At 35.5% G+C, this 144,179-nt stretch overlaps 14 protein-coding genes across 14 annotated transcripts; 12 read left to right on the forward strand and 2 right to left on the reverse strand.

The window, feature by feature from the left end:
* Positions 1 to 53,622: 53,622 nt before the first annotated feature.
* Positions 53,623 to 54,536, forward strand: LOC116134480 (basic endochitinase-like). The gene is made up of 2 exons (XM_031420170.1): positions 53,623 to 54,077; positions 54,164 to 54,536. Exons 1-2 carry the CDS (start codon positions 53,650 to 53,652, stop codon positions 54,534 to 54,536), a joined length of 801 nt encoding a protein of 266 aa, XP_031276030.1. The 5' UTR covers positions 53,623 to 53,649.
* A 4,147-nt stretch (positions 54,537 to 58,683) lies between these two features.
* LOC116134478 (basic endochitinase-like) lies at positions 58,684 to 59,919 on the forward strand. The gene is made up of 2 exons (XM_031420168.1): positions 58,684 to 59,351; positions 59,431 to 59,919. The coding sequence occupies exons 1-2, from the start codon at positions 58,741 to 58,743 to the stop codon at positions 59,801 to 59,803; spliced, it is 984 nt and encodes a 327-aa protein (XP_031276028.1). The 5' UTR covers positions 58,684 to 58,740; the 3' UTR covers positions 59,804 to 59,919.
* Positions 59,920 to 59,953: 34 nt separating this feature from the next.
* Positions 59,954 to 63,722, forward strand: LOC116134477 (pentatricopeptide repeat-containing protein At2g17670). Its single transcript, XM_031420167.1, has 2 exons — positions 59,954 to 61,682; positions 63,199 to 63,722. The coding sequence occupies exon 1, from the start codon at positions 60,291 to 60,293 to the stop codon at positions 61,677 to 61,679; it is 1,389 nt and encodes a 462-aa protein (XP_031276027.1). The 5' UTR covers positions 59,954 to 60,290; the 3' UTR covers positions 61,680 to 61,682; positions 63,199 to 63,722.
* Positions 63,723 to 64,952: 1,230 nt separating this feature from the next.
* On the forward strand, positions 64,953 to 66,320 carry LOC116134479. Its single transcript, XM_031420169.1, has one exon. The coding sequence runs from the start codon at positions 65,024 to 65,026 to the stop codon at positions 65,945 to 65,947; it is 924 nt and encodes a 307-aa protein (XP_031276029.1). The 5' UTR covers positions 64,953 to 65,023; the 3' UTR covers positions 65,948 to 66,320.
* Positions 66,321 to 70,929: 4,609 nt separating this feature from the next.
* On the forward strand, positions 70,930 to 72,011 carry LOC116134458. Its single transcript, XM_031420134.1, has one exon. It carries the CDS (start codon positions 70,977 to 70,979, stop codon positions 71,880 to 71,882), a length of 906 nt encoding a protein of 301 aa, XP_031275994.1. The 5' UTR covers positions 70,930 to 70,976; the 3' UTR covers positions 71,883 to 72,011.
* A 1,174-nt stretch (positions 72,012 to 73,185) lies between these two features.
* Positions 73,186 to 74,807, forward strand: LOC116134506. The gene is made up of 4 exons (XM_031420199.1): positions 73,186 to 73,317; positions 73,435 to 73,502; positions 73,641 to 73,753; positions 73,808 to 74,807. The coding sequence occupies exons 1-4, from the start codon at positions 73,186 to 73,188 to the stop codon at positions 74,698 to 74,700; spliced, it is 1,206 nt and encodes a 401-aa protein (XP_031276059.1). The 3' UTR covers positions 74,701 to 74,807.
* Positions 74,808 to 77,529: 2,722 nt separating this feature from the next.
* LOC116134459 lies at positions 77,530 to 78,472 on the forward strand. Its single transcript, XM_031420135.1, has one exon. The coding sequence runs from the start codon at positions 77,539 to 77,541 to the stop codon at positions 78,469 to 78,471; it is 933 nt and encodes a 310-aa protein (XP_031275995.1). The 5' UTR covers positions 77,530 to 77,538; the 3' UTR covers position 78,472.
* A 1,478-nt stretch (positions 78,473 to 79,950) lies between these two features.
* On the forward strand, positions 79,951 to 80,814 carry LOC116134507. Its single transcript, XM_031420201.1, has one exon. It carries the CDS (start codon positions 79,951 to 79,953, stop codon positions 80,812 to 80,814), a length of 864 nt encoding a protein of 287 aa, XP_031276061.1.
* A 3,016-nt stretch (positions 80,815 to 83,830) lies between these two features.
* Positions 83,831 to 85,745, forward strand: LOC116134508. Its single transcript, XM_031420202.1, has 4 exons — positions 83,831 to 84,715; positions 85,095 to 85,190; positions 85,246 to 85,334; positions 85,583 to 85,745. Exons 1-4 carry the CDS (start codon positions 83,831 to 83,833, stop codon positions 85,743 to 85,745), a joined length of 1,233 nt encoding a protein of 410 aa, XP_031276062.1.
* A 1,600-nt stretch (positions 85,746 to 87,345) lies between these two features.
* Positions 87,346 to 90,354, forward strand: LOC116134496 (IST1-like protein). The gene is made up of 7 exons (XM_031420191.1): positions 87,346 to 87,572; positions 87,661 to 87,793; positions 88,591 to 88,694; positions 88,774 to 88,945; positions 89,138 to 89,278; positions 89,372 to 89,463; positions 89,559 to 90,354. Exons 1-7 carry the CDS (start codon positions 87,490 to 87,492, stop codon positions 90,181 to 90,183), a joined length of 1,350 nt encoding a protein of 449 aa, XP_031276051.1. The 5' UTR covers positions 87,346 to 87,489; the 3' UTR covers positions 90,184 to 90,354.
* A 3,627-nt stretch (positions 90,355 to 93,981) lies between these two features.
* Positions 93,982 to 95,762, forward strand: LOC116134509 (lysine histidine transporter-like 8). The gene is made up of 5 exons (XM_031420203.1): positions 93,982 to 94,247; positions 94,322 to 94,458; positions 94,546 to 94,961; positions 95,044 to 95,175; positions 95,271 to 95,762. The coding sequence occupies exons 1-5, from the start codon at positions 93,982 to 93,984 to the stop codon at positions 95,760 to 95,762; spliced, it is 1,443 nt and encodes a 480-aa protein (XP_031276063.1).
* LOC116134486 (protein S-acyltransferase 10) lies at positions 95,260 to 102,577 on the reverse strand. Its single transcript, XM_031420183.1, has 11 exons — positions 102,177 to 102,577; positions 101,984 to 102,098; positions 101,665 to 101,739; positions 101,463 to 101,534; positions 101,199 to 101,336; positions 99,475 to 99,508; positions 98,479 to 98,588; positions 97,784 to 97,870; positions 97,425 to 97,508; positions 96,470 to 96,535; positions 95,260 to 96,222 (listed from the first exon to the last, which is right to left on the reverse strand). Exons 1-11 carry the CDS (start codon positions 102,265 to 102,267, stop codon positions 96,048 to 96,050), a joined length of 1,047 nt encoding a protein of 348 aa, XP_031276043.1. The 5' UTR covers positions 102,268 to 102,577; the 3' UTR covers positions 95,260 to 96,047.
* A 2,295-nt stretch (positions 102,578 to 104,872) lies between these two features.
* LOC116134539 (GDSL esterase/lipase At5g55050-like) lies at positions 104,873 to 106,766 on the forward strand. Its single transcript, XM_031420226.1, has 5 exons — positions 104,873 to 105,143; positions 105,223 to 105,365; positions 105,668 to 105,889; positions 106,010 to 106,259; positions 106,355 to 106,766. Exons 1-5 carry the CDS (start codon positions 104,876 to 104,878, stop codon positions 106,567 to 106,569), a joined length of 1,098 nt encoding a protein of 365 aa, XP_031276086.1. The 5' UTR covers positions 104,873 to 104,875; the 3' UTR covers positions 106,570 to 106,766.
* A 29,553-nt stretch (positions 106,767 to 136,319) lies between these two features.
* LOC116134510 (F-box protein At2g26160-like) lies at positions 136,320 to 137,600 on the reverse strand. The gene has a single exon (XM_031420204.1). The coding sequence runs from the start codon at positions 137,598 to 137,600 to the stop codon at positions 136,320 to 136,322; it is 1,281 nt and encodes a 426-aa protein (XP_031276064.1).
* Positions 137,601 to 144,179: the final 6,579 nt, after the last annotated feature.

Raw genomic sequence — 144,179 nt, forward strand, 5'->3', positions numbered from 1 at the left:
AAAAAATTAGCAATTTAATGCAAAACCAATATGAAATAATGTAAATCTATTACATTGTACACACATCAAACCAATACATTACACATTGCACACCAATATTAATTGTCACCAATGCATCCTAACATTCATTTATTCTTTAATTAGAGATGTTGGTTGAAGAATTAAATGCTCTATTTATTCATTCAAACCCATTTATTCTTTAAATGACTTTGTAGAATTATCTGTCTTATGCTTATTCATTCTACTACATAAATCATACTGTCTTTAATACAATGTAGAATTATATGTCTTACGCCTATTTATTCTACCAAATTAAAGATTCCTTCAAAACAAGCAAATCCCCTACTGGCTAGTGTAGGAGATTTCAACTATGAAGACTCTTTACTGCCCTTTACCCTTTTGCAATTTAGTCTTCACTGCCCCTTACCGTTTGCAATTTAGTCTTCACTGCCCTTTACCCTTTTGCAATTTAGTCTTTACTGCCATTTACCCTTTTGCAATTTAATATATAACAAAGCCCCTAGTCCCCACCACCAAATGCGCAACCACAACCACAACCACAAACAAATTTATAAATTGCCCTTCTACTATTTATTGTAAAACAAATCCCTACAAGTACAAGTCCACAACCACAACCACAACCACAACCACAACCACAACCACAACCACAACCACAACCACAGTCCACAAACAAATTAACAAACTACTTTGCAATTTCAATTTTCATGTAAACAAATGTCCCATAAGTCCACAACACAACCACAAACAAATTCAGTAAAGCAATTTAAACAAACAATGAAACAAACTGGCCTACAGGCTACAACAGACTGCTTTTCACAGACAGTACACAAACGGTTCTTGTATGGGTTTCATAGCAACACCACAACCACAATAGGACCCTGATACAAGATTCCCTGAATTGTTTCACTGGAAAAAGCCCCCTGTTGCAGACAAACAATTCACGAAATTGATCCAATCATGAAAACAACTTAAAAAACCAAAAGAAGTAGAATTCACCACAAAAATCATTGAGCTTAAAGGATTGATGTCAAAACCTCACCTTATGGAATAAAAGAAGGCTACAAATCATTAATCATGTTCTCGCCATACTAGCTTTACAGTGAACAACAACCACATTTAAAATGTCTTCTTTCAACCATGAGTAGGCACTTTGACAAAATGATGATATAAGCTTAATAGGGGGACCGTTATGGTCATCAAAAGGGAAGCATGCTACCTGCAAACATTCAGACAAATCATATATAAAAGAACTTGAAAACTATATTGTGCATTAGTTGATAAACAACACATAATCCAAAATTAGATTTGTCAATTTCTTGCACAATCTTTACCGGTCATAATATTCAAAACTCAGTAGCATAACAAGGTAACCTACCAATACTTGTGGAATCAATGGTCGACGACATCACAGATCCATTTCACGACGAACCGAGAAAAGGACAAGAATCGCGGTCAAGCGTTGGCGAGACTTCAATGGGTTTGACAGCGACAACCTTGCAATGAAAATCCGATGACGAAGATGGTGTTGACGACGAAGACTTGATAGCGATAGGGAAGTGTGCTGCCAATTTTACAGTTTGGGATGACTTTTACGACAAATGACAGATTGTCGACATTTTACGGATTTTAATATCGGGGGCATTTTATCATTTTTTAAAACATTTGTTGTGAAATTTTTATTTTAATCCCCTATCCTTCCGAAAACCCCAAAAAACCCCCAGATTTTTCGAGCCAGGCTCGGCTCGCGAGCCTAACGAGCTGAGCTGAGCATGGCTCAGACTCAACTCGTTTTGTCTCACGAACCGAGCTGAGCTGGCTCGTTATCTGATGAACTGAGCTGTTAACGATCGGCTTGGCTCGTTAAGCACTCTTATCATCACTAACATAATCAACGGTGGATTGGATTGCGGCAATGATGATAGAGTTGCAAGTAGAATCGGGTTTTATAAGAGATACTGTGACATTTTGGGTGTGAGCTATGGGAACAACTTGGATTGCTATAATCAAAGGCCCTTCACTTAATTAAACTCTAATTAACGAGGGTTAATTAAGCTAATAATAACATAATAAAATGTCCCCTCCAATGTTAAACATATCAATAATCTTTTTTAAATAGTATTATGATTAATAAAATATCAATAATCTTTTTTAAAAAGTATTATTGTTAAAAAAATTATCTTCTTCGTTAAGAATATGAGCTAGATTTATATGCATTAAGATCCTTAAATATGAGTGTATTTAAAAATATTAAAAAGAGTATGAGTGTATTTAAAAATTATAATTTCATTTCAGTAATTTTAATTAAGGCTAAATTCATCAAAACAAAAAATATTTTTAGTAGCCGGGGATATCGATCCATTAGATGGCAACTAAAAATCAATTTTCTCTTTGTGGGTTGATATTATTTATTGGACTTCGATACTTATATCCTTATAGGACCATCTTACTTTGGATTGTATAATGTCACGGGTTGGAAGTTTCACACCCAAAAGATTAACCTATTAGGTGGACAGCTATACTCTCCTCTTATAAGCCCAAGACCTCTCTAATGTGTTTCCGACGTGGAATCTGTGACATTTTCCCCATCTAATTCTATGACGCTGCACGGGGCACCTATGTGTGATAGTCAATCCACTTGAGAGTGAGATGGACAGATAAGCAAGGGGCCCTACCTGTGACGAGGGAATCACAAATTCGCATGATTGGATGGAGGAGAATGTCATGAATCTCATATCGGAAGCGCATTGGAGAGATGTTCCATCTAATAGGTTAACCTTTTGGATGTGAAACTCCGAACCCGTAATAATAGACTTTTTTTAGTTGGGCGTCAACGGTTATTAATTTTTGTCCAACAATATGTATTTATTATTTTATATAAGGAAAATCAAGATATAAGAAACAAAATATTATTTCAAACACAGTAGAATTTATATATCAAATTTATCTTAAATATGCATTAACTGGATTATATAATCTCCATATAGTGATATTTTAAGCCTGAACTTTATCGGGTTAAATACATATTCACCCTTCAGGTTTGAGAAAAATTCAAATAAAAAAAAAATCTAAAATAATATATAAAATGAAAATAAGAACCTAAGGTATGCATAATCTCCCACCATAATTGTAAATGTGAAATTACTGTAAATAGAAGGTTATTTGGGGCAATTTCACTGTTTCAGGTTAGAGTTTTGGTACTTTGTTTTTGTTAATTAACGAAGTTAATAGTCTTCTCGGTTTAGACTTGGACTAAGTCGAAATTGAATATTAGTCTAGTACGTTAACGTTTCTTGTCGATCTAGTTCAGACTTTGACTAGTCTAAGATTGATTATTGTTAGTGGAAGGAAGCTTACAGGAAACAGCATGCAGCTATCTCCATGAATATATGTTCAGGTTTCTGATCATGGACGTACGCGGTGCTGCCTTTTCAAATCTATAGTTCTTTTTCTTTCGTCCAGTGTCTCCAATCTTCCACAACGATTAAGACCGGACAAGACCAACGAACCACACGTTATATATATGCACCATGCATGAATCCCTGTTCAGAAACACAAGGACCATGCAATGTGGAACACAAGCTGGGTGAATTAATGCATTATATCCGTGTGGGCTCTGCTGCAGCGAGCATGGATGGTCTGGCAGCACAAACGATTACTGTGGAGCTAATTGCCAGAGCCAATGTGGCCCTGGCAATAGCTGGCATAACCCCTGCGCCACCCTCTAGTAGTAACCAATAATGTGGATACTAATGTTATATATACTTTCTTGGCTGCTTAATTAAGATTCTCAATGACATCTCAATTAATGAAAATCACATTTATCTCACAGAAATAGATAAAAGACTACTGCATGCTATGTACTTAGTCGTATAACTTAAGATTTATAAAATTTTAACTTTAATTTGAACCAATTGTTCACAATATTCATTATGTGTATCTGCTCACAGATCAATGGGAGATTACAAAATTAACGCCCTTTTCATCACTAAATTTAATTAATCAAATAATACGAGTTACAGACTAAGAAACAAACAGACCTAGATAATTTTAAAATACCATGAACTTGTACAAAATCAATTAAAAAATTTTAGTTGTCATATGTTCATTTATTATCACATTCAACTTCAAATTCAATTAGAATTCTTAGTATTTGGAACCACTGGGTGACCCAACGGTCAACTAAGGCTTTTGGGTGTATTACTCAAGAGGTCTTGAGTTTGATCCACCTGGATTGTTAATAGGGGTAGCCACAACCGAGATTTGCCCGATTGTCAACTTTAGAGCCCTGAAAGATTAGTTGAGGTGCGTGCTATCTAGCCCAAACACAGTTAGTCACCAAAATGAAAAAAACAGTAACTAGAACAATGTTTAAGATGCAGGTAAGCTAGTCCGGATACTCCCAATCATCGAAAAAAAAAAAAAAACCACTTGAAAAATGTTTATTTCAAGTGGCCTGTATTCTAATATGCTTACAGGTACGTAAATTTAGTAAGATGAGCAATCACTGATTGATCCACCAAAATAGGCTAACTTGAAAATGTGCTAAAAGTACCCCTGACTATTCATTCCTAACTCAACTCCTAAGGTCCTCAACTATATAGCAAGTAAGCCACCTTCATAGTCGTCATGACACGGGGTTTTTCTACTTAGAGCATCCACCAACATTGGCTTACCAGGATGATAATCAATCATATAGTCTAAATCCTTGATAAGCTCAATCTATTTTTGCCTCAATTCAATTCCTTTGAGCAAACAAATATTTCAAACTCTGATGGTCGTTAAAAATATGGCAAGTGACCCAAAGATAATGTCTCCAAATTTTCAAAGCAAAGACTACCGCTATGAGTTCAAGTCATGGGTTGGGTATTCATCTCAGTTTTCTGAGTTGCCTGGAGCATAGGCTATTACTCTCCCATATTGCATCAACACACAACCTAAACCCTAAGGGATGCCTCACTAAACACCATAAATCTATCATTACGGAAGGCAAGGCAAGTACGGGGGCTGAAGTTAACCTTACTTTCAATTCTTGGAAACTCTGTCTCCAATCGTTATCACTCAAACTTTACCTCTCTCAAGTCAACCTGGTCAAAGGGGTTGCTATCTTAGAAAATCCTTCCACAAATCGATAGTATCAGATAACCGAGGAAACTCCTTACTTTTTTCACTTGATAGGTCTCTCCCAATTCAACATTGCTTTTACTTTCGGGGATCCACATAAATACCATCCGCTGAGATCACATGACCCAAGAATGTAATCTGATTGAGCCAAAACAACACTTGCTAAACTTGCATAGAGTTATTTTCCTTGAGGGTTTGTAGGACCATCCTAAGGTGCTCTTATGTTCCCCTGTTTCTCGAATATACTAAAATGTCATCAATGAACACAACCACAAACCAACCAGGTATGGGCGAAACACCCTATCATCAGATCCATAAAACTAGAAGCATTGGTAAGCCAAAAGGCATCACTAAGAACTCATAATGTCCATAACGGGTCCTGGATGCTGTTTTCAGAATCAGTCTCCCTAATCTTTAGTTGATGGTAACGGACCTAGATCTATTTGGAGAAGACCTTGGCACCCTGCAATTGATCAAACAAGTCATCGATCTGTGGCAAAGGATACTTGTTAGCTTGTTACCTTATTAACTATCGGTAATCTATGCATAGTCTAAGTACCATCTTTCTTTTTAACAAATAAAACAAGTGCTTCCCACGGTGACACACTAGGTCTAATGAACCTTATCCACCAATTCTTGCACAGTACCTTTAACTCTTGCAATTTTTGCGGTGCCATTCTATAAGGGGCCGGATATGGGGGGAACCAGGAACCAAATATAGTGAACTCAACTTCTCTATTAGTGGCAAACCACGAAGGTCTTCAGGAAAAATGTATGGAATTCCTCACTACCAAAATATCCTCAACCTCAATTCACTGATTCTAGTGTCTACCATATGAACTAGATAAGTAGGACATTGTTTCCTGAGTAGTCGCCTGGTAGTCATCGCTGCAATAACACAAGAAGGAAGGATCGACGTTCTCCCAGAAAACAAACTTGGTTTCCCTCACTTTTTAAAGGTTACCCTTTACAGAAACAATCCACTGTGGCACGATGCAAGGCTAGTCAATCCATCCCAAAATCACATCAAAATCGTGCATGTCTAGAGGAATCAAATCTACCTGCAAACTCATGCTCACATATCCTCACCACACTATGTCTATACACATACTCAACCACTAAAGAATCCAATAGGGGTGGCTACTAACTTACACTCTAAGGTTCTAACTTTCTATTGGCATGCATAGCAAAATAATACGAAACAAATGAATGTGTAGAACCTGGATCAATTAAATATGAGCCTCATGATAAAAACGGTCAACAAACCCATAACTACGTCTGGGGTAGCTGAGCATCCTGTCCGACACGAGCTTGGGTCTGAGGTCGCCTGTTCCCTTTGTCTAGCACTATACTAACTGCAACACTACTCTGGGCCTTCTGAACCTGAGATCTCTGTTGTCCTGAAATGACCCCTATTTCCTTTGAAATTTCTACTGAACCGAAGCATTATCACTTGAGCCAAAATGGGACATTCCTCTTGATATGGCCAAACTGCGATAATGATAACAACCTAAGCTCCTTTCTGACACTGCCCCAAGTGAAATCTACCACAACTGTTACAGGGTGATCGTTGACTCCCACTTGCACCACCACGCTAATATCTATTGTTTGAGTCCTCCTATTCTAATTACTATTGTCCAGTGAATGTTGACTCTGAGCCTGTCTTAAATCATCCTGAACTGCTCGAGGTCGCAAAAACTACCTTTTTTTTTATTTTTCTATTACTAGGGCCACCAACTGTCCATTCACGGTTACACGTTTCGGTCTTCGTGGCTTCTCTTATCAAACTCTCCCAAATTACTCTCAACTCTCATAGTTATCTCTGTCAATTTCCCAATCTCTGAGCAGAATGTGAGGCCACTATTGTTCTGATCCTACCTCTGAGGCTTTCTTCAAATTTCCTACATTTGCTTCTCATCTTCAGCTATAAACGGGCAAAACAAGATAACCAATAAACTTAATTCCCTATGTTAGTATGATAAAACTCACTTTGTTAGCATCCTGAACACCATGGAAAAAAAGATAAAAGAACTCTAACGGAAATTGGCCCGAGTAATTGTTGTTCGATCCCCATATCTAGGTGTACGCTCTCCACCAATGACGCCTACCTTTTAGTAGAAAGGTAGCAAACCGTAGTTTTTGGTCATCAGTGCACTCCATCATCCCAAATACTTGTTCTAATTGATTCATCCAGGAGTTGGCATCTATGGGATCTCCCATCCCCTCAAAGTTGTTGCCCTAATTTTCTCGCTCTCTCTATAGTTTTTCCTTCTCCCTGACGCCTAGGCGTCCTATCCTGCACGACCCTAGTCACCAGTTGAGCTAGCCATTCATAGTCTACTCCATGTTATACCCATCACCTTGGAGCCCTGCATTTTGTTCATCACTAGTCCTTCCAACATTTGATCATTGGCATCTATTCTTCCTAGAGTCATTGAGGTCAAACCTACAAGTACCCGATCTTCTACTGTCTCTTTCCCAAGCTCACTCACCCTCCTGAGCACTCTAGGACTAATAATTCTCTCATGAATTGGCTGAGGCTGGCCACGTTGACTCATGCTGATATCTAAAAACATAAACAAATTGGTTTCTAAAAAAAACCTCAGGATGGAATAAAACTTCATTAGGGACTAATTGGCATGCTTGAAAATTTTCAAAAAATGCCCTTAAAGATAAAAAAACCATGCTCTGATACCAAGTTAACACGACCCGTCCCTAATTTTCTCATCTGTAGGATCTGAGCGCTCCCACAAGACTCAGATACCCGATGTGCTATGTAGAAAAACTGTGAAACCTGTTAAAGGACTTACTTTTTTTTAATAACATCATAGTATTTCCATTTCTAACATCTAAAAAAAAAAAAAAAAAAAAAAAAGTACACCATCTTTCGTTTTACAAAAGAAAGATTTAGGGGAAAATTTGGTATCAAGTTTTCCACTTATGCAACACATTCAAAAATAAACAAAAGGAAATACATGAGGGAAACATGAGTTTTTGAAACGGAAGTCCAAATACATACAACATAAATAAAAACCAACATAAAAAGATGTCGACGCTGGCACAACCTAAGTAGAGACTCACTACTCGGCACGATCCTGGGAGGTCCTGGTGAGGGGGAAAACATATAAAAAAAAAATAGTGAGCTAAATAATCATTGAGTGGGGAAAAGGGAGGGTTTATAAAACTTCCAAAAAAATAATGATAATAACAACAATTCTTAAGCAAATCCTGACGACAATATAGTATATGAATAGCAATGGAAGCAACCACCCCATTCACGTATGTAATATGTGATTAATTCTAACCATCTGCACTCAGTAAAATACTCTGACTTACTTCCTTTAATTGTATCAGATTCTGAATAAAACCTCAACATTGGTATTAGAAACTTCACCATAACTAGTACCTTGGGAAAATCTGTCATACTTGGTCAGTGTCCCATGCCCAGGCAGAGCGAGGGACCTACCGTCATACCGGCAAGGTCTATTATCGCACGGGTAGAGCCTCAAACTATCAAGTGGGCGACCACTCACACCTAGGTAAGCATAATAACTGTCATACGCATGGTAGAGTCATAAACTAGATCTGATAATCTGTAACTTTGGGGAATGGGTACTTCGTAGGGTGGTTTTAGCAGCACAACAATCTCATGCATAATCCAAGTAGCATGTAAGTAAGAGCATATTACGTATGTGCTTAAATCATACATAATGACATAATATTCAAAAATCACATATAGGGGTGAAACTATAATTTTCTAAACATGTTTCAGAAACTGACAACTTAACCTAGTAAAAAAATTACTTAACGTCACATTACCATAGTATATGTGACACCAATCATCAGAATTATCACTTTGAAAAGCCAAAAACTCAAATAACACCGATAATTATAATTAAACCAAAGAGCTAATAATTAATACATAAGGATATCTCATATTAAAAATAGTAATGCTACATTTACACAATTCTTAATTTTTCATTACATCAGAGTGTCATATGACAACCATACAAATTCTATTATAATATTAAAAATTAAAAATAATTAAAAATTTATGTGTTGTGAATATGTACATCATGATATAATGAAAATTGTGTAAAAGAGTAGTGTAAATTTAGCATTACTATTAAAATAAAATAAATAAATAAACATGTCCTTCCAAAACAAATAGCCAATACAATCATTTTTCCATTATCAATATCTGCACTTTTTAACTTTTTTTTTTTTTTTTTTTCTCCCAATTTCAGCCCAACCAAACAAAACTTTTTCAATATGTCAAGTTCACATTCCAATAACATAACTCCAGCACCATTTACTCATTGACATCATGCACATATAAAATCTTAAGCTGTTAGACATAATCCTGGAAAAATAGCCATAAAATCTCAACACTTTGAGCAAAAGGACCAGATTTAAAACTTTTCCCGAAACATTACTGGGCCAGACTAAGCAAAATATTCACACCAATTTCAATTTTCCTCAAACACAACATGCTAGAATTTACAGCTTGACATGCAAACAAGATTTTGATGTTTTAAAAGGGTTTATAGTTAGATCCACTCACAATTCAACTCAGCCAAAGCTCCCTACACTCTCCTCCACTCTTCTCTTCACTCTACCATTTTCTGCCGAAACCCATTCCCTCTTATTTTCTTCTTCTTTCTATCTATCTTTCTCTATCTTTTTCTCTTATTTTTCTCTCTCCCTCTTCTCCTTTTTTCCTTTTCCTTCCTTCCTTCTTTCATTTCTTCTCTCCTCTCTTCTCTTCTCCTTTCTCTTCTTCTCTGTTTTTTTTTCTTCCTCTGCTCTCGTTTTCTTCTTCTTGATTTGGACGAAAACCTAGTTTTTTTTCTTTAAACTAAGACAATTTTCTGAAATTATAATCTGCCCCCCAAATTCTACAATTTCACATAAGCTTCTTCTAGCAAAAATGTCCAGATTTTTCTCTCTTGATACTTGCAAAACTATCAAATATTTCTTTTTTTCACCCTTAATGCAACTTTAAAAACTGACAAAATACATTTTCTTACAACAATACCATAAAATCAAATAGAAAGGGAATTAAATAACTAAATAAATTCATGCTATTACTAAATTAGAAATGAGGTTTTACATGATCCCCCACACACTTGTGGTATCCCTCTCCCAAATAACAGTCCAACTTGACTACTAGGCTCACAGTTTCAACCAGTCCAAAAAATTGCTAAAAACCTCCAGGCCTCGGTCCCTCAATCTAGCCACCTCACCAATGGCTCCATGTCCATCCCCTTTTGATGTAGAAGCGAGAATAGTCACACCTTATTAGCTTGAAAATACTCCTATATACATCCCGGACTGTCATCATATTTGCCCGCGCTTCTGCCTCAGAATATATCTTAGGAAATGCCCACTAAATAACCCTCATTTTCAACCGAGGATCCAATACAACAACCAAAAACATCAACAACTACATTGCCCCCAATATTTACAAACTTCTCTTCATTTTCTAACCATTACTCTAATAAATCATCTTTAGATTCACTTTACTATCCAACATACATTTCAATACAACACCTCCTTCAAAAAATAAATAGACGTCAGATAATCACTTCCTAAAATGAGTTTGGTTGAACCACTTAATACTTTTAAAATGTCGCAAACTTTCTCCACTTTTTCCAATCCTCATCACGGATTATTATGATAATTGATATCCCTCTCTTTCAATCTTGGAAAAACTTTTTTGAACTTAATTGCCGTTACCAACATTTCATAGGTAGAATTCACCTTGTTTTACAATGGAGAATAAGTTTCCGATATGACAATTTAAATTGTTGAACAATCTTAGAAAATACCTTAAGCCTACTTTTTGAACTGTTGATATACAAACACACTTTCATGGACGTTGTCAATAATGTGCCTATTGATAAGTCCATCTTGAACAATCAGGTTCAAGATGTGTGCACAACATCTTACATGAAACAGTTTACCTTCACAAAGGAGTTTCCCCGAAACTTCAAAATTTTCCTTCAAAACCTTAATCGCAACATCATTACTTGAAGCATTATCCATAGAAATAGTATATTCCTTATTTCAATTCCATCTCATTAGGCACTTGAAAATGCCATCCGCATCACATACCAGTTCGGGGAGGAGGTAGACGAACAAAGTTAAGGATACGTCACTATCTATCAATACCCCGTCAACACCATATACTCCATCTTTTGATTCCCTGAATTCCATAACTGTAGTCAAACTGATTTTTGTCACACACAACAAAGTCTTCAATTTGGCCTTCAGTTTCATATACCTTCATACAATCTTTTTACAAGTATGGCCAGAAATTGGAGTCCATTAGGAATCCAATACTTTATTATATGTTCAAACCCTTTCCTCCACAACTGTAAATGGATGCTCATGCATGAGCACCCAATGGGCGATCGATTCCCTCATTTTCAACATGTCAAACTTCCCACTTAAAGCTGAAAAATAGTAGTTGCAACATCATTACGACACTCGAAAAACTATATGTTGTTGCCTCATGGAAGCTTTTCTCCTAAACACCGGCTTAAATGTCTATTACACTGGTGGTGCTTTCGGTGGCGTTAATACAAATTTACTTTACAATGGATACACTCGCCTTTTGGTCATCTGGGAGTACCAGCTCCTTGAACTCGTCCATACCATCAATGTCTTCGTCTCTTTTTCTTCTGAATTGGATTTCATTTTCATCACCATTATCCGGGCTACTAATTCTTTGCTCCGTATTTGTTGTGGTTGCATTCAAGTTAAGGTTACTGCTAGGTGTATTGGTATTGTATCTTGTATTGTAGAGGTGCTTGAGGAATTACCCTCCTTTACAAACTATAAATGAAAAAAAAAAAAAAAAACAGCAATTTAATGCAAAAACAATATGAAATAATGAAAACTATTACATTGTACACACTACAACATCAATACATTACACATTGCGCACCAATAAATTGTCACCAATGCATCCTAACATTCATTTTATCTTTATTAGAGAGTTGGCTGAAGAATTAAATGCTCTATTTATTCATTCAAACCCATTTATTCTTTAAATACTTTGTAGAATTATCTGTCTTATGCCTATTATTCTACTACAAAATCTACTGTCTTTAATACAATTTGAATTATATGTCTTAGCCTATATTCACCAAATTAAAGATTCCTTTAAAACAAGCAAATCCCACTGGCTAGTGTAGGAGATTTAACTATGAAGACTCTTTACTGCCCTTACCCTTTTGCAATTTAGTCTTCACTACCCTTTACCTTTTGCAATTTAGTCTTCATCCCTTTACCCTTTGCAATTTAGTCTTCATGCCCTTACCCTTTTGCAATTAGTCTCATGCCATTTACCCTTTTGCAATTAATATATAACAAAGCCCCTAGTCCCCACCACCAAATGCGAACCGCAACCACAACCACAAACAAATTTATAAATGCCCTTCTACTATTTATTGTAAAACAAATCCCATAAGACAAGTCACACAAACCACAACCACAACCACACCACAAATAAATTAACAAACTACTTTGCAATTTCAATTTCATGAAACAAATGTCCCACAAGTCCACAACACAACACAACAAAAATTCAGTAAAGCAATTAAACAAACAATGAAACAAACTGGCCTACAGGCTACAACAGACTGCTTTTCACAACAGTACTCAAAATGTTCTGTGAGGTTTCATAGCAACACCACAACCACAATAGGACCCTGATACAAGATTCCCTGAATTGTTTCACTGGAAAAAGCCCCTTGTAGAAAACAATTCACGAAATGATCCAACATGAAAACAGCTTAAAAACCAAAAGAAGTAGAATTCACCACAAAAATCTTGAGCTTAAAGGATTGATGTCAAAACCTCACCTTATGGAATAAAAGAAGGCTACAAATCATTAATCATGTTCTTGCCATACAGCTTTACAGTGAACAACAACACCATTAAAATGTCTTCTTTCAACCACGAGTAGGCACTTTGACAAATGATGATATAAGCTTAATAGGGGGACCGTTATGGTCATCAAAAGGGAAGCATGCTACCTGAAACATTCAGACAAATCATATATAAAGAACTTGAAAACTATATTGTGCATTAGTTGATAAACAACACATAATCCAAATTAGATTTGTCAATTCTTGCACAATCTTTACCGGTCATAATATTTAAAACTCAGTAGCATAACAAGGTAACCTACCATAACTTGTGGAACAATGGTCGACAACATCAGATCGATTTCAGACGAACGAGAAAAGGACAAGAATCACGGTCAAGCGTTGGCGAGACTTCAATGGGTTTGACAGCGACAACTTGCAACGAAAATCCGATGAAGAAGATGGTGTTGACGACGAAGACTTGACGCGAAGGGAGGTGTGCTGTCGATTTTACAGTTTGGGATGACTTTTACGGCAAATGACAGATTGTCGACATTTTAGGATTTTAATATCGGGGGGATTTTGTCATTTTTTAAAACATTTGTTGTGAAATTTTTATTTTAATCCCTATCCTTCCGAAAACCCCAAAAAACCCCCAGATTTTCTAGCCAGGCTTGGCTCGCGAGCCTAACAGCTGAGCGAGCATGGCTGGACTCAGCGTTTTGTTCTCACGGTCGTTATCTGAAGCGAGCGTTAACGATCGGCTCGATCGTTTAAGCACTCCATCATCACTAACATAATCAACGGTGGATTGGATTGTGGCAATGATGAAAAGTTGGAAGTAGAACGAGTTTTATAGGAGATACTGTGACATTTTGGGTGTGAGTATGGGAACAACTTGGATTACTATAATCAAAGGCCACTTGGAATTCAAGCTCCCTTCTCCGCTTATTGATAATCATATTTTACACTATGATTTTGCATTGAATTTTGATAGGATTTAGGATACTTTTCACACAATTTGGGCCATAATTGCTACCTAATTCTATTAATTTTTTTTTTTAGGTCTAAACTATGATTTTTATTATAAATGATATTTTTGAGCTTAAATTTTGTAACTTGAGCTTGGAAACTCGGAATGACCTGAATTTAGAAGCTTTGGAAAGCTAAGAAGAAGAGCTACAACTTTTATGTTTTGGGTTTTTCCTAATTCTGACTGGACAAGGGTGAAAACTTGGCTTGAAGTCGTGAAAAGTACGCTGGGAACTGAAGAAAAATGTCTTTGGACGTGCTTCAGTATTTATGCCATAACTTGAGCTGTAAACCTTGGATTGTGCTGATTCTTGAACGACCAGAAATATAATCGAAAGGACTACGATTCATATGTTCAACACTTTTCCAGATTCAGACTCTATCATGCTTAATATTGGCCCGAAATTCCTCACCATGGCAAGAAAAACGCTTCGCCGTGGCGAAACCTAGATCAGCTGTAAAAATAAAACGATGCGTTTTGGCTTGCTAGGGCTTGGTTCTTAAGTGAAAGAGGTATAAATTAGAGTGAGAAGGAAGAGAAAAGGGTCTTGGTTCGTCATTTGGGAGGCAGCTCATGGAAGGAGAAGATTATTGAAGATTTGTGCTTCAAATTAGAGAAGATTTCTCCATCTTTTGCTTGTTTTTCAATGATGAATCTGATTCAGTTTGTTTTTGTTATTTTATTTCGTTTTTGAGTATGAACTGAGTTGTTTAGCTAGGGTTTGATGTAACCTTGATACAATGATTCAAATTTATATGAATTGATTTACTTTGAGTTTTAATTTCATGATTGAGTGTTTATCTCTTTGCTTAATGACTTTTGGATGCTTGATCACCATTCAAATGTGTGTTGTTCACAATGAGACTGAGAAGTGATTTGTGATTGTGCCTCTTGGGATAAATACCGTAGATTAAGCAAACGCTAGAGATAGGTTTAGCGATCTATGAAATCTAGATAGAATTCCATAAAGCTTAAAAGACTTTGAACTATTAATCTTCATTTTGTTGGGTGCGGAAGCTTAATAGGGATAAGTAGGGAAATGTAGCCTGAGAAGGTATGTTTTACAACTTAGGGAATTCGATTTTCAATCAAGGAATTAGAACCTGGGTAATAGATTCTATGATTTGGGTTAGCGTATCTAGGTGAAATCAACACCCTAGCATTTTTTAGCATTGTCTAATTAGTTAAGTTGTTGGGTTTTGCTTTAATTTCATTATCATTCTTTTATATTTTGTTAATTTGTATTTAGTTGTTAATTTTCCATCAATCCAATTTATTGTTGCTTTAATTAGGACTTAAACTAGGAAAATCGGTACTTAGTAACACTATCCTCGTGGGAACGATACTCTACTTATCACTTTATTACTTTGTGAGACTAGTATACTTGCTACATTTGCATGTTGTAGAACAACGCATCACTTATCAGTATAACTCTTTTGTCTATCTTGAGCCGCCTTAAGTCTCGCCCTATAATACTAATCTTCTCATTAGTGTCTTGCACAATCTCAGGGCCTAACAATTTCCTCTCACCAACCTCATCCCAACACATTGGAGTTTTACATTTTCAACCATATAAAGCTTCATATGGTGGCATCCCAATACTAGAGTGATAACGGTTATTATAGTCGAATTCCATCAAGGGTAAATACACATCCCAACTACCTTTGAATTCCATTATATAAGCCTGTAACATATCCTCTAAAGTCTGAATTGTCCTCTCTGACTGCCCATAAGTCTGAGGGTGGAATGATGTGCTAAAATTTAGTTTGGTACCTAAAGCCTTCTATAAACTTGGCCAAAATCTAGATGTGAACCTGGGATCCGAATCCGATACTATAGAAAAAGGGGCACCATGAAGTCTTACAATCTGTATGACATAGATGCTCGCTAACCTATTAAGTGAATAGGTGGTCTGTAAAAAATGAGTGGACTTTGTCAACCGATCAACAATCACCCATATACCATCATGCTTATGTGTAGTACGAGGGAGGCCTATCACGAAGTCCATGGTAATGTGCTCTCATTTCCATTGTGGAATAGGAAGTGGTTGGAATAATCCTACTGGCCTCTAATGTTCAGCCTTAACTTGTTGACAAACTAGGCATCTAGAAAGAAACTCAGCTACTTCCCTCTTCATACCTGGCGAACAATAATGTTCCTTTAGAGTATTATACAACTTCGTACTACCTGGATGTGTAGCATAGGTTGACGAATGAGCCTCCTCTAAAATCTCCATTTTCAACTCTTCTGCATTGGGCACACAAAGTCTATTCTCCATCATTAACATACCATCGCCCCTAATCCATAAATCTGTTCGTAACCCCTCACTTACTTCTCCCATTAACTTTATTATATTAGGGTCCATAAACTGAGACTCCCTGATTTGATCCACCAAAATAGGCCTAACTTGAAAATGTGCTAAAAGTACCCCTGACTCATTCATTCCTAACTCAACTCCTAAGGTCCTCAACTCTATAAGCAAAGGATAACGCACCTTCATATGCGTCATGACACTCGGGGTTTTTCTACTTAGAGCATCCACCACTACATTGGCCTTACCAGGATGATAATCAATCATATAGTCATAATCCTTGATAAGCTCAATCTACATTCTCTGCCTCAAATTCAATTCCTTTTGAGCAAACAAATATTTCAAACTCTGATGGTTCGTAAAAATATGGCAAGTGACCCCATAAAGATAATGTCTCCAAATTTTCAAAGCAAAGACTACCGCTATGAGTTCCAAGTCATGGGTTGGGTAATTCATCTCATGTTTCTTGAGTTGCCTGGAGGCATAGGCTATTACTCTCCCATATTGCATCAACACACAACCTAAACCCTAAAGGGATGCCTCACTAAACACCATAAATCTATCATTACCGGAAGGCAAGGCAAGTACGGGGGCTGAAGTTAACCTTACTTTCAATTCTTGGAAACTCTGCTCACAATCGTTATCCCACTCAAACTTTACCTCTCTCCAAGTCAACCTGGTCAAAGGGGTTGCTATCTTAGAAAATCCTTCCACAAATCTCCGATAGTATCCAGATAACCTGAGGAAACTCCTTACTTTTTTCACATTGATAGGTCTCTCCCAATTCAACATTGCTTTTACTTTCTGGGGATCCACATAAATACCATCCGCTGAGATCACATGACCCAAGAATGTAATCTGATTGAGCCAAAACTAACACTTGCTAAACTTTGCATAGAGTTTATTTTCCTTGAGGGTTTGTAGGACCATCCTAAGGTGCTACTTATGTTCCCCCTTGTTTCTCGAATATACTAAAATGTCATCAATGAACACAACCACAAACCAATCCAGGTATGGGCGAAACACCCTATTCATCAGATCCATAAAAACTACAGAAGCATTGGTTAAGCCAAAAGGCATCACTAAGAACTCATAATGTCCATAACGGGTCCTGGATGCTGTTTTCAGAATATCAGTCTCCCTAATCTTTAGTTGATGGTAACCGGACCTTAGATCTATTTTGGAGAAGACCTTGGCACCCTGCAATTGATCAAACAAGTCATCGATCTGTGGCAAAGGATACTTGTTACGCATTGTTACCTTATTTAACTATCGGTAATCTATGCATAGTCTAAAAGTACCATCTTTCTTTTTAACAAATAAAACAAGTGCTTCCCACGGTGACACACTAGGTCTAATGAAACCCTTATCCACCAATTCTTGCAATTGTACCTTTAACTCTTGCAATTTTTGCGGTGCCATTCTATAAGGGGCCATGGATATGGGGGCTGAACCAGGAACCAAATCTATAGTGAACTCAACTTCTCTATTAGGTGGCAAACCACGAAGGTCTTCAGGAAAAATGTATGGGAATTCCCTCACTACCAAAATATCCTCTAACCTCAATTCACTGATTCTAGTGTCTACCATATGAACTAGATAAGTAGGACATTGTTTCCTGAGTAGTCGCCTGGTAGTCATCGCTGCAATAACACAAGAAGGAAGGATACGACGTTCTCCACAGAAAACAAACTTTGGTTTCCCTCACTTTTTAAAGGTTACCTCTTTACGGAAACAATCCACTGTGGCACGATGCAAGGCTAGTCAATCCATCCCCAAAATCACATCAAAATCGTGCATGTCTAGAGGAATCAAATCTACCTGCAACTCATGCTCACATATCCTCACCACACTATGTCTATACACATACTCAACCACTAAAGAATCTCCAATAGGGGTGGCTACTACTAACTTACACTCTAAGGGTTCTAACTTTCTATTGGCATGCATAGCAAAATAATACGAAACAAATGAATGTGTAGAACCTGGATCAATTAAAATATGAGCCTCATGATAAAAAACGGTCAACATACCCATAACTACGTCTGGGGTAGCTTGAGCATCCTGCTCGACACGAGCTTGGGTCTGAGGTCGCCTTGTTCCCCTTTGTCTAGCACTATTACTAACTGCAACACTACTCTGGGCCTTCTGAACCTGAGATCTCTGTTGTCCCTGAAACTGACCCCTATTTCCTTTGAAATTCTACTGAACCGAAGCATTATCACCTTGAGCCAAAATGGGACAATTCCTCTTGATATGGCCAAACTGCCGATAATGATAACAACCTAAAGCTCCTTTCTGACACTGCCCCAAGTGAAATCTACCACAACTGTTACAGGGTGATCGTTGACTCCCACTTGCACCACCACGCTAATATCTATTGTCTTGAGTCCTCCTATTCTAATTACTATTGTCCAGTGAATGTTGACTCTGAGCCTGTCTTTAAATCTATCCTGAACTGCTCGAGGTCCCGCAAAAACTACCCTTTTTTTTATTATTTCTATTACTAGGGCCACCAACTGTCCATTCACGGTTACTACGTTTCGGTCTTCGTGGCTCTCTCTTATCAAACTCTCCCAAATTACTCTCAACTCTCATAGTTATCTCTGTCAATTTCCCAATCTCTGAGCAGCAATGTGAGGCCACTATTGTTCTGATCCTACCTCTGAGGCTTTCTTCAAATTTCCTACATTTTGCTTTCTCATCTTCAGCTATAAACAGGGCAAAACAAGATAACTCAATAAACTTAATTCCCTATGTTAGTATGATAAACTCACTTTGTTTAGCATCCTGATACACCATAGGAAAATAAAGATAAAAGAACTCCTAACGGAAATTGGCCCGAGTAATTGTTGTTCGATCCCCATATCTAGGTTGTACCGCTCTCCACCAATGACGAGCCTTACCTTTTAGTAGAAAGGTAGCAAACCGTAGTTTTTGGTCATCAGTGCACTCCATCATCCCAAATACTTGTTCTAATTGATTCATCCAGGAGTTGGCATCTATGGGATCTCCCATCCCCTCAAAGTCTGTTGCCCCTAATTTTCTCGCTCTCTCTATAGTTTTTCCTTCTCCCTGACGCCTAGGCGTCCTATCCTGCACGACCCTAGTCACCAGTTGATCAATCCTATCAGTAGTCTACTCCATGTTATACCCATCACCTTGGAGCCCTGCATTTTGTTCACTCACTAGTCCTTCCCAACATTTTGATCATTGGCATCTAATTCTTCCTAGAGTCATTGAGGTCCAAACCTACAAGTACCCGACTCTTCTACTGTCTCTTCCCCAAGCTCACTCACCCTCCTGAGCACTCTAGGACTAATAATTCTCTCATGAATTTCGGGCGAGGCTGGCCACGTTGACTCATGCTGATATCTACAAAACATAAACAAATTGGTTTCTAAAAAAAACCTCATGGATGGAAATAAACTTCATTAAGGGACTAATTGGCATGCTTGAAAATTTTCAAAAAATGCCCTTAAAGATAAAAAAACCATGCTCTGATACCAAGTTAACACGACCCGTCCCTAATTTTCTCATCTTGTAGGATCTGAGCGCTCCCACAAGACTCAGATACCCGAGATGTGCTATGTAGAAAAACTGTGAAACCTGTTAAAGGACTTACTTTTTTTTTAATAACATCATAGTATTTCCATTTCTAACATCTTAAAAAAAAAAAAAAAAAAAAAAAGTACACCATCTTTCGTTTTACAAAAGAAAAGATTTAGGGGAAAACTTGTGGTATCAAGTTTTCCACTTATGCAACACAATTCAAAACATAAACAAAAGGAAATACATGATGGGAAACATGAGTTTTTGAAACGGAAGTCCAAAAATACAATACAACATAAATATAAAACCAACATAAAAAGATGTCGACGCGTGGCACAACCCTAAGTAGAGACTCACTACTCGGCACGATCTCTGGGAGGTCCTGGTGAGGGGGGAAAACATATAAAAAAAAAATAGTGAGCTGAAATACTCATTGAGTGGGGAAAAGGGAGGGTTTATAAAACTTCCAAAAAAAATAATGATAATATACAACAATTCTTAAGCAAATCCTGACGACAATATAGTTATATGAATATGCAATGGAAGCAACCACCCCATTCACGTATGTAATATGTGATTAATTCTAACCATCCTGCACTCAGTAAACTATACTCTGACTTACTTCCTTTAATTGTATCAGATTCTGAATAAAACCTCAACATTTGGTATTAGAAACTCTCACCATAACTAGTACCTTGGGGAAAATCTGTCATACTTGGTCAGTGTCCCATGCACAGGCAGAGCGAGGGACCTACCGTCATACCCGGCAAGGTCTATTATCGCACGGGTAGAGCCTCAAACTATCATAGTTGGCGGACCACTCAACACCTAGGTAAGCAATAATAACTGTCATACGCATGTGTAGAGTCATAAACTAGATCTGATAATCTGTAACTTTGGGGAATGGGTACTTCGTAGGGTGGTTTTAGCAGCACAACAATCTCATGCATAATCTCAAGTAGCATGTAAGTCAAGAGCATATTACGTATGTGCTTATAAATCATACATATATGACATAATATTCAAAAATCACATATAGGGGTGAAACTATAATTTTCTAAACATGTTTCAGAAACTGACAACTTAACCTAGATAAAAAAATTACTTCAACGTCACATTACCATAGTATATGTCGGACACCAATCATCAGCAATTATCACTTTGAAAAGCCAAAAACTCAAATAACACACGATAATTATAATTAAACCAAAGAGCTAATAATTAATACATAAGGATATCTCATATTAAAATAATAGTAATGCTACATTTACACAATTCTTTTACATTATTTTCATTACATCATGATGTGTCATATGTCACAACCATACAAATTCTATTATAATATTAAAAATTAAAAATAATTAAAAATTTATGTGATTGTGACATATGTACATCATGATATAATGAAAATTGTGTAAAAGAGTAGTGTAAATTTAGCATTACTATTAAAATAAAATAAAATAAAATAAACATGTCCTTCCAAAACAAATAGCCAATACAATCATTTTTCCATTATCAATATCTGCACTTTTTAACTTTTTTTTTTTTTTTTTTTTTTCCTCCCAATTTCAGCCCAACCAAAACAACCTTTTTCAATATGTCAAGTTCACATTCCAATCACATACCTCAGCACCATTTTACTTCATTGACATCATGCACATATAAAATCTTAAGCTGTTAGACATAATCCTGGAAAATATGCAGCATAATAATCTCAACACTTTGAGCAAAAGGACCAGATCTTAAAACTTTTCCCGAAACATTACTGGGCCGACACATGTAAGCAAATATTCACACCAATTTCAATTTTCCCTCAAACACAACATGCTAGAATTTCACAGCTTGACATGCAAACAAGATTTTGATGTTTTTTAAAAGGGTTTATAGTTAGATCCACTCACAATTCTAACTCAGCCAAAGCTCCCTACACTCTCCTCCACTCTTCTCTCTCACTCTACCATTTTCTGCCGAAACCCATTCTCCCCTCTTCTCATTTTTCTTCTTCTTTCTATCTATCCTCTCTTCTATCTTTTCTCTCTTATTTTTCTCTCTCTCTCCCTCTTTCTCCTTTCCTTTCCTTTCCTTTCCTTTCCTTTCCTTTCATTTCTTCTCTCCTCTCTTCTTCTTCTCCTTCTCTCTTCTTCTCTGTTTTTTTTTTCTTCCTCTGCTCTCGTTTTCTTCTTCTTGATTTGGACGAACTACCTAGTTTTTTTTTCTTTAAAACTAAGACAATTTTCTGAAATTATAATCTGCCCCCCAAATTCTACAAATTTCACATAAGCTTCTTCTAGCAAAAATGTCCAGATTTTTCTCTCTTGATACTTGCAAACCTATCAAAATTTATTTCTTTTTTTTCACCCCTTAATGCAACTTTAAAAACTGACATAAATACATTTTCTTACAACAATACCATAAAATCAAATAGAAAGGGAATTAAATAACTAAATAAAATTCATGCTATTACTAAATTAGAAATGAGGTTTTACATGATCCCCCACACACTTGTGGTATCCCTCTCCCAAATAACAGTCCAACTTAGACTTACTAGGCTCAACAGTTTCAACCACGTCCAAAAAATTGCTAAAAACATCCTAGGCCTCGGCTCCCTCAATCGTAGCCACCTCACCAATGGCTCCATGTCCATCCCCTTTTGATGTAGAAGCACGAGCGATAGTCACACCTTTATTAGCTTGAACATACTCCTCATATACATCCCGGACTGTCATCATATTTGCCCGCGCTTCTGCCTCAGAATATATCTTAGGAAATGCCCACTAAATAACCCTCATTTTCAACCGAGGATCCAATACAACAACCAAAAACATCAACACATTACATTGCCCCCAATATTTATCAAACTTCTCTTTCATTTTCTTAACCATTACTCTAATAAAATCATCTTTAGATTCACTTTTACTATCCAACATACATTTCAATACACACACCTCCTTCAAAAATAAATTAGACGTCAGATAATCACTTCCTAAAATGAGTTTGGTTGAACCACTTAATACTTTTAAAATGTCGCAAACTTTCTCCACTTTCTCCCAATCCTCATCACTCGGATTATTATGATAATTGATATCCCTCTCTTTCAATCTTGGAAAAACTTTTTTGAACTTAATTGCCGTTACCAACATTTCATAGGTAGAATTCCACCTTGTTTTACAATGGAGAATAAGTTTCCGATATGACAATTTAAATTGTTGAACAATCTTAGAAAATACCTTAAGCCTACTTTTTGAACTGTTGATATACAACACACTTTCATGGACGTTGTCAATAATGTGCCTAATTTGATAAAGTCCATCTTGAACAATCAGGTTCAAGATGTGTGCACAACATCTTACATGAAACAGTTTACCTTCACAAAGGAGTTTCCCCGAAACTTCAAAATTTTCCTTCAAAACCTTAATCGCAACATCATTACTTGAAGCATTATCCATAGAAATAGTATATTCCTTATTTTCAATTCCCCATCTCATTAGGCACTTGAAAATGCCATCCGCAATCACAATACCAGTTCGGGGAGGAGGTAGACGAACAAAGTTAAGGATACGTCACTATCTATCCAATACCCGGTCAACACCATATACTCCATCTTTTGATTCCCTGAATTCCATAAGTCTGTAGTCAAACTGATTTTTGTCACACACAACAAAGTCTTCAATTTGGCCTTCTCAGTTTCATATACCTTCATACAATCTTTTTTACAAGTATGGCCAGAAATTGGAGTCCATTAGGAATCCAATACTTTATCATATTGTTCAAACCCCTTTCCTCCACAACTGTAAATGGATGCTCATGCATGAGCACCCAATGGGCGATCGATTCCCTCATTTTCAACATGTCAAACTTCCCACTTAAAGCTGACAAAATAGTAGTTGCAACATCATTACCGACACTCGAAAAACTAATATGTTGTTGCCTCATGGAAGCTTTTCTCCTTAAACACCGGCTTAAATGTCTATTACACTAGGTGGTGCTTTCGGTGGCGTTAATACACAACTTTACTTTACAATGGATACACTCTGCCTTTTTGGTACCATTAGGGAGTACCAGCTCCTTGAACTCCGTCCTACCACTAATGTCTTCGCTCTCTTTTTCTTCTGAATTGGATTTTCATTTTCATCACCATTATCCGGGCTACTAATTCTTTGCTCCGTATTTGTTGTGGTTGCATTCAAGTTAAGGTTACTGCTAGGTGTATTGGTAATTGTATCTTGTATTGTAGAGGTGCTTGAGGAATTACCCTCCATTTACAAACCTATAAATGAAAAAAAAAAAAAAAATCAGCAATTTAATGCAAAACCAATATGAAATAATGTAAAACTATTACATTGTACACACATCAAATCAATACATTACACATTGCGCACCAATATTAATTGTCACCAATGCATCCTAACATTCATTTATTCTTTAATTAGAGATGCTGGCTGAAGAATTAAATGCTCTATTTATTCATTCAAACCCATTTATTCTTTAAATAACTTTGTAGAATTATCTGTCTTATGCCTATTTATTCTACTACATAAATCGTACTGTCTTTAATACAATTTAGAATTATATGTCTTATGCCTATTTATTCTACCAAATTAAAGATTCCTTTAAAACAAGCAAATCCCCTACTGGCTAGTGTAGGAGATTTCAACTATGAAGACTCTTTACTGCCCTTTACCCTTTTGCAATTTAGTCTTCACTACCCTTTACCTTTTTGCAATTTAGTCTTCACTGCCCTTTACCCTTTGCAATTTAGTCTTCACTGCCCTTTACCCTTTTGCAATTTAGTCTTCACTGCCATTTACCCTTTTGCAATTTAATATATAACAAAGCCCCTAGTCCCCACCACCAAATGCGCAACCGCAACCACAACCACAAACAAATTTATAAATTGCCCTTCTACTATTTATTGTAAAACAAATCCCCATAAGTACAAGTCCACAACCACAACCACAACCACAGTCCACAAATAAATTAACAAACTACTTTGCAATTTCAATTTTCATGTAAACAAATGTCCCACAAGTCCACAACACAACCACAAACAAATTCAGTAAAGCAATTTAAACAAACAATGAAACAAACTGGCCTACAGGCTACAACAGACTGCTTTTCACAAACAGTACTCAAACTGTTCTTGTATGGGTTTCATAGCAACACCACAACCACAATAGGACCCTGATACAAGATTCCCTGAATTGTTTCACTGGAAAAAGCCCCCTGTTACAGATAAACAATTCACGAAAATGATCCAATCATGAAAACAGCTTAAAAAACCAAAAGAAGTAGAATTCACCACAAAAATCATTGAGCTTAAAGGATTGATGTCAAAACCTCACCTTATGGAATAAAAGAAGGCTACAAATCATTAATCATGTTCTTGCCATACCAGCTTTACAGTGAACAACAACCACATTTAAAATGTCTTCTTTCAACCACGAGTAGGCACTTTGACAAAATGATGATATAAGCTTAATAGGGGGACCGTTATGGTCATCAAAAGGGAAGCATGCTACCTGCAAACATTCAGACAAATCATATATAAAAGAACTTGAAAACTATATTGTGCATTAGTTGATAAACAACACATAATCCAATATTAGATTTGTCAATTTCTTGCACAATCTTTACCGGTCATAATATTTAAAACTCAGTAGCATAACAAGGTAACCTACCAATACTTGTGGAATCAATGGTCGACAACATCATAGATCGATTTCATGACGAACCGAGAAAAGGACAAGAATCACGGTCAAGCGTTGGCGAGACTTCAATGGGTTTGACAGCGACAACTTTGCAACGAAAATCCGATGAAGAAGATGGTGTTGACGACGAAGACTTGACGGCGACAGGGAGGTGTGCTGTCGATTTTACAGTTTGGGATGACTTTTACGGCAAATGACAGATTGTCGATATTTTAGGGATTTTAATATCGGGGGGAATTTTGTCATTTTTTAAAACATTTGTTGTGAAATTTTTATTTTAATCCCTTATCCTTCCGAAAACCCCAAAAAACCCCCAGATTTTTCTAGCCAGGCTTGGCTCGCGAGCCTAACAAGCTGAGCCGAGCATGGCTCGGACTCAGCTCGTTTTGTCTCACGGCTCGTTATCTGACGAGCTGAGCCGTTAACGATCGGCTCGACTCGTTAAGCACTCCTATCATCACTAACATAATCAACGGTGGATTGGATTGTGGCAATGATGATAAAGTTGGAAGTAGAATCGAGTTTTATAGGAGATACTGTGACATTTTGGGTGTGAGCTATGGGAACAACTTGGATTACTATAATCAAAGGCCCTTCACTTAATTAAACTCTAATTAACGAGGGTTAATTAAACTAATAATAACATAATAAAATGTCCCCTCCGATGTTAAACATATCAATAATGTTTTTTAAATAGTATTATGATCAATAAAATATTAATAATCTTTTTTAAATAGTATTATTGTTAAAAAAATTATCTTCTTCGTTAAGCATATGACCTAGATTTATATGCATTAAGATCCTTAAATATGAGTGTATTTAAAAATATTAAAAAGAGTATGAGTGTATTTAAAAATTATAATTTCATTTCAGTAGTTTTAATTAAGGCTAAATTCATCAAAACAAAAAATATTTTTAGTAGCCGGGGATATCGATCCATTAGATGGCAACTAAAAATCAATTTTCTCTTTGTGGGTTGATATTATTTATTGGACTTCGATACTTATATCCTTATAGGCCCATCTTACTTTGGATTGTATAATGTCACGGGTTAGAAGTTTCATACCCAAAAGATTAACTTATTAGGTGGAGAGCTATACTCTCCTCTTATAAGCCGAAGACCTCTCTAATGTGTTTCCGACGTGGAATCTGTGACATTTTCCCCATCTAATCCTAAGATGCTGCACGAGACGCCTATGTGTGATAGTTAATCCACTTGAGAGTGAGATGGACAGATAGGCAAGGGGCCCTACCTGTGACGAGGGAATCACAAATTCGCATGATTGGATGGAGGAGAATGTCATGAATCTCACATCGAAGCGCATTGGAGAGGTGTTCCATCTAATGGGTTAACCTTTTGGATGTGAAACTCCCAACCTGTAACAATAGACTTTTTTTAGTTGGGCCTCAACTGTTATTAATTTTGGTCCAAAAATATGTATTTATTATTTTATATAGGGAAAATCAAGATATAAGAAACAAAATATTATTTCAAACACAGTAGAATTTATATATCAAATTTATCTTAAATATGCATTAACTGGATTAATAATCTCCATATAGTGATATTTTAAGCCTGAACTTTATCGGGCTAATTACATATTCACCCTTCAGGTTTGAGAAAAATTCAAATAAAAAAAATCTAAAATAATATATAAAATGAAAATAAGAACCTAAGGTATGCATAATCTCCCACCATAATTGTAAATGTGAAATTACTGTAAATAGAAGGTTATTTGGGGCAATTTCACTGTTTCAGGTTAGAGTTTTGGTACTTTGTTTTTGTTAATTAACGAAGTTAATAGTCTTCTCGGTTTAGACTTGGACTAAGTCGAAATTGAATATTAGTCTAGTACGTTAACGTTTCTTGTCGATCTAGTTCAGACTTTGACTAGTCTAAGATTGATTATTGTTAGTGGAAGGAAGCTTACAGGAAACAGCATGCAGCCATCTCCATGAATATATGTTCAGGTTTCTGATCATGGACGTACGCGGTGCTGCCTTTTCAAATCTATAGGTCTTTTCTTTCGTCCAATGATTCCAATCTTCCACAACGATTAAGACCGGACAAGACCAACGAACCACACGTTATATATATGCACCATGCATGAATCCCTGTTCAGAAACACAAGGACCATGCAATGTGGAACACAAGCTGGGTGAATTAATGCATTATATCCGTGTGGGCTCTGCTGCAGCGAGCATGGATGGTCTGGCAGCACAAACGATTACTGTGGAGCTAATTGCCAGAGCCAATGTGGCCCTGGCAATAGCTGGCATAACCCCTGCGCCACCCTCTAGTAGTAACCAATAATGTGGATACTAATGTTATATATACTTTCTTGGCCGCTTAATTAAGATTCTCAATGACATCTCAATTAATGAAAATCACATTTATCTCACAGAAATAGATAAAAGACTACTGCATGCTATGTACTTAGTCGTATAACTTAAGATTTATAAAATTTTAACTTTAATTTGAACCAATTGTGCACAATATTCATTATGTGTATCTGCTCACAGATCAATGGGAGATTACAAAATTAACGCCCTTTTCATCACTAAATTTAATTAATCAAATAATACGAGTTACAGACTAAGAAACAAACAGACCTAGATAATTTTAAAATACCATGAACTTGTACAAAATCAATTAAAAAATTTTAGTTGTCATATGTTCATTTATTATCACATTCAACTTCAAATTCAATTAGAATTCTTAGTATTTGGAACCACTGGGTGACCCAACGGTCAACTAAGGCTTTTGGGTGTATTACTCAAGAGGTCTTGAGTTTGATCCACCTGGATTGTTAATAGGGGTAGCCACAACCGAGATTTGCCCGATTGTCAACTTTAGAGCCCTGAAAGATTAGTTGAGGTGCGTGCTATCTAGCCCAAACACCGTTAGTCACCAAAATGAAAAAAACAGTAACTAGAACAATGTTTAAGATGCAGGTAAGCTAGTCCGGATACTCCCAATCATCGAAAAAAAAAAAAAAACCACTTGAAAAATGTTTATTTCAAGTGGCCTGTATCCTAATATGCTTACAGGTACGTAAATTTAGTAAGATGATACCAAAAATATTCTCCTCTTTTCTTCTTGTCTTTTTTTATTCTCCTTAATGTTTTTAGATTTACGTTTTTTGTATTGTTTGTATATATTTACGGTGTATATATATTCATATGTGTTTAATATAAGTGAAATAATGCATATTTAGGGGAAACAAAACAAGAAAAACTCACTTTCTACCACTTGAATTGGAAAAACAAAAAAAAAATTCCAGAAAAATTGCAAAAAATCGAGTCACTCAAATCTTGTTGCTTGACTGGGATATAAGGATATTAATCTCGCTTAAGTGAGGTATAACGATATTAATCTTATTTAAATGGAACTTTTTGATATTTTACATAATAAATTGCATAAAAATAATACAACCCATATAAAATAGTAAAAAGTCCGCTCCAGTGAGGATAATATCATTATACCCCACTCAAGCGACTAGACTGAGGCGACTCCGAGTTTATTTAATTTTTTGGGTTTATTTATCAATTTTGGAAAATTATATTTTCAACCTAATTTGAATTATTCACAATTCTTTTTTTACGTTATATATTATAAAACCTCTCTATAGTCATAATATTAGAACTAATTAAATTTATTACTATAAAGAGGTTATAATTTAATAGATTCATAGTTACAAGAATTACTGTTTTGATTTCTTATTTTATAATTCATGTTTAACAGTATTATGATTTCAATTCATTGTTTTAGTAGTATTAGGATAATACAAAAATGGATATCAAAGAGTTATTGTAAAATTAAGTGATTAGATTCGACAACTTTACTACACTAATTAAATAGATATTAAAGTTTTTCTCCATCATTCAAATGAGTAACAAGTCATGTATATTTTAACTGAAGAATAAATCATTATTGAAATTAAACAAGAAGAGGATGGAGATAATTATGATGATGATAGTATGAAAATACAAAAAATTTCATACTAAGAAACTCTAAATATGTTTAAGAGCTAGAAATATTTTGGCTTCAATAAGAAGGTATTCATGCTGACAGCTTATTACGTACGCGTAAAATAAAAGATGTAGTAACAACTTTAAAGTATAAATCATTCTCCTAAACAACTCTAGATAAATATTTTATTTCATCTTAAACTTTTAATATAACGTAACATATATTTTTTGTAATATACATATAATTATTACTATGTAGAAGCAAGTTCCTTAAAATGAGACCTATAGAAATTATAATTTATTACAATATGAAATTTATTCTTATTTATAATTGGTTCAAGTTGGAACCATAGTTTTTTATTACTAAATGGAAGTTATTCTTATACAGAGTATCACTATAGAGATGTTCTACTGTATTAAACATATTTTCAACATTTCATATATCCTTTAACACTAAATTCTTTAAAAAAATCAACTAAAAAAATCACAATATCCACATTTCAATCTTTGATCAAAACCTTTTTTCATTTCCATGAAAGCAATGGTATTTATATGATTAAGTGTGAAAAAAAAGGGTAAAGGTGTCCAAAATTTTTATGAGAGGTCTTGCTTACAAGTTACAAGGCCATTTAGAAATTGGTTATTTTGATTTTTTCTAATGGTTAGGTGGTCACTACCAACATTATTAACGGTGGCATAGAATGTGGCAAAGGTTCCAACGCACAATGGAGAAATCGGGTCGGATTCTACAAGAGATACTGTCAAATTCTGGGAGTTAGTACCCTGGCAGTAACTTGACTGCGTAATCAGAGGCCTTCAATGCTAGTCTAAACCAATGAATCAAAATGTTATAGTTGATCAAATAAACATCAATAAGTTATGTTGATCTCTACTATTACATCAACAATTAATCAGCTCCTTCCCTCCTGAATTCAACTTATGATCTTATTATATACAATGCAAGCAAATATAGATCATATATAACTAAAGTAATCTTATTTACAACATGCAAGCAAAATATATATAGATATATATAACTAAGTAAATTAGTTACATAAATATTGAATTATAATAGTAAATCGTATTATAATTTAAATTAAATATTGAATTTAGAGATAACACTATATAACCCTATTTTAATTAGAGTCAAATAAAAAAGAATCCATCCTAAATTGTCTTTGTGTAAGACCTTTGATGCAAATTCTGGACAATTTGACCCTTCTTCATTCATCTTTCTTTCTCCTCTTTTCTTCTTGTCTTTCTTTATTCCTATGTTTTTAGATTTACGTTTTTGATTTGTGCTGGTTATATATTCAATGGTTAATATAATGTGAAAGTAACTGCATATTTAGCGGAAACAAAACAAGAAAAACTCATTTCTACACTTGAATTGGAAAAAAAAATCATAGAAATTGCAAAAAATCAGTCACTCAAATTAGTCGCTTCAGTGGATATAAATGATATATTCTTAAGTGAGGTATAATATAATCTTATTGAATAGACGTTATATTACATATAAATTTCATAAAACCACTACACCACATAAAATATTAAAAAACATCCATCGAGTGAGGATAAAGTCATTATACCCCACTCAAGTGACTGACTCAAGCGACTCGAGTTATTAATTTTTTTGGGTTTTTTATCAATTCTGGGAATATATTTTAACCTATTTGAACTCTTCTCAATTCTTTTTTGGACTTTCTTTATATTAAACATATTTTCAACATTTCATATATCCTTTACACTAAATTCTTTCAAAAAAATCAACTAAAAAATCACAATATTCACATTCAATCTTCGATCAAAACCTTTTTTATTTCACGAACAATGTATTATATGATTAAGTTGAAAAAAAAGGTAAAGTGTCCAAAATTTTATGAGAGGTCTTGCTTACAAGCCATTTAGAAATTGGTTATTTTGATATTTTCTAATTTGACTTTAAAAAGGGTCAATTGAGTAAATTTCTCTGAATTTTATAAGATAACTCCTTTATAATTAAACATTTAATAAGGTTTATTTCATTCACCATGAGTGATATTTAGTCAAAAACACCCTTCTAAATATCATAAAACCCATAAAAATATTAGTTCTAATAATCGTTTTTTTTTTTTAACTTAATATATCCATGGACATATGAAATTATACCGTTAATAAATTATATGCTCACTACAGTTTTGGCAATTGCTGACATACACTAACTGGGTTTCAAAGATTGGTTTTTAAAAGTCGGCCTAACTTTTCATTAAATGGTGGTGGGTTAAAAGCCACACCATTTAACATGTTCCTCTTCCTCTCTCTTTCAACCCTGTGAACTGTTACACCTCATAACCATACACTGTTACACCTACTTCTAGCTTTGATAGTTACTGTGACTTTTCTAGCAACTACAATTAGGCAAGCGGGTAGGGCCATCCGGGGGGATCTAATAACAACCCGGATTGGTTTTGGATGACCCCACAAGCCATCAAGCCACAATGTGATCACGGGAAGATGGACACCGTCTGATGCTGATAGATACAACTATCGGTCCAGAATATGGTGTATCAACTAGGATGTTCCGAGCCGAGCCGAGCGAGCTGAGTTTCGCGCTTAACGAGCTCGGCTCGTGAAATGGATAAAGAATCAAGCCGAGCCGCAGATTTTAGGTCTCAACTCGGCTCGTAATGGATTAAGGTATTCGACAGTCCTAAGCTGGACTTATCGAGCCGAGTTTTGAGCCGGCTTGCGAGCCAACTCCAAACAAATTATTTTTTTGTTTTTTAAAATTCTGGGCAACCGTCTGAATGTCTAATGCTTTTTGTTCATAATTATTTTGCCATCCTTAAACCACTTCTAAATTTACAAATTGCAATTTTTTCTTCTCAGTCCTCGTACATCAACCCAACAATTAAACCTACTAAAATAAACATTAAATAGAATGCTACTGCTATTAACAATTTATCATTCAACATATTATAGTACCACAATAAGTTAAGTGAACTAAGGGTTTTTGTTTTAGTTTACTTGACTTAATAAGTTTTCATCAAAATAAAATGGAGGGTTAGCATAACTATACATCAGTGGACATCCCCATCGACCAAAAATATATAACCACAAAAGATAATTGGTTGTATGCCATTGAGCCCTACTGCCTCTAATAAATTAATGTGAAACAAATTAAGTACAATTGTCTTTTATGTAAACCATAAAGATGAAAATGCAAACCTGACACAAAACTAATAAATATAGACCTGTAGAATCCTACTGGCTACAGCGCCATAACTACAGGGTGAATCAACCAATCTGCTGACTCCTATCACCTGAACAGAATAGGAAGCTGAATCTCCAAGTGATCCTCCTCTTTCTAAATGAAAAAGAGAATAAATATAAACGTAGGTTGAATAAAGAATTTTAAATATTGAATTAAACAAAAAAAGTAATCAATGGAACTTATTTACACCCTTTCTTCACTCCATTCAAGTGCGACGCTAGTCACATCCACATAACATCTCCACTGTCTGGTGACAAAGAAGCTCAATAGATGTCAATAATCACTACTCCCTAGCACTGAATGCAGACTCTAAAGATAACGTCGGAGTGAGGGCTGACTAGTATCTCATGAGCCATGTAGATAATATAGGGTACTGATTGAATTGTTGCCTTCCACCACTATAAGGCATCGAATGAGTCATGATCTGACACAAACCCGTCCCGAATTTCTCATCCCGTAGGATCCGGGCACTCCCACAAGACTCGGATAATCCGAGACGTGCCATAAGAAAAACTGTCGGAAACCTGTTATGACTTACTTTTTCTTAATACATTATAGTATTTCATCCACATCTCCAAAAAAAAAAAAAAAAAAAAAAAAAAAAAACGTCACCATCTTTCGTTTTACAAAGAAAGATTTAGGGGAAACTGGGTATAGGTTTTCACTTATACAACACATTCCAAACATAAACAAAAGGAAATATATGATGGAAACATGAGTTTTTGAAACGGAAGTCAAAAATACATATGAATAACATAAATGGAAAACCGCAATAAAAAGATGTCGACGCGTGGCACAACCCTGAGCGGAGACTCACTGCTCGGCACGAACTCTGGGAGGTCCTGGTTGAGGGGGGACAACATTTAAAAAGGGGGGGGGGGGGGGGGGGGTTGTGAGCTAAAATACCAGTGAGTGGGGAAAATGGAGGCTTTATAAAAGTTCCAAAAAAATAATGATAAGAACAAATTCTTAGCAAATCCTGACGACAATATAATTATATGATATGCAATGGAACCAACCACCTCATTCACATATATAATATGGATTTAATTCTAACCATCTTACACTCAACGCTAAACTGTACTCTGACTTACTTCTTTAACTGTATCGGATTACTAAAACATCACATTTGGTATTAGAAACTCTCACACAGCTAGTACCATAGGGAAAATCTGTCATACTTGGTAGGGTCCATAAGAAGCAGAGCGAAAGACGTACCTGTCATACCTGCAAGGTCTATCATCGTGCGGGCAGTGCCTCAAATTTCATCCTAGCGGATCACTCAACGCCTAGCCATAACACTGATATTACTGTTCATGCATGCGTAGAGCCATAAACTAGATCTGAATATGTAACTCTGGGGAATGGGTACTTCGTAGGGTGGTTTAGCACCAAACAATCTCAGGCATAATCTCAAGTAACATGTAAGTTCAAAAGCATATTAATATGTGCTTATAAATCATACATTATGACATAATATTCAAAAATCACATATAGGGGTGAAATTGCAATTTTCTAAACATGTTTAAAAAATAACGGTTAATCCAATAAAACAATTACTTCAACACACATTAACCATAGCATATGGTCGGACAACAATCATCAGCAATTATCACTTTGAAAAGCAAAACTCAAAAATAACATGATAATTACTAATTAAACCAAAGAGCTAATAATTAATACTAAGGATATCTATATTAAAAAAAATAAACATGTCATTCCAAAACAAATAGCAATACCATCTTTTTCCATTATCATATCTGAACTTTTATACTTTTTTTTTTTTTTCTTTTCCCAATTTCAGCCCAACCGAAACAACCTTTTTCAATATGTCAGTTCACATTCCAATCACACACTTAGCACCATTTTACTTCATGACATCATGCACACTATAAAATATGAAAAGTTAAAAAAAAAAAAAAAAAAAAGAATAATACACATGCAAATATAGAATCTTAAGCTGTTAGACATAATCTAGAAATATGGAGCATAATATCTCAACACTTTGAGCAAATGGACCAGATCTTAAATTGTCCCGAAACATTACTGGGCCGACACATGCAGCAAAAATTCACACCAATTTCAATTTTCCCCAAACACAACAAGCTAGAATTCACAGTTTGACATGTAAACAATTTTGATTTTTTTTTAAAGGGTTTTAGTTGATCCACTCACATTCTAACTAGTCGACAGTCCCTGCACTCTCATCCATCTTCTCTCTCACTCTACCATTTTCAGCTGAACCCATTCTCTCTTTTCTCCTTTTTCTTCTTTCTTCTTCTTTCTTCTATCCTCTCTTCTATCTTTTCTCTCCTTCTCCTTCCTTTCTTTCTTCTCTCCTTTCTCTCCTCTCTTATTTCTCCTCCTTCTCTCTTCTTCTTGTTTTTTTTTTCTTCCTCTGCTCTCATTTTCTCTTTTCATTTGGGTGAACTGCCAGTTTTTTCTTTAAAACTAAGATGATTCTTGCATTATAAATCTTGCCCCCAAATTCTATAAATTGTCAGTGTTAAACCCGCCACATAGTCTTCTCCTAGTATGTTCCAATTTTTCCCTCTTGATACAGCAACCCATCAGAATTTATGTTTTTTTGTTTCACCCTTAATGTAACGTTAAAAACACTGACAGAAATACCCCTTCTTTAAAACAATACCATAAAATCACATAGAAAGGGAATTAAATAACTAAATAAAATTCTTCATGCTATTACTAAATTAGAAATGTGTTTTACAACTCCCCCACTAAAAGATTTTATCCTCGAAATTTCACATAACCTTATGAAAAGGTACGGGTTACTTATGTCTGCATGACATCTTCAGTCCCTGTTGCCTCTTCGATAGCCCATGATTCTCCATATGACTTTTACCCAAGGAATGGTCCTAGTACGGAGCACTTGCTTTGTATAATCCACAATTTGAACCGGCCTTCTCATAAGTAGGTGCTATCCAATGAAGAGTATTGTTGGAGAACGTGGAGGGATCCGCTACATACTTACAGAGCATGGAAAATGGAAGCACATTAGGATTCTCTCCAATTTGGTGGGCAATGCCAATTGTATGCTACTTACAATTCTACCGAGAATCTATAAGGACAATATATCCTGGCTCAACTTACCCTGCTTGCCAACCTTAACACCCCTTTCCATGGCGAAACTTTTAGGAAAACCTTATCACCCACTTGGAATTCAGCCTCCCTTCTCCTTATTGTAATCATATTTCACTACGATTTTTGCTTGAATTTTGATAGGATTTAGGAACTTTTCACAATTTGGGCCATATTGCTACCGTCATTCTATTAATTTGTCTTGCAGGTCTAACAATTGATTTTTGAACATAATGAAGTTTTGAGCATATAATTATGTAACTTGAGCTTGGATAACTCGGAATGACCTGAATTTAGAAGCTTTGGAAAGCTAAGAAGAAGAGCTACAACTTTCGTTTTGGGTTTTTCCTAATTCTGACTGGACAGGGTGAAAATTTGGCTGAAGTCGTGAAAAGTACGCTGGGAACTGAAGAACAATGTCCTTTGGACTGCTTCAGTATTTATGCCAAATCTTGAGCTGTAAACCTTGGATTGGTGCTGATTCTTGACGACCAGAAATATAATCGAAAGGACTACGATTCATTTTGTGCACACTTTTCCTGATTCAGACTCTATCATTCTATATTGCCCGTAATCCTCACCATGGCAAGAAAAACGCTCGCCGTGGCGAAACTAGATCAGCTGTAAAAATAAAACGATGCGTTTTGCTTGCTAGGGTTGGTTCTAAGTGAAAGAGGTATAAATTGAGTGAGAAGGAAGAAAAGGGTCTTGGTTCGTCATTTGGGAGGCAGCTCATAGGAGAAGATTATTGAAGATTTGTGCTTCAAATTAGAGAAGATTTCTCCATCTTTTGCTTGTTTTTCATGATGATCTGATTCAGTTTGTTTTTGTTATTTTATTTTTTTGAGTTGAAACTGAGTTGTTTAGCTAGGGTGTTTGATGTAACCTTGATACAATGATTCAAATTATATGAATTGATTTACTTGGGTTTTAATTTCATGATCGAGTGTTTATCTCTTTGCTTAATGACTTTTGGATGCTTGATCACATTCAAATGGTGTTGTTCACAATGAGACTGAGAAGATGCTTTGTGATTGGTGCCTCTTGGTGGATAAATACCGTAATTAAGCAAACGCTAGAGATAGGTTTAACGATCTATGAAATCTAGATAGAATCCTAAAGCTTAAAAGACTTTCAACTATTATCTTCATTTTGTTGGGTGCAGAAGCTTAAAGGGTAAGTAGGAAATGTAGCATAAGAAGGTATGTTACAACTTAGGGAATTCGATTTTCAATCAAGGATTAGAACTGGGTAATAGTGATTCTACTGATTTGGGTTAGCGTATCTAGTGAAATCAACACCCTAGCATTTTTTAGCATTGTCTAATTAGTTTAAGTTGTTTGGGTTTTGCTTATTTCATTATCATTCTTTTAATTTTGTTAATTTGTATTTAGTTGTTAATTTTCCATCAATCCAATTTATTGTTGCTTTAATTAGGACTAACTAGGAAAATCGGTACTTATTAACACTATCCTCGTGGGAAGATCTCTACTTATCACTTATTACTTTGTGAGACTAGTATACTTGCTACATTTGATGTTGTAGAAAAACGCATCACTTATCAGTATAACTCTTTTGTCTATCTTGAGCCGCCTTAGTCTCGCCCTATAATACTAATCTCTCATTAGTGTCTTGGCACAATCTCAGGGCTAACAATTCCTCTCCAACCTCATCCCAACACAGGAGTTTTACATTTTCAACCATATAAAGCTTCATATGGTTGGCATCCCAATACTAGAGTGATAACTGTTTTATAGTCGAATTCTCATCAGGGTAAATACACATCCAACTACCTTGTAATTCCATTAATAAGCCTGTAACATATCCTCTAAAGTCTGATTGTCCTCTCTGACTGCCCATAAGTCTATGAGGGTGGAATGTTGCTAAAATTTAGTTTGGTACCTAAGCCTTCTATAAACTTGGCCAAAATCTAGATGTGAACCTGGGATCCGCAATCCGATACTATAGAAAAAGAGGCACCATGAAGTCTTACACTCTGTAGACATAGATGCTCGCTAACCTATTAAGTGAATAGGTGGTCTGTAAAAAATGAGTGGACTTTGTCAATCGATCAAATCACCCATATACATCATGCTTATGTGTAGTACGAGGGAGGCCTATCACGAAGTCCATGTGTACTGTCTCTATTTCCATTGGAATAGGAATTGTGGCTATATGGAATAATCTCTACTGCCTCAATGTTCAGCCTTAACTTGTTGACAAACTAGCATACTAGAAGAAAACTCAGCTATTCCTTCATACCTGGCGAACAATAATGTTCCTTTAGAGTACTATACAAAATCGTACTACCTGGAGTTTGTAGCATAGGTTGACGAAGAGCCTCCTCTAAAATCTCCATTTTAACTCTTCTGCATTGGGCACACCAAAGTCTATCTCCATCATTACATACCATCCGCCCCTATCCAAATCTGTTCGTAACCCCTCACTACTTCTCCCATTAACTTTATTATATTAGGGTCCAAACTGAGACTCCCTGATTTGATCCACCAAAATAGGCCTAACTTGAAATGTGCTAAAAGTACCCTGCTATCATTCCTAACTCAACTCCTAAGGTCTCAACCTATAAGCAACAGGATACGCACTTATATGCGTCATGACACTCGGGTTTTTCTACTTTAGAGCATCCCCACTACATTGGCCTTACCAGGATGATTAATCAATCTATAGTCTAATCCTTGATAAGCTCATCTACATTCTCTGCCTCAAATTCATTCCTTTTGAGCAAACAAATATTTCAAACTCTGATGGTTTTAAAATAGGCAATGACCCCATAAAGATAATGTCTCCAATTTTCAAAGCAAAGACTACCGCTATGAGTTCCATACATGGGTTGGTATTCACTCAGTTTTTGAGTTGCCTGGAGGCATAGGCTATTACTCTCCCATGTGCATCCAACACACACCTAATACCAGGGATGGCTCATCTAAAACACCATAAATCTATCATTACCGGAAGGCAAGGCAAGTACGGGGCTGACGTTAACCTTACTTTCATTCTTGGAAACTCTGCTCACAATCGTTATCACTCAACTTTACCTCTCTCCAAGTCAACCTGTCAAAGGGGTTGCTATCTTGAAAATCCTTCCACAAATCTCCGTAGTATCCAGATGATACCTGGAGGAAACTCCTTACTTTTTTCACATTGATTAGGTCTCTCCCAATTCAACTTGCTTTTTACTTTCTGGGGATCCACATAAATACATCGCGCTGAGATCACTGCCAAGAATGTATCTGATTGAGCCAAACTACACTTGCTAAACTTTGCATAGAGTTTATTTTCTTGAGGGTTTGTAGGACCATCCTAAGGTGCTACTTATGTTCCCCCTTGTTTCTCGAATATACTAAAATGTCATCAATGAACACAACCACAACCAATCCAGGTATGGGCGAAACACCCTATTTCATCAGATCCATAAAAACTACAGAAGCATTGGTTAAGCCAAAAGGCATCACTAAGAACTCATAATGTCCATAACGGGGTCCTGGATGCTGTTTTCAGATATCAGTCTCCCTAATCTTTAGTTGATGGTAACCGACCTTAGATCTATTTTGGAGAACCTTGAGCACCCTGCAATTGATCAAACAAGTCATCGTCTGCGTGGCAACAGAGAACTTTTGTTACCATTGTTACCTTATTTAACTATCGGTAATCTATGCATAGTCTAAAAGTACCATCATTTGTTTTAACAAATAAACAAGTGAGCTTCCCACGGTGACCACACTAGGTTAATGAAACCCTTATCCACCAATTCTTGCAATTGTACCTTTAACTCTTGCAATTTTTGCGGTGCCATTTCTAAAGGGGCATGGTATGGGGCTGAACCAGGAACCAAATCTATAGTGAACTCAACTTCTCTATTAGGTGGCAAACCACGAAGGTCTTCAGGAAAATGTATGGGAATTCCCTCACGACCAAAATATCCTCTAACCTCAATTCACTGATTCTAGTGTCTACCATATGAACTAGATAAGTAGGACATTGTTTCCTGAGTAGTCGCTGGTAGTCATCGCTGCAATAACACAGAAGGAAGGATACGACGTCTCCACAGAAACAAAACTTTGTTCCCTCACTTTTAAGGTTACCTCTTTAGAAACAATCCACTGTGGCACGATGCAAGGTAGTCAATCCTCCCCAAAATCACATCAAAATCGTGCAATGTCTAGAGGAATCAAATCTACCTGAATCATCATGCTCACATATCCTCCACCACACTATGTCTATACACATACTCAACCACTAAGAATCTCCAATAGGGGTGGCTACTACTAACTTACACTTATAGGGTTCTAATTTCTATTGGCATGACATAGCAAAATATACGAACAAATGAATGTGTAAAACTTGATCAATTAAAATATGAGACCTCATGTAAAAAACGGTCAACATACCCATAACTACGTCGGGGTGCTGAGCATCCTGCTCGCACGAGCTTGGGTCTGAGGTCGCTTGTTCCCCTTTGTCCTAGCACTATATAAACTGCAACACTACTGGGCCTTCTGAACCTGAGATCTCGTGTTGTCCCTGAAACTGACCCCTATTCTTTGAAATTCTATGAACCGAAGCATTATCACCTTGAGCCAAATGGGAACAATCCTCTTGATATGGCCAACTGCCGATAATGATAACAACCATAAGCTCCTTTCTGACACTGCCCCAAGTGAATCTACACACAACTGTTACAGGGTGATCGTTGACTCCCACTTGCCCAACCAACGCTAATATCTATGCTTGAGTCCTCCTATTCTAATTACTATTGTCCAGTGAATGTTGATCTGAGCCTGTCTTAATCTATCCTGAACTGCTCGAGGGTCCGCAAAACTACCCTTTTTTTTATTATTTCTATTACTAGGGCCACCAACTGTCCATTCACGGTTACTACGTTTCGGTCTTGGGCTCTCTCTTATCAAACTCTCCCAAATTACTCTAACTCTCATAGTTATACTCTGTCAATTCCAATCTCTGAGCAGCAATGTGAGGCCACTATGTTCTGATCCTACCTCTGAGGCTTTCTTCAAATTTCCTACATTTGCTTCTCATCTTCAGCTATAAACAGGCAAACAAGATACTCATAAACTTAATTCCCTATGTTAGTATGATAAACTCACTTTGTTTAGCATCCTGATCACCATAGGAAAATAAAGATAAAGAACTCCAAGGAAATTGGCCCGAGTAATATGTTGTTCGATCCCCAATCTAGGTTGTACCGCTCTCCACCATGACAGCCTACCTTTTAGTAGAAAGGTAGCAAACCGTAGTTTTGGTCATCAGTGCACCCATCATCCAATACTTGTTCTAATTGATTCATCCAGGAGTTGCATCTATGGGATCTCCCATCCCCTCAAAGCTGTTGCCCCTAATTGTTCTCGCTCTCTCTATAGTTTTTCCTTCTCCCTGACGCTAGGCGTCCTATCCTGCACGACCCTAGTCACCAGTTGACTAGCCTATTCATAGTCTATCCACTGTTATACCATCACCTTGGAGCCCTGCATTTTGTTCACCTCACTAGTCCTTCCCACATTTTGATCATGGCATCAATTCTTCCTAGAGTCATTGAGGTCCAAACCTACAAGTACCCGATTCTACTGTCTCTTCCCAAGCTCATCACCTCCTAGACACTCTAGGACTAATAATTCTCTCATGAATTCGGCGCAGGCTGGCCACGTTTGACTCATGCTGTATCTACAAACATAAACAATTGGTTTCTAAAAAAACCTCATGGATGGAATAAATTCATTAAGGACTAATTGGCATGCGTTGAAAATTTTCAAAAAATGCCCTTAAAGTAAAAAAAACCATGCTCTGTACCAATTAACACGAACCGTCCCTAATTTTCTCATCTTGTAGGATCTGAGCGCTCCCCACAAGACTCAGATACCCGAGATGTGCTATGTAGAAAAAACTGTGAAACCTGTTAAAGGACTTACTTTTTTTTAATAACATCATAGTATTTCCATTTCTAATCTTAAAAAAAAAAAAAAAAAAAAAGTACAGCCATCTTCGTTTTACAAAGAAAAGATTTAGGGAAAACTGTGGTATCAGTTTTTCCACTTATGCAACACAATTCAAACAAAACAAGGAAATACATGATGGGAACATGAGTTTTTTGAAACGGAAGTCCAAAAAAACAATACAACATAAATATAAACCAACATAAAAGATGTCGACGCGTGGCACAACCAGTAGAGACTCACTACTCGGCACGATCTCTTGGGGTCCTGGTGAGGGGGAAACATATAAAAAAAAATATGTGAGCTGAAATACTCATTGAGTGGGGAAAAGGGGGTTTATAAAACTTCCAAAAAAAAAATATTAATACAACAATTCTTAGCAAATCCTGACGACAATATATTATATGAATATGCAATGGAAGCAACCACCCCATTCACGTATGTATATGTGATTATTCTAACCTCTGCACTCAGTAAACTATACTCTGACTTACTTCCTTTAATTGTATCAGATTCTGATAAAACCTCAACATTTGGTATTAGAAACTCTCACCATAACTAGTACCTTGGGAAAATCTGTCATACTTGGTCATGTCCCATGCACAGGCAGAGAGGGGCCTACCGTCCATACCCCGCAAGTCTATTATCGCACGGTAGAGCCCAAACTATCATAGTTGGCGGACCACTCAACACCTAGGTAGCATAATAACTGTCATACGCATGTGTAAGTCTAAACTAGATCTGATAATCTGTAACTTGGGGAATGGGTACTTCGAGGGTGGTTTAGCAGCACAACAATCTCATGCAGAATCTCAGTAGCATGTAAGCAAGAGCATATTACGTATGTGCTTATAAATCATACATATATGACATAATTCAAAAATCACATATAGATGGAGTGAACTATAATTTTCTAACATGTTTACAGAAACTGACAACTTAACCTAGATAAAAAAATTACTTCAACGTCACATTACCATGTATATGTCGACACCAATCATCAGCAATTATCACTTTGAAAAGCCAAAAACTCAAATAACACACATTTGAATTTAAAACAAAGAGCTAATATTAATACATAGGAATATTCTATATTAAAATAATAGTAGGCTACATACACAATTCTGTTACATTATTTTCATTACATCATGATGTGTCAATGTCACAACCATACAATTCTTAGTGGAATGTTAAATTTTTTTTGGGTTTAGGTATATATTTTTTGCTATTGAAGCGAATAAAAAAAGTTTTTATGAGATAATGTGTTTTTGTTTAATTTTGTTTATTTAAGGTTTTTACTATTTTTTTATGTTATTTTTTTTATTGGTTTTTGTTTGATTTTAATTTTTTGTATTAAGGTTATGATTTTTTTATAGTTTATTATATTTTTGTTTGTTTTTTGATTGTCTTTATTTTTATTGTTTTATGTTTTATATTTTTACTTTGATTATATTGGTTTTATTTGATTTTTACTTGTTTTTTGATTTTTTTTTTTTATTTTGTTTGTTTTATTTTGTTGTTTTATTTTTGTTTATTTATTTGATATTTTTATTTTTTTTTTGTTTTTGGTTTTTTTTTTTTGTGATTGTGTCTTTTGTAGTTGACATTAATTGTTATATTACTTTTTTAATTTTTTCTTAGTTCCATTTTTTCATTATGACTTTTGGTTATGGTGTCTTTAATTAATTAGTCATTATTTAGTTATATCTTAGGTTTTTTTGTATTGTGAAATTTTTTATTTTTTTTATTATGTATTTTTTTTTTTTTTTTGTATCATTTTTATATTTTTTTTTTGTTTTTGGCAATGATTATTTATTATTGATTATAATTTAGTATATTATTTGTTTTTAGTTTTATGTTATTTTTTTTTTTTAGGGTGGATTTTTTTATTTATTTATATTTTGATAATATTTTATTATACTTGTTTTTATAGTGGCGATTAGCGCATGCTTTTTTCATTATCTTGTGTTTGTAGAGGGGTTTTGGCTAGACCATGATTATAATTGTCTTTTGATTTATTATGTATTGATTAGTTTTTTTTTATTGTTTATATTTTTAATGATTTGTTTTTGTGGTTTTGATAATTGTAGGAGCATATTATGATTTTTATGTCTTTACTTTTTTTTTTAGTATATTTTTTTATTATTCATTTTATTATTATTTGAATATTTTATTTATTTTTAAGCAAAATACCATTTTTTTATATTTATTTTTTTGTATCTGAGTTTTATTCATTTTTTTTTGTTTATTTTTTTATTTTATTTTTTATTTTTTTTATTTGTTTTATTCTAGCTATTTTTTTATCTTTTTTATTATTAAGCATGTTATCACTTTTTTTTATTTTTTATTTTTTTGTTTTTTTTTATATTTGAATTTTTTTTTAATTTATTTTATTTACGTAAAATTTTGTAAATTTATTGTTTTTTTGATTTTATTATTTTTTTTTGTTTTTTATGTTATTTTTTTTATTTATTATTATTTTTAGATTTTTGTTATTATTTTGTTTATGGTTAATTTTTTTTATTTTTTTTTTATTTTATTTTATATATAATTGTGTTTTTTTATTTTTGTTTTTGTTTTATTAGTATTTTTGTCTTTTATTGTTTTTTATTTATTTATTGTAATGAAAATTTATTTTATTTATTTTTGTATTGTTTTTTTTCTTTTTTTTATTTTTTTTTGTTATTTATTTTTTATTTTTATTTTTTTGTTTTTTTTCTTTAGAATTTTTTGTAACATTAAAAAAAACTTATTTTTTTTTTTTATTTTTTATTTTTCTTTTTTATTTTATTTTATAAATTATAATTAATATTTTCGTTTTTTTTATACTATTTTTTTATAACAATTTTTTATTTTTTTTTCCAATTAATTTTATTAATTTTTTATTCTAATTTTATTTATTTTTTATTTTATTTTTTATTTTATTTTTTATTTTTATTTTTTTTTTTATTATTTTTATTTTTTTTATATTTTTTTTATTTTTAAAAAAGTGTTTTTTTTTTTGTTATTTTTTTATTTATTTTAGGTATTTTTTTTTAATTTTTTTAGTATTATTTTTTTTATTTTATTTTTATTTTTTATTTTGTTTTAATTTTTATTTTAGTTTTTTATTTTTTTTTATTATTTATGTTTTTTTTATTATTGTTGTTTTTTTAATTATTTTTTGTATTTTTTTTATTTATTTTTTTATTATACTTTTATGTAATATTTATTGGTATTATTTTTTTTTTTATTTTTTTTTTATTTTATTTAATTTTTTTTTTATTATGTATTAATTTTTTTATAGTTTTAATTTTTTTTTTTTTGTTTATTTTTATTTTTTTATTTAAAATTATTATTTTATTATTTTTTTTTTTTTTGTTTTCTAGACCATTATTATATTTTTTTATTTTTTTTTTTTTTTTTTTTATATTTTTTTTATTTATATTTTTATTATTGTTGTAGTCTTATTCTTTTTATTCTTTTTTATTTATTTTATTTTTATTTATTTTTTGGAAATTTTTCTTTATTTTTTATATTGTTATGTTTATTTTTTTTATTATATTTATAATTTATTATTTTTTATTGAATTTTTGTTGATTTTGTTTGATTTTATTTTTTATCTGTGTTTCATTATGTATATCATTTATTTATTTATTATCAAATATTAAAAATTAAAAATAATTAAAAAATTTTGTGATTGTGACATTGTACATCATGATATAATGAAAATTGTGTAAAAGAGTAGTGTAAATTTAGCATTACTATAAAATAAAATAAAATAAAATAAACATGTCCTTCCAAAACAAATAGCCAATACAATCTTTTTCCATTATCAATATCTGCACTTTTAACTTTTTTTTTTTTTTTTTTTCCTCCCAATTTCAGCCCAACCAAAACAACCTTTTTCAATATGTCAAGTTCACATTCCCAATCACATACTCAGCACCATTTACTTCATTGACATCATGCACATATAAAATCTTAAGCTGTTAGACATAATCTGGAAAATATGCAGCATAATATCTCAACACTTTGAGCAAAAGGACCAGATCTTAAAACTTTTCCCGAAACATTACTGGGCCGACCATGTAAGCAAATATTCACACCAATTTCAATTTCCCTCAAACACAACATGCTAGAATTTCACAAGCTTGACTGCAAACAAGATTTTGATGTTTTTAAAAGGGTTTATAGTTAGATCCACTCACAATTCTAACTCAGCCAAAGCTCCCTACACTCTCCTCCACTCTTTCTATCTTACCATTTTCTGCCGAAACCCATTTCCCTCTTCTCATTTTCTTCTTCTTTCTATCTATCCTCTCTTCATCTTTTCTCTCTTATTTTTCTTCTTCTCCTTTCTCCTTTCCTTTCCTTTCCTTTCCTTTCCTTTCCTTTCATTCTTCTCTCCTTCTTCTTTCTCCTTTCTCTCTTTTCTCTGTTTTTTTTTCCTCTGCTCCGTTTCTTCTTCTTGATTGGACGAACTACCTAGTTTTTTTTCTTTAAAACTAAGACATTTTCTGAAATTATAATCTGCCCCCCAAATTCTACAAATTTCACATAAGCTTCTCTTAGCAAAAATGTCCAGATTTTTCTCTCTTGATACTTGCAAACCTATCAAAATTTATTTCTTTTTTTTCCCTTAATGCAACTTTAAAAACTGACATAAATACATTTTCTTACAACAATACCATAAAATCAAATAGAAAGGGAATTAAATAACATAATAAAATTCATGCTATTACTAAATTAGAAATGAGGTTTTACATGATCCCCCACACACTTGTGTCCCTCTCCCAAATACAGTCAACTTAGACTTACTAGGCTAACAGTTTCAACCACGTCCAAAAAATTGCTAAACATAATAGGCCTCGGCTCTCAATCGTAGCCACCTCACCAATGGCTCCAGTCCATCCCCTTTGATGTAGAAGCACGAGCGATAGTCACACCTTTATTAGCTTGAACATACTCTCATATATCCCGGACTGTCATCATATTTGCCCGGCTTCTGCCTCAGAATATATCTTAGGAAATGCCCACTATAATAACCCTCATTTTCAACCGAGGATCAATACAACAACCAAAACATCAACCATTACATTGCCCCCAATATTTATCAAAATTCTCTTTCATTTTCTAACCATTACTCTAATAAAATCATCTTTAGATTCACTTTACTATCAACATACATTTCAATACACACACCTCCTTCAAAAAATAATATAGACGTCAGATAATCACTTCTAAAATGAGTTTGGTTGAACCACTTAATACTTTTAAAATGTCGCAAACTTTCCACTTTCTCCCAATCCTCATCACTCGGATTATTATGATAATTGATATCCCTCTCTTCAATCTTGGAAAAACTTTTTGAACTTAATTGCCGTTACCAACATTTCATAGGTAGAATTCCACCTTGTTTTACAATGGAGAATAAGTTTCCGATATGACAATTTAAATTGTTGAACAATCTTAGAAAATACCTAAGCCTACTTTTTGAACGTTGATATACAACACACTTTCATGGACGTTGTCTAATGTGCCTAATTTGATAAAGTCCATCTTGACAATCAGGTTCAAGATGTGTGCACAACATCTTACATGAAACAGTTACCTTCCACAAGGAGTTTCCCCGAAACTTCAAAAATTTCCTTCAAAACCTTAATCGCAACATCATTACTTGAAGCATTATCCATAGAAATAGTATATTCCTTATTTTCAATTCCCCATCTCATTAGGCACTTGAAAATGCCATCGCACATCACAATACCAGTTCGGGGAGGAGGTAGACGAACAAAGTTAAGGATACGTCAATATCTCCAATACCCGGTCAACACCATATACTCCATCTTTTGATTCCCTGAATTCCATAAGTCTGTAGTCAAACGATTTTGTCACACACAACAAAGTCTTCAATTTGGCCTTCTCAGTTTCATATACCTTCATACAATCTTTTTACAAGTATGGCCAGAAATTGGAGTCCATTAGGAATCCAATACTTTATCATATGTTCAAACACCTTTCCTCCACAATGTAAATGGATGCCATGCATGAGCACCCAATGGGCGATCGATTCCCTCATTTCAACATGTCAAACTTCCCACTTAAAGTGACAAATAGTAGTTGCAACATCATTACCGACACTCGAAAAACTAATATGTGTTGCTCATGGAAGCTTTTCTCCTTAAACACGGCTTAAATGTCTATTACACTAGGTGGTGCTTTCGGTGGCGTTAATACACAACTTTACTTTACAATGGATACACTCTGCCTTTTTGGTACCATTAGGGAGTACCAGCTCCTTGAACTCCGTCCTACCACTAATGTCTTCGCCTCTTTTTCTTCTGAATTGGATTTTCATTTTCATCACCATTATCGGGCTACTAATTCTTTGCTCCGTATTTGTTGTGGGTTGCATTCAAGTTAGGTCTGCTAGGTGTATGGTAATTGTATCTTGTATTGTAGAGGTGCTTGAGGAATTACCCTCCATTTACAAACCTATAATGAAAAAAAAAAAAAAAATCAGCAATTTAATGCAAACCAATATGAAATAATGTAAAACTATTACATGTACACACATCAAATCAATACATTACACATTGCGCACCAATATTAATTGCACCAATGCATCCTAACATTCATTTATTCTTTATTAGAGATGCTGGCTGAAGAATTAAATGCTCTATTTATTCATTCAAACCCATTTATTCTTTAAATAACTTTGTAGAATTATCTGTCTTATGCCTTTATCTACTACATAAATCGTACTGTCTTTAATACAATTTGAATTATATGTCTTATGCCTATTATTCTACCAAATTAAAGATTCCTTAAAACAAGCAAATCCCCTACTGGCTAGTGAGGAGATTTCAACTATGAAGACTCTTTACGCCCTTTACCCTTTGCAATTTAGTCTTCACATACCCTTACCTTTTGCAATTTAGTCTTCACTGCCCTTTACCTTTGCAATTTAGTTTCACTGCCCTTTACCCTTTTGCAATTTAGTCTTCACGCCATTTACCCTTTTGCAATTTAATATATAACAAAGCCCCTAGTCCCCACCAAAATGCGCAACCGCAACCACAAACCACAAACAAATTTATAAATTGCCCTTCTACTATTTATTGTAAAACAAATCCCCATAAGTACAAGTCCACAACCACAACCACAACCACAGTCCACAAAATAATAACAAAATACTTTGCAATTTCAATTTTCATGTAAACAAATGCCACAAGTCCACAACACAACCACAAACAAATTCAGTAAAGCAATTTAAACAAACAATGAAACAAACTGGCCTACAGGCTACAACAAGACTGCTTTTCACAAACAGTACTCAAACTGTTCTGTATGGGTTTCATAGCAACACCACAACCACATAGGACCCTGATACAAGATTCTGAATTGTTTCACTGGAAAAAGCCCCCTTAGAAAACAATTCACGAAAATGATCCACATGAAAACAGCTTAAAAAACCAAAAGAAGTAGAATTCACCACAAAAAACATTGAGCTTAAAGGATTGATGTCAAAACCTCACCTTATGAATAAAGAAGGCTACAAATCATTAATCATGTTCTTGCCATACCAGCTTTACAGTGAACAACAACCACATTTAAAATGTCTTCTTTCAACCACGAGTAGGCACTGACAAAATGATGATATAAGCTTATAGGGGGACCGTTATGGTCATCAAAAGGGAAGCATTACCGCAAACATTCAGACAAATCATATATAAAAGAACTTGAAAACTATTTGTGCATTAGTTGATAAACAACACATAATCCAATATTAGATTTGTCAATTTCTTGCACAATCTTTACCGGTCATAATATTTAAAACTCAGTAGATAACAAGGTAACCTACCAATACTTGTGGAATCAATGGTCGACAACATCATAGATCGATTTCATGACGAACCGAGAAAAGGACAAGAATCACGGTCAAGCGTTGGCGAGACTTCAATGGGTTTGACAGCGACAACTTGCAACGAAAATCCGATGAAGAAGATGGTGTTGACGACGAGACTTGACGGCGACAGGGAGGTGTGCTGTCGATTACAGTTTGGGATGACTTTTACGGCAAATGACAGATTGTCGATATTTTAGGGATTTTAATATCGGGGGGAATTTTGTCATTTTTAAAACATTTGTTGTGAAATTTTTATTTTAATCCCTATCCTTCGAAAACCCCAAAAAAACCCCCAGATTTTTCTAGCCAGGCTTGGCTCGCGAGCAACAAGCTGAGCGAGCATGGCTCGGACTCAGCTCGTTTGTCTCACGGCTCGTTACTGACGAGTGAGCCGTTAACGATCGGCTCGACTCGTTAAGCACTCCTATCATCACTAACTAAATCAACGGTGATTGGATTGTGGCAATGATGATAAAGTTGGAAGTAGAATCGAGTTTTATAGGAGATACTGTGGACATTTGGGTGTGAGCTATGGGAACAACTTGGATTACTATAATCAAAGGCCCTTCACTTAATTAACTCTAATTAAAGAGGGGTAATTAAACTAATAATAAAATAATAAAATGTCCCCCCGATGTTAAACATATCAATAATGTTTTTAAATAGTATTATGCAATAAAAAATTAATAATCTTTTTAAATAGTATATTGTTAAAAAAATTATCTCTTCGTTAAGCATATGACCTAGATTTATATGCATTAAGATCCTTAAATATGAGTGTATTTAAAAATATTAAAAGAGTGATGAGTGTATTTAAAAATATAATTTCATTTCAGTAGTTTTAATTAAGGCTAAATTCATCAAAACAAAAAATATTTTTAGTAGCGGGGATATCGATCCATTAGATGGCAACTAAAATCAATTTTCTCTTTGTGGGTTGATATATTATTGGACTTCGATACTTTATCCTTATAGGCCCATCTTACTTTGGATTGTATAATGTCACGGGTTAGAAGTTTCATACCCAAAAGATAACTTATTAGGTGGAGAGCTATTACTCTCCTTATAAGCCGAAGACCTCTCTAATGTGTTTCCGACGTGGAATCTGTGACATTTTCCCCATCTAATCCTAAGATGCTGCACGAGACGCTATGTGTGATAGTTAATCCATTGAGAGTGAGATGGACAGATAGGCAAGGGGCCCTACCTGTGACGAGGGAATCACAAATTCGCATGATTGGAGGAGGAGAATGTCATGAATCTCACATCGAAGCGCATTGGAGAGGTGTTTCATCTAATGGGTTAACCTTTTGGATGTGAAACTCCCAACCTGTAACAATAGACTTTTTTAGTTGGGCCTCAACTGTTATTAATTTTGGTCCAAAAATGTATTATTATTTATATAGGAAAATCAAGATATAAGAAACAAAATATTATTTCAAACACAGTAGAATTTTATATCAAATTTATCTTAAATATGCATTAACTGGATTATAATCTCCATATGTGATATTTTAAGCCTGAACTTTATCGGGCTAATTACATATTCACCCTTCAGGTTTGAGAAAATTCAAATAAAAAAAATCTAAAATATATAAAATGAAAATAAGAACCTAAGGTATGCATAATCTCCCACCATAATTGTAAATGTGAAATTACTGTAAATAGAAGGTTATTTGGGGCAATTTCACTGTTTCAGGTTAGAGTTTTGGTACTTTGTTTTGTTAATTAACGAAGTTAATAGTCTTCTCGGTTTAGACTTGGACTAAGTCGAAATTGAATATTAGTCTAGTACGTTAACGTTTCTTGTCGATCTGTTCAGACTTTGACTAGTCTAAGATTGATATTGTTAGTGGAAGGAAGCTACAGGAAACAGCATGCAGCCATCTCCATGAATATATGTTCAGGTTTCTGATCATGGACGTACGCGGTGCTGCCTTTTCAACTATAGGTCTTTTCTTTCGCCAATGATTCCAATCTTCCACAACGTTAAGACCGGACAAGACCAACGAACCACACGGTATATATGCACCATGCAGATCCCTGTTCAGAAACACAAGGAAGACTTTGACTAGTCTAAGATTGATTATTGTTAGTGGAAGGAAGCTTACAGGAAACAGCATGCAGCCATCTCCATGAATATATGTTCAGGTTTCTGATCATGGACGTACGCGGTGCTGCCTTTTCAAATCTATAGCTCTTTTCTTTCGTCCAATGACTCCAATCTTCCACAACGATTAAGACCGGACAAGACCAACGAACCACACGTTATATATATGCACCATGCATGAATCCCTGTTCAGAAACACAGTGGTAATTATATATAAGGACCATGCAATGTGGAACACAAGCTGGGTGAATTAATGCATTATATCCGTGTGGGCTCTGCTGCAGCAAACATGGATGGTCTAGCAGCACAAACGATAACTGTGGAGCTAATTGTCAGAGCCAATGTGGCCCTGGCAATAGCTGGCATAACCCCTGCGCCACCGTCTAGTAGTAACCAATAATGTAGATACTAATATTATATATACTTTCTTGGCTGCTTAATTATGATTCTCAAAGACATCTCAATTAATGAAAATCACATTTATCTCACAGAAATAGATAAAAGACTACTGCATGCTATGTATTTAGTCGTATAACATAAGATTTATAAAATTTTAACTTTAATTTAAACCAATTGTACACAATATTCATTATGTATATCTGCTCACAGATCAATGGGAAATTACACAATTAACACCCTTTTCATCACTAAATTTAATTAATCAAATAAAAACGGACTAAGAAACAAACAGACCTAGATAATTTTAAAATACCATAAACTTGTACAAAATCAATTAAAAAATTTTAGTTGTCATATGTTGATTTATTATCACATTCAACTTCAAATTCAATTAGAATTCTTAGTATTTGGAACCACCACTGGGTGACCCAACTGTTAACTAAGACTCTTGGGTGTATTACTCAAAAGGTCCTGAGTTTGATCCACCTGGGTTACTAATAGGGGTGGCTACAACCGGGATTTTCCCGATTGTCAACTTCAGGGCCTCGAAGGATTAGTTGAGGTGCATGCAATCTAACCCAAACACCGCTAGTCACCAAAAAAAAAAAAAAAAAAAACAACTACAAAAAGTTTAAGATGTAAGCAAACTAGCCCGGATACCCCCAATCAACTAAAAAAAAAAAAAACTAGAAAAATGTTTATTTCAAGGGGCCTCTTCTAATGTGCTTACATGCACGTAAATTTAGTAAGATGATACCAAAAATATTGTGATAGTATAAGATTGCTTATGTTAAAAAATTTAATTTAGACCACGTAAAAGCTATCCCTTCTAGGAACTTTGAAGCGATTTTAGTCAATGCCGTTGCTCATCAGTTTCTTTCTTTTGTTTCTTCTGTTCTTAGCCGTGTATAAAAAGTAACAGCCAATGAAAACCATAGCTTCCTTCCTTCCTGGTCATTTTCCATCTAGGGTCAGCCAGCCTTGACTAGTAACAGTAGCACCACTCCCGGTAATCTCCTCCACTCATATGGTCTTTTCATTTGCCGTGCGAATGCTGTGCTACTTCTCATTCTCACAAATCCAAACATGACATTTGTTCATCCCTCTTTTATCTTTATTATGTCCAGAATTCTTATCACCATAATTATGTTATATGCATATTTCTTCAAGCAAGACAGCCGCTGTTGAATAGTGAGAAATAACATGCATGCATCAGGACATTCCGATCCTTATCACGTCACTCCCACTTCTTTTTCTATCTATAAATACCCAGCACCATTATCCCAAAATTCACAAGCCACTACAGAGTGATCTAATCAAACAACATATTAGAATGAGGTTGTGTTTGTGCTTATGGGTGCTAGCGTTCTGCATTTTGGCCTCTGATCTCGGGGCCTTGGCTGATGTTCGTTCACTCATTAGCAAAGACCTATTTGAGCAGATATTAAAGCATCGTAATGATGCTGCTTGCGAAGGCAAAGGTTTCTACACTTATGAAGCTTTCGTTAATGCTGCCAACTCCTTTGGCGCCTTTGCAACCACCGGTGATACCAACACTCGTAAAAGAGAAATTGCTGCCTTCTTGGCTCAAACTTCTCATGAAACTACAGGTGGGTGGGCCAGTGCCCCCGATGGCCCATTTGCATGGGGATATTGCTTCATCAGAGAAAGAAACAATCCAGGAGCTCATTGTACTTCTAAAGATTGGCCATGCCCTCCTGGTAAACAATATTATGGTCGCGGACCCATCCAACTCACACAGTAAGTTTCTCTCATATCATACCTCCTCCCTTGTAAATTCTACAAGACTTTCTGGCTTTGACCGTTGACTTGTTGACTTTTTTTAGCAACTACAATTACGGGCAAGCGGGTAGGGCCATCCGGGCGGATCTAATAAACAACCCGGATTTGTTAGCTACTGACGCTGTGATATCATTCAAGACTGCTTTCTGGTTCTGGATGACTCCACAGTCACCCAAACCTTCATGTCACGCTGTCATCATCGGCCAATGGAAACCATCCACCACTGATACTCAAGCGGGTCGGGTCCCCGGTTATGGGGTCACCACCAACATTATCAACGGCGGCAAAGAATGCGGCCAAGGCTCCAACTCAAAAATGGAGAATCGGGTCGGATTCTACAAAAGATACTGTCAAATTCTGGGAGTTGACCCTGGCAGTAACCTGGACTGCAGTAGTCAGAGGCCTTTCAATGCTTAATCTCAACCAAAATGAATCAATAATGTTAAATGTTGATCAAATAAAACATCAATGAAGTTAAGTTGATCTCTACTAAATTACATCAACATATTAATCAAGCTCCTTCCCCTCCTGAGTTCAACTTATGATCTTATTTATATACAACATGCAAGCAAAATACAGATCGTATATAACTAAGTAAAGTATGTTACATAAATACTGAATTATAATAGTTATAAATTAGTATTATAATTTAAATTAAATATTGAATTTAGAGATAACTACTTATATAACCCTATTTTAATTAGAGTCAAATTAAAAAAGAATCCATCCTAAATTGTCTTTGTAAGTAAGACCTTTGATGCAAATTCTGGACAATTTGACCCTTCTTCAATTCACTTCTTTCTTTCTCCTCTTTTCTTCTTGTCTTTCTTTATTATCCTTAATGTTTTTAGATTTACGTTTTTTGTATTGTTTGTATATATTTACGGTGTATATATATTCATATGTGTTTAATATAAGTGAAGTAATGCATATTTAGGGGAAACAAAACAAGAAAAACTCACTTTCTACCACTTGAATTGGAAAAAAAATTCTAGAAAAATTGCAAAAAATCGAGTCACTCAAATCTAGTCGCTTGAGTGGGATATAATGATATTAATCTTGTTTAAGTGAGGTATAATGATATTAATCTTATTCGAATGGACGTTTTTGATACTTTACATAATAAATTTCATAAAAACAATACAACCCATATAAAATTTTAAAAAAATCCATTCGAGTGAGGATAATATCATAATACCCCACTCAAGTGACTAGACTCAAGCTACTCGAGTTTATTTAATTTTTTTGGGTTTATTTATCAATTCTGGAAAAATATATTTTCAACCTAATTTGAATTATTCTCAATTCTTTTTTGACTTTCTTTATATATTAAACATATTTTCAACATTTCCTATATCCTTTAACACTAAATTCTTTCAAAAAATCAACTAAAAAAATCACAATATTCACATTTCAATCTTCGATCAAAACTTTTTTAATTTCCACGAAAGCAATAGTATTTATATGGTTAAGTTTGAAAAAAGGGTAAAAGTGTCCAAATTTTTTATGAGAGGTCTTGCTTACAAAGCCATTTAGAAATTGGCTATTTTGATATTTTCTAATTTGACTTTTTAAAGAGGGTCAATTGAGTAAATTTCTCTTGAATTTACTATAGCATAACTCCTTTATAATTAAACATTTAATAAGGTTTATTTCATTCACCATGAGTGATATTTAGTCAAAAACACCCTCCTAAAATATCATAAGACCCTATAAAAATATTAGATTTCTAATAATCGTTTTTTTTTTTTTTTTTTTTTTTAACTTAAATACCCCCCATGGACATATGAAATTAATATTGTTTAATAAATTTTATTGCTCACTACAGTTTTGGCAATTGCTGAGCATACACTCCCTGGGTTTCAAAAATTGGTTTTTAAAAGTCGGGCCTAACTCTTCATTAAATGGGCTGGTTGGTTAAAAGCCCAACCCATTTAACATGTTTCTCTCTCCTCTCTCTTTTCAACCCTTGTTAAACAGTGTTACACCTTCATTAACCACTTACACTGTTACACCTTACTTTCTAGCTTTGACCGTTGACTTGTTGACTTTTATAGCAACTACAATTACGAGCAAGCGGGTAGGGCCATCGGGGCAGATCTAATAAACAACCCGGATTTGGCTTTGGATGACCCCGCAAGCCATCAAGCCACAATGGCTTTCTTTGTTTCAAAATTGGGAACACTATTCTTAGTATTCCCAAAAAAGTTAAACAATAAAATATCTAAAAATTCTAATTTTTGGGAATACTACTTTCAATATTATTCAATTTTTTTTAAACCTTCTAAATTTGTTAATTTAATTAAATACCCCTAAATATTTTTTTAAAAATTATAAAAACACCCCAACAATCCACATTTACCAGATTCCGACCACCACCATCAAAAAATGGCTGGAATCTAGTAGGATGGCGTACTACCAGCTGAATCTGGCCGGTAGTGCGCCGATCTAGCCTTTTCTGGCCAGATCCACGGTGGATCTAGTCGGAAAAGGCCAGATCTAAGGCCAAAGATCTGGCAGTTGACTGCCAGATCTTTGGCCATAACAGTCGGTCACGATGGCCAACAAACGGTCGTCGTTGACCATCAACGACGACCGTTTGTTGGCCGTCGTTGAGAGCAAATACGGCCAGATTTGGCCGTAGATCTGGCCTTTGTCGGCCAGATCCACCGTGGATCTGGCCGAAAAAGGTCATAGCGACGTATGACCGACAAGATCCAGCCGGTCATACGCTGATAAGACGACTCCGGCCACCTCTGGTGGTGGTGGCCGACTGGGGGTATTTGAGGGTGGATTAGGGGTGTTTTTGTTAACTTTTAATGTTTTATTATAGGGGGTGTTTTGTAAAAAAATAAACATAATGAGCATTTTATTTATTTATAAATCCTACCTCGTAATACCCACCAAATTCAAGTTTTCTTTAACTTTTTTCAAAAAACTTTTCTCAAAACCCCCAAATTTTGAACCAAACGAAGCCAATGTGATCACAGGAAGATGGACACCATCTGATGCTGACAGATCAACTAATCGGGTCCCAGGATATGGTGTCATCACCAAGAGTGTTCACGACCAAAGCCAAGCCGAGTTTTCGGCTTAACGAGCTCGACTCGTGAAATGGGATAAAGAAGGCCTCAACGGTTCGTAATGGAATCGAGCCGAGCCGTAGATTTTTGGATGTGAAACTCCCAACCCGTAACAATAGACTTCTTTTAGTTGGGCCTTAACGGTTTTTAATTTTGATCCAACAATATGTATTTATTATTTTATATAAGGAAAATCTAGATATAAGAAACAAAATATTATTTCAAACACAGTATAATTTATATATCAAATTAGCTATCTTAAATATGCATTAACTGGATTATATAATCTCCATATAGTGATATTTTAAGCCTGACCTTTATCGGGTTAAATACATATTCACCCTTCAGGTTTGAGAAAAATTCAAATAAAAAAAATCTAAAATAATATATAAAATGAAAATAAGAACCTAAGGTATGCATAATCTCCCACCATAATTGTAATATTAGAATGTGAAATTACTGTAAATAGAAGGTTATTTGGGGCTATTTCACTGTTTCAGGTTAGAGTTTTGGTACTTTGTTTTTGTTAATTAACGAAGTTACTAGTCTTCTCGGTTTAGACTTGGACTAAGTCGAAATTGAATATTAGTCTANACGGCGAACAAATAACAAACTAGATTCAGGCTGTTGGGGTTTTTGAAGAGAAGCGTTCGATGAGTCTTTTTGTGGTAGAGGTTGGATTGTGGTAGTTAGGACTGATCGAAATTTGACTTGAAAGGAGTGGTTGTGCAAACCCTAATCGATTTATTGCTGATGATCGACGATGTCGGCGAGAGTAGAGTTTGAAGAGTTTTGGTGAGTGATGATTGACGAAGAGAATAGTAGCGGAATGAGGTTGGAACGATGTCAGAATTGGAAACAGAATATAAATTTGGATTGTAAAGTGGTATATTAAAAGGAGTGATGCTATGGGTACTAACGGATGGGTACTAATTTGTGTACTAATTAAAGCATAGTACCCGTACTATGCGCATAGTACGGGTATTATGCTTTAGTTAGTACACAAATTAGTACCCATCCGTTAGTACCCAAAGTATTATTCTATTAAAAGTCTAGTATGAAAAAGTACCATTAAACCATCATTTGGATAGAAAAAAGTCGTTTACTCTATTTTAACTTATGCTCAATAGCGTAATAGATCATTTACCATCCCTTGAATAGAAGCACCACTTTCCCTGTAATCTCCTCCGCCTATACGGTCATTTAATTTGCCGTGTGAATGAATTCATGTAGTGCTAAATGGTGGAAATATGCGCTGACTATTGCTCATTCTCACAAATCCAAACTTGACACTTATTCATCCTTCTTTTATCCTTATCATCTCCATAATTCTCATACATCATCATTATGCATTTCTTAAAACTAAAAATAAGTTAGGAGCCGCCGCTGTTGAATGGTCAGAAATAAAATGAATGGATCAGAACATTTCGATCCATATTACGTCACACCCTCTTCTTGCTCTATCTATAAATACCCACCACCATTATCCCAAAATTCACAAGTCAATACAAAGTGATCTAATCAAGCACCATATTAGAATGAGGTTGTGTATGTGCTTATGGGTGCTAGCATTTTGCACTTTGGCCTCTAATCTCGGGGCCTTGGCGGAGCAATGTGGTAGCCAAGCTGGAGGGGCCAAGTGTCCAGGAGGGCTTTGTTGTAGCAAGTTTGGTTTCTGTGGTACCACTAATGATTATTGCGGTGCTGGTTGCCAAAGTCAATGCACTGCTGGTGGCTCGCCGTCGACGCCATCCACTCCAACACCTACCCCTAGTGGTGGTGGCGGTGATATTAGTTCACTCATTAGCAAAGGCCTATTTGAACAGATATTAAAGCATCGTAATGATGCTGCTTGCCAAGCCAAAGGTTTCTACACTTATGAAGCTTTCATTAATGCCGCCAAGTCCTTTGGCGCCTTTGCAACTACCGGTGATACCAACACTCGTAAAAGAGAAATCGCTGCCTTCTTGGCTCAAACTTCTCATGAAACTACAGGTGGGTGGGCTACTGCACCAGATGGACCATATGCATGGGGATATTGCTTCAAGCAGGAGCAAGGCAACCCCTCAGATTATTGTGTTGCAAATCAACAATGGCCCTGTGCTCCTGGTAAAAAATATTATGGCCGGGGTCCCATCCAAATTTCATAGTAAGTATAATATATTTGGATTATTGATTACTCAATTAATTAAGTTGTTGAGATTGACGTTGAGCTTGACTTTTGACAGCAACTACAACTACGGTCCAGCAGGAAAAGCCATAAACTTTGACTTGCTAAACAATCCAGATGCAGTGGCAAATGACGCTACTATTTCATTCAAGACTGCTTTCTGGTTCTGGATGACTCCACAGTCACCCAAACCTTCATGTCACGCCGTCATCACCGGCCAATGGAAACCATCCACCACTGATACCCAAGCGGGCAGGGTCCCCGGTTATGGGGTCATCACCAACATCATTAACGGTGGCATAGAATGCGGCAAAGGTTCCAACGCACAAATGGAGAATCGGATCGGATTCTACAAGAGATATTGTCAAATTCTGGGAGTTGAGACTGGCAGTAACTTGGACTGCAGTAATCAAAGGCCTTTTAATGCGTAGTCTAAACCAAAATGAATCAATAATGTTATATCTTGATCAAATAAAACACCAATAATGTTATGTTGATCTCTACTAAATTACATCAACAAATTAATCAAGCTCTTTCCCCTCCTGAATTTAACTATGATCTATAAAACCATTATTTATGTATTTATGTGAACAAGTGTTAAAAATAGGGGTACAAGTGTTATTTTCGAATTTGACTTTTCAAAAAGGGTCAATTAAGTAAATTTGACCGTTTAATAAACTATTGGTCACTACAGTTTTGGCAAATTCTGAGCATTCACTAACTGGGCTTTCCCACGACTGGTTTCTAAAAGTTGGGCCTACTTTGAATTAATGGGCTTGTTAGTTAAAAGCTCGGCCCATTTGACATGTTCCTGTCCCCCTTTTTGCTCTCTTCTCAGCCCCTGCTAAACCCTAACTCTCTTGCACCTTTTTCACACAGCTGAAGTCTCAAGTAGCAGAACAGAGTAGAGAGAGCAAAATGGGCAAAATCCCACCTTCCTTGCGCTCGTTAGTTTCAGCCAACTCGCTTATAAGAACTCCATTACAAACGGAAAAATCCCAACGTCATCACTTTCTCAAAAAAAGGCCCTCCAGAAAACAACAACGAAAGGACTCTGATGATTCTCTTGAAACTAATAGAATCCCGTCTCTGTTCAAGTCCCCTGAACTTTCAGAAGCCAAGGAACTCTTTAATTCCTTCATTTCTACTAAAAAAATCCCACCTGATCGCCCCTTCCACAACTCTCTTCTTCAATCCTACTCTTTGATGTCAACCGTTGATGATTCAATCTCTTTTCTCCACCACATGATCAAAACCAACCCCTCTTTCTCCCCCGACCATGCAACTTACCATATTTTGCTTTCGCTGGCCTGCAAAGCACCTGAGTCTGACCTCTCTCCGGTTCATAAGACTCTCAATTTGATGAAAAATGCAGGGTTTGAACCGAACCAGGGCACCACCGATATTGCGGTACGGTCACTTTGTTCTGTTAATCGTGTTGATGATGCTGTTGAGTTGGTAAAAGAATTATCATTGAAAAAGTCACCGCCTGACATGTATACTTATAATTTTCTTGTCAAGTGTTTGTGCAAGTGTAGAGTTTTGAGTACTGTTTATGGTTTCGTTGACGAGATGCGTAGTTCTTTTGATGTAAAGCCTAATCTTTATACTTATACAATCTTGATTGATAATGTTTGTAATACTAAGAATTTACGTGAGGCTACGCGATTGGTGAGTGTGCTTAATGAGTCCGGGTTTAAAGCGGATTGCTTTGTGTATAACACTATTATGAAAGGCTATTGTATGTTGAGTAAAGGGAGTGAAGTTATTGGGGTTTATAAGAAAATGAACGAGGAAGGTGTAGAGCCTGATCTTGTTACTTATAACACGTTAATTTTTGGGTTGTCGAAATCTGGGAGAGTAGTTGAAGCAAAAAAGTACTTGAAAATAATGGTAGAAGCAGGTCATTTTCCAGATGCTGTTACATATACTTCATTGATGAATGGGATGTGTAGGAAAGGAGACGCATTGGATGCACTGGCGTTGTTGGAGGAGATGGAGACTAGGGGATGTAGTCCGAATTCTTGCACGTATAATACGTTACTGCATGGTTTGTGTAAGTCGAGGTTGTTGGAGAAAGGAATTGAATTGTATGGGATGATGAAAGAGGGAGGCGTGAAGCTTGAGACGGCTAGTTATGCCACGTTTGTGAGGGCACTTTGTCGAGTTGGTAGGGTTGCTGAGGCTTACGAAGTTTTTGATTATGCAGTTGAGAGTAAGAGTTTGACTGATGTTGCTGCTTACACTACATTGGAAAGTACACTTAAGTGGCTGAGGAAAGCTAAAGAGAACGGCAATATGGTCTAATTGGTATGTTTTGATTACTATTTCCCTCTCTTTATTTAATTGTTCTTATAGGTTGTTTTGTGTTCTGTTTACATTGTCGTAATCAAATCATCTCCCACTTCTACAATTTGGTATTGAATCTGAATTTTTAGCGTGTTGAATCTGTTTATAACTGTTAATATGAATCATTCTTTCTCTATTTTTTATTCCTCGAAGGCATTGCTCATAAGAATAATCCACTGATACTATCAGAACACGGGTTGTCTAGGTACATTTAAGGTAAAAGTTTTGTGCTTTGGTATATTAGCATTAGAGGCTTCTCCAACAGTTAAACTTGCATTCTAGCACTCCTGAGGCTCAGAATATCATGATTTTGTCTGGCAATAATCCCTGGAAATAATTTTGATGTGATTCTCATTATTTGGAGGGTTATTGATCATTATCAGGTTATACCCACTGCATTATTTATTTCCTTCTCATAAAAAGTTTATGCGTAATATCTTGAATTTTATACTCGGCTTTGGATAAATATGCATGCTACCACATGACAACCATACACATAACGTGTTCAGCAACCTAGCTAATTTATTTTCATATATAATTTTCTTTGTCAATGTCACGTACTAATCTGTAATTTGCTTTCAAATGATCCAATGCTATATAAATGCTAGTGTGTAACAATCTAGCATCAGTATGCTCTTATTATAAGAACTGAGATTAAGAATTAAAGTAGTTGTTCCTCATTTTCCTGGATTTATCTGTATTCTGCCACCAAGCTTATTCATGCTTTTCGGTGAGCTTTTTCCCATTTTAATGCATCAAACATTGCCAAATTTTCACATTTAAGGAATCACCCTTTCTCCTTTTATTATTCTCCAATGCATTTCTCAGTTTGCTGATCCCATCAGAGCATGGTTCTCAAGGTAAATATGAGGACATTGTCCTATCCTTTACTGTTTTAGCATTAAGAGCCTGCTCTTAAGAATCGAATGTGCATTCTAGCTCTCTTCAGGCTCAGAATATCAGGGTCCCCTGCATAACTTTTTTCCTATGAGAAAAAGCTACTTCCTAACTTGTTGAATTCTGTTATCTACAGTTCTTACTGGCTCTAGATAAAATGCTGCTTAAAGTTACTGCATGACAACTATATACATAACTTGTTTAGAAACTTAGCTCATTTATTTTCATAAATAATTTTGTTTGATCATATCAAATATTAATTTGTAGTTTGCTTTGAAATGATCTGATGTTATGTAAATTACTAGCGTATAATGATTTTGCACCAATATCTGCCCTTATGATTAGACCTGAGATTAAGAATTAAACCGTGATGTCTCATTGACCTGGAATTATGTGTAGTCCACTACCATGCCTATTCATTCTTTCAGTTCCTTTGCTCCCATGTTGATGGATCAAGGAAATACTTATGTGTAAAACATTGAGGTTTTGTCTTCACGAATGCTGCAGGCTGTTACATATTAATTTTAAGTTGTCAAAATTTTGACTGAAATGATTTCTTCACTGCATTTCTTAATGGCAGCTCTTTTAGGTTGAGGCTGTTGTAGGTTGGGATGATGATTTGAGTTTTCCGCAACAACTCCTTGGAACAATAAAGAAGTGATCTATATGTAACTTCACTTTTGACAGTCTGCCTAAACAGAAAAGGTAAATGAAATTGACCACTGTTTTGGCACATTAAGACTGCTACAGGTTATAGATGCAGCAGCAAGATACTTTTAGTGTGGCTTGTGGGGTTGTTAGTTTTCTCAATCAATGAGAACAATCGGAGTGCTGCAGGTAGGTTGCGGAATTAAAATTGTTGTCTAGGTAGTTCTGTGATGCATTCCACAGTGCTGCTAAAGCTTGTGGATTTTTACTTGGATACTGAAAGGAGAACCACCAAGCAATTTTGAATAGGTAGAGTTGGTTGAACTAACCTTTGTCATTGAAGATTATTGGAAGTTCTGTTGTTTACCTATCATACTGGCATATCTTGCTCTTTAGGTTGTAACCTTTTACTGAAGTGATCAAACGGGCGATATAGTATTTATGATTGATTTGCAATTCTTTGTAGTTACAACGAAATTTACTTTCTATTAATTGCTGAAAGAAATGTCCCATAAGGAATTAGCCAAGCCTGTGGTTTGCTCCCACAATATCTGCTGTTTGACTCTTTATTCAGCTTCTCTCTCATTTGAAATGATCTTCTTGTCATTTCTTCTTGCATCATTGTCCAATAATTGAAGCTAAGAATCCTCTTTTCCACTCTCAAAATCTAAAAATGCAAACGACTGGAATCAATCAGTACAACCGTAGCCGGGCTGAAATTTTCTGATTGAAAATTTAAACTTTGTTTACTCCTGAACCGATATTGGGAAGGCAAAAAAAATTGAATGCTCTGTGTGTTAACCATGTGAGCAATCCTCGGTATGAGGCTCTCTGTGTGACACAAATGCTAGCCAACATTTTGTCTGCCAAGTTATATATAACTATTTGTTTCCCTGTCTCCAATTATTACTTTCCCGTTTAACAATTTTGCTATTGCAGTTTATATTGTACAGCTTGCTAAGTATTCGGTGCCCAATTGAATGAAAATTGTTAATGATTTGGAGTAAGTTCTTTTGTACCAACCCTAAATACTCTTTATATTAGCCCTAGAATCTTGGACTCAAAGGCCAATTCTCTTGCAAATTCATGTCTCCTTTTGTCTTTTTCTTTCAGGGTTTTCTTATAGTATTTCATTCCACCTATTCAAAGTACTGTTCAATTGAAATTAGACAAGCATAAATTTGCCAGCCTTTTATGTTTCAAATTAATCTATCCAAGTCTATGATTGAATCCTCTTTTATAACAAGGCACTACCAATGATTGGGGAGACAAAGAGGCATCTCAATCTCACCACCATGACCACTTTTAACAAAATCAAATTTTCAATTCCTATTTCATGACCAGAAGATTAAAGAATGAATAAGGTTTACTTGTTGCTAGCAACAAAGTTTACAAAAGATCTTCCTTTGTCAGGGGTTGAATCACATTGCCACACATGCCAAACTTTGAGCACGAAGAGGCAAGTGGTCAACCAAGATTCTTGGAAATATTACTCAGGAGGTTCTGAGTATGATCCCCTATTTAACAGTAATCACCATTGGGTGGCCCAGCTGTTAATTTAGAGTCTAGAAAGATTAGTTGAGATAGCGTAAACTGATCCAGACATTCTTGATCACAAAAAAAAAAAAAAAAAAAAAAAGGCAGAAAGTGGAGCCCTCATTGTGTGCTTTATATATAAAGCTTCAACAGTAGTGATTGCCATTCAAGCTACAATTGTTTCTCCGGTGATTTTCATCAGCAGCATCACCAGGAAAACAATGATGGCAAGCATTAATGCCTTTCAAGTCATGCAAGTTCCTTCAAGATCCATTAGCTTGCCTGCTAGATTATTACATCCCACTGCACTAAAAATTGAAGAAGAGTTTAACAAACTTAAAACCTGCGATTCATCATATTCATCTGTGACAACAACCCCTTCCCGCAGCTTCAAGTCTATTCAAACTGGTTTAATAAGGCTTTCAGAGTTGTATAATTGTGTTGAGGAGCTTGTTCACTCTCCATTGACACAACAAGCTCTTAACAATCAGCAACATGTGGAGTTGGTGGAAGAGGCTCTTGATAGGTCAATTGGATTGCTGGACGCATGCAGCAATGCAAGAGAGTTGATTTTGAGCATGAAGGAGCAAGTGCAAGATCTTCAATCAGCTTTACGCAGAAGGGGTGGAGATTACTCCATCATTGAAGCTAATATTCAAGCTTATATTAACTTCAGAAAGAAGTCAAAGAAGGACATTGCAAAGTGCCTTAGAACACTTCAGAGAATAGAAATCACCACACAAAATTTACATTCAACAAAAGCTGATCATCAACATCTTTTCTTTGTGATTAATGTGTTAAAAGAATCAAGTGCCATCACAATCTCAATTTTCAAATCCCTCTTATTCTTCCTGTCCATGCCAGTGTCAAAAACCAAGTCCAGCGGATGGTCAATTTTGATCTCGAAATTGATCCCAGCTGAGAAAGGCCACAAGGTTTTCAACGAAGTGGGGTGTGTGGACATGGCTCTCTACTCTTTGCATGAACAAATCCGAAGAAACAATGGCAAAGTCGATGTGCAAATGGCACTCAAGAAACTAGAGACAGTTGATGGGAGCATCAAAGACCTTGAAAGAGGATTAGATTTTTTGTTCAGAGGCTTAATACAAAATAGAGTGTCACTTCTTAATGCTCTTACACCTTGATCATTGACTAATATATGATTAAGGTGTGAACATTTTGTATATGTAAATTGTTCAAAAAACCCAATTTTGCAATAGAATTATTGTAGTATATGACATTGAGATCCATATATGTTTTAGTAATTATTTGAGTTTATTTTAGGATTTATGTATATGAATAAGGTCCACCCACCGAGTCCCTACTCCCTAACCCACATACAACTCCTGAAAATGGCCATGCGCGGTGGTCATGGACTCTTCTGTTGGCTTCTATAAATTCAACTGAAAATCATTCGCCATTGCATAAACTCTTCATTCGATCTCTCCTTGCACACCTTCCATGTAAACTTGTCATGTTTTGTTAACGGATGAGTTTGAGATTCAGTTTATAAGACTGATTCCCCAAATAAGTAAATAAAAAGGTATGAGCGTGAAGTTTAAAAACAAACTCATGTTTGAGAGCTTGACCTTTTTTTTTTTTTTTTTTTTCGTTTTTTTGAATATTTGTTATTTGAATACGTCTGAATATACAAGTCTGATCAATATTTATAAATTACCCATTTTCCTTATCGGAATTGGGACTAAGAAGAATGGTTGGGATAACAAATATACATCTCGTTTGTACTTTGAATATTTGTTTTAATATATGAAATTAAAACAGAAGAAATATATATAAATTAAAGATAATCATGTTATTATATTGTTTGATGTAATTTTAAAAATTGATTATAACAAAAAATTAAAATAATACTAAAAATACATGATGCATTAGAGTTTTGTGAAAAATTGGTATTATATAAAGTTAATAAGGGAATAAATCACAAAATAATTTTTTTGTTGATTAAAATGTTTTTATATTCAGATAAAAGCTTAATATCTTAGCTTTTAACTTATATCCCATAAACAAACATATTTCCGAAAACAAATTAACCTAAAACATCTCGTTCTACTAAAATTAGTTACATTCAGACTTAAGATGAAAAAACAAACATACTAAGTCAGGATACATGAGAAACCTGAACCTAAGAGATACATGGGGTGATGAACACTTGTGCAAAGCTTAAAAATTGGTAATATTTTGATTGAAATTCAGTATTGCGATGGTATCAAGCCCATGAGTCCATGACACTAATTAAAAATTGGTGACGAGTAGCTTTACTAGAATCCTTCGAGTCCATTGAATACTCTACAAACCTAATGGATTAGACAAATCACAAATGTAATAGGTAGTTACTTTGTGAGACTTGAACACAAGATTTCTGGGTAACTCACCGAGACGACTAAAGTCTTGCCGTCCAGCCACAAGACTAATAGTCGGTTGTTCACATTGTTTAGTTGTGCTGATGGGTTGATCATTCATGTTTCTCCATTTTATCAAGCAATATTATATAAACATAACAATCTGCAATTTGATTCTTGTGTTCTACTTTTTCCTCTCTCTAATCTGCAATTTGATTCTACTGTTCTACTTTTTCCTGCCTCAGTTATAAGACTCTCCAAGCTCTCGTTCCAGGACTACAGGAAAGGGGAATGTATAACAAGAAACAAAACCTGAAGAAAAATAAAACAAAATAAAATCAAAGATATCACTGTCCTGTGCATTATTATTGTTCACTTAATTTGACTGAAAAAAATTAACCACTAGAGACAAAAATCCATGTGTTTATCAGTTTATAATCCTCTTAATTACTCTCTAATTAGTGAACACCAAATGCCTGAACAAGTGCCGCTAATCTCTCCTCAGGATAATTAACTGTTCCCTTGTCTCCAATAATTAATCTCTCAATCATGGACTAAATGATCCTCTGGTGATTTAATTTCCTTTTCTAATATAGTACAGCTTCCTACGGAATTCGGTGCATGCGCAAATGAAAATGAAAGATTTGGAGTTAGATTTTGTTGTTTGAACCAATTAATCCTATAGAATTAGGCCCAATTCTATGAAATTCTTGTCCTCAATTGTCGTTTTCCTTCTTTGTTTTGGGTTATAGGAATTGTTAACACCTGGACGTCAATGGGGGCTCCAAATCTTTTCCTGAATCCTGGAGATGAGACAATTCTGAAATGCCAGCCTTTTGTGCTCATAATATTAAGGAAATGGAGGACGGAAGTGTGTATAAACATGATTGAATTCTGGTTTCATTAGAATTATAAGAAAATAGGAAGCAATTGCGGGGAGACAAAGAGTCAAACCACTCCCATTTAACAATTTTATCATGATCTCACACCATATTTGATTAAAGAAAGAGTGCGGATTTCAGGTTTCTAGCTAACAATGTTACATCCCAATTGTCATCTTCTGCAAAGTGTTGAGTTATGAAGGGAAGAAAGGAGCTCCCGCTATACCGTATGTTTATAAAAGTAAGTCGAAAAGTGAGATCTAAAAAATACTTAAGTGAGATAACGAAACCGATCCATAGCTTTCCAATTAAATCTTTATTTTCGTGACGTGAAATAATTATAATCATTAATTTTTAAAATGATGTATACGTAATCAAGGGCAGAGTTACATTTAGGCCTGGGTTGACGGTCACCTTGACCCCACAAAATTTCCAATTTTATATATAAAAGAAATGTCCCATAAATTTAGCTTCTTTGCCCCCCTCATCTCTTTAACTTAACAGTTTGACCCCCATAATTTCCGATCCTCTCATTCATTCAACACAGTTTTTGCCCCCCAGACTAATTTTTTTGGCTCCACCCCTGTTTTTGTCCTTATAAGCTTATTTTTTATTAGTTTTAAAGAGCCAATAAGTTCTTGACATTATGAACTCATATGCTGCGTAAGTATCGATTCTCTGAGGCCCGTCTAAACCTCTAAAATAAAGACAAGATTAAACCCTATAACATAACAAAATATATGTTTAAGTCAGAGAAATGATTGAGAAGAAGCATGTAAATTAGCATAAAGTTCAATTAATGTATTAAACTTTTATTATTAATTTTATACTAATCATGTAATAATCAAATATGGTTCATTCATCCACATGCAACCTATGCATGGATTGATTCTTCTTGCCTCCGAATGAAACAACAGTTAGCCATACGAGGTGCTAATGGCCTCTGCCCCTTTTGGCCCTGTACGGGCACATGGTTTCTCTCCATAGATTGATTGATTCATCTGAAAGCCAAGGAAAAATTAAACCCCGTACCTTCTGCCGTTTTGGTCTCTCTCTCTCTCTCTCTCTCTCTCTCTCTCTCTATGTGTCTTCTTCATCCTCCTCTCACATGCATGCTATATTATTCCCTTTTCTTTTTTCTTTTCACACACATGATCACTGTTATTGAGTATTATTCTTGTTCAAGTTGTTTGATTGGGCAAATAATGTGATCGTGCTTCTCAAAGTTTGAATAAGTTAAAGCATGGCCGGTTGCAGTCCCATGGCCATATATTGGCCATGGGAATCGAATAATCTGCAATTAATCTGTTACATCAGGCGTGCAATAATAGCAATAATATAATTGGTGTTATGAACTGTATCAAGGGCGAGCATCAAGCTGATTGATTGATAGAAAATGGGTAGGTGATCATTTTCATGGTGGTTGTCACTTTTAATCAAGAGAGAGCATTCCATGGCTGTCATGGTGACCATGTTTGAAAGTTGTATTGCATGAAAGGGAAGTATGAGATTGGACCTGCAATTTAAAGCTTATAATTTCATCAGCTTAAGCAACAAAAACAAATTAATTATATATAATATCATTATTAGGTGTGTAAATCATTAAGTGGTCTAATTTGAACGAAAAAGAGACTAATACGAAACCAAAATAACAGTAAACACACAAATCACAAACAGTAAAGAGAAATAATAATATACGCGATTTACCCTGGTTCACCTAATTAACAGGTTACTTTTAGCAGAATTAATATCATTGTAATATCGTCTCACCTTTCTTGTTACAAGAAAATAATTTGTTCTATGATTTGCTATTACTCATTACAAGAGAAAAGTATATTTATATACTAAGTATAAATGATCAAAACCTAATATTACAAGTATTCTTATTCCTAAACCTAAACCCAATAAAGAATTAATAACTTAAAAGAAATCATTCAACGGGACCTCCGAATGCATCTCCGTGGCCTATTAATACTGAAGTGGTCGACGACTTCGTCACAATTCCCCAACCTCTATCATATGGGAGCGACGTGCTGAACCTTAATTACGGGTTAATGTAAAGATGAACAGTTTAATTAGAGGCATAAATGGGTTGATTTGTGCACACAGTCCCATAATATTCGACAAAATGACTGAGGAATTGGTCGTTCACATGCTCCCCTCGTACATTGAAAGCACAAGGTACGGTTTATTCATTATTTGGTTAGATACATAACTCAATATAATATAGGAGGAGAAAAGGAGAATCACCTCATCATCATCCATTGTTAAGTCATTTGCATGTCCTGCCAATGTGCCTTTTTTTATTTTTTTCATTCTCTCTGCAAAATTTACTCCACCCGATTAATAGTTTCCATAATCAGCCCATTATCAATTTCCAAGCTAAACAAATGCCTTGTTTCCTTGTCTGCTAAACGCACACATCCAGCACCCAACTGTAGCTTTGTCCTCACAAGTTGCTCTAGCAATTGCCTAGATCCATGGTTAATCGGTGGTTCTTTGAAGAAAGACATAATTTCTATATAAACTAATGGTGAATTAAAGAATAAAACTATAGTTAATTGTGGTGGCTAGAAAGCATGTATCAAGATTGATGACTGGGGAGGCAAACAGGCATATATGCAGCACAAATGGCCTGCAAGGGTTGTTTACTTATTCTGAGAAATAAACGTAGCCCATCTTATGGCCATAGATTATTAAAGAAATAATTTTTGTATTACAGATTGTTGTCCAAAAATGTTACAAGGGAATCAGAAAGTTAGATGACCCACATTGCCATCACATGATTTCTGTTTTGGCTTGACTGACCAATCGCTTGAATGTGAATGTCTTTGTTATATATATATATATAGATTGATTGATTCTTTGCCATTCAAGCATCTCTTGCATTCTGCAGATTTGATCAAACTCAGTTGCAAAAGTTAAAAAAAAAAATGGCAGGCTCTTCTGCATTTTCTGATGTTCATCCTCCTGTTAGGTCCATTAGTTTGCCATCTAGAATTCACCCCACTTCTGTAAAGTTAGAATCAACATTAAACCACCTTAAAGCCTGGCAAATTTCTTCAACAACAGCACCAGCTGATACAATCCAAAACGGCCTTGTTGGTCTTGCAGAGTTGTTCAATTGCATTGAAGAATTCATTCACTCCCCACAAACACAACAGGCTCTTCTTCGCCATCGGGATGGAAAATTGGTGGAAGAAGCTTTAGATGGGTCAGTCACATTGCTGGACACTTGCGGCACAGCAAGAGACATATTGTTGACAATGAAGGAACATGTGCAAACTCTTCAATCGGCTCTGCGTAGAAGAGGTGGAGACTCGAGCATTGAAAGCCACATTGCAGCTTACATTAGCTTTAAAAAGAAGGGGAAAAAAGACTTTGCGAAGTGCCTTTCAGCATTGAAGAAATTGGAATGCAAAGGTTCCATTTCTTCCTCAGTTTTGGAAGCCGACCATCATCTATCATTTATAATCAAAGTTTTACAAGAAACAAGCGCCATTAGCATCTCCATTTTTCGAGCTCTTTTGATATTCTTGTCCACGCCAACAATGAAGACAAAGCTTGCTGGCTGGTCACTGATCTCAAAGTTAGTGTCCATGAAACTATTATCTTCTGATCAGAAAGAGCAGAAGATAATTAATGAAGTAGAGAGTGTGGATGTTGCTCTTTACTCTCTACAACGGACGAGCAATGCCAAGAAAAATGAAGTACAAATGGCTCAAAGATTGTTGGAGATTCTTAATGTTAGTATTGAAGGGTTTGAAGGTGGATTAGATTCCATGTTCAGATGTCTAGTCCAAAATAGAGTCTCTTTTCTTAACATCCTCGCCCACTAGTATTATGTAATGATCAAAATATACTGTAATTGAGATCAAACTGGCCATGGCATCCGCATATTACAGGACTGCTATTGTTCCAAATCTATGCTTCTAATATAAGTACATTTCAATGCAAATTTTGCAGCATCACTGGCTAATTACAGCTTAATTCTTCTAATATTCAATTATATCCTTAATTGTATGTTTGAGTGTTGTGCTTTCAACGTTTGTTTTTCCCAGATCAATGTTCATTCTCAAAATTCATCCAGGCTCCAGCTAGCCAATAGCCATGAATACCCTGCAAAATTTTCTGAAACTTCATTTACACCAACTTCCAAGATAAAGAAATATCCACCACTTAATGCTTCTTTATCTTGCATGGACGCCTCCAAATGTTCTGTCCCCTGTTACAGAAATTATTGTTATTTTACAATAACCAACTAAACAATAGTCTATGTGGCCTTATCAGGACCTATTGTAAGCCTAGATTCATGCCTACCATTTATTTTTAATATTACACCAACTAATTATCTTGACTCCTGAGCTAGCCTAAGATTATTTTTGGTCTCAAATGTTATCCCTTTGTGATTCTTAACAGACAGGAATCACAAGCTATATGCTTTTATTAATCATCTTATGCAGACTATGAATAAAATTCTTGGAAATATAATTTTCTTGAACTTCTTTAATCATTTTTTATTCAATTATTGTGTTGATTGAGTTGTGAGAATTCATCCTAATTCATTGCAAGACAAATCTTACCTAGACACACATATTAACCGACATGTCACTTACACACGAATTACAGAGTGACAAATCGGCCACTACCAAAAGAAATAAACGAAAAGCAGAGAGTATCCAATTAGGCCTACAATTACATCACACTTTTTTTTTTTTTTTTTTTTTTTTTTATGATCAGGATGTTCGGGCCAACATATGTATACTCAACTAATTATCTAAGACCCTAAATTATCGGCCGGGTGAGAACTTTCAATGACTATCCCTATTAACAATTAAGAACAGACTCAAATTCAAGACCTCTCAAATAATACATTTAATGATCTTCTGTCAAACCACTTGACCACCCAATTTCATTACTTCTCATGAATAAAGTTTCAGTTTAATATCTTGCTTACACTTTCTGCATGGCAGAAAAGCCAAAAGTTCAATCTTTAACAAGAAAAAGTGGGTAGCATTTGTATATTGAAGTGTGAAGTTCTTGGCGTGGGCTTATGACGAGAGAGCACCACCTGTCTCCTAAACCCACTTACCAAACTACCGCAATCCATTTTCATAATATTTTTGAAGCACACATGTTGCCATGGCGGGCAATGTACGTGTACCTTCGCAATTGCTGATGACATCAAAGAAAAATAAGAGAATTAAGAAATGGGAAAACTTGATATTGAAAAAGATTAAAGATCCATGGAGACAAGAGCAATACAAGCCACTCGTGCACATAATATTTATACATATAATAATATATATATTACCCTTTTGTTAATCTGTATGAGATCTGGATCTTGACATTTCTTAAAATTGTTTTGTTTAATATGTTTTGTTAATCAAGGTTCTTGTAATGGAGACAACCCAGACAGGCCACGTAGCAGCTGCATTTAAATATTTTGGAGATGATGGGTAAGGTGGCAAGAGGGGGGGCAAGCTTAGGGATGACTCTTCTGGTTATATGTAGAAGGAGAATACAAATAACACAACAAGACACATCATACCCCTTTGTGGGCTATAGAGTAATAAAGAAATTGCATATTATTGAAGCTATGTTGGTCAGCAACTTGACAAGGGAACCGCATTCAGAGGAGATTCCATACTCTATACACATGCTCATGACACTGCTGTAAAGGGATTTGTTTATTTCATCGAGCTTTTAGGTGTATCTATAAATAGAGGGTCATTGAGTTGATAGAACCATCTCAAATTTTGAGTTTTCTTTGAAAAAGAAAGAGTGATCATCATGGCCAGTAAATATCATGTTAGATCAATCAGTTTGCCTTCAAGGTCACATCCTAGCACCATCAAAATTGAAGAAGAGTTGAGCAAGCTCAAGACATTGGAGGAGTCATCAAGATTGTTGTTAACATCAGGGTCAATTTGCAAGAGTCTTTCAGGACTTGAAGAGTTGTACATGTGCTTGGATGATCTTCTTAATATGGCATCAAGCCAACAAGTTCTGTCTCAGAATCAACATGAAAAGTGTATTGATGAATTGTTGGAAGGATCTGTAAAGCTCCTGGATATTTGTGGCATCACAAGAGATACCTTGTTGCAAATTAAGGAACATGATCAAGCTCTTCACTCAGCCATTCGAAGGCGAAAGGGGGATTCAAGTGTTGAAAACAGCATTGCTAGCTTCATTTGTTTCCGGAAGAAGATGAAGAAGGATGCCAAGAAAATGATTGTGACACTGAAGCAAATGGATAACAATCTCGGCGTATCACCACTCCTGGAACAAGATCAGCACCTCTCAGCTGTGATTCGAGTTCTTAGAGAAGTTAATGCAACAAGCAGCTCCATCTTTCAGTCTCTCTTGTTATTCTTTTCAGGACCAGGGTCAAAGCAAAAGCTAAACAGGTGGTCACTGGTCTCAAAATTGATGAACAAGAGAGTAACAGCATGTGAAGAGAAGCAAGAGATTGTGAATGAGTTGGAAAGTGTGGATTCTGCATTGTGCGGCCGTGATATTGAGAAGATGCAAAATATGCATGAAAGATTAAAGGCTGCAGAGGCCAGCATTGAAGGCCTTGAGAAAGGTTTGGAGAGCATGTTCAGGTGCTTGATCAGATCAAGAACCTCCCTCTTGAACATAATCTCCCAATAGGCCATTTTTCTATATGAGAAATCTTGCATAGGCATCCAAATTTTAGAGGATCAGCTAAGGATTTCAATGTCAGATTCAAAAATCCTGTAAAAATATTAATATCTGTAGTTACACAATGAAATACAAATGCAATTTTTGACAATCCAAATTATCATGCTTTTCTTCTCTTTTTAATCTTTGCCATCTTTTTAATCTACAGTCTGCAATCAAATAGTTTCATTATTCAATTGAAAAAGCTTGATCTAAGAGAATTTATTTGATTTCCATTTCTCAAAGCTTTATCTTATAGCTATACACATACAGGGCAAAGTCACTCGTGTAACATTTAGCCAACTATATTTCTAGCAAGAATTTATGCCTCCAGATTCTATTGCATTTCTAGGATTGTATTGCATTTCTAGGATTGAAATGCGGCTATAACTTGTATGGGCCAAAATTCGTATTGGACCTGACGAGGTCCAACCGCAACAGTAATGAATGACCGTCCAAAGTCTTAGTCCAATCCCAATTGGGCCCACGCTTAGAATACCTCGAGAATTGCCTGCTCTATGAGTTGGGTCATCCCTCGAGTTAAGCTGAACTGGGTCCGGCCCATTCGCCTGTAGCAGTCTATAACGAGGATCAGAATCCTAACCAAACTCTTCTGTTGACAAAGCCTCGATAGATAGAGGCAAAGAATCCAATCTCTTCCCGAAAAGAGAGTTCCCTTACCAAATAGAACTCAAAATCCTATTAGGATTCGAGCTCCTGCGGTTCACTATATAAGCTAAGGTCAACACACCCATAAAAGGAGAAAAAGATCATCAGAAAACCTATTACTCATATCACCAAACCCATAATCTACCTCAATCCCCTGGCATTGCTTGGACTCCCTAAGAGAAGCTATGAGGCACCCAGCAAGTCCACCAAGCTTGTCAGTGGCTCACTTTACAAGATTCATTCTTTAACTCCATTATAAGTTTTAGCGTTTACACAACTCACTTTTATCACAAATGAACTTGTTGGGTTCATATCTTGATCAGCACACTCAATGCTTATTAAAATACAGAACCATCTAATGAGGCTGTTTCATCTTTCAAGTTCTGAAATCATATGCAATATTAAACAGCTAGCTTTATGTTGCTCCACGTAATGGATGAGGCTAGCAAAAAATGAAAACTTGGAAACAAAGCGCTCATATCAACACACCTGTTTGGATAGGAGTTGAGCCTGGAAGTTTGATATTCTGTCATTTGATTAACCTTTACTCCAACATTAAACTTGGCTCCTCGCTCGATAAGATTTCACACACAGCAAATCTTTTGTCCCTTTTCTCTGTTTAGTTCCCAAGCACTTATATTTATTAAGTAATGAGTTCCCTTGTTTTGTGAAGAGCAAACAACTTTTTCCCACCTGAGGTTTGCCTTAATAACACTTTTCACCTAAAAAATTTCAAAATACCACTTTTCCACCTAAAGTTAGTATACCATTATTACCCAAAGCCGATTCTGTCCACGAAAATTCTCTTTATCACCACCATTTGAACCTCTGGTCTCCTCTCTATAAAACCCCTCTCACTTTGACACTTGAAGTCTCATCGATTGTCAGCTACAACAAAACTAGAGTTCCTTATTTTAAGCTGATTTTTGGTTGATTTCAGCGGTGAATATTTAATTAGTCACCACCATTAAATCCACCGACCTCTACTCTAGAAAAACCGTCTTACCTTAGCTTTTGGTAACTCGTTGAACGCCGACAGAGAAGGTGAAGTGTACTTTGGGTATTAATGAAATATAAACATTGGGTGAAAAAGTGATATTTTGAAACTTTTTGGGTAGGAAAGTGTCGTTATGACAAACCTTGGGTGGGAAAAAATTGTTTACTCTTTTGTGAACTCCATTTTGAAGCCGGATTAGACTAATCAGTCATAAATAATTTTCATTTTGCTGTTAGATGTTCAAGATAATTACTTAAGCACCATACCTTGCCCAAAACTTAGAAAATGCAGACCAACTAAACACTAATATAGCATATTATAGAGAATTGACCCTCCCACACATTGGGTGGTCAACCTTATAGAGGTCATGGAATCTCATGAGTGATGGGTTTTCTTTTTGTTTTTTGACAATGTGAAGGTCAATGCATGGAGGAGTAGGATTCATTGTAGTTGAACACATATGAACTGTCCTTAATAAAGGAGAGAATAAATCAAACATAAAACTGATGCCTCATATTGCCAGGCTGCAAGCCATAAAGAGAGCATGGTGACATAACATGCAAATTCCTATGCTAACTACCTTATCCATCTAATCTTGATGAGCCTGCAGATTAAAATATGTTCTAAATGATATTATCTAATTGGCCTTTCCAGATCCAAATGTGCAGTATTTCAAGGTCCTCTATATATCCATAGAGTTTTGGAAAAGGGTACAATATTTTATTGATGGCAACCAACTTCCATGAATTGAACCATGAAAAGACTACCCTGGCGGTGGCAATGCCGGAGGGTGGTGCATGGAGAAAATTATATTGTAGGAGACAAGCCCAATGAACCTAGTTAGTTTTAAACTTTTAATGCAAAATTATACACTCCAAGAGATGCAGCGTACCCAGATAACAACCAGGTTTTTGCATTAAATAAGATGAGTTTGCACTTTGTTTTTGGTGGAAGACGTGACAACATACCCCATTCCAAAGAAAAACCCACATTACTTTCACATGTCAATGGGCCATGGCATTGACGCAGGCACTTCGAGATGCTTTGTCTTATTTAGATTCTTTGGCCAGTATAAATATGCAACATGGCAACTGAACATTAGAGATTAATTCAAATCTGTCTTATATCAAAACTCTGCTGCTATGATTAAAAAAGCAACTATGGCTGCTTTCTCCACAAAGCCTGCTAAACACTACAATGTTCGATCCATTAGTTTGCCAACTAGATCACATCCAACCACACTTAGAGTTGAAGAAGAGCTTAACAAGCTTACGTCTAGGGAGATGTACTCATCTTCTTCAAAAGCAGAGAAAATTTGGTCTGGTCTATCTGGTCTTGGAGAGTTGTATAAATGTATAGGTGAACTTTTTAGTTTGCCAATGACCCAAGAAGCTCTAGCTCAACATCAGAATGAGAAATGGGTCAATGAATTGCTAGATGGTTTGTTAAGGTACTTAGACATCTGTGGCAATACTAGGGAGGCTATTTTGTTAATGAAAGAAAGTGTTCGTGAACTTCAATCAGCTCTTCGGAGAAGCAAGTGTGGGGAGATGGGTATTGAAAGCAGTGTTACTGCTTATATTTGCTCTAGAAAGACAATGAAGAAGGAAATTGCCAAGTGTCTTGCATCATTGAAACATGTGGAGAACATATTGGAAGCCTCTCCACTTCTTGATACTCTTAATGACCACCTCTACTTGGTGATTGGAATGCTTAGAAGAGCAAGTTTAATCACAACTTCCATCTTGAACTCACTCTTGTCATTCCTCTCTGTGGCGCCAATGCTAAAGCCAAAGCCTACGAGATGGTCACTGGTTTTGAAGCTAGTGCACAAGAGGGTTGCAACATGTGAAGGTCAATGGGAAGTGAATGAGTTCGAGAGTGTGGACGTCGCACTGAGCAATCTGTTGGTGCAACAATCAAGCAAAGATGTTGAAGCAGAGAAGATTGAACCTGCGCATGAGAGACTGCAGGCTTTGGATGCTATTATTGAAGGTTTTGAACATGAATTGGAAGGGATGTTTAGGCGTTTGATCCATGCAAGAGTCACTCTTTTGAATATACTTTCTCAATAGATTAGAGTTCTATCAAATTGTCATTAAACTTTTGTTATGAAATCAAGTTATGGGTCCGAATTTTAGAGGATCTGCAGCATAAGGGTTTACTACGCCTTTTATGTGTATATTTATCTTCATGAATGATATTTTATAGTAAGATTTGAATAAAATTTGAACTGCATTTTCCCATTCAAGAAGAAGATAGTTCCTTCCTTATTCTTCATATCTTGATCAACCACTCGTGCTTATTAAAATACAGAACCATCTAATGAGCGTTTTTCATCTTTCAAGTTCTGAAATCATATGCAATATTAAACAGTTTTAGTATTGATAGTTGATTGGCCATGAATAATGAAATGAATATATATCTATAATGATGCGAATCTCGACATAGTTTCAGTTCAGAATCTCAATCATCCCATAATGAAAACTACTATGTTCTTGTTTTTTTCCCAAAAAAAAAAACATTAAATTTGAAGATTCTTATGCTAGCTTTATGTTGCTCCACGTAATGGATGAGGCTAGCAAAAAATGAAAACTTGGAAACAAAGCCTCATATCAACACATGTGTTTGATAGGAGTTGAGCCTGGAAGTTTGATATTCTGTCATTTGTTAACCTTTACTCCACATTAAACTTGGCTCCTCGCTCGATAAGATTTCACACACAGCAAATCTTTTGCCCTTTTTCTTTGTTTAGTTCCCAAGCACTTATATTTTTAAGTAATGAGTTCCCTTGTTTGTGAAGAGAACAACTTTTTCCCCACCTGAGTTTGCCTTAATAACACTTTTCACCTAAAAAATTTCAAAATACCACTTTTCCACCCAAGTTAGTATACCATTATTACGACACGGCAATGTACGTGTACCTTCGCAATTGCTGATGACATCAAAGAAAAATAGGAGAATTAAGAAATGGGAAAACTTGATATTGAAAAAGATTTAAAGATCCATGGAGACAAGAGCAATACAAGCCACTCGTGCACATAATATTTATACATATAATAATATATATATTACCCTTTTGTTAATCTGTATGAGATCTGGATCTTGACATTTCTTAAAATTGTTTTGTTTAATATGTTTTGTTAATCAAGGTTCTTGTAATGGAGACAACCCAGACAGGCCACGTAGCAGCTGCATTTAAATATTTTGGAGATGATGGGTAAGGTGGCAAGAGGGGGGGCAAGCTTAGGGATGACTCTTCTGGTTATATGTAGAAGGAGAATACAAATAACACAACAAGACACATCATACCCCTTTGTGGGCTATAGAGTAATAAAGAAATTGCATATTATTGAAGCTATGTTGGTCAGCAACTTGACAAGGGAACCGCATTCAGAGGAGATTCCATACTCTATACACATGCTCATGACACTGCTGTAAAGGGATTTGTTTATTTCATCGAGCTTTTAGGTGTATCTATAAATAGAGGGTCATTGAGTTGATAGAACCATCTCAAATTTTGAGTTTTCTTTGAAAAAGAAAGAGTGATCATCATGGCCAGTAAATATCATGTTAGATCAATCAGTTTGCCTTCAAGGTCACATCCTAGCACCATCAAAATTGAAGAAGAGTTGAGCAAGCTCAAGACATTGGAGGAGTCATCAAGATTGTTGTTAACATCAGGGTCAATTTGCAAGAGTCTTTCAGGACTTGAAGAGTTGTACATGTGCTTGGATGATCTTCTTAATATGGCATCAAGCCAACAAGTTCTGTCTCAGAATCAACATGAAAAGTGTATTGATGAATTGTTGGAAGGATCTGTAAAGCTCCTGGATATTTGTGGCATCACAAGAGATACCTTGTTGCAAATTAAGGAACATGATCAAGCTCTTCACTCAGCCATTCGAAGGCGAAAGGGGGATTCAAGTGTTGAAAACAGCATTGCTAGCTTCATTTGTTTCCGGAAGAAGATGAAGAAGGATGCCAAGAAAATGATTGTGACACTGAAGCAAATGGATAACAATCTCGGCGTATCACCACTCCTGGAACAAGATCAGCACCTCTCAGCTGTGATTCGAGTTCTTAGAGAAGTTAATGCAACAAGCAGCTCCATCTTTCAGTCTCTCTTGTTATTCTTTTCAGGACCAGGGTCAAAGCAAAAGCTAAACAGGTGGTCACTGGTCTCAAAATTGATGAACAAGAGAGTAACAGCATGTGAAGAGAAGCAAGAGATTGTGAATGAGTTGGAAAGTGTGGATTCTGCATTGTGCGGCCGTGATATTGAGAAGATGCAAAATATGCATGAAAGATTAAAGGCTGCAGAGGCCAGCATTGAAGGCCTTGAGAAAGGTTTGGAGAGCATGTTCAGGTGCTTGATCAGATCAAGAACCTCCCTCTTGAACATAATCTCCCAATAGGCCATTTTTCTATATGAGAAATCTTGCATAGGCATCCAAATTTTAGAGGATCAGCTAAGGATTTCAATGTCAGATTCAAAAATCCTGTAAAAATATTAATATCTGTAGTTACACAATGAAATACAAATACAATTTTTGACAATCCAAATTATCATGCTTTTCTTCTCTTTTTAATCTTTGCCATCTTTTTAATCTACAGTCTGCAATGAAATAGTTTTATTATTCAATTGAAAAAGCTTGATCTAAGCGAATTTATTTGATTTCCATTTCTCAAAGCCTTATCTTATAGCTATACAGATACAGGGCAAAGTCACTCGCGTAACATTTAGCCAACTTTATTTCTAGCAAGAATTTATGCCTCCAGATTCTATTGCATTTCTGGGATTGAAATGCTGCTACAACTTGTATGGACCAAAATTCGTATTGAACCTGACGAGGTCCAACCGCAACAGTAATGAATGACGGCCCAGAGGCTTAGTCCAATCCCGATTGGGCCCACGCTTAGAACACCTTGGGAACTGACTGCTCTATGAGTTGGGTCGTCTCCTAAGTTAAGCTGAACTGGGACTGATCCATTCGCCCGCAACAGTCCATAACGAGGATCAGAATCCTAACTAAACTCCTCTGCCGACAAAGCCTCGACAGATAAAGGCAAATAATCCAATCTCTTCCGTAAAAGAGAGTTCCCTTACCAAATAAAACTCAGAGTCCTAGTAGGATTCAAGCTCCCGTCGTTTACTATATAAGCTAAGGTTAGCTCACCCATAAAGGGAGAAAAAGATCATCAGAAAACTCTATTGCTCATATCACCAAACCCATAATCTACCTTAATCCCCTAACATTGCTTGGACTCTCTCAGTGACGCTATGAGGCACCCTATAGGTCTACAAAGATTGCCAAGAGCTCGCTTCACAAGATTCATTCTTCAATTCGGTTGTAAAATTTAGCGTTTACAAAACTCACTTTTATCACAAATGAACTTGTTGGGTTCATATCTTGATCAACACACTCGATGCTTATTAAAATACAGAACCATCTAATGAGGCTGTTTCATCTTTCAAGTTCTGAAATCATATGCAATATTAAACAGTTTTAGTATTGATAGTTGATTGGCCATGAATAATGAAATGATATATATATCTATAATGAGTGCGAATCTCGACATAGTTTCAGTTCAGAATCTCAATCATCCCATAATGAAAACTACTATGTTCTTGTTTTTTTCCCAGAAAAAAAAAAACATTAAAATTTGAAGATTCTTATAGCTAGCTTTATGTTGCTCCACGTAATGGATGAGGCTAGCAAAAAATGAAAACTTGGAAACAAAGCACTCATATCAACACATGTGTTTGTATAGGAGTTGAGCCTGGAAGTTTGATATTCTGTCATTTGATTAACCTTTACTCCAACATTAAACTTGGCTCCTCGCTCGATAAGATTTCACACACAGCAAATCTTTTGCCCCTTTTCTTTGTTTAGTTTCCCAAGCACTTATATTTTATCAAGTAATGAGTTCCCTTGTTCTGTGAAGAGTAAACAACTTTTTCCCACCTGAAGTTTGCCTTAATAACACTTTTCACCTAAAAAATTTCAAAATACCACTTTTCCACCCAAAGTTAGTATACCATTATTACCCAAAGCCGATTCTATCTGCGAAAATTCTCTTTATCACCACCATTTGAACCTCTGGTCTCCTCTCTATAAAACCTCTCTCACTTTGACACTTGAAGTCTCATCGATTGTCAGTTACAACAAAGCTAGAGTTCCTTGTTTTAAGCTGATTTTCGGTTGATTTCAACGACGAATATTTAATCAGTCACCACCATTAAATCCACAGACCTCCACTCTAGAAAAACCGTCTTACCTTAGCTTTTGGTAACTCGTTGAACGCCGCAACAGAGAAGGTGAAGTGTACTTTGGGTATTAACGAAATATAAACATTGGGTGGGAAAGTGATATTTTGAAACTTTTTGGGTAGGAAAGTGTCGTTATGACAAACCTTGGGTGGGAAAAATTGTTTACTCTTTTGTGAACTCTAATTTGAAGCCGGATTAGACTAATCACTCATAAATAATTTTCATTTTGCTGTTAGATGTTCAAGATAATTACTTAAGCACCATACCTTGCCCAAAACTTAGAAAATGCAGACCAACTAAACACTAATATAGCAGATTATAGAGAATTGACCCTCCCACACATTGGGTGGTCAACCTTATAGAGGTCATGGAATCTCATGAGTGATGGGTTTTCTTTTTGTTTTTTGACAATGTGAAGGTCAATGCATGGAGGAGTAGGATTCATTGTAGTTGAACACATATGAACTGTCCTTAATAAAGGAGAGAATAAATCAAACATAAAACTGATGCCTCATATTGCCAGGCTGCAAGCCATAAAGAGAGCATGGTGACATAACATGCAAATTCCTATGCTAACTACCTTATCCATCTAATCTTGATGAGCCTGCAGATTAAAATATGTTCTAAATGATCTTATCTAATTGGCCTTTCCAGATCCAAATGTGCAGTATTTCAAGGTCCTCTATATATCCATAGCGTTTTGGAAAAGGGTACAATATTTTATTGATGGCAACCAACTTCCATGAATTGAACCATGAAAAGACTACCCTGGCGGTGGCAATGCCGGAGGGTGGTGCATGGAGAAAATTATATTGTAGGAGACAAGCCCAATGAACCTAGTTAGTTTTAAACTTTTAATGCAAAATTATACACTCCAAGAGATGCAGCGTACCCAGATAACAACCAGGTTTTTGCATTAAATAAGATGAGTTTGCACTTTGTTTTTGGTGGAAGACGTGACAACATACCCCATTCCAAAGAAAAACCCACATTACTTTCACATGTCAATGGGCCATGGCATTGACGCAGGCACTTCGAGATGCTTTGTCTTATTTAGATTCTTTGGCCAGTATAAATATGCAACATGGCAACTGAACATTAGAGATTAATTCAAATCTGTCTTATATCAAAACTCTGCTGCTATGATTAAAAAAGCAACTATGGCTGCTTTCTCCACAAAGCCTGCTAAACACTACAATGTTCGATCCATTAGTTTGCCAACTAGATCACATCCAACCACACTTAGAGTTGAAGAAGAGCTTAACAAGCTTACGTCTAGGGAGATGTACTCATCTTCTTCAAAAGCAGAGAAAATTTGGTCTGGTCTATCTGGTCTTGGAGAGTTGTATAAATGTATAGGTGAACTTTTTAGTTTGCCAATGACCCAAGAAGCTCTAGCTCAACATCAGAATGAGAAATGGGTCAATGAATTGCTAGATGGTTTGTTAAGGTACTTAGACATCTGTGGCAATACTAGGGAGGCTATTTTGTTAATGAAAGAAAGTGTTCGTGAACTTCAATCAGCTCTTCGGAGAAGCAAGTGTGGGGAGATGGGTATTGAAAGCAGTGTTACTGCTTATATTTGCTCTAGAAAGACAATGAAGAAGGAAATTGCCAAGTGTCTTGCATCATTGAAACATGTGGAGAACATATTGGAAGCCTCTCCACTTCTTGATACTCTTAATGACCACCTCTACTTGGTGATTGGAATGCTTAGAAGAGCAAGTTTAATCACAACTTCCATCTTGAACTCACTCTTGTCATTCCTCTCTGTGGCGCCAATGCTAAAGCCAAAGCCTACGAGATGGTCACTGGTTTTGAAGCTAGTGCACAAGAGGGTTGCAACATGTGAAGGTCAATGGGAAGTGAATGAGTTCGAGAGTGTGGACGTCGCACTGAGCAATCTGTTGGTGCAACAATCAAGCAAAGATGTTGAAGCAGAGAAGATTGAACCTGCGCATGAGAGACTGCAGGCTTTGGATGCTATTATTGAAGGTTTTGAACATGAATTGGAAGGGATGTTTAGGCGTTTGATCCATGCAAGAGTCACTCTTTTGAATATACTTTCTCAATAGATTAGAGTTCTATCAAATGGTCATTAAACTTTTGTTATGAAATCAAGTTATGGGTCCGAATTTTAGAGGATCTGCAGCATAAGGGTTTACTACGCCTTTTATGTGTATATTTATCTTCATGAATGATATTTTATAGTAAGATTTGAATAAAATTTGAACTGCATTTTCCCATTCAAGAAGAAGATAGTTCCTTCCTTATTCTAAATCAATTTTTAGGCAGAGCTTCATCACCATAATCAATTTAATCAAGCCAAGTCGGTGCCTCTAAGAAGGACCCAATTGCTCGCTCCACCATGAAGAAACTGCTAAAAGATTAATCTTAATTCTAAAAGATCTCTTTCTCACTCAGCGGACAGTTGCTCATTCTGTCTACTTTACTCGAAGCCAGATTGACTCTGTCTGTGGCTCAAAACATGAATCGCAGAGGCTTCAACTCCTCCAAATGGTACATTACTTACATACATTTGTTTTTAAGATGGTTTTTGTTATCTCTTTGATAGGAAGGCCCAGATGTTTTTGTTAGTCCTACCAGCTTACCTGTGAAACATTTCCCAGTTCAGCCTGTCGAACCAAATAAGCCAGCTATCAGGTGACTCAGTCAAATCTTATTTTGTCAGCTGCCAAACGTCTTAGACAATGAAGTTTATCCATTCTTTTTGTCAACTTCTGATTGTTGATGTTGCTCAGCAAGTAATGGAGATAGGAGACCCTTTCTGGAAATTCGGCTGGCCTATTCATGTCACACGATCCAGTTAGCTCTGAAATTATAGATCATCAATCTAAATCCCAAGAGAGAATGTTTAAATCACAGAGTTTTGATAGGTCTCATTATCTTAGCCAAGAGGAGAGGAGGCATGCCCATGCTGAAGATGGAAATGTCTATAAAAGGCACAGCTACATTTCTCCTTCTGCACATTCAGATGTGAAGTTTGATGAATCTGAATGTGATGAAAAAAATCGAAATGGAAGAACCTCCTGCCAGCATTTATCAACCACCTGAGCGACCTCCACCGCCAGTACCTTCAACTCTTGGTAAACAGGATTCAGTTCATCGCATTCATTCTAAATTACCAGATTAAGATAATCTTGCTGTTTTTTTTTATTCTCTCAAGCATAGAAAATCATGAGCCTAAAATATCAAATGCTTTCCAGCATCACTTTTGTTTGGGTTCTATAATCCATACATATTATCCAATCTATGATATCGAATTTGTATAATGCATATGCTTTTTGTGTATTGTACTTAATTTCCAGGTTGAAATCTTTTCTTGAGCTCATTGTTACTTAATTGTATAAAAAATCTTTTACAATTTGAAAACCATAACCGAACTATTCATTAGTAGTCCAGGAAATTTAAGTACAAGACAGAGCAAAGGAAGTTTGTATACTAAGTTTTGAATCAAATTTGAATTGCATTTTCAAATTGAAGAAGATGATAATTCAGACCATGGTTGAGAATCCAACTTTCAAGCTATGACAACTTTTTTGCGCACATCAGCATCTCTTGGTTCTGATTCAGCACATACCATAAATAAATTCATCTTCCTCCGCTTGTGCTTTTTTCTTTCAGACCAAACCATGAGAGAGGAATTTGAGAAAGCCAAAGCCACCTTTGAGGCCACCACCGTGAGACTGAGGCTAAATAGATATGAACTATCCGGCAGATGCTGCGGGGAACCGATGGAGCACCGAATTAACGATTGGCCGGAGGTCCGAATTAACTCAAATTCGTAAAGTTGCAGATTTAACAGACTTGGAGGAGAAACTGAAGAAAGTCCCAAACTTGACAAGTGCATCTGCAAGGGAGGGTTAAATCCTGGAGAAAATAAGATGAAGCAAGCAGGATGATGTTTTGGAGAACCAAGGAAGAGGAATGTAACTCTTAAAGCAAAGCTCTATCCCTAGGGGTGAGAAAGATAGCGAAGTGGGAAAAGAGCTCTCCGATGCTGCTGCCAAGGCCGCTGAAGAGTTGATTGACTCGTAGGCCAAGGAACTGAGCTGCTGGTTCTGATTTCAAGCCACCAGGATTACACTCTTCCTGATATTGTAGCTTCTCATGACATTGAGTGCAATTCTGTATTTACTTCAACTCCCAGATCAGTTCAAACCGCCAGGACTTAATAACTTAATGAAATTGAGTGTATTACTTCGATTTCACACCGAACCATTTTCAGATCTGAAATTTGTCTTAAAAGAAATACAAATGGAAAAGTTCAAAAATGAAAAAAGGATGAACCCCACTTCATCCCCGGGACGGGGAGGGTGGGGTGGTGGTCGAAAGAGACAATAAGGACCAATGGGCTGCAAGAATTACGGTGACCGGAGAGGGTGATGATGAGTGGAATGTTAGCGAGTGGGAAGGACGGGAAGTTTTTATTTTTAATTAAAAAATTAATATTTTTATGAGGTTAGCCCTATGCAATATTATGTCAGCCCTCTTCTGCTTTGCAAGTAATGGGCGGGGCCGCATTTGGCCGGGCCACTGGCCCACTGCTACCTTGGATTCTTCCACATGTGTACTCTTCTTGCACTTGTCAAACAATGTAACGGCTATATTTAGGGGAGAGCTGCATCACCATAATCAATTAGATCAAGCTAATTCGGTGCCTCTAAGAAGGACCCACATAGCCCATTCCACCATGAAGAAGCTGCTAAAAGATTAATCTTAATTCTAAAACATCTCTCTCATTCAAAGGACCGTTGCTCACTCTGTCTCATTCTGTCTATTTTTACTGGAAGCCACAATGACTGTGTCTGTGGCTCAAACCAAGAAGCTCATGAAGCTGGGTCTATCTCTTTTCCGCAGAGGCTTCAGCTCCTCCAAATGGTATGTTACTTGCATTTGTTTTTTAGATGGTTTGTTCAATACCCTTAAGTTTATAAGTTTGATTTGATTTGTCTTTTGGTTTTATTAGCAAGACGGCAGCGAAGATGGCCGTTGCGAGGATTAAGTTGTTGAGGAACAAGAGACAGGCGGTGGTTAAACAAATGAGACGTGACATTGCTTTGCTTCTTGAGTCTAAACAAGATGCCACTGCTCGTATCCGGGTACTTTTTCTTTTTTCTGTAAGGCAATGTTGATTGAAATGATTTTTCATTTATGTTATGATTGTTATTTTTGGGGAATTCATTTATGTTATGAATATGAATACTGGTTTGTAGCTTTTGTGGGACTACAAAATTGTAAGAGAGGCTTGTTAGGTACCTCATTTAGTTTCATAGATAATCCTATTGATAACATTATAGTCAGCTGGATTAACATGCCCTGTCGATGTTTTAATGTGGATTGATCCGAGTCAAAAACATATCAAAAAGATTTATCTCTTATGAGTTATGACATTTTAGCTTTGTGTTCACTATATGCTGCATTTCGATATCTTGTTCCTAAGCATGAATCGGTATTCATAAGAACTTGTAGGTCTATGGTAGGTGTATGATGTCTAAGCTTGTGTTGGTTCTAGACAAAAGATTATGTTATTGAAAGGATTCACTTAGACCTGTTGACATGGCTGATGCATGCTTATATCTTCCTTCTTAGGCTATGCTTCTTGAACTCTGAAGTAGATCTCTCCAATCTCCATACTTTGGAGCATCATATCTGTGGTGACTGTATTTTCATATAGACGCAATGTTCTTCCAGTGAAGTGACCCTACAGTCTAGTTCTCAAATCTTGCCATAGCAATATTTGACAGGCCCTTTTGCTTACTAATCAATTTATTAATGTTTGTGATTTGGAATTATGGTTGTCACCTTGGAATGTAGCATGTATCATCTCAATGGATTATTTGTTTGCATGATTGTGATTAGATTTTCTCACTCGCCAATAAGTGTTTTCTTTTTGTAGGTTGAACATGTGATACGAGAACAGAATGTTTTGGCTGCAAATGAGTTCATTGAGCTCTTCTGTGAGTTAATTGTGTCCAGACTAACCATCATTGCCAAGCAAAGGTAAAAAATATAAATTATTGTACTGCAAAGCTAAAATACATCTGTAACATAGTTCTTACGTAGATCTAATATATTGCAGGGAGTGCCCTGTAGACCTAAAAGAAGGGATCGCTAGTGTGATATTTGCCTCCCCTAGGTGCTCAGAAATTCCAGAACTAGCGGCAATGAGGAATATTTTTGAGAAAAAATATGGGAAAGATTTTGTATCTGCGGCTACTGATCTGCGACCTAATTCTGGTGTAAATCGAATGGTAAAAGAAGATTTATGACTTTGGAATTTGCAGTTATCTCATTCTTTTAGATATGCTTTCATACTACCGTGAATATTCTCATCAACTAGGTTATTTCTACGCTATATAAAGATTGAGATCTGCATATTATTTTCCCTTGTCACATCCCAATATCTTTTTAGATGACTTTATAGTGCTTGGCTTTGCTTCCAGTTAATCGAGAAACTCTCTGTCAGAACTCCTCCTGGAGAAGTGAAGTTAAAAGTGATGAAAGAAATAGCAAAAGAGTATCAGATTGACTGGGATACGACTGAATCAGAAGTGGAGCTTCTCAAGCCTCCAGAAGAGCGTATAGTGTGTTTTTCTCTCTCTATCTCCATCTTTCTCACTTGTTTTAAGTTCAAGTTTGTTCTTGATCCAACTTTCCTCATTTTATCTCTTTGATAGGAAGGACCAGATGTTTTTGTTAGTACTACTAGCTTACCTTTGAAACATAAGCCGCCCATTCAGCCTGTCGAACCAAATAAGCCAGCTATCAGGTGACTCAGTCAATCTCATTTTATCAGCTGCCAAATGTTTTAGACAATGAAGTTTATCCCTTCTTTTTGTTAACTTTTTCTGATTGTTGGTGCAGATCAGCAAGTAATGGAGATAGGAGCACTATGCGTTTTGAAGACACTACATCAGCTGCTGAAGCAGCTGCAGAATCAGCAAAGCAAGCAATTGCTGCTGCACAAGCTGCTGCCCATCTTGCAAGCAAAGGCTCCAAACAATTCACTCAATCATCCGGTTTTGATGAAATTCCAAATGCTTCATGCAACAAACCTGGATCTGCAAACCTTTCTGGAAATTCGGCTGGCCCATTCATGTCAAACTATCCCCCAGTGAGCTCTGAAAATATAGATCATCAATCTAAATCCCCAGGGGGAATGTTCGAATCACACAGTTTTGATAGGTCTCATTATCTTAGCCATGAGGAGAGGAGACCTGCCCATACTGAAAGTGGAAACGTCTATAGGAGGCACAGCTACAATGCCCCTTCTGCACATTCAGATATACAGTTTGATGAATCTGATTGTGATGAGGAAATCGAAATGGAAGAACCTCCTGCCAGCATTTATCAACCACCTGAGCGACCTCCACCACCAGTACCTTCAACTCTTGGCAAACAGGATTCAGTTCATCACGTTCATCCTAAATTGCCAGATTACGATGATCTTGCTGCTCGTTTTGAATCTCTCAAGTATCGAAAATCATAAGCCTAGACTATCAAATGCTTTACAGCATCACTTTTGTTTGCGTTCTATAATCCATACATAATATAGAATTTTATATAATGCATATGCTCTTTGTGTATTGTACTTGAAGCAAATCAGTATATCTTTCTTCTTCTTTCCTTTCACTGAATCTGATTTGTTAAGTTTAGGTTCGGTGTGGAATTTCCTTTTACATTTCTTGAACTCACTGTTAATTGTATTAAAATGTCTTTTACTGTCCGAAACCTACAACTAGACTATCCATTGACAAGAAATTTAAGTGCAGGACATAGAGTGAAGAAAATGAGATACTTTCAGCCTCCAATAGCACATCAGCACCACACCACTACAACAGTAGAGTTGATGCGCCAAGCTCACCTCTTATTTTTGCCGAACATGCAAAGAAGCATCTCGTATGCCTTGAAATGTATCACTTTTCAACGTTGTGCTTTCATTTTTAGGAACATATACTATCCTCGATAAAAGTGGGCAACAAATATATACTATGCTATCTTTTTTGGGGATTGAAATTCAACTTGTTGGCTGCGTCAACCTTACTATTAACACTTATGCTTGGAGTTTACCAGAAAATGTAATACCAATCTCCAAGTTTAAACAACAATGCAAAGTTATTTTTTGAAGATCTTGTTCAAGTTTAGTCTTTCTGTTATTTCGACACGAAAAAAGATGTATTAATATGTGAGGAAGGCACCTGGGAATTTCTAAGATTCTTGGTGAAGACTCCATTATTGGACCAAAAAGGAGAATAGTGTAGGGTTGTACTCATCATTCTCACATTAGCCTTGTGACACTCCTATGGTTCCTAATCTGAGATTGAATGCTGAGGATGGAGAGATGTTTAGTGATCCAAAGAAATACAGACGGATAGTTGGAAAGTTGAACTACCTTAAAGTAACCTTCCAAATATTGTTTTTTCAGTGAGTGTGGTGAGTCAATTTATGTCATCTCTTAGGACATCTCATTGGGATGCGGTCCTTCATATTTTGAAGTATCTAAAAGGAGCCCTTGGACGTGGGATTTTTTTCAGTGATCACGGTCATAATAAGGTAGAAGGATTTTCAGATGCAGATTAGGCAGGATCCTCTGTGGATAGATGGTTTGTGACTGGGTTTTGTGTTTTTGTTGGAGGAAATCTTATCTCTTGAAAAAGTAAGAAACAACCGGTTGTAGCTAGATCAAGTGCAGAGTCCGAGTATCGAGTTATGGCACAAGTTACTTGTGCGCTTATATGGACAAAACATCTTCTTAGAGAAATTGGGTTTAGTGATCCAGGGACTATGAACTTGTGGTGTGACAACCAAGCAGCCATACATATAGCAAACAATACAGTCTTTCACGAGCAGACTAAGCATATAGAAGTGGATTGTCATTTTGTGCGAGAGAAACTTGAACAAAAGCTAATTACTACTAATCATATTAGCATAGGGGAACAACTAGCTAACATTTTTACGAAGTCTCTAGTTGGTAAAAGGGTAACCTATATTTGTAACAAATTGGACATAATAGATATATATGCTCCAGCTTGAGGGGAGTGTTGGAAACTATGTATATATGTAGTCAAGGGTATATATGTAATTGTATTGTGTATATATTTGTTAGGCTGTACTGTTGAAAAAAATATAAAATAGAAATTGAAAAATGCAAATATTGAAAACAGAGTTTAACAGAAAATGTCATACCAATCTCCAAGTTTAAATATTGAAAACAGAGTTTAACAGAAAATGTCATACCAATCTCCAAGTTTAAACAACAATGCAAAGTTATTTTCTGAAAATCTTGTTCAAGTTTAGTCTTTCTGTTATTTCGACACGAAAAAAATGTATTAATATGTAAGGAAGGCACCTGGGAATTTCTAAGATTCTTGGTGAAGACTCCATTATTGGACCAGAAAGGAGAATAGTGTAGGGTTGTACTCATCATTCTCACATTAACGGAGGACAAAAATTTTGTTCTGTTTCACCAGCAAAAATCCGCAGTATACGGACTACGGAGAACTCTTTCATACATCTTCAGTCCGTTCACTTTCCAATGGTTGGTTTTCGTTCGTTCAATAGTAAAAGTAAACTTTTGCAAGCCATATATATTCCATGTTTTCAGCCAATCTGAAAAGGAAAGTGTATAGCATATAATGTCACAGCTCTGTCTCTGGATTTAGTTATTGAAAACTCTAAGCATTTGGGAAGCAATCTTTTGAGCAGACTTAAGATTTCGTCATGAGCTACTTAACTTTCAGATGCTCATTAATGATGAACAGGAAAAGAATGAATTGGCACCCAATTATGTCAGATAAAGAACTGAAAATTGGCTTTAGCATTTGAACATTCTATCAAATCAACTGCAGAATCAGTCTCTAACTAAGAACTTCGGAAGTGTACGCCCTCTTATGGTCCATTCTTGTTTTAGGTAATTGTTGAATTCCTTCAAAACAATTTTCCGGAAGCATTAGATTTCCTTGTAACTTTTGTTGGAGATCTCATATCGACTAGGTACGCTCAAGCCAATAGGTTTATAAGAGTGGATAATCCTCCCACTCAATAAGGCTTTTTGGGTGAGGAGTTAGGCTCAACTCCAACAAGTGGTATCAGAGTCAGCCCCATTTGAGCTGAGTGATTGACCAGTGGTGGGCTGCCAAACTACCTTTATTCATAGGCAAGTGGATCATATGGGTTTGACCGTGAGAGGGAGTGTTAGAGATCTCATATCAACTAGACACGTTCAAGCCAATAGGTTTATAAAAGTGGACAATCCTCCCACTCAATAAGGCATTTTGGGTGAGGAGTTAGCCCAACTCCAACAACAACTTTCTTATATAAAGACTCTTCATATNGTTGTACTCATCATTCTCACATTAACGGAGGACAAAAATTTTGTTCTGCTTCACCAGCAAAAATCCGCAGTATACGGACTACGGAGAACTCTTTCATACATCTTCAGTCCGTTCACTTTCCAATGGTTGGTTTTCGTTCGTTCAATAGTAAAAGTAAACTTTTGCAAGCCATATATATTCCATATTTTCAGCCAATCTGAAAAGGAAAGTGTATAGCATATAATGTCACAGCTCTGTCTCTGGATTTAGTTATTGAAAACTCTCAAGCATTTGGGAAGCAATCTTTTGAGCAGACTTAAGATTTCATCATGAGCTACTTAACTTTCAGATGCTCATTAATGATGAACAGGAAAAGAATGAATTGGCACCCAATTATGTCAGATAAAGAACTGAAAATTGGCTTTAGCATTTGAACATTCTATCAAATCAACTGCAGAATCAGTCTCTAACTAAGAACCTTGGAAGTGTACGCCCTCTTATGGTCCATTCTTGTTTTAGGTAATTGTTGAATTCCTTCAAAACAATTTTCCGGAAGCATTAGATTTCCTTGTAACTTTTGTTGGAGATCTCATATCGACTAGGTACGCTCAAGCCAATAGGTTTATAAGAGTGGATAATCCTCCCACTCAATAAGGCTTTTTGGGTGAGGAGTTAGGCTCAACTCCAACAAGTGGTATCAGAGTCAGCCCCATTTGAGCTGAGTGATTGACCAGTGGTGGGCTGCCAAACTACCTTTATTCATAGGCAAGTGGATCATATGGGTTTGACCGTGAGAGGGAGTGTTAGAGATCTCATATCAACTAGACACGTTCAAGCCAATAGGTTTATAAAAGTGGACAATCCTCCCACTCAATAAGGCATTTTGGGTGAGGAGTTAGCCCAACTCCAACAACAACTTTCTTATATAAAGACTCTTCATATGCAAGAGTTGAGTGCAACTCGTTCCAAGTAAAATGAGTGAATTCGAGATAGGTTCAGCTCATGTGGCAATAACACCAGGAAGCCAATTAATCTCCTCGATTCCAAGGTTCATTCCGGGTCCTTTAAGTAGCCCTGAAAGATACGCTCTTGGTCTCATAAACCATCGGTTTCAGGATGGTTTGCTTCCCATCTCAGAGTCAAGAAATGGCAACAAATACTATGCTGCCTTTCATACTTTGTGCTCTGGAATTGGAGTCCAAGCTCTTCTTCTCCCTGTGGCTTTCACTACCCTTGGCCCGTAAGTTTATATTAAAGCTAATTTACCAAGGTTGTATGTTTATGCATGACCTTATGATTTTTTTCTCATTGCAGGACATGGGGTGTAATCAGTTTATGTGTAGCATTCTTGTGGCAGCTATTTACCATATGTTTGCTTCTCCAGCTCCACGAAACATCCGACACTCGAATCCGCTATAGCAGATACATTCAAGTCTTCAATGTTGCCTTTGGTATAAGAAACTATAGTCACTTTTTTTTTTTTAAAGTATTTGATTTCTATTCAACTCTTTGTTGAAAAGTGCTAATAATGTTTTCAGATAATAAGGTGGGGAAGATGGTAGTGTGGTTATCAATTATGTTTCTATCTGGTAGCACATGTCTTGCTCTGATTGTCATAGGTGGCTCAACCTTGACACATTTTATGCACTCCATCTGCAACATTCAAGCATTATCAACTGTGGAATTGTATCTGATCTTTACTTGTGCAGTTGTGATAGTATCACAACTGCCTAACTTGAATTCTCTAGCGTATGTTTCTTTTGTTGGAGCCATTACAGCAGTTGGGTATTGCTCATTCATTTGGGTAGTGTCCGTGGCCACGGGTCCTATTGCTCTTGTTTCATATGAACCAGTAAGGGCCGGCTCTCAAATTGAACAGATGGTCAGTGTGGTTAATGCGCTTGGGAACATTGCTTTTGCTTTTAGAGGCCATAATCTCATCCTCGAGATTCAAGTATGCTCCCTTCAATTTTTTCTGATAAATTATCATGAAACTCAACTATAAAAGTTACGAGCAACTAAATCAAATATTACAGGCCACCATGCCTTCAGATGAGAAATATTTTTCGCAAGTGCCAATGTGGAAAGGAGTGGTGACTGCATATTCAATCATACTTTTCTGCATATTCCCTGTTGCAATTGGTGGCTACTGGGCTTATGGTAATAAGGTAAAAAAACAAAAAACAAATCCAACCACTTGAAAATAAAGAAACAAATTACGCATATAAGCATCATTGAAATCATACTTATGTTCATTGAACAGATAGCAAACGTTGAAGGGATGCTATGTGCCTTATACAAGTTCCATTCACATGATGTGTCACAATTTATGTTGGGTCTTATAAGCGTTTTCATCGTAATTAATGCATTAACCTCCTTCCCAATCTATGCCATGCCCACTTTCGATAACATGGAGTCTAATTACACTAGCAGAACGGAGAGGCCGTGCCCATGGTGGCTCAGGGTGTCATTCCGAGCTCTGTTTGGATTTGGATGTTTCGTTACTGCAGTGGCAATGCCAATTTCAGGCGGGATAGTTTGTTTGGCAGGAAGTATGACATTGCCAGTCACATTGTCATATCCATGCTTCATGTGGCTCAAGATTAAGAAGCCAAGAAAGTATACAACACTATGGTGGCTCAACTGGGGACTTGGGCTTCTGGGCATGGGATTTAGTTGTTTGTTGGTTGCATCTGGGATTCACCTTGTCATCCACACAGGCATTCAAGCAAACTTCTTTAAGCCTCGGGAATAAGCCTGGCCTATCAGATGAAAGACTACCCCATATTTCACCTCCACAAGAATGGGGTATTATGCATCAATAAGTACTACTAAGTGAACTGTGTAATCTTCCATTGGCAAATAGCAACAGGAGTCTCCACTACAAAACCAAGTACCCCACAAACAGCTTTAACTACACCTATTGTAATGCCATGTAAAATAACAAATGAAAGTATGAAACAGCCATTGCTTTTAAATCAAACGCAGCAATAAATGTTGAGGGAAAAAAGTGAAGTCAATGATACAAAGGCCCACAATGTCAGCAGCAACGACAAGTAAAAAAATCGAAGCATGAGTAGGGCCTTGACTTTTCTTCAAGTTCCAGTGCTGTGGGCAACCTTTCCAAATTAGTCATGCTGCTCCTAACACAACAGAATTCGTACAGATTTCTGCAAACTCCTTTACTGAAGGGATACACCCGTTCAGGAATTCCCCTGAATTTAAACAGAAATAGAACAAAAAAATTGGTAAATGCATGATTTTTACGTTGTTAAAATCCTTTTGGCATTCCGTTGCAATCTCCAATAAAGCCTATCCATGGCAAAATCAATTAAATTGTTTAAGCTTCGGCCAGACATATTTCTGGCAGTATATATGAACACTTTTTTCACCACAAAGCTTTTATCAACACTATAGAACGAAAAAATGATATATAAAAGCAAAGTAAGAAGATAAACTAACCTTAAATATGGGATGCGTCTGCGTCTTACCAGTTCATAGGTCGTCTGATTTGTCAGAATAAGATAGCTGAAATCAAAATGATGTTACAACTATAGAATGGCTTTCTTAAAGATAAACTACTATCTATCTTTTAACCAAATTATGTGACAGAGTCCATATTTGTCCCATTCTAATATAACATTGGAACAGTGAGTGGAAGGTGAGTTGTGGATATTTACTTACTTAGCAAAAAAAAGGTGTGTTGCGTAAGAGATGGAAACCAAGAAAACAAGACAAAGCATTGAATATCATCTTTTTCCAAACAAAAAAAAAAAAAAAAAAAAAAAAAGAAGAGAGAAAGAAAAAGAAAAACACTTTCATAACATAATTCTGGTGTCCATGGCTCAACTGGTTAAAACACATGGAACACATGAACTCTGAAAAAAGTTATTTTTCCAGTGCTATCTGCAATCTACTAAGCAGATATTTGTATTTTCCCAAACCATGTAACATTTGTCAAAGAAGAAGTTGGCAGAGCTGCTAACATTGGGACTCGACTAGGTAATCTGCTTCGTCTAGTAGCCATTGCCGACCCTCCATAACAAGCATAAGATTGATGGAGAAAGATTTATTGAGCAAATAGCATGACTACTATATCGACGTCTTCTGCAAACATGAGTCACATACAACTTTCTGAACTGCAATAGTACACAACAGAATATTTTTGCTAGTCCAATATTATAGCAATTAGCAACAAATCATTACAACAAGTAACTTTGAATCCAAATTTATTGAAGTATTACATATTGAATCATTCAACTGATGCATTAGGATCGCATAGGAAGGACACAGAAGGAGCATGACCCTCGTAATTACCAATTCTGACATTTTTTGTTACAACAAAGTGCAAGAAAATTTATGCTAAAATTATCAAAACAAAAATTAGAAGAAGAAAACAAATATAAACAGAAGTTACCTATGAAAAACTAGTAGTAGGAGCAGGAAAATCAAAGATATTGCCAAAATAACCAGTAGCACTATCATGATTGCATCCTTCCACCTGACAATGAAATGATTTCAGGAACAAATTTAGATTCAAGAAAAGGCAAACTGTGAAAGAATTAGAAGTTAAGTTAGTAGATATTTAAGAAAAATTTTACTACATAAGGCATTGTCATTGCCCCTGACTGCCTTTTCCCATCACTTTTTTCTTTTGAGGGGGCGGTTCTAGTAGAGCACTGAAGCCCTCAGGCAATGCTTTTGTCATGACAAGATATTTTCAGCCAGACTTCATCATATGACCAAAGAAAAAAAATCTCAATAAAAACATCATACCAAGCCCTTGATATATTAGTTTTTAAGTATGTAATGTATAAGATGCCAGTCCAGAGGCACAACACTGTCTCTTCACAAAGGTACCACCTACAGGCAAGTCGACAAAAAAAAAGAAAAAAGAAACTTGGTTAGAAAACAACATTTAAACATGAAAAAGGATACATACATCATTACTGTTTGAATTATAGTCCTATGGCAGCAAGGTATACAAACAATTTCAAGAAGGATGTAAAATATTCACTCACGATGCTAATGCTATGGGAAAAGGTACTTTGATCCAATAAATCATAGGATATTCTACATGATCTCTAAATAACAACAGAACTACAGAGGTAAAATGCTAAAATCTGAAGAAAATCAAAAAGTCTATAAAGATGAAATTTGAACCCATAAGTTTATCTTTTTCAATTCTCACCATGAATGTGAATAAGAAATATATCTGGTCTCTTATATAAAGAAATACAAATTATAATAAACATGTCACAATTTTATTTCACAATGGTCGCTACATTTTTAAACTCAACTGGCACTACAAACAATACAAGGACACACTATCGGACAACAGGTAACTAAATCACCACAAGGTCAAATAAAGTCAATCACTTTTTCTCCAATCTCCACACTGTTAATTTGTTAAATCTACAAAGAGAAAGAGTTATCTAGGGAATACACGTCTGACAACAATGTAAACTCACCAAAATCGACAATGATTACCCTGGCCAACACATGTTCCGAGCCAAACACAATGATGATCAAACTGAAGAACACACCTGTCACAATCGTGACAATGCTTTGCCCGTGGAGGCTGCAATTAATAACAATAAGAGGTTACATTAAAAGCAATTCAGGGATCATCAAAGAAACAGCCAGAAATAATGAGAAATACTCGAGCCACGAAATACACCTAGTGATATAAATTAATCAGACTAGTCCATTACGCTACTAACATGAAACATAGGTAGGCAAGAAAGACCTGATTCCTAAAAGCAGATATCCAAGTTGTAAAAACTTCTAAAAATCCTTATCTGTTGGAAAATGTATATGCTCTGCTAGTCCTCCCAGTAAATACTAATCAAAAAGTTTGATGAGGACCTTATCCACCGAGCTGTTTAAGTGATACTTTCAAGCCAGTACTATCCTAATACTTTCTTCTATAAAAAAGAAGTTAAAATTGTGGGTACTATCTAGTGTACTCAGTGGAATGTTTAGGGATCAAATCTCGCTTATACCAAAGTGGGAAGTAATGGGATTTAATTTTTAAGTTTGAAAAAGAAAATAATGGTTAAATCAGTTAAGAATGTTCAGATGATAAATTTAAAGCATTGGTGAAAAATCAATGCTTTTTTTTTTTTTTTTTCCGCTCTTTGTCAAAAAGTTGATAATACGAGAACCCTATATTGTCTATTACAGGAATATTCTACAGGCAAAGAAGCTACTGAGCTTAGTTATTTACCATTAAATATTTATTAAGGTAACTCTTTAATGCCAATGGTTAGGCAACTCACAAAGAAACTTTTCATTATTCAATGAGAAACAAAATGCTTAGGATTAAGTAATAATTAAGAACAACAGTGGTTCCATCAGATTTTGATTCATACAGCAAGGGGAATGTAAAAGTGGGATAATAACTGGTTGATGCAGGTGCACACAGGATCTGTAAAAAAACATAATATATAAGAATAAAACCATACCTGTTCAACATTACAATATGGGCAAGTCAACGTTCTGCAGAAAGCAAGATAACACAGTCAGTAAACTTGCTGTTGTTTTTTTCTTTTTTCTTTTTCTTTTCGGGGGGCTGGGGGGCTTCATCAACGTCATTCATATGGTTTAATCCAACTTAATGACTTCTCAACACAAGATTGCAAGTGGCAAGCAGATAAAGTATGCCCATCTAAGTTCTGTTGGTTACAAATTGGAATTACAAGCCAGAGACAAGCAGTGAAGACAACTCAAATCATTTACGAGTATGCTTATAATTGGTTATGGAATTAAAACAAGTAATAAAATGTATATCTTAAACAAATCAAGCAATCTAACCAAAACAAGATCTCTATAGTATGCAAAATGGAGAGTTTTTCATTAATTACCCCTTCCCTCTCCAATCAACAACCTCATTAACTCTGAGCTTGTAGACACTGCAACCACAATCTATCTTAACCCAGGGCCCAGGCAGTTGCAGGGTGATAAGATAGTTTAGTCAATTTATTGAAAATTCCACCAAAAACTAAAAGCTTGAGCATATATGATTTCTTCCCATTCAATTTAAAGCATGTACAAGATACACAAACTAACCAAAAAGAACTCCTTATTATATCAAAGTCAACCTCATTCATATGCTTATTGCAGCATAATCAATTCTCAAAAAAACACTGCAAGTGGCAAGCAGATGAAGTACGCAATCTATAGTTATGTTGTTTATAAATTGGAATTACAAGCCAGAGACAAGCAGTGAAGACACCTCAAAGCATTTATGAAGCATGCTTGTAATTGGTTATGGCACCAAAGCAAAGCATAGATATGTATCTTCAATGGATCAAGAAATTTAGTCAAAACAAAACCTCTATAGTACACCACATGGCAATTTTTAAGTAATTACCCCCTTTCTCTCTAGACACTGTAGCCACAATCAATCTAAATCCAGGGCCCAGGCAATTGCAGGGTGACATGATAGTTTAGACAATTATTGAACATTCCACCATCAATTAAAAGGAAGAACATATAGAATTTTTTCCCATTCAATCTAACACATGCAGAAGACAAGGAACCTAACTAAAAAGATTTCCTTAGTAAATCAATATCAACATCATTCATATTGCTTTTATCAAACATAATGACTTCTGAATACAAGACTGCAGGTGGTAAGCAGATGAAGTGTGCCAACCTAAAGTTCTACTGGTTACAAATTGGATTTACAAGCCAGAGACAAGCACCTCAAAGCATTTACGCTCATAATTGGTTATGGCATTGAAACAAAGAATATACTTTATTTATCTTCAATGAATCAAGCAATCTAATCAAAACAAAGTCTCTCTAGTATGCCAAATGGAGAGATTTTAGTAATTACACACCTCCCACTATTATTTTTCAGCCTCATTAACTCTGAACTACTAAACACTGTTGCCAAAATAAATCTAAATCCAGAGCCCAGGCAACAGGGTGATATGATAGTTCAGTCAATTTATTGAAAATTCAATAGCAACTAAAATGAAAATATATTACTTCTTCCCCCTTCAATATAAGACATGTAGAAGAGTAGAAGACAAATAACCTAACTAAAAAGAATTCCTTAGAATAACCACTAGTAAATAGATAGACATATGAGTAATACTCTTGACCATATATGGGCTGTCATGCATGGACGTGCATCAATTATGTAGAACTTTTAAGAACAAGCTACGATGTAATTGCATACCTAATGGATGTTCCTGGGGGATACATCTCGAGCACCAGCTTTGTCCAAGATGTTGCATTACTTCCTGGAAAATATCTCCCCGACTGACTTCCCTCAACAGTAATGACCATGTTTCCATTTTTACTTGAAGCAGGTTGTCTTTGCTTAAGCATTGCAAACGATAAAATTAATAGAAATATTAAAAATTATAAATTCATTTCTATATCTTGTCAGATCCCTAATTAGTAATACTTAAGACACATAAAAATAAAAATTAGTACTTACTTTGAGGATGTGGATATCTTTCTAAATAAAGCATTCGTCTCATTTACCTCTCTCATTGCATCAAGAACATAGCTAAAAGTACACAAAACAAAGATGCAAGAAACAGCATTAGCCAGGAAGAAAATATATTAAAGGTGCCATTTTTCCTGATAAATATGTTACTAGCCAATTTTGAAACAAGTACAATTTCATTGACATTTACCCGGGAGAAGAACCAGAGGTCACAAAGTATTGCACCAATGTGATAACGAACAAAACTAAATACAATCCGGTATACCTGTAAAAAGGGGTGACAATGTTAACTACAATGCCGCAATTACATGCTAAGAAGTTTAAGCAAATAAAAAGTAAAACATACCAATGCGCTTCTAGCTTTTAGAAGATATGTAAATCCTTCTACTAAGAGGCAGTAAAACTCTAAGCTAAGCTAATTTCTATTCTAAGCAATCAATGTAAATTTCCTCAAATTCCAGTTTAACTGTAATGTAATGCAGAGAAACCTAACTGCAAAATACACATACCATGGTTGATGCTTTGTTTTCTCTATCAAATCAGTATCAAAAAGAAAGAGAACGCCGACAAATACCAGATGCAGCATCACCAGCGCCGCTTTCAATCCCAACGACGATCTCCGAGCTGTTCCATTTTTTTTTTCTTCTTCAGTTTAATTTTCTTATTAACCAAACAGAAAAGTGACAAACAAATAAAACGTACCGGGATCGGCAAGACAAGGAAAAACGCGATAGCATCGATCGAGAACTCCGCCACCAGAGTCTCGGATAGTGTGACATAAAGCCGACAACATCGTCGTCAAAATCAAACGGTATCAGATCATTAAACAAAGAAATTTGAAAACGATTGCTGTTGCCGTAGTAGCATCAGAATGTTTGTGTTTGTTTTATTTCCCAACTCTTTTCTCGAGAAAGTGATAGAAAAGTTTATGAATATTAAATTTAGAATTAAAAAAAAAAAAAAGGAGCGAAGTGGCGATTGTGTTCTTAATAGTTACGGAGCTGTATCCGCCTCCTCTCCTCCAGAGTCCTCCTGTTTGGCTAAACTTCGTGATTTTGCGATGTGCGCATTGCGCAGCCTTGACTCCGTTAGAATCTCCTGGATACTGCCGCACCGAATTGTTTTTTGTTTTTTTTTTTTAATTTTTCCTTTTCAATTTATCATTGGGGTGAATAGTAGCCGTTTGATCACGGTCAAAGGCTCCTTGGTCAACCGTACAATCATGATCCAGCGGCTGATAATTCCTCAGTGATGCTTTAAGATTTTGGTTTATGTTCAAGCCGTTTTATAAAACAAAATTGGAAAGCCTAATGCTACAACTATAACTAAATCTCACAATCTTTAACGCATAATTAATATTAATCAGTTCATAATTAAACATATGGGATATATAATAAGTAAATGGAATCCATTTATGAGTTGACCAATTATAAACTATCATATTGAAGTGAAAGAATGTTATGAGATTAGATTATAAAACTAATATTTTAAAAAAAAAAAATGTTAGATCTATAATCTAATCCCACAACCTTCGACATGACAGATTGTAATTCATCCATTTATAATCAGTTTGTAATTAGGTAAACGAAATCTATAATAAATAGATAAAATTTATTTATGAACTAACCAATTACAAACTCTTGCCGATATAGGTTATAAAAGTAGAAATTGTGTTTTCTATAGTCTTTTAGATTATTAAAAAAGAAAAAAAAAATTAAATTTCCGTTAATTAAAAGATGATAAGGTTCAACGAAAACTCAAACCTCGGGTTTGTAAAAAGAATTAAAAAGATTCATAAATTATAAAAATTAAAATTAAAAAGAATTATATTAGAATGGAAGTGTTGTTGATGCGACGGCCAACAGGAGAAAGTTTGTTGGCACACAAAAAATTCATCCAACGATCAACATTACGTTTGGGAAAGTCAAACTAAAAGTCAACCCACCGAACAGCTACAACCTAACCAATTTGTTAAAGATCTACGTGCTTCCAAACTATTGGACCTTTCGGTTTTGAAGATTAGTTGATTTTGATTGGCCCACTTGGCATACAATCATCAGAGATACGTGCAGCATAGGAATTGCAATTAAGCTTTCTGTGATTATTATTAATTAATCAAAATATTAATGGAAATTATCGAACAAAGTAAATTTTAAGCACGAGGATAAGAAAATTATACATAAACCGGGTGAATGTCTAAATCATAACTGGCTGTATCAATTAGTTGACCTTGTGAGATACAGTATATATACACATTAAAGAAAGGATTAAATATATAGCTGCTGTTCCGAGAGATTCAATTCCCAGAAAGGGAACTGCTGAAAATTTAAAAAGGGACAACTAAAAAATCAAAGGTATAATGCTGTAGTGAGGTACAAATATTCCTCATTGAAACTTAAACTGGATTTCTTAATTAAAAATTGAACTGGATTCCTTAATTAGTATACTTGTTGAGACTCTTTCCTTTGTTATTTCCTGGTTGAACAAAACAATTTGCAGGGCAGAATAGTTCATCGCAAAGGCCTGGAGACTGGAGTTCCTGATCTTCTAATTTTGTACGCCCTTGAGATTTTAGAACAATTGTATAAACATTAGTAAGTGCCAATGCTCTTAAGTTTTTTTTTTTTTCAATGAATATTGAAGGGTTGATATGTTTGGTGAAGAATCTTATCATGCATTAACAATTGCGAAAGTACAGTAGTAAGCCTAGGAGAAATCAAAATCTCCATGGGGAATATGTTAGATTGATCATTAATTAATTTTGAGCAAAAGAAAACAAATGCAAGTGATCAAAGGATCTAATTCATTGTTCTAGGATATTCTTGTTTATGCATGGGAGATAAGAGTATGAAAACTCAAAACTGCAGGCCACTAATTAAAGACAGCATCCTCATCGTTTCCGCCAAAGACTTCAAGAACAAAGAAATTCCAAGAACATATGACATAGCCAGCTACCACGTGTCGCCACATAATTTTACAACAATTGTTTTCTCCTAAGCCCAGGGCAAGACATGAATTGCTAATTTTGTCAGCTAGATACAGCTGCATGCACAGAGTCATTATTGATCCAAGGAATATGCAATTAATGTATGAAAAAGTCTTACTCAAACAACAGGAAACGAAAGTCAGAATGAGAATGAGAATGAGAAGACAACTAAATGGCGATATTGATTATGTTTAACATATGGATTCTATTTGACAGTACAAAGAAGTAGTTGAGTTACAGTAATTTTTCTTCGGCGAATATTTTAGCCGCTAGGAGTATCCGCCCTAGTTTTATTGCTCAAATTACAGGTTGGAACAATGACAGAATTATCGTTACTCTCTTGTTTATTACTGAACCCAATGTTGTATAAAATAACAAAAAAGGCAAGTGAGAAACACAAAGATAAGGTAAGGAAATGGCAATGAGGTTTGCTTCAGGTTTTCTTCTATTTCTTTTCATGTCATCATCTAGCATTGCTGTGGCCTTCCACATTCCTGTGGTAAATGTGACGGCCATGCCAGCAGTATTTCTGTTTGGTGACTCAACTTTTGATGTGGGGACTAATAATTTCTTAAATGTGAACCAAACCATCAAAGCGAACTTCCTTTATAATGGAATCGACTTTCCTTACTCAACGCCAACTGGGAGATTTAGCAATGGCTATAACACAGCCGATCAAATAGGTAAGAATTGCATAGCTGGTGATTGATTTGTATTGATATGATCAACTTTAACTTGAAATATTTGATTGGATTGTATCAGTGAGGCTGTTGGGATATAAAAGGAGTACGCCATCTTTTCTTTCTCTTCTAAACCACTCGTCCACTTTCAAGGGTAGAATTCTCCAAGGTGTCAACTTTGCTTCAGGAGGCTCTGGTCTACTTGACAAAACTGGGAATCAATTTGTAAGCATATATATTCTCTTAATCTTGAATGTCACTCCAGATTCTATTTTCTTTATTTCTTTTCTTCTTTTCATAAAAGTTCATACATATAAAAGAAAATTTTCTACTGGAATTCTCTTGTATAAGCAATGGCATAAGTTCACGCATGTGCGTGTATGAAAGCAACACAAAGGTTTGAGAATTACAGCTCCCAGCATCAATGCTTCTTTATCAAAAAAAGAAAGAAATTAAAGAGAATTTTCCTTCATATCCAAAGGACAAAAGCTAACTTCATTTATTTACATCGTTTACAAATATTACAGAACAATTCGATGTCATTGAGAAAGCAGATTGACCAATTTTTAACTGTCTACGCAAACATCACAACTATAATGGGTCCAGAAGAAACTGCCAATATGGTTTCTAAATCACTGTTCCTCATTAGTGTTGGAAGCAACGACGTCTTTGATTTTCTGGATAATAGTACCACGTCTCCCGGGAACCTCTTGTACAACATGTTGTCTACCTACCACGACAATTTAAAGGTGATTGCTTAATGGAATCAATTGAATCTATTGTGTTCTAATTTTGTTGCGCGCAGATTAGTGATTATCTACACATGAGACTATGACATGCGCCTAATATTAATTGAATTAATATGGCAGAGTCTATACGATATTGGAGCCAGAAAATTCGGAATTATCAGCATTCCACCAATCGGTTGCTGTCCGGCTGCACGTCTATATAATAACACTGGTGGCTGCTTTGAGGAAGGAAATGAGTTTGCTAAAAAATTCTATAACGCAACGGAAGAACTCCTGTATGGAATGAAATCAGAACTCCCTGGAATGACATATTCACTGGGAAATTCTTATGAAATGACCATGACTGTCATTGAAAATGCTTATGCCTTTGGTAAGAAATTTAGTTAAAGATTGATATTGAAAGTTACTGCAATATAATTTAGATATTGAAAATTCTGATTCAATTTATCATGTATAATCTGTAAGGTATCACGGACACCGCGACAGCTTGCTGTGGGGATGGAAAGACTCAGTGTAATCAAAAAACAATTCCTTGTAACAATCGCAAAGAATACTTATTCTGGGATCGATTCCATCCAACTCAGAGGACTTCTGAATTGGCAGCTCTAACACTTTATGCAGGCTCTACAAGATTTGTGACACCATTCAATTTCAGTATGTTGGCCAGCAATGATGTCTAAGGTTTTCATTATTTCACTGCAGCAGAAATCATAACAAAGGACATGTAATCTTCCGTTTTCTCGTTCTCATTCAAGTATCAGACGGAGTAATTTCTTTGTCATATAGCTAAGAATAATAATAAATAATTGTGACATTGTTGTAACATAATTGTACGATCATATATAACAAAGTTACCAAATTGAATAAAAAACTTATCCCTCCCTAACTCTTTAATGGTCTTACGAATTAATCAATTTCTGAGTTTCTCACAACTTAAGGTAAGGTGGTGTGTGATCATGTTGGAACTTTATCTCCTAGCCAATAGTGGGAGAGATGATATATTGGTATACTAAAGCAGAAGCAGCATTATGAAAGCTTTGAAATAGAAGTTGGGAAGTGGGGGAGAGAGAGTGTCGACAGCATCATATTCAAGGGCAGAAACTTTGCAGAGAAGGATAAAGGGCATTAGCTAGCTAGCTTTGGCTCCATTCTAAATAATGGCGTCGCATCCATCTCGACAGCATCTTGTTCATATGTCCAGCATCTTTTTTTTTCTTTTTTTTTTTTTTTCTATGACCAAGGGTGTCTGGATCAGTTTGCGCATATATCAACTAATCCTCCAAAATTTTGAAGTTGACAATCGAGTAAATTCCTTTTATAATCATCCCTATTAGCAACTCAGGTGGATTGGACCTCTTAAATAATACACTTAAGAATCTTAATTTACCACTTGATCACTCAGTAGTGATTGTGTCTAGCATCTTTGACATACACACTTTAGCTAGCTTACAAATCAAAGCAAGGATGTTATTGTAAAATTTATAACTTCTTTAACTTTGCACCATGTTCTTTTCTTTACTTTTTGTACTCACTGACTCACTCTCAAAAGATCTGCATAATCCTCCCTTTTATCCCATGGATTTCGTTTATCTACATTCTTACACGTGCTAGACTGCTAGACCATCTTATTTTGATTTTCTTTATGTCAATGGACTTGATGCTTCTGATATAAGCACACACAGTGTGAGAGGAAAGAGGAACACATTCTTAATCTGTCCGTGCCTGCCGATTAATGCATTATTCTTTTAAGCTGTACATTTATCAACATGGGAAACTATTAAGTTTCCAGGACAAACAGGATCCTCATTCAAATCTTTAAATAATTGGTTGGAAATAAAGGTTTGATCAGGAGAATAACGTTGTCCCAATATTGTAGAACGCCTTGATATGCATTTAACATTATTTAAATGTATAGAGATAATACTAATTAATCACGATAGTATTTGTTTGATGAGCATACTAGCAGACACCCTTAACACTGCTTTGTTAACTCAACCACAACTTTACCAAATGGTTAATTAAAATGGAAACTAAGAGGGGAAAAAAATGAAGATTTAATCGAAGAAATTGGTTAAAGACTTGATTAATTCATCACTAAACCTCTTAACATGTATCTAATCTAACCACCAGTTTCAGAATTCACTCAGAATAACTTGTGGCTATTAGCAATGATTTTTTCTAATTTGTATTAATTAACTTCTAATCACAATTATCTTGAACAGAAGATCTCTGATAAATCAGAAAAAGGAACAGAAGAGATCAGTTCATTTCCCTTATTTGGTTCAAAAAGACATAGTACAGTTAAGAGAACTTCGTCTTTAAACAGAACGTAAAACGGGAAAATCAACCCCATCTATGTTACATCCTGCAGAATGCAATCACAACCCCAATAAAGCAAAATTTAAAGTGTAGTCATTCTGCAATGGAACAATCCAAAAGGTCGCTTCAGAAGTGAACAGTTGTAACCATCCATACAGGGTAATTCTACAGTATTTCATTTCCAGAATTCATGGCTTTATCTATGGCAAGTTGACAACGCATGACACCCCCCATCTCCCTACTCAGAACTATCATTGATCAGGACCTGGTTGAATTTATTTTACTTCAACTTCACGGAATTGAAAATTTTTCACTTTTCCTACGTACGACGGTACGAGCAACAAGTAATGTTTTAACTCTTTATTGAGCTCCATTGGAATCAGTAATCTGCTTGTCGGGTCTTTTAGTCCATTTGAATGTCACCTGTTCAGCCGTTTACTAATTTCGATGGACTTGACAAAGTAGAGAGTGTTGGGATGTTTTGTTCGAGGGGATTTATTAGGTTATAAGTAAATGTTAGTGCATTAGCAGCCGTTGGATCAGTCTTACGTCAGCCCTAGATTATAATCAAGGGTTGAAAAGCGTTAACAGTTTCTCCTTTTGTATAACCTTTTTTCGAAAGGTTTTATAGGCACCACATTATAAAGGCAATTAATATTGTTGTAAATGTACTCTCCACCTATTTTTAAAATCTATAATCAAATACACTTTTTTTTTTTTTAATTTTTAATCATCATATCACTTTACGCGTATCTTAATTAATCCTCCTACACTTTAAAACTATAAATTTATTTAAAGTTCTAATGACTATTTTTATTAGTATATGAAAATGAATTCAAAATTAAAACCCCTTAAATCGTATATCTAAAAGTCTCTATTGAACCGTTCGACCATTCAGATGTAGTTAAATATTTAGAATTACATTTAAAAATAAAATATATCAAGAAAATAAATAAATCACACGCATTGTTATTTGTTCATGAAAATGTATAAATAACGAGAGTGATATTGTTTTAATCATGTAATAGTCAGTCTTCTATGGTAATTTCTTGTATTAAATGGACAAATTAAAGAATTGGAATTAAAATTTATTAAAACTTGATACTAATGATCTTCTAATTAAGAATTTTAATTAGGTAATGCAAGCCATGTGAAATGGCTAAAACAAAATGGATTTGCATGAAATTAAATAGCATTGGTAATATCAATTAACATCGTAACTTTCTTCGGAATTTGGTAAAGAGGGTCCAGCATTAATTTGCCTTTTAAATGCTTTTCAGATCTTTCATTTAATTAGAACCATGTATCAACCTACATATTATTATTGTGGCTTAGTCAATAAAAGCAACTATATACATCAGGTATAACTGGTTTTTCAATGTTTTGGACTGGAGCTTGGGTTTGGGGAAGAAATTGTAATTTTTTTTCCTAAACTCGCCTCACTATTTTTTTTAACCCCAAGGGGTCAGTCTAATGCTCATAAGGGTTTTCTCAATTCCTTAAGTTTTTAGGTTCAAACCTTAAAACTACCTACCATGATAACATTAAGACTTACCTAGTCTTTTGGGATTGTAGAATGTTCAATGAATCCCGAAGATTAGATGCAGAGATTTGTTGAAGTGCGTATAAGCTAGTCAGAAATCCCGATTATCAAAAAAAAAAAAAAAAAAAAACACTATGTAACACAAGAAGAGTCTCCCACATTTTTTTTTTTTATATTTAGTTTGGGATTAAAAATCAAGGACCCAAAACATTTAGATAAAAGCAACGCCAATGACTTTAGAGGTTAAATTTTTTTTATTAAAAATTAACTAATTTATTTAAAAAAAAAAAATTGATGCTTGCAAATGAGATGAACAATAGTGAAAGAATTGATGTCCTTAGGGTGTGTTTGGTTGGGATAATAGATGATTACTGAAGTAATGTCATATTATATTACTTGATTATCACGTTTGGTTGTTAAGTAACATAAGATTCTGGTAATCTTCCAAAACAAATAGTAATTAATGTTAGTAATATAGGAGATAATCTGATTACCTCTATTTTCTTAAGTATTTTAAGATTACTTAGTAATTTTATTTTTGTTACAATTTTACCCTTTATTAATAATTTTTTTTGGAAAATAATGCCCTTATTTTGAAATTAATTTATATAAATCTGCCATTACAATACTATCCCTATTTAATTAAGTTTTTGGACACTAATGCCCTTATATCGAAAACAAATTGCAGGCCGCCCAGAACCACCGCCACCCATCAACAACCAAACACAAAACAATTTCTCCTTTTGTATAACCTTTTTCTAAAGGTTTATAAGTACCACATTATAAAGGCAATTAATGTTGTTGTAAATGTACTCTCCATCTATTTTTAAAATCTATAATCAAATACTTTTTCTTTTTAATGACCAGGTAATCCTCCAAGATCCTAAAACTACAAGTTGGTTGAGAGCTCTAGTAACTACCTCTATTAGCATATGAAAAGGGATTCAAACTTATGACCTTTTAAATAGCACACCTAAAAATCTCTATGGAATTGTTCAACCACCAGATGTAGTTAGGGGTGTTCAAAAGCGGTCGGTTAACCGCTTTTATGAACCAAACTGGTTTTTCGATTCGGGAAAATTCCCAAACCGAAACCGAACCGATTTGAAGAGAAAACCGGTTTTTCAATTAACTAGTTTTGAACCGGTTTTCTCTCTTTTTTTTATTTTATAAAACTTATTTTTTTTTTTTAACTTCTTCCTAAATTTAATTGTAAATATAAACAATACATATCCATATAAAAATAAAAATTAAATATTCATACATATCCATTGATCACTACTAACAATACATTAAAAATTTATACAAATAAAAGTACGAAATGAAATTCTTTTTTTATTTAATATATAATATATATTTTTATTTCTATTTAATATATATATATATATATATATATATATCCGGTTCAAAAAACCAGTTTCGGTTAACTGTTTTTTATTTTTTTCGAACCGATAACCGAACCAAAAATCCGGTTTTTTTAATTTTTTGAACCATAACTGAACCCTTTTTTCGGTTAACCAGTTTTTCAGTTCGGTTCGGTTTTTGCATTTTTTTGAACACCCCAAGATGTAATTAAATATTTAGAATTATGTTTAAAAATAAAATATATCAAGAAAATAAATAAATCACTCACATTGTTATTTGTTGATGAAAATGTATAAATAACAAGAGTGATATCGTTTTAATCATGTAATAGTCACTCTTCTATGGTAATGTCTTATATTAAATGGACAAATTAAAGAGTTGGAATTAAAATTTATTAAAACTTGATACTAATGATCTTGTAATTAAGAATCTTAATTAGGTAATGTAAGCCATGTGAACTGGCTAAAACAAAATGGATTTGCATGAAATTAAATAGCATTGGTAATATCAATTAACATCGTAACTTTCTTCGGAATTTGGCAAAGAGTGTCCAGCATGAATTTGCCTTTTAAATGCTTTTCAGATCTTTCATTTAATTAGAACTATATATCAACCTACATATTATTATTGTGGCTTAGTCAATAACAGCAATTATATACATCAGGTAGAACTGGTTTTTCAATGTTTTGGACTGGAGCTTGGGTTTGGGGGAAGAAATTGTAATTTTTTTCCTTTAAAACTCGCCCTCGCTACTTTTTTTAACCCCAAGGGGTTTGTCTAATGCTCAAAGAGGTTTTTTCTCTTCTTTGAGTTCCTGGGTTCAAACTTTAGAACTACCTACCATGATAACATTGTGACTTACTTAATTTTTTGGGATTGTAGGGTATTTAATGAATCCCAAAGATTAGAGATTAGTTTAAATACGCACAAACTAGCCAGGACATCATGATTACCCAAAAAAAAAAAAAAAAAAAAAAACTATGTAACACAAGAAGAGTCTCCCACATTTAAAAAATAAAAAATAAAAAATTTGTTTGGGATTAAAAATCAAGGACCCAAAACATTTAGATCGAAGCAACGCCAACGACTTTAGAGGTTAAAATTTTTTTATTAAAAAATTAACTAATTTATTTTTAAAAATTGATGCTTACAAATGAGATGAACAATAGTGAAAGAATTGATGTCTTTAGGGTGTGGTTGGTTGGGGTAATAGAGGATTACTGAGGTAATGTCATATTATATTACTTGATTACTACGTTTAGTTGTCAAGTAACATAAGATTTCGATAATCTTTCAAAACCAATAGTAATTATTGTTGGTAATATAAGAGATAATTTGCTTGTCTTCATTTTCTTAGGTATTTTAAGATTACTTGATAATCTTTTTTTTTTACAAGTTTACCCTTTATTAATATTTTTTTTTGGAAAATAATGCCCTTATTTTGAAATTAATTTAAATAAATCTTCAATTACAATACTATCCCTATTTAATTAAGTTTTTGGACACTAATGCCCTTATATTTAAAACAAATTGTAGGCCGCCCAGAACCACCGCCACTCGCCAGCCACCAAACCATCGTCAAAAGTCATTGGAAGTCGCTGAAAGTGGCTGTCATGCGTCGATATGGCTGTAGATGTGGCCGAAAATGGCCAGATCTATTTTGGCCATTTTCGGCCAGATCCATGGCCGTGGATGTTGGAATAGATCTGGCTGTTAACGGCCAAATCCACGGCCATCTGGCCATTTTCAGCCATTAATGTAGTCGGAAACGTCTATATCGATGTACGGCCAACAGCCGATAGTAAGGGTGAAATCGAGTCAAGTCAAGTCGAGTTGAGTATCTAGCCAATCGAACTTGACTCAATCGCTGTAGTATCGAGTTCAAGCAGCGATGGAGTCAAGTTCGAGCCTGATTGAGCTTAAGAAATCAAGTTCGAACTCGAACTCGAACTCAGTACTTGAAATTGGAAATCAAGTTCGAATTCGAGTTCGTATAATCAAGTTTTAGTCGAGTTTTATTTGGGTTTTAATCGAGTTCGAGTTCAAACTCAATTTCGATGTAATCTAATATGAGTGGATTTGCAAATTTTATAACTTTTAAATTACATATGACCCCTATTACTTTAAAAACTATCAACCTAACCATTAAGCTTGAAAATACTTGCGAACATATCGAGTTGAGTTCTACTGTAATCGAACTCGACTCGATTAACTACTCGAACTCGACTTGACTAATGTCGAGTCGAGTTCGAGTAGCTCACGAGTGGGTCAACTCGATTTTCACCCCTAGCCGGTAGTGGCTTAAGGTAGGTGGTGGTGATTTTATTACAAATTAAAGTTTTATATAAGTTGTAGTATTTTAGCAAAATGTCAAAAGTATGGGGTTAAACAAAATGATTAAAGACATAATAATAAAAATAATATTATATTAATATTTAAAAAGGAGTGTAATTTAGTAATCTTTATAACATACCTACTCATTTATCCTCTTAAACAAACATATTAATATAATATACTCACTAATTTATTCTAACTTAATTAGACATTTTTCTAAATATTTTTAATAATCTTCAAATTAAAATTCTCAATAATGCAATATTTTTTAGACTAGAATCACTCTTATAGTCAAGTCTAACATCCTTTTGATAATAATTTAACTTAAAGTAAAAGATATCATCAACATGTCTCATCAATTTAATGAGGTGAAGATTATCAATTATCAAATCACAAATTGTGCACAGGCTTTCACCAAAGTCCACGGACTTTGGGTATTATAGTACTATAATATAATGGGGGACCAGTCATAATAAAGGGTTACTCTTGTAGTTTTGTTTTGGGTGATATAGTAATTCATATAAATATCTTTATATTATAAAGATAGAAAATATTGTAATCATATAATATTAAAAGTAAATAGTTTTGAGTAAATAAGATAAATCATACGTGTTTTTTCTCTTTACTATTTATTATTTGTGTGTGATTGACTTTTTTTTATTCCAATACTTTAGATTGTTCAATAAGAAAATTTACTTTATAAAGCAATTTTACAAAAGAAAAAAAAGTAAAAAAAGAATATGGTAATTAAAGGCTCAATTATGAATTAGGTACCATATTTATCACTTTGGCTGTGGAAAGCATTTAAGATAAAGATTCACATTAATTTGGATTTAATATATATATTATTATATATATATATATATATATATATATATATATATATAATATATATAAATATATATATATTATAATATAAATGCGAGAATATAAACTGTAATATCCATTATTATTCAAGATTTAATCTTCGATATTATCTGGTTTTTACCATTCCAAAGTTTCCCTTGTCAACTAAGCCAACATAATATGATTTATTTGTATAGAACTGAGTCAATATAAAATAAAATAAAATTAGGCCTCCTAATTCTATAAATTAGGCTATTTGATCACTCTCATCTGACACCAAAAACTTCCATCTCATCTTCCTCTTCTAGTTTTTGATCCTTGTCTTGCTGTTCTTTAGGGTTGGGTTTTTTTTTTGTTTTTTCCTTAACCAGCCATGGACCGAATCTTCGTGATTGGTCTACTCTCCCTGTAGACTTACTATCCATAATTGCAGGTGGCCTGAAAACGCTAGCGACACGTGCGTTTTGGTGCCGTTTGCAGAAATTTCGCCTAGCCATACGTTTTCAGAAAACACCATCTCCTTTAAAGGTCTCAGAATCCCTGTCCCTGTCCCAGCTTCCAAAAAAGACATTAACACGCTGACCGTTGCTTTCAGGGATATCTTGTTCTCACTGAGTCCGTTTCTATGCTATTGAACCCTTACCCAGCAGAACCTCCATATAAATGTTTCAACAAAACATTATCGTTAGATTACAAAAATCTTCCTCACTGGAAGAATGCAGTCAGGAACCTCTCTCTAGATTCCGGTTTCGACACTTGGCAGGTCGTTACCAAAACCCTCAATTTAATGGATTTCAGGTCCATGAGTTACACAAATCGTACGGTCTAGATTTCGTTGTTGTCAGAAAACGAAAAGATAGATAAATGAATTATGACAATATGGAGTCTACTTCCTCCACAAAGTCGTTTGTGCTACGTGTCTTGACGAGCATTATCGTGATTTCGCAGTTATGGTCACCCAGGGACTTGGAGAAATGAATCTTTGGAGAATGGAGAGCCAGAATGGATAGTTATAATCATCTCACTGGCAAAGTTTTTCTGTCGTTGATGTTGTGTATCACAAACACAGATTCTATGCGATCGACATACGCGGGTTTGCAATAGCCATTGACCATGCTCAAAAATTTATGACGCTGCCAATAAATTTTTTGAGCCCATTCCTGGTCTCAAATACTTAGTGAGCTCTCTTGATCATTTGTTTTGGTTGTTAAGCGCATTTACCTTTCCGTGACGAACTTGGTTACGGGATATGCATGTCTGTTTATGTCTGATGAAGTGAACCATGATGTTTACGTGGAAGGGGGCCTCGACGATCGAACTTCTTTGTGGGAGATGATTGTTCTCTCTGTTTCTGTGAAGATCTCTGAACTCCGAAGCAATCTTATTTTAATGATGATGAGTTTGCTGAAGCAAGTGAAGCGCACCCCGGATGGTTCCTGGAATTTATGACGTCAAGTATGAAATGATCGGGCCGCTTGCAGGATTTCCTCGTCACTCGAAACTTTATGTCCGGCACCCAACTGGTTGGGAGGTTCCCCGCGGCCCGCTGGTCGCTAAATGTAATGTCTCTACTTTCATTCTATTTCATATAGTTGTTTTTTCAGTAAAATTAACACTTGCTGCATGTGTTTAATTTGATGTTTATGATCTCGATGGTCATCATTTGACATTACAAAGCAATTCAATTTACACTTTCCAATTGTTTATGCTTAGAAACCCCTCAGATATGAACTTGGAATTTGTCTTTTAAATGTGGTGCTTAATTAGATGAAATTTCATGATATATATTCATTAAACTTAGTAATTGCTTGTGCAAGAAATAATCAAAACTTTAGTTCAAATCTGATTTGTTAAGCACAAAATTACTGTCATTCTTGGATTCTTACTGTTTGTACTGTCTTTGTTCTCTGATTCTCTACTTTGACACATGAGAAAACTAAATTATATATGGACCAGCAAACATGATAGTCGCTTTAAGATAAACATTTTATTTTGTGGATTTGTGTATAAAATTAATCACACAATAAACTCGTTTTGAAAATGTTAAGTGCCGTCATCACAAGCTTGCAAGTATCGATGGAAACAAACCAGACGTTTATTATTATCAGTATTTATTTTAATTAACTTTATTATTCTTGATTCTCTTCCTTGTGGTTGCTTTCTGAAACATTACAGGTTAGTTGGCTGCGTGCTCGGAGGAGCTAGCCTTTAGCATTTTGGAAGAGATTTCATTGTCTCCTATTGAAGAAAATCGTACTGATGTTATAACTCTTGGTTGCAGTCTAGCACGAAGACTCTTCATAGTTTCTTTGTTTTGTGTGTGTATGATAAGTTTGCTGGTGTGTTGCAGTACTACTGCTTTGAACTTCTTAATTAACTCCTAAATGTGCATGCATATAGCTATATTATGTTTTATGTAATGTAATGTTTAATGGTAATCGAGCTAGAATTCCTCATTAAGATCTTTATGAAAGGGATAAAATAAGCCGGCGTGAGTGAATGCCCAATTTCTTTGGTATTAGTACACTATCCCTTAGTCAAATAAGATGCATAATTGTCACAATGATGTTGGCTTTATGTAGACATCTTGATCATAATGCATGTACATAGGAATAAATCTTTTTTTTTTTTTTTCTTAATTATGAATTTAATTGAGGCCTCCAATTCATTACTTCCTGTTTTAGTACCTTTTTTTTTTTTTTTTTTTTTGAGCGGGGGTGTCTGACAGTTTACACACTTAACATATCCTTTGAACCTGAAGTTGACGTCGATAAATCCCATTAGTGGCTACTCTATCAGCAACGCATGTGAATTGAAACTTATGATCTTTGAGTAATATACTCAAGACCCAGTGGTGGTTAATGTTTTAGGATTCTTCACTCGACCATCTCCATTTATTCTCTTTCTATTCAGATTTAATTTCTCTTTTAAGCCTGGTAGCTCCCTCCTTACGTTGGCTGATTTGAGTGATTTCCCAAGAAGACAAGACGCTTGTTTATCGAAAGGAAGAAAAGTTTCGTGTTTGGCCTCTATCCCTGGATTAAATTCTCTCTTCGCCAATAACACTTTTGTATAGAATCGTAGTTCCCTTGAACTGATTTATTTCATGAAAAATTAAATTTAATAAGCACTGATCCATATTAATTGCACACCGTATTACACTCACTCTATTTGATAAATTAACAAAATAATTCATCCAATCGGAGATGCAAAACAAATTCAAAAAGTAAACTAAATTAGTATTTCTAGCCGAATATAACAAGTATAAACTGTGATAACTAATGTTAGCAGATTACAATGTTTAAAGAAGTTGAAATTGCCACATCCAACAAGTTATTACTTACCCATGGTAAGGTGCAAAGAATCGCAAAATAAAAAGGAGAACAGAATAGCATTTGTTCTAGCAATTAAAGATTATGGTTGCCATGGTGAGCAGAAATGTCATAGCAAATGAAATATATTCTGTCCAGACGCAATTTCTTTTTCAAATTTTGTGTAGAATTTTTTTGTTCTTTGTTAAGGATAAGAAGAATATAATTTCAATATTCATCAAAACGTGTATATGAAATTCATCGCTAGAGGTTTGTGTGACCACAAGAGTGAATGTACGTGTAAAGGACCAACATTAAGTCGCAAAGATTTTGATCTTATTGGCCAATTGTCTTCATTTGATGATAAATCAATATCATAATTGAGCATACTGGTTTACCAACAAATTGGTATATGTAATAGCTATGCCAGTTCCCAGCAGAAACAATTTAGTATAACAATTAACAGGTGTTCAATTACTGATAGTTAACAAGGTTGAAAAACTATATATTATATGGACTGTAATTTTTGGCTTATTTTGACGGCGAATACTCAATTGGTCATCATTATTCGATCCATTGGCCTTTACTCTAAAAAAACCCTTTTTATTCTGGCTTTTGGTAACTCATTGAAGACCGGCTGAGAAAGTAAAGTGTATTTTGAGTATTAACGGAATATAAACTTTGGATGGAAATAATATTTTGAAACTTTTGGGTGGGAAAGTATCATTAAGGCAAACCTTGGGTGGGAAAAAGTTGTTTACTCTAAATCGATATCCTAATTGAGCATACTGGTTTCCCAACAAATTGGTATAGTATGTCATAGCTACGTTAGTTCCCAACACAAATAATTTAGTATAACAATTAACACGTGGTCCATTACTGATAATTAACAAGGTTGAAAACTATACATTATATGGACTGTATAGACAAAAAAGAAAAAGTGACATATATCAATTTGTTTATCCTTTGTTTTAATGCAAAGGTTAATTTTTTTTGTGTCTAATTCACAAAAAAAATCCAAACTATTTAAGATGTAAATTTTTATAAATTATAGAAAGTAAGCCATGATCAATAGAGAAATTAAAAGTGAAATTTTGACGTTGTCCAAGAGTAAAATTGAGAAGATAAAAGGGGGTGAAAGAATATTAATTAAAAAGTTTATTGTTTTAACGTCTTGCAAATTATGAATGTAGTTAGAGCTTTAAATAGTAAACATGGGGACTGCTAGAACACAGAAGGCTGGTTGGAGCCTTAAATATGGATTGTACTGGACCCTTGAACCAGCAAATTAATCGAGATTAACTAGAAATTCCTCATAGCATTAAGAAGTCTGAAGTCCATCTGCGAATCACTAATTATAACTTGGGATGTGGTGGAGAGGCATTCAATTAAAATCAGTAAGAGAATTCCAATATAAAAACATTCCTGCGAAAACCAGAGGGCTAATTAGCGAGGGTGGCCATGGCCACAGGCCTAAAGACAGAGTGGTTCTGTCACTGGCGTTGGCAATATGACCGAGAAAATTGTCAGAAACCCTAATTGAATGTTCGTTTACAAGAAGATCAAGTCAGAACTAGATAAATTATCACCCCTAACTCTAGCTAGTTACCGTTTTGTCATGAAAATTCAGGTTTGGTTGAACTAAAACATGAGATAATGTTGAGCCCTTCAAAGTTTGATGGGAAGTAAGTTGAATACAGCGAGGTAAGAGAGAGTAGGTACAATATGTTCATTGTTCAGTAATGAGTATAGTACTAGAGCAAGAAAAAAGAAAGTAGAGTTAATCTGAACCCTTGGATGAGGAAAACACCAGGAGATGAGATCCAATCTTCTTTGCATTCACTTACTGCGACTGATTTCGACTAGACTAAAGCAAGAGCACTAATGGCTTTTAGATGAATACTGGTACAACAATGGGTTTATTTTTATTCATAGAGAGGATGTAGGTGGCGTTGGGATAATAATGTATGAATTGACAGACCTGTACTTGGAAGATGCCTTCACTCACATGTTCTTCATTTGCTGTGGTTCAATGCATAGTTCCAAGATTTTAATTGTGTTTTGTAAACATCAAATGTCTCGCTGTTCATTTCGCCTAGATACTAGTACAGATTTTATCGTCCTCTTTTCACCAGCACCCAGCTCAAAAGTCACTCCCCTATTATAGCTTTGTTCTTTCAAAGTACTACCCACAATTTATTAATATCCATCTTCTTCGTCAGATTAAACTACGTAATTACACTCGTTTTGAAAGATATTTTTTCTAGTAGATCAAAATAAATCCAATTTCTTCTCATTAAACATATTAGGGTTGAAACTGGAAACTTAAACATATTAGGGTTTTCTGTATAACAACTTTGGCTTGGGAGAGACTGTGTCTGAGTTAGGCTTGAAAAAATAAGTCTGACTATGGATGGGACGTTGGAGGAAGAGGACAAAGACTCCACTTTCACAAAGTAATTAAGCCACGAGACGAGACAAGACATTGTATCATTATTAGAGAAAGACGCAGGCTCCTAACTCCTTCCATTCAACCATTTTTTTCATCACTTCCAATGTGTAAACCATAGTACTAACTTCCAATCAACACACGACACGATCTAAATTGCTTTTGATTTTATGTTACATCAGAGTCAGAATAGCAGTTTAAAGTTACCAGATAACCAATGAGATCTCGACAACAATCTACACCAACTCAGGTACTTCTGATTTTTTCTTACTTCTCGTTTCCAACAAAATCTACGAACTTTGGATTACTACAAACTCTGGGTTGCCGATTCCACTCTTGTAAAGTTGCCCACGCTCGTTCTCTCTACAATTCATGTGGTTGTGGTTTGGTTTCCACTCCGTGAGATGTGAATATTAAGTGGGACCTCAGTTAATTTGATCAGTGAAATACGTATAGTACGGTTCATATAATATTTTATCATAAAATTATATTATACTGATAGAAATAAAAATAATTTTAAAGATTACTAAAATGTTTAAAAATATATTTGGTTGGTTCTACTAAATTGATGAATAATATGTTTGATTGAGAGAATAAATAAGTAGATATATTATATAGATTACTAAATTGTCTTCATTTTTAAATATTAATATAATAGTATTTTTCTCAAACCATTTTTTTTAATCTCCTATATTTGAAATTTTGCTAAAACACCCCAGCTATATAAAATTTTAATTTATAGCAAAATTACCCTCATCCACCCCAAGCCACTGCAGGCAGCCAATCACCACCGCCGATCACTACTGGCAGTCGACAAAATGGCGCACGACTAGGTGTATATGACCGGCCATGCACCAGCAAAGTTGGAAATGGTCATGGATCACAAATCCATGGCTAGAAAACGGCTAGATCTATGGCCATTTCACAGCCAAAGATGGCATTCACGGATGCCAGATCTTTGGCCGTGAAACGGCCATAGAAACGCCAGATCTGGCTGTTTCCGACCATGGATCACAGATCCATGGCTGAAAAAGGCCCTACCGGTGCACGACCGGCCAAATCTTACCAATCGTACACTATTACGGCGACTAGCGATGGTCTTGGGTGACTGGGGGGTATTTTGTTAACTTTTAAACTTTTTTATGGCTGGGGTGTTTTAGCTAATTTCTCAAATGTTGGGGGACTAGACGTTTGAGGGCAATTGTGTTCGAAATGGTTTTTAATTAAGGGCAAAATTAGTAGGAAAATTAGATTACTCCGGTAATGTTTTAATAACACCCCCTAACAAGGTAATAAAATTACTTGCCACATTATCAATAGTAACCACTATTTGCAATAAAAAATTACCATAATATTTTATTATTTGCAAACCAAACATCGAAATCTTACAAAATAAACGAAGATTACCCCTATTATCTTATATACCCCTGATCCAAACGGCCCCACAATGATAAAATAAGTAAATTCATTAATCTATATAAACTTTTTTATTATGCTTATTAAACTTTGTCTAAATTAATATTAAGTGTATTTTATACAATTTACGATTTTATGTTGAAAAACCTCATTTTGAAGCTAGAATCTCAATCAAACCCTATAAATTTTTTAAGCCGTAAATAATGGGCATGTTTGACTTATTATTTCTGCCCATATTCCCAATCCTATTCTCCAACTAATGTTTGGCACATTATTCCAGAAATATTACCCTATTTTTTAATTACTTTTAGACCCCATAAGGTTATTAATTTCATTAAATACCCCCTGAAAAAAAAGGTTTAAAAATTAGCAAAAACACCCTCGCGACCCATACTTGCCAGATTCCGGCAACCACCGTCGGTGGTAGCCAGAATCTATACAACGACCTACCTGTCGACCAGAAATGGCCGGAAGTTCACCAATCTGGCCTTTTCTGGCCAGATCCACCACGGATTTGGCCTGAAAAGGCCAGATCTGGCAGTCAACGATGGCCAAAGAAATGGCCATCATTGACCGAAAACGACGGCCATATCTTTGGCCGTTGCTGACGGCCAAAGATATGACCGTCGTTTTCGGCCTTTTCCGGCCGTCTCAGCCATAGCAGGCCGTAGATCTGGCCTTCCGCCAGATCCGTGGTGGATCTGGCCAAAAAAGACCATAACAACGCGTTACGACACAGATCCGATTGGTCTGTGTCGTAACACAATTTTTCGACCAGATTCCGGCGGTGGTGGCCGGAATCTGGCACTGCAGGTGGTGGGGGTGTTTTTGTCATTTTATATATTAGGGTGCTTAATTAAATTAGCAAACCTAGGGGCTTTTTCATAAATTTTTAAATTTTATCTCGTAATACTCCTCTATCCAACTACCCAATATTATTCCCAAAATCCTATCCAAAATAATAAACCAAACGCACCCAATAATATTTGACCATATAGGTGCCCAATGAGGGTGGTAATTTTCTTCTCTCAAAACATTTTGTTCTTAAACTCACTTTTTTTTTTTATTTAATTTTTTATTTTTATAACCAAGATATATGTGCTAGTTTATGTGCACTTCAACTAATCCTTAGGGGAGACTAGCATAGAAACTCACTGCCACGACCCCCCTACTTAAATCGCGGATGCTTAGATGATGAATCAAACTTAAGAGTAAGCGTCTATGCACTTCCTAATTCATCATAACCATCTAGGCTACCCACAGATGGGTTATATTAAAAACATGAATTGGTCTTAAATGTAAATAGGGTTTTTAGTTCATGGTTGCCTATAAACTAGAAAACTTGAATATAGAAATTAAATTTAATGCCACTTACTCTAAATTGATTGCCAAATTTGAAATTTGAAATTGAGAAAAAATGGATCCAATTTTCTTTTTTCATTTATCTCAAAATTTCATATTATCATTGGTTCATGAGAGGGGAGAAATTAATAAAGAGAAGCTATGAAATCTCAAGGAAGGTTTTTTCATTTTGAGAAAGGATTTAACTACCTCTAGCTAGCCAAATGGTTCAATAAGAACTATTGGGTGTATTATTCAAGAGGTCATGAGCTCGAGTTCTTCCTCAGGTGCTAATACGGGCAGCCACTAAAACTCTTACTTGGTTGATAATTCCAAGGTTCTCGGGGAATTAGTTGAGGTACTTGTAAGTTGGCCCGGACACCCTCGGTCATAAAAGAGAGAGGGAGAGAGAGAGAGAGAGGATGTTACATATGAAAAATTTTCAAACTTCAAGAGAAGTTTATACATATTTTCTAAAATTATAAGGATTTGTTCATATGGATAATGCATAAATTTCGTATACAAATTATTTTTCATTGTTGTGTACCTTGTTATCCCAATTCTATGACTTCTATATATGTTTTATATTGTAGACCTCACGTTTTGTATTACGAAAAAAGCATTTCGTGTACAAAATATATGTTCCATAACAAGACTCATGCTCACACTAAACCATGTTAATAGTCTATTTTACGCAATGTTTTGTTATGTTATGTTATTGAAATTTATAACATAACCCTAATGCAACAATTTGTTGTAACAAATCTTGTACAAGAAGATCAGTTTCTTATGTATCATACCTTACCCCACCCCGACTAAAATAATGGAACATGATCCCATATATCATGTTACATTACTGTTAAGAGGATAAAGTAACATATTCTCATGGGTGTGTTTGGTTTAGGGAATGTTATATTACTAGGAATATTATATTAATGGAAAGATAGATTATCTTGAAGATTACTGGGAATGTTTAGAGAAATGTGTTTGGTTGGTTGGAATAAATTAGTGGGTATGTTATATTAATATGTTTGGTTGGGAGAAATAAATTGGTGCGTAAGTTATATAATTTACTAAATTGCCCTCCTTTTTAAATATTAATATAGTATTATTTTTTGAATAATTTTTTAACCCCCTATGTTTGAGATATTGCTAAAACACCCTAGCAATAAAAAAAGTTTAAAATTTAACAAAAGCACCCCAACCCACTGCCAATCGCTTGCTATCATCGCTGGGGTAGCGTAAGTGGCCGTAACGAGGCACGATCGGTCTAATCGAGCCGGTCGTTAGCCGATGTGGCCATTTTTTGCCAAAACTGGCCGTCGTTAATGACCAAAGTTTTGGTTGTTGACAACTAGAATCCTGGCCATCGTTAATGACTAGAGTTCTAACCGTTGATGGTCATAATCTGGTCGTTAACGACGGCCAAAGATCTTGTTGTCATTAACAGCCATAAGCCGTAGATTTGGCCGGAAACGGCCAAAATAAATTATGCCATTTTCGACCAAATCTATGGCCATCTGGCCATTTCCAGCTATCAACATGACCAAAAATGGCCATATTGATGCACAACGACCATTTTTAATGAGCTCCAACGGCGTCCGGAAGCAAGCGACGGTGGTTGGCCAGTTGCTGACGGTGGTGGCTGGTGAGTGGTGGTGGTCTTAGGTGGCCTATAATTTATTTTAAATATAAGAGAATATTGTCCAAAAACTTATTTAAATAGGGGTAAATTTGTAATGGCAGATTAATGTAAATTGTTTTTAAAACAAGGGCATTATTTTCCTAAAATTTTATTAATAAGGGTGCGTTTGGATCGAGGGCATATAACATAACGGGGTAATCTTCGTTTATTTTGCAAGATTCTAGTATTTGGTTTGTAAGTAATAAAATATTACAGATATCTTTTAGGGAAAATAGTGTTTACTATTGGTAATGTAAGGGGTAATCTAATACCCACCCCTAGGGCTATTATTAAAATATTACCAGGTAATCTGATTTTTATATCTATTTTGCCCTTAATTAAATACCATTTCAAACACAGTTGCCCTCAAATGTCTACCAAATAACAATTGCCCAAACACCTCAACCACAAAAAAGTTTAAAAGTTAACAAAATATATTCAGCCACCCAAGACTATCATCAATCGCTGGTGTCGGCCGCCACAATGGCACACGACCGACGGGATCTAGCCGGTCGTGCACTGGTAAGGCCTTTTTCGATCATGGAGATGTGATCCATGGCCAGAAACGGCCAGATCTGGCCGTTTCTATGGTCGTTTCATGGTCAAAGATCTAGTATATTCACAGCCAGATCTATGGCCATTTCACGACCACATCTTTGGCCGTGAAACCGAAAATGGCTTTGCCGGCGCATGGTCGGCCATATACAGCCAATCATGCACTATTTCGTTGATTGTCGGCAACGGTGGTTGGCTGTTGGTAGTAGCTTGGGGTGGGTGAGGGTTAATTTTCTACAAATTAAAGTTTTATATGGTTGTAAGGGGTTAAAAGAAATGATTCAAAAAATAATATTATATTAATATTTAAAAATGAAAGAAATTTAGTAATCTATATAACATACCTACCTATTTATCCTCCCAACCAAACATATTATTCACCAATTTATTTGAACCAAACAAACATATTTCCTAAACATTCCCAACAATCTTCCAGATGATCAATCTTTCCATTAATTTAACATCACCCTATAATAAAACATTATATGATCCAAACGCCTCCTAAGAGATAAAATTGTAACAAAAATAAGTTTACTAAGTAATCTTAAAATACCTAAGAAAATGAAGATAATTAGATTACCTTCTATATTATCAATAGTAACTAATATTGATTTTGGAAGATTACTAAAATCTTATATTACTTGACAACCAAACTTGATAGTCAAATAATAAAAGATGACATTACCTTAGTAATTGAAGATCATCCCCAACCAAACACGCCTAATGTCATATGTTGCAGGCACATTATTATAAGTTTTGTTTGCATAACTAGTACAAATTCACACATGAAAAACAGTTAGTTGAATGGTCAATAATATAGTTTGCTTATATAAGGTTTGAGTACAAGTTTTTCATGGGTAACTATATGATAAAAAAACCATTGTTAATTTTCTGCTTTTTAATAATTATAAGATTTGGGGGGAATTTGATAGGTCCCGATCAGGCAACAAGATTAATTCAGCGAAATATTTGCTTTCTTTGGGTGAAAGACGAACCACAATTGTTTTGTAGGATAATTTGCCTTTTTTATTCATTGCCAACGATCCAATAAATAGAGTAAAGCTTAACAAACTAGCCTAAACTCAAGGGAATAGGTTGTAACAAATCTGAACGTGCAGGGATTCAAAACAAACACAAAAAATAAATTAAAAAGACTAACGTCTCTTTGCTTAGACTTGGTCGAACTCAAGCTAAAAACTTGGGATTCTTCTTAAGGACTTTTTCTGACCTTCTCGGTCTATCAAAATTATAATTTTGAACTTAAAATGTAAAATGAGTTTGGGGATTTTTAGATGATTGTAGAGTTTGACAGGACTTTCAGTTTGAATTCACGTTCGCCAAGTGAATTCGGAAGATTTCAGAATTATCATAATTAAATAAATCTCAACTCAAAATGTTTATTTATTTTCTTTAGGAAAGTAATGGATTTTAAGTTTTAATTGAAATGCTTACATAAAATGTTAGTTGTCTGTTTTTAACTGTTATGAGTAATGAGTTGAATATTATGGTTAAGGCTATAAACAAATTTCGAGTTGAATTATTGTAATTTTTTGCTATTTTAATACAAATTTTTCATATAAACTTTTAACTATTGGTATATATTAGAATAAAGTTAGAAACTAGTATGGATCAATTTGTAAGAATTATAAAGTTTAAAGGTGGGTTGAATTGTAGGAAATAGAAGTTATGAGGAAACCGTGGCGTTTATGTTTTTGTACGCTTATAAAAAGCCTCCTTTTGTAACAATTAATTAGTTAATGAAAAAGAAATTCATTTGTTCCCCTTTCGTTGCTAAGTTTTTCTTCGATTTTCTTGATTTCTCTGTATTTTGACTTTTCTTCCAGAAACTGTAAGAATCCTTTCAGTATATATCATAATCCGAGAGAAGTTAAAAGCATAATATTTTAATGACAACTTAAACAAATTTTAAACCAATTGAAATTGAATGATTATTAATTAGTAACATGAATTTCTATTTAGATAGCCTACTTTCATGTTTTGAAATTGAACATTTGTGTTCTATATACATTTGTAATTGAATAAGCTCCAAATTTAAGTGCAATATTTATAAATCACTATTCTTGATTACATTTTCTCGGTTCCATATACTTATATACTCGTATATATAATTAAAATTTTGGATTTATTAACATGTGCTCTTAAAGCTACACAAAAGAGATGGTACTTAGAAAAAGAAAGTCACAACATATCGTCCACCTAAAATTTTACTATATACAAACTAAGATGAATCATGGTCCATGGATGGGATATGTAAATTAGACCTGGATAAGGATCGGTCCCAAGCGGGCTCGGGCCTAGGCCCGTTTGGGACTGGTCCTTTTAGGATTGGTCCCATTTGGGACCAGTCGCTCATGGGCCTGGGACCGTTCCCAAGCCCATGAGCAATTTTAGGACTCGGATCGGTCCCTAGGATCGGTCCTATGGAACCAGGACTGGTCCTATGGGCCTACAAAATTTCTTTTTCCCACTTATCTTTTTTCATATTTTAGAGGCGAAATGAAATTTTGTCGGGGGTTTTAGTAATTTTTAGGGGTAAATTAGTAAGTTTTTAAAAGTTTAATTAATTTAAAAAAATAATAAATTAATAGTTAATTTTAACATAAATGTAATATTCACACAATCACACATTCATGCTTCACAAATAAACAATTAAATAAATTTTTTTTATTAAATTATTCATCTTTATTGTCAACAATACTTAAATCATTAAAATCTGGGTTCCTAAAGAGTTCGAGTAGTTCGGGATCTTCAGGGTGTTGTTGTAGTCTTCTTTCTACATGAGTCTAATCCCATAAACATGTTATCACTTCAATCATCTCATCGGTTAAAAAACATCTTCTGTCTTCAATAATCCGGTCACTCGTTGAAAATGCTGACTTGGATGCAATTATAGAAACCGGCACAGATAAAGTGTCACGTGCCATTTGGGCTACAATGGGGAATGGACTTTCATGTTGGTTCCACCATTGAACTAAATTCATCTCACGTTTCTCCTTCATCGTCATGTGGGACAGGTCCATTTGTAGGTAGTGATTCAGCTCATTTGGTCCATGTATGTACGAGCTGGAGCTACTACTTCTGTCATGTTCTATATACGTCCACTTGCTCGATCCTTGATGGAGGTCTGTATCAGGGTCCTGATCGTCTCTCTTGAACATTCCACTTCCACTTCCATTGTACATGTTCTGATATAAAGAAAAAAAAGCTTTCCAATTTTTGTTTAAAGTCAGTCAAATAAGATGTATAATCATGTTCTAAATGCTGGCCTATCTCAGTAATTATACAGTTAACTATATGTAATTTAAACCTATGATCTACAACAAGGCCTAATCCATATAAGAATGAAATATCTAACCAATATTTCTCGTATTTTTCTTCCATCTTTGAAACAATTTCCATTAAAATGTCATTATATCTATATTTAGCAAAAGTTCTAGAAATTTGAAGTAAAATATCTAACGTTAAATTAGTAGTCGGATAATAAATACCACTTAATGTATTAGTAGAATCATAAAAAAATTTAAGAAATGAATAAAAAAGTTTACAGACCGCCCAATCATCATATCTGACAACTTCCTCTGGATAGTTCTTCTGGTTGATGAAATCTATAATTTGTCTTGTGGTTGGCAAAACCTTTTCCAACATCAAGTAGGTGGAGTTCCAACAGATAGGCATATCTATACATAACTTCAAAGGTCGAACCGGTGGGTCCTCTCGCCTACAATATTTGACGTACTCCTGCCATCTTTTATTGCTACCGTCGACGATAAATTTGATAGCCATGCACACCCTCTTCATCTTCGAATGTATAATATTTAAACATGCTTTAACAATCAAATTGATGATGTGACAAGCACATCTCTGGTGAAAAAAATTGTCTTCATCTTGTGGATCCAATCTCTTTTCAAATAAAGAGATTGTCGCGGTGTTAGCAGCTGCATTATCAAGCATTAGCACTACAACTCTATCAGTTAATAGATATTCATGCAAAACTTCAAGAATTGTAAAATAAATAGTGTCAGCACTATGTTTTTCATATAATGGTTTAAAACCCATCAATTTTTGTTGTAAACCCCAATTATGATCTAAGAAATATATCATGGCAGTTAAAAAATCTATTTTTGATCTATAAGCCCATATGTCTGATGTAAGTGCAATAGATGTATTCCTAAAATTTTGAAATTCTTTTTTAAGTTCATTATTTATTTTGTTATAAAGTTTTAGTATATCTCTTCTACTTGTACTTCTACTAGCAGGGGTATATGCTAAACAAAATGTAGTTTTAATCATGTGAATAAAATAAGAATTTTCAGATAAACAAATGGGAGAGTCCGTAGTAACTATGAATCTTGCTATTTCCTCTCATGCAACATGTGCATTGTATTGCCATGTTGAGGGAGTTGAGGATTGTAGATTAAAATTAAGTTGAGTTTGAATTTGCCTACCTGATCCGAGTGAAGATGTACCAGACAGCTGTATTATTTGAGGGTGTTTTTTCTCCAAGTGTCGTCGCATTGTCGAAGTCCCCTTCTCAGCGCCAATAATGGTTCCATAGAAATTACATATCCCACACAATTCTTCCCCCTCCCCATTTGTCTTTAACCGTTTTGATTTGGTGAAGTGTCGCCATACATCGGACACGAGCCTCTTTGACAGTCGGGGGGTTGCGCTATGCCCGTGCCTGTTGAGTCGCAGCTCGCTTGTGTTTGGTTGCACCTCGTCCCCCCTAAATGACTGTTGGCTGCCAGCCAACGGTTATTAAACAAATTTTTTTAATTTTTTTTAAAATAAAATTTTATTTTAACCCTTACAATTTATGTTTATTTCAAAATTTATAGGGGGTTTTATGTAATTATCTAAGGGGTTAAAAAGAAAAAAACCAAAAGGGTTTGGGCCCAAGCCTTGGAGGAGGGCCTAGTGGAGGGACCGGGCCCTCCTCCTTAGACCTAGTCCGATTTTGGGACCAGACCTGCTAGGACTAGTTCTCTCAAGGACCGGTCTTAGGACTTTGTTTTTAGGCCCGGTCCCAAATACTCAGCTCTACTGATAATATGACAAAACATTAAAAGCAACTCATTATCCAAAGGATATTTGAGATGTTTTAAGAAGGCAAGTCCCATTGGATAAAATGACTTAAACTCGTTTTCCTTAACCCTTAATCTTAAATCTTAAACTCTAAACCCTAAATATTAAATGGAAAAAGAAGAACCCTAAATACTAAATGGAGAAAGAAGAAAAGAGAAGATGAAGAAGGAAGGATACTTTTGTCTTTATACTGTTTATACCACGTCAATTAATGAATTTTACTTATAGATCATTGAGGAAAGTGTCATTTTCAAACGGAAAAGTGTTTTTAGGCTAAAGCTTGGGTGGGAAAATATCGTTCTCGCTTCTTTTTCTCTCTTCCTATCTTTTCTCTCCATGGAAACTTCGTTTCTCGTTTCATGCAATACCAGGTCCAATTTGGGCTCTCTAGTTGAAAATTATCATCAAATCAATTACAAATATCGTCTATAATTTTCAAAATCAATTCACTTGATCAAAAATAAGGCAATAACAGGAGCATCCACTGCAGCCATGCACAAGGGATTCAAAAAATATCCAACTTAAAGACAAGAAATAAAATTTAACATTGTTGGTTTGAATTAATGTTACTGATAACGAATATTGATTAAAAAAAAAAAAAGAAAGTAAAAGAAATTAAGACAACAAAAAAGACAAAAGAAATAGAGAGAAGAGACATAGCTTTTATCAGGTCGGTAAGTTTAGGGTCTCTCGAATGATTAATTAAGTACGGTAATAAGTTGGCTTGAACACCATCTCTCATCAAAAATGAAAAAAAAAATAGAGAAGAGACTGAAGAGAAAGGAATAAGACAAAAGAAAAATATATTAATTGGAAATGTTGGGACAAAAGATAATTTTCAAAAAAATTCTTACCCAGCTTCCATCTTTCAAGTTTGGGTATCATTTTTTTTTTTTTAGGACTCTTGGAGTGTAGTTTGTAAGTTTATAAACTGTAAGCGAGTTACATGAATTTACCCCCCAAAGAGGTTGCCTTCATGCTCCTGGGGCTATTTATCTGGTTACCTGGAGAGAGCAAATTCAAGCAAGTTTGTGTACTTTGATGAGTTGTTCTGTTAGATTTATTTCAATACCTAAAAGAGCAAACATGGAAGCTGATGATAGTCACGGCTCTTCAAAATCAAACTACTGAAACCGATACATCCTGGCTGTCATCAGAAGAGAAGCCGTCACCGCGAGATTGGACTCGTTTCCGTATTCTCTTCTGGTTGACATCTCAAAACATTTACCTAATACTCATGAAATCATTTTTTTTCGACAATCTGTAAAACATTCCGTCATGCTATTCCAAACCACCCAAAATTCTACGCAGATATTCCTCTCTGGAGATTCCTGCTCAGTTGACTATGACCCTTCCGACACCGTGGCCAAAAGCTTCCTATCTTTTCGATCATACCCTCCATAGTTACGCAGTCCAAACCCGTGGCCAAAGCCTTAAAAATACCAACCTTGGCTCGTTAGAATCATAGAGTCGTCTGAACGGAAAGGTCATGCTGAAGGATACTTCATGTTTGTTTCAGTACACGGAAATGCCCACGAAGACTTCCCCCAGCGCTTAAATTTGCTGGATATCAAATGAGAGTAGTATCAAAGGCTTACGAGCTTGATCTCACTATTTCTGATCGTGAAGACAGAAGTATAAAATATAAGTTTGACTCAGTGAAGCCTTTCTTTGTTCGAAAACTGGTTATTACTCCAACGCTTGAGCAAGTTGATGAAAAGGCTTTGTCAAGGGTGATTCAAGTTCGCTGCTATGGCCCTTGAAGGTGGTGGAAGCTTGCACGTTTGGAGGCGTGGAGATAAAAGTTGGAGTTTATAACATGCGAGGGAATATCCTCCTTTGAAGATATTCTCTACTACAAGGAGAAATTCTACATTTGAACCACATGGGTCTAATTTTTATTGTCGATCCACAACCCTGTACATTACAAGACTTGCTGGTCCAATGCCGAACATGGCTGCCGGAATTAAGTTCTTTGGTATTCTGTGAAGAGTTGTTATGATTATTAAGTACTGGACACATAACTATCCGAAACCTGAAAAGAATTCTAATACGATTCATTACCCGATTCACATGGAGGCTTTTAAGCTGGACGAGGCTAACAACATGTGGGTAGAGCTGGACCAGGAGTTGAGATCGAGTGTTTTGTGGGAGATGGCGGTTCGTTCACACTCCAGTCGACGAGATCCTGGTTTTGAGGTAATTGTGTTGTTTTAGGTGAGTTACGTTTTCTGGAAATGTGTATGCGTCATCCAGGGTACAAGCTGGAGTTTACAACTTGAAGAATCATACAAGTATGGCGATCCGGGATCATCCAACTGTTCTGATTTGTTTGGCCACCACCAAAGTGGGTGAGAAGGAACCACTTCAGCTAATTCCTAAACTAAGTAGCTTTAATTTTTCAACTTTAAATTTCATTTTCTATATGATTGTTTCTTGTTCAAAAGGTATGAATAGTTTGAATGATTTCCTTCCTCTAATATTTTTATTATCCTTGGGATGTGGTGTTTAGTGACAAATACTGTATATATTTTCTCTGATAGTTATTAAAGATGATACCTAAAAGGCTATAACTGAATAAATTTGATCATTACAGGTAGCGGCAACTGGAGTCTAGTCTATGCATCTACTTGAGAAGGCTGCAGTTGCTTGTTGGGGATGATACGGTCTTTGATGGAAAGTGTCTTTCGCTGCTTGTGTCTTACGTTTTATTTTGTATTTTAAACCATGGTAGCCAAGTATGAGTGTGTTTAACAAAATGGTACTGCTGTGTTTATTTTCTAAGATGTATTGGCTTACATTTAATTAATGGTGTGTAATGTTGTACTTCTTGGTGATCTTAATCTTAGTTTATATATTACTCAATGGTTGCATCTCCTTTTACGTTTTGCTTAGGATGTTTGGCTCAATCTTTGCATTGGATGTGAAAATAACAAGTAATCTTTAACAATAAAGATTGACTCATAACTTAATTTTATAAAGTTTTTTTATAACTTCAATATGACATTCGAATTAATCAGTTATAATAAGAAACGATAAATATTCCGAAATTACCACGTCGAGATTGTGAGTAAAAATGGTAGTATCGCTAACTTTTAGTTTCATGCTTACACTGTTAATCTAGGTGAGGTGTATGGAATACTGTAACGTTTGGTCAGCTGCATGGAAAATGATGATACACAGTGGTTACCACTTACCTCTATTACCTTGCGAGATTTCAATGAATATTTCGGGTAACACAACTTTCAACTTTCGTACGTAATTCGCTGTTTCGTTCTGCTAGGAATAGCTTGATATTAATATACCTTCGTTGATGATGAATTTCCTAGATGATGAATTTTCCTAATCGGTTAATGTAGCACCCATATGTAACTATTACTATCAAAAACTATCATCAAGTAAATATATGTAGAAAAAGACGTTTTTATTATTGAAAACGCGAATTGTTTCTATTTGTAAAAGATTCTTATAAAATAGTAGAGGAGGTCGGTAGAGACCTTCGAAAAGGAGAAGGAGTTGTTCCCTAAGATGAGAATTGAGAGTGTCACTAATAAACTACTAATGCTTTAACATAATTATAGGTATATTACTTAAGAGGTTTAAGTTCGAATCACTGGATTGCTATATTGATTTCTGTAACTCAAAGGCCAAAAGAGCAATGAAATGATAGGACTTGATTTGTGATTCAAAAATTATATCATAAACAGGCAAAAAATGGAAATAAGAAGGCAAATGAAAGTGATCAAACAACAAATAACAGCCCTTAATAGCTCTTAGAATTATGACTGCTTTCAAAATTCCTACAAAAAGAAAGTTTCATACCGAGTTTAAAACAAGCTACAAAAGAAGAAATCCGCTCCTGATAATTTGAGCTAAGTAACAACAAGAAGATCCGCAGAGTTCAAGCTCTGGTTTCACCCTAGCTTACTCAGACTGTTCATGTGTCTGAATCAGCATTGGTGGTTGTGTTAAGGTTGATAAATGCTGTTAGATCCCTGGTTTTACTGCAGAAAAAAGGGATCATTTTCTTCGTTCGGTTGTTTTGTAGTTTGCAGCTATTGATGAAACACTGGAGTTTGCCTCAGTTTGATCCAGTTGAAATATGACAATGCACTTCAGTCCTAGGAGTACCGAAACGCTTTCGCTGGGACCTGTTACAAATAGTACTCTCCTGTACGTTCATTTGTAGCAAAAGTATAGATTTCTTGCTCCAAAACTACAACTAACAAGTACTTCTTGCAAAATTATGACAAAATTTAAGCCAAAATCAATAAGATGATGACGCTCATCCAAAAATCGATTGATCGGGCATTTACAAAGGAGTATAAATGAATTTGGCATTTCAATTTTCATTCCATTCTTAGTAAGAAACACTAAATAGCAAACACACAAGTCACATGGAGATGCAAATTCGAGATGGTATAATCAACAAAACTTGTACATCAGATGTAGCATTCTCACAATGATGATGCACACAGGTTCTTTCTGGTAGTTATCCGAAATCCAAAAATCCAAAATATTCATCTGCGAGAAGAAGTGAGAGTGACAAGTTACTCTTAAAAGAATATGGCAAACATAGGATTTCAAACTGGCAGCACCATTGTTAGAAACATAGCAATTAAGATTAAGAATTGAATTGTATGACATTAACTTAAAGTTTATGACCTAAACTAGAGCGAAAAAGCCTCCAAAGTATGTGAGATTCAAGATGATGAACAGGGTTTCAGCCAAATCACTACGAGTGGGGAAGGAAGAAGAAAAATTCCGTTAAACCACTCATTGATGGAAACCAGACAAATTCAAATACACAAACTAAGCAATCGTATTCTAGCTATCGATAAAATTGTTTAGATTGGAAAAACTTGTAATTCGGTTACACAACAACATGGAGTTAGAACATTCTTGCAGAATCATAAGATAATAAATGTTCCCAACATGCCCATTACACACTTGAAGTCAAAATATCAAACAGTCTAACACTTTGGTTTGTGAGATTTGAAACCACATATTAACAAAAACCATAGTGAAACAAAATGTCTCAAAGCATTCAAGGCTGAAGACATTGAAACTTATTAATTTGCATCAGGGAAGATCACTCTCAAAAATTTCAACAGAAAAAAAAGGGGTCACTAGATATTTGTATGAACCAAATAGGTCTGAAACATTCCAAGCTCAAGTATTCAAACATAAACCATATTCATCTACTTTTGCTATGCTCCAATTCATGCAAGAACAGGTTTTAGAATTTGTCAGTATAACATCAGTCTATGGTATAAATTGATACAAGAAAGCTAATTAGTGAAAGAAATAGAGAGTAACACAAAAACAAAGTAATAGACAAACACACAAATCATTCCAGTAAAATAAAAAAAGAGATACGCGCGATTTACCCTGATTTACCTAATTAATAGACTACATCTCACTTCTCTCATTTACAATGAAGTAATTTGTCTTATAATTGTTATCATTCATTACAAGAGAAAAGTGTGTTTAAATACTAGGTTTAAGAGACTAAACCTAGTTTTACAAACATTCTTATTCTTAAGTCTAAACTCAATAAAGAATTAATAACTTAAAAAAATCTTTCAGCGGAACCCTTGAATGCGTTTACGTGGGCTACTAATGCTGAAGTAGTCACAACTCCAACAATTAGATATATTTTGATAAATAAAAAGAAAAGTTACATGAAGAAAAGGCACTTACATTCAGTATCACTATACTCATATACTGCTTTGTCCTTGAGCCAAGTTGGCAGAGGCCAAATTTTTTTTTACATTCAGTATCACTATACTCATAGCCAACATCCTCAAAATATACTAATTAAAGAGCAAACACACAAATTCAGAACGATAATGTGTAATCGAGATCAGAAAACAATTTCTTACATTATTACAAATTTACATTGTCGAGACAATCTTCTTCAAGTAGCCATTTTGAATCATCTGACGCATCTTCAAGATAATAAACATATGCAAGGATACAAGAGTAAAATGATGTCAGTATTTTCTTCCAGCAAATGCTTCAAATTCAGTAGTTCTCATCACTACACTGATCAAATCCCCATCAAAGACTCATAAATTAATCAGAAAATAAGAATTTGATAATGGTCCATCCATAAATAAGCATCAAATAAGTCCATTTACAAATGAAATTTAAACAAGCTAAAAGAAAAAGGAAAAACACTTACAATCAGAATCATGGTATAGATACTCCGGTAGGTCCGTCAGCCATGGAGGCGGTGGCCAGAAGAGTTTTCCATAGCCTGGAAACGTTGAGGGGCGTCCAGCAACATGTTTCTTCAAGTCATATATCCTCGCGTTCTTTCCAGGGCGGGTCGGGACACCATCCTCATAACAGAAAGGGAATTCATCCGTGTAATAAATACAATTCGGTTTACAACCCCAAAACTCCTTGGCCGAAACAGAGTAGGTGCAATTCTTACTCACAAATAACACACGATCCCCCAAATAATCCCTAACCGGCTCCCACTTCAGTCTCTTTTTATTAAGCTTGAGGACCATGATAGTATCCCGGCACCGTTTAACCACCAAGAATAAATCTTTCAGCGAGTCAACCAAGTAGCGAGACCCACAACCAAAACATCTATCATGCTGCCCCGGTGGCATCAGTTTAGTATCTACCCCAGTTTTGATATCAAAACATAAAAGACTACCGAGGTAGCCCAAAGCATAAAACTTCCCATCATGATAAACTATGTCAGCAAGCATGTCGTCTTTGAAAAACTCTATATCACGCCATTTCGCTTCACCATATCTCCAGGCGGCCAGTATCTCATCCGGAGAATACATCACCATCATCGAAAAATCAGCACCATTTTCCTCCAGACACGGCGAAGCAACCACCTTCTGGAAAAAATTCGGTTCCCAGCTGTTAAATTTGCCGGATGTAGTTGTAGATCGACCAACGAACTCAAGTCTGTAGACTTTTGTAATCTCTTTAACTCGATAGTTGAGAGAGCTCAAGTGCTTTGGGATGATACCAGTGAAGTTTTTAACTCGACGTCCAGAAAATGGATCCTCGAGCTGGACCTTTCCATTGTAAGATTCTTTGACTCTGACCCACCACGTTTTAGTGTCGTGTGCGTTCAAGATTTCGCCAAGAGGTTCGATTGCATAAATGGTGGACTGAGAGAGAAGAAGGTGTCCACCGGGGTGCCTTTTTTTGCAATCAGGGAAGTTAATCCTTATCAGTTTTGAAAGAGGAGAATGAAGAGCTCGAGGTGGAGAGATGACTGAATGAAGTTTGCGGCAAACAGCTCGGAAGCTTTGGGTGTCGACCTTTGAATTGAGACGGATTGTGACACAAGGGAAGAGATCGTCAGGAAGGGACAGCCAGTTGGGTGTGTCACTGGGGAAGGCTGAAACCCTAACTCTCCTTGAACGTTGAGATGAAGGAGATGATGAACAGTCAGAATTGCTCATAGCTCAATGTGAAAAGAAACAGACAGACAATTTGAGAAAAACCTCAGTTACATGACATCATTGCTCTGATACAAGTGGGGCGGGGGGCCTTTGATTTGTCACGCGAAATATTAGTCACATCACATGAAAATTTTCACTTTATCTGTGTTTTGCGTGCATCAGACAACGAGTGAGTGATGACAAAGTAAATGAACATGGGACAATGCTCTGACCCTCCATGAAAGCGTTGTTACAGATAATTCAATCGCAGAACGACCTGCAGCCACCCAAAGTTTGTCTTAAAGACAATTTGATACCCAAAAGGTTTGGAAATAACAAACAGCCACTTTCTGTTCATATCTGTCAGTGAATTCCGTCAATAATAACGGAAAAGACTAAAACGCCCTTATTATTTTCTTCATTTTCCCCCCTATTTTCTTCTTCCCTTTTCTTTTCTACCGCTTTACATACATCTCCTTCCCTAAGATTTCAGCTTTTCATCTCCATCGAACTCCCCCTTCCCCATTGGACTTGTACCAATTCTTGTTCAGTCTTGATTTCACAATTCCCAGATCTATTGGATGCTTGATAATGGCAAAGTAATCGGTCAAACCAAAAGCCTTAACATCAACAGGAGCATTAAACACCCAACCATGCTTGTGCTGCATCAATTTCTTAAACAAATTACTATAGTTCTTGAAAACCTTACTTCCTAGTTTGTTAACGTTAGTTACTGTTAGGTAGAGTTAGTTGTGGAGTTGTTACAACTTGGGTTAATATTTGTATTAGTTACTAATCAGAGTTAGTGTTTGCTGAGTTAGTTCTCTAAGTATAAAACAATGTACAAATTACATTTGACTATTGAAAAGGAATTACATTTTTCTTTCCCAAACTTCACGCTTCAACGTGGTATTAGAACAGGAGTTTTCTTGCGAATTTTTCTAAAATTGGTTCGATTGAACCTTTATTCTCTTCGGGTTTCAGCTCAAAAGAAGCTCAAGATTCATTGTTTTCTTCAGCTTGTGCTCAAAGCTTTAGAAGTTCAGTTCAGTCGACTATGGCAGAAGAATCAGTTCTCTCTTCGATTGATTCGAATTCGCCCCTCTATGGCCATCCATCTGATACGCTAGGGTTAGTTCTTGTGTCGGAACATTTTGTAGGAACAGAAAATTACAACATTTGGAGTAGAGCCATGACTGTCTCTTTATGTGCCAAGAATAAGTTGGGTTTCGTTAATGGAACCGGTATGAAGTCTTCTGTGCATCCTCATTTAGTTCCACAATGGGAAAGATGCAACTCTTTGGTTCTCGCCTGGATTTTCAATTCAGTCTCGAAGGAAATTTTTAACGGCATTGTATACTCGACCAATGCATCACAAGTATGGCAGGATTTGAATGAGCAGTATCATAAGGTGAATGGGACTAGGATTTTTGGTATCCATTGAGAGATTGTGAATCTTACACAGGGAACCAATACAGTGGCAATCTACTTTAATAAACTTAAATCGCTATGGGACGAGTTGGATTCCCTGGTAAGTCTTCCTACTCCAGATAGTGCTTCTGCAAAGGCTTATCTCAAGCATCTTAATCAACAAAAATTACTACAATTTTTTATGGGTCTAAATGATTCATACTCTATGGTCAAAAGCCAAATTCTGCTAATGAATCCCCTGCCAAGTGTGAAACAAGCATATTCAGTGGTGAATCAAGACGAAAGCCAAAAGATTTTAGCTGCTTTGAATGCTAATACAGATGTTATTACGGCCCTTTAGGCTCTAAATGGAAGTAAGACTCAGAATCCAAGACAGAGGTATAAGGGAAAGAAGCCCTACATCGAATGTGACTACTATCACTTACCTGGTCATAACGTGAGAAATGTTACAAATTGAATGGGTATCCAACTGATTACCAATTTACAAAAGGAAAGGGAAACTCCAAAACCAAATTTTCTACTAATCAGGTGCAAGCACAGGATACAGTTATAGAAAAGCCTACTAATGTTTTAGTTGGTCATGTTTTTACATTGGAGCAATACAACCAAATTCTGGAGCTGTTGGGAAAAGAAAATGTTACCTCCGCAAATCATACTTCCGCAAATCAATCTGCTGCAAATCTTGTAGGTATCTTTAACAGTACACATGATGTTTCATTTTCTTATTTAGATAAAAATGCTTGGATCATAGACATGGGGGCCACTAACTATATGACCTGTGACTTTTCTATTCTGCAATCTCCTGTTGCCATAAAACCTTCTTCAAAATCCATTATAGGGTTACCTGATGGTTCCAAGACTCACATTGCATATGTAGGTTATGCAATTTTGGACAATGGCATGCATCTCTCAAAAGTTCTACACATACCAACTTTCAGACACAATGTACTTTCAGTCTCCAAATTTACAATTTCTAACAATTGTGCCATCAATTTTTACCCTGATTTCTGTCTAATCCGGGACCTTTATAGTGGCAAATGAAGGGGATTGGTAAGCATAGCCAAGGCTTATATTTTCTTGATCCAAATCCACATTGTCGAAAGTAGATGTTTCAAATAAAGTTGCTTGCAATATTTCCAAAGGTCTTTGTTCAAACAATAATATACCATTTCAATTTCAGTCTAATAAAGATTATGATTTTCCCAATACTTTTCAGACTGCTAATGTTTCTATAAATGCTGAATTATGGCACTGAAGATTAGGACATGTCCCTTATACAATATTACAGCACATGCATAAAAATTATGATGTGTCTAATCCCCCTCACTGCAATGTTTGTCCATCAGCTAAGCAAACCAAGGTTCCTTTTCATCATAGTAACTCAGTCTCTAGTTGCATTTTTGACTTGTTACACATAGATGTTTGGGGTCCATATAAGATCCCAACACATGGAAATGCTAGATATTTCCTTACTTTAGTTGATGATCATTCAAGAGTGGCCTGGTTATTTCTTATGCAATATAAATATGAGGCTTTCATTACCATTCAAAACTCCATTCAAATGGTGCAAAATCAATATCATTATACCCCAAAATGCATTAGAAGTGACAATGGACTAGAATTTTTTAATAAAGAGTGTCATGATTTGTTTCTTAGTAAAGGGATTGTCCATAAGAGTTCATGTGCATATTCCCCTCAACAAAATGGAGTTATTGAGAGGAAGCATAGACACATCATTGCAATAGCTAGAGCCTTAAAGTTCCAGTCTAATATGCCAAGTCAGTTTTGGGGATATTGTGTGTAAACAGCCGTTTACCTTATTAACAGGTTTCCCTCTTTTATTCTCAAAGGTTTATCATCTTTTGAAAAAAAAATTTGGTCATTCTCCTTCATTGGATCACATAAAGGCTTTTGGTTGCTTGGCTTATGCTACCATTGTCACCCTACAAACAAATTGTCACCTAGATCAACTCCTTGTGTGTTTTTGGGATATTCTTTGACTCAAAAGGGCTATTTCCTTTATAACCTTTCTTCAATGCTTGATGCTCATAATGCAAAACCTACAGCACCTCACTCTGCTCCCTCACATGATTCCCCACCTAATTCCTCTACTCCTCAACAGATTACATCCCTTAGAAAATCCAGTAGACTTACACGGTCACCCATTTGGGCAATAGACTTTGTTTGTCCATCACTCAATTCTTCTAATTCGGCCAATTGCATTCCCTATCCTATCTCTAATTCTGTCTCTTATGCTCATATTACACCTACTTACAAGGCCTACTTATCTCATCTTAATCTAGTTGAACCTTCTTCTTTCCATTCAACCTCTCAAGATCCAATTAGGTGGCTGCAATGCAAAAGGAGATCCAAGCCTTAGAATTCAATAAAACCTGGTCCTTGGTCCCTCTACCTCTTGTAAAACTCCAATCGGTTGTAAATAGGTCTATAAACTCAAGTATAATGTTGATGGGTCCTTAGAAAGATATAAGGTCAGGTTGGTGGCCAAGGGTTATGACACAACCCGTCCCGAATTTCCTCATCCCGTAGGATCCGGGCGCTCCCACAAGACTCGGATACCCAGACGTGCCATGGAAAAACTCGAAACCTGTTTAAAGACTACTTTCTGAATAACATCATGTATTCCATCTCCAACATCTCAAAAAAGACATACATCATCTTCGTTTTACAAAAGAAAAGAGTTAGGGAAACTTTTGGTATCAGTTTTTCACTTATACTACACATTCCAAAATATGAAACAAAAGGAAATGCATGATGGAAACATGAGTTCTTGAAACAAGTCCAGATTTACAATGCGACTAAATATAGACCCACATAAAATATGTCAACGCGTGGCAACAACCTGAGCGGAGGCTCACGCTCGGCACGATCTCCGGAGGTCCGGTGGGGGGAAAACATTTAAAGGGGTGATCTGAAATCTCAGTGAGTGGGAAAAGGGGGGTTTATAAAATTCTAAAAAAAAGAATAATGCTAACATACAACAATTTTCAAGCAAATCATGGCAACAATGTAACTTTATGAATATGCAATAGAACAACCACCCGTTCCTCACATACAATATATAATTTATTTCTAATCATCCTGCACTCAATAACTGTACTCTGACTTACTTCCTTTAACTGTATCGGATCTGTATAAAACTCTCACATTTATTATTAAAACTCTCACCACAACTAGTACCCTGGGGGAAATCTGTCTACTGGTGGGCGTCCCACACGCAGGCAGAGCGAGGGACGTACCTGTCATACCCGGCAAGGTCTATCATCGCGGACAGAGCCTAAAAAACTGTCATACCGGGCGGACCACTCAACGCCCAGGCAGAGCCATAAAATCTGTCATACGCATGCGCAAGCAAATTCTAACTGTCATACCCCACGGATCCTCATCGTCGGGCAGAGCCGAAATCTGTATCTCTGGGGATGGGTACTTCGTAGGGTGGTTTTTGCCCACAACATACTCTGGATAATCTCATGTAACATGTAAGTCAATAGCATATTTCATATGTACTTATAAATCATACATATATGACATAATATTCAAAAGTCACATATAGGGGTGAAACTGCAATTTTCTAAATTTGTTTTAGAAACTAACGGTTTAACTCAGATGAAAATTAATTCAACATCACATCTTAGCATATGTCCTACAAATCATAAGCAAACATAAACTTTTAAAAGTCAAAACTCATATACACATTATAATTAATTAAACCCAAGAGCAAAATAATAATATAATATATGAATATTTCCTATAGGATAAGACATGCCAACATGTGAGATTTCATGGAAAATAGGGGGTAAAATGCGGTTTTAAAGCATACTTAAAACTGACGAAAAGCACCCCATTTGCCCTTTTTACCGAGAAATTATTTACCAACATCACCAATCTCAGTCTTTTCTTACATGCTGTCCAGTCAAGTAGCAGTTAAATACCCAGCAATATTCATCAAAAACACAAGTCACCCACTCCTAATAGTACCAGCCGGTGCACGTGGTTACAATTAACAGCAAATGCATCCCACTTAAAAACTCATCAGGCACTTCAAAATTCGTCCAAAAACATGTAAAGAAAACAATTTAAGCAGTCTTCACATTTAGCTCAAACATCATCAAAACATTATATGGAAAAACACACTTACACATGCAGCATGAATTCAAGCTTTGGATGCAATGTATCTCCATGCATGTAAAATTTTCATATCTTAGAAACAAAACTCAACAAATCACACATGCACGCTTGAAATATGGAGAAAGGTTTGATTTTTTTTTTGCCACTCACACTTCTATCCTATAATTGGCTGCCTGTTACAGTGCTTAGATTTCGATCTCCACCGTTCAGAATGTAGAGCTGGTTCATGAACAACATATCCGAAAATCAGCACGATCGGACGGCGAATGAGCTCCAGATCACGATTTGATGATCCACTGTTCACAGACTTAAAACTAATAAACTCTCCCTTTCTCTTTGTTCTTCTCTCCTTCTCTCACTCTATCTCTCGGCCAAACCACTCTTTCTTCTCTTCTCTCCCTTTTTTTTTTCTTTCTTTCTCCTTTCTCTCCTCTCTTCTTCTTTCTTCTCCTCTCGTTTTCTTCTTCTTCCTTTGGGGAACTGCCCATTTCTTTCCTTTAAATAAAAACAGCTTTTCTAAATTTATTTCTGCCCCCCATTTTTCTCTAATTTCCAGTTTAACCCGCCACATAAGCTTTCCCTAGCAAAAATGTCCAAATTTTTCCCTCTTGATACATGCAAACCCATCAGGATTTATTCTTCGATTCACCCCCTTATCACAGCTTTAAAAAACTGACAGAAATCCCCTATCTTACCACAATACCAAAAAAATCAAATTATTAAAAAAAAGAATTAATTAACTTAATACAATTCATGATCTAACTAATCAGGAATGGGGTTTTACAACTTTCCCCCCTTTAAAAGAATTTCGTCCCCGAAATTTCACTAACCTTATTGAAAAAGTTACGGGTACTTAGTCCGCATGACATCTTCAGGCTCCCATGTTGCCTCTTCGATCGCATGATTCTCCCATACGACTTTTACCCAAGGAATGGTTCTAGTACGGGCACTTGCTTTTTATAATCCACATTTGGACCGGCCTTTCCTCATAAGTTAGGTGCTCATCCAATTGAATCGGTT

The sequence above is a fragment of the Pistacia vera genome, unplaced genomic scaffold (assembly GCF_008641045.1).
Source record: "Pistacia vera cultivar Batoury unplaced genomic scaffold, PisVer_v2 Contig289, whole genome shotgun sequence".
Classification (NCBI taxonomy): Eukaryota; Viridiplantae; Streptophyta; class Magnoliopsida; order Sapindales; family Anacardiaceae; genus Pistacia; species Pistacia vera.

Coding starts and splice junctions, on each gene's coding strand:
- LOC116134477 (XM_031420167.1), top strand. CDS start 60,291: ATGGGCAAAATCCCACCTTCCTTGCGCTCGTTAGTTTCAGCCAACTCG.
- LOC116134486 (XM_031420183.1), bottom strand. CDS start 102,267: ATGTTGTCGGCTTTATGTCACACTATCCGAGACTCTGGTGGCGGAGTT. Junction 98,589..99,474: donor CATATTGTAATGTTGAACAG/GTATGGTTTTAT, acceptor TATTAATTGCAG/CCTCCACGGGCAAAGCATTG. Junction 96,536..97,424: donor CTACTACTAGTTTTTCATAG/GTAACTTCTGTT, acceptor TTTTGATTTCAG/CTATCTTATTCTGACAAATC.
- LOC116134509 (XM_031420203.1), top strand. CDS start 93,982: ATGAGTGAATTCGAGATAGGTTCAGCTCATGTGGCAATAACACCAGGA. Junction 94,459..94,545: donor AGTCTTCAATGTTGCCTTTG/GTATAAGAAACT, acceptor TAATGTTTTCAG/ATAATAAGGTGGGGAAGATG. Junction 94,962..95,043: donor ATCTCATCCTCGAGATTCAA/GTATGCTCCCTT, acceptor CAAATATTACAG/GCCACCATGCCTTCAGATGA.
- LOC116134508 (XM_031420202.1), top strand. CDS start 83,831: ATGGCTGCTTTCTCCACAAAGCCTGCTAAACACTACAATGTTCGATCC. Junction 84,716..85,094: donor GGCGTTTGATCCATGCAAGA/GTCACTCTTTTG, acceptor TTTCTCACTCAG/CGGACAGTTGCTCATTCTGT. Junction 85,335..85,582: donor CCAAATAAGCCAGCTATCAG/GTGACTCAGTCA, acceptor TCATTATCTTAG/CCAAGAGGAGAGGAGGCATG.
- LOC116134458 (XM_031420134.1), top strand. CDS start 70,977: ATGGCAGGCTCTTCTGCATTTTCTGATGTTCATCCTCCTGTTAGGTCC.
- LOC116134510 (XM_031420204.1), bottom strand. CDS start 137,600: ATGAGCAATTCTGACTGTTCATCATCTCCTTCATCTCAACGTTCAAGG.
- LOC116134539 (XM_031420226.1), top strand. CDS start 104,876: ATGGCAATGAGGTTTGCTTCAGGTTTTCTTCTATTTCTTTTCATGTCA. Junction 105,144..105,222: donor TAACACAGCCGATCAAATAG/GTAAGAATTGCA, acceptor GGATTGTATCAG/TGAGGCTGTTGGGATATAAA. Junction 105,890..106,009: donor CCTACCACGACAATTTAAAG/GTGATTGCTTAA, acceptor TTAATATGGCAG/AGTCTATACGATATTGGAGC.
- LOC116134480 (XM_031420170.1), top strand. CDS start 53,650: ATGAGGTTGTGTTTGTGCTTATGGGTGCTAGCGTTCTGCATTTTGGCC. Junction 54,078..54,163: donor GGACCCATCCAACTCACACA/GTAAGTTTCTCT, acceptor GACTTTTTTTAG/CAACTACAATTACGGGCAAG.
- LOC116134507 (XM_031420201.1), top strand. CDS start 79,951: ATGGCCAGTAAATATCATGTTAGATCAATCAGTTTGCCTTCAAGGTCA.
- LOC116134479 (XM_031420169.1), top strand. CDS start 65,024: ATGATGGCAAGCATTAATGCCTTTCAAGTCATGCAAGTTCCTTCAAGA.
- LOC116134459 (XM_031420135.1), top strand. CDS start 77,539: ATGATTAAAAAAGCAACTATGGCTGCTTTCTCCACAAAGCCTGCTAAA.
- LOC116134496 (XM_031420191.1), top strand. CDS start 87,490: ATGACTGTGTCTGTGGCTCAAACCAAGAAGCTCATGAAGCTGGGTCTA. Junction 87,794..88,590: donor ATGCCACTGCTCGTATCCGG/GTACTTTTTCTT, acceptor TTCTTTTTGTAG/GTTGAACATGTGATACGAGA. Junction 89,279..89,371: donor AGCCTCCAGAAGAGCGTATA/GTGTGTTTTTCT, acceptor TCTCTTTGATAG/GAAGGACCAGATGTTTTTGT.
- LOC116134478 (XM_031420168.1), top strand. CDS start 58,741: ATGAGGTTGTGTATGTGCTTATGGGTGCTAGCATTTTGCACTTTGGCC. Junction 59,352..59,430: donor GGTCCCATCCAAATTTCATA/GTAAGTATAATA, acceptor GACTTTTGACAG/CAACTACAACTACGGTCCAG.
- LOC116134506 (XM_031420199.1), top strand. CDS start 73,186: ATGGCGGGCAATGTACGTGTACCTTCGCAATTGCTGATGACATCAAAG. Junction 73,318..73,434: donor AAGAGCAATACAAGCCACTC/GTGCACATAATA, acceptor TTGTTAATCAAG/GTTCTTGTAATGGAGACAAC. Junction 73,503..73,640: donor AAATATTTTGGAGATGATGG/GTAAGGTGGCAA, acceptor ATATTATTGAAG/CTATGTTGGTCAGCAACTTG.